We start from the raw sequence: 144,179 nt of genomic DNA, 5'->3' as shown, positions 1-144,179 counted from the left end.
ATTCATTACTTGGCACAATCACTTGCAAACTAAGCAAGCGTTCCATAAAATTTGATTGAATAAATGAATGAATAAACAGTTTGGGGGGTATTGATGAGAGATACTAGCCTGAACCAGGGCCATGGTGATAGCAAGTGGAAAAAAAAGGATAGCCATACAGGAAAATTTCTTAGGAATTACAGAACATAGTGATTAGTTCTGAGAGGGACAAAGAGATATTTAGAATGATTCAAGGGCTTGAGGAAAGGGAACATTTTTGGTCATGTTGATTTTTAATTCTGTATGGAAAGCAAAAGTAGAACATACATATTCTTGCTTTTTAAAGATGTATTAATATTTTTGGCTCAAATACATCCAGCATTAACAGGACTCTAGAAGAGTTATTGCTCATATATATATATATATATATATATATATATATATGACTGTGTGTGTGTGTGACTATGAATCTGCAAAGAGTTTGTAAGATTTCTATGCATCTGATACTTCATGAACCTCCTACATTTAATATACAGCACAAGCTTTTATTAAGTATCTATTAATTGATTGGCATTACTGTTCCAATTTAAGTCAAAATTTCAAATAGTAGGTTTTTAAAAAATATAATTTCATGGTAGATGTCATGAAACATTTCTGGAGTCTGTCTAAATTACTATCTTCACCATCCATCCCATAGGAATTAAGTATATAATTTGTTCTTTTCAGTATTTTGCTACCTTATCGTCATTAGTGCTTTGCATAGATCACTTTTACAGTAAACTGTGATGTATAGTAATGAAGACAGACATATTGTCCTTGCCCTGCATTGCTGATTCTAGTTTATGTAGACTAGAACTTCAGAACCTAGATCAAGAGCAGCCCTCTCTGTTTATTATTCCAGTTTGTAGTTTCTGGCTTTCTCCTGTGATTTGACGGTCTCCATTAGCCTTTTGTCTTATTCAGCATATTATTTAATGTATGTAAAATATATCTTACAGAGCTTATTAATTTATTTAAGTACTTGTGACGAGTTAGACAGGGGTGATGTTATAGAAATAGTCATTTTTCCTTTAGCAAAATGGGGAGAAATATAATTCAGGAAAAAAGATCTCACATTCTTTATGAAGATGTGTGTTTTTTCACATAAAGAGCAAACTTGGACTTGGTTACACTTATGTATTGTATGAAGGGCTTTGCTGACAAAAGGAATTTTAAACGTGAAATTTTTAAAAAATGTTTATTTTATTTTATTTTTTTTGAGAGAGAGACAGAGCGTGAATGGGGGAGGAGCAGAGAAAGAGAGGGAGACAGAATCTCAAACAGGCTCCAGGCTCTGAGCTGTCAGCACAGAGTCCTATGCGGTGCTCAAACTTGGAAACAGCATGATCATGACCAAGGCCGAAGTCGGACACTTAATGAACTGAGCCACCCAGGTGCCCCCCCCAAAAAAAACCTAATTTATATCAATTGATATAATAGTTACAAATACCCTGCACTGCTTCTGCTAATAGAAACTGAATATATTGATGAATGCAAAGAAGTAAAAGAGCGATAGAATTACTTCATGCTTAAATTTGCTTATCCTACCACCTAAAATTTATTGCTGTTAAGAATGAATAATTTAATGCCATCTTATTTTTTCCTAGTGTCTGAAAGTAAAAGTTCTGATAGAAACAAATAAACTCACCTTGAATGAGATGCTTCTAATATCACAAAATCAATAGTAAGTTATAGTCCTATAACAATAACTAATTCAGTGTGTTTCACTTGGGTAAGTTATTTAAACCTACCATATTGTTTTTGTCTGTTCCATAAAATGGGAAAAATTATATATATTTAAATCTTGCTATTAGAGGTTGCTGGTGACTATATAATTAACGTATAATTTATTCCTCACTTACTTCCAACACAGGTAAAATTCAATGGTGGGGGTGGGAAAAATAAAAATCTTACATATTTTTTGAACGAATGAATTGGCAAGTAAAAAAAAATTGATGTGGCCAATGCATACTCTAAAAACACAAAGAATTTTTAGATTTCCATTTATTGTAAAAATTGAAAGAATTGGAAACAGAGCTTCTCATTTTATAGATCTACATAGCTATTAGAAAATCTGATATTCAAAGTTTTCTGCAAAACCGTGCTTGATTCTAAAAAATTTACTTCATTATTTGAAATGCACATTTGCAGAATAATCTCTTTAATCTACAAACATTGCAAATAAGAAAATAACTATAGCATAATATGACAAAGAATTATTCCTGTGGGATCTCAAAATCAGATTTGTTCTTTATACAGCAAGAAGGAAGACAAGTGAATTAAGCATGAGCAGTATCTTCTCAGCCTGGGAAATTATGTGGTCATAGAGTCATATATTTCTAATTGTATAAGTTGGCTCTGTATGCAGGGAAATATCACTTGGATGTTCTTGTCCTGAGCATTTTGATTTTTTAAAAATATATGATCTTCTTTAAAAGCTTTCAGGCATGAGCCTTGAGGTAGTAAATCAAGTTCACCTGAGTGTGCATTATAACTGTCTAATCCGTGAAAGTGATACTCTATTTGTTTTGTGATATTTGATTCCCTGTTAAATACTTTAAAATGGAAGTTCCTGTCTGGCCGTGTGGTGTGAGCGTACTTAATATCTAAGAGGATTCAGTTGTCATGAATCTATTACGGGGTCTTAAAATATTCCTTCAGAGTGGAGTCATTTTGAAGAGTAGTCTATTCATTGCCCATCTCTAAAAGGTAAAAGTTGGCAATTATAATGTATCATGAGGGAACATATATTTCTCCTCCTTCTGTCTAGTTCAAGTTTGAGAGTACTAAAATGGAGCCAGAAGGGGATGTTAGGAAAATTTAGGCTTACATACTGTCTAGTAGCTTTTAGGATGCAACTAAAACACAAGTAACCACAATTGACATACTAATTCTATTTTTTGGAATTATTTTATTAGGCAGAATGCATTCATTGAAAACTAGCCCTTCATATACATGTTATAAAAAGAGTTTTCTTCTTTCATTAAGAAATACAATCTATAAGAAGTGGGATATTGATATGGCAAAATAAAATTTATCAATGAATAGAAAATAAAACCTAAAGCAAAGACAAACTTAAAAATAGCGACACAGATCTTTAAAATATTTAAAATTTGGGGGCGTCTGGGTGGCTCCGTCGGCTAAGCGTCTGACTTCGGCTCAGGTCATAGATCTTGCGGTTCGTGAGTTTGAGCCCCAGGTCAGGCTCTGTGCTAACAGCTCAGAGCCTGGAGACTGCTTTGGATTCTGTGTCTCCCTCTCTCTCTGCCCCTCCCCCACTTGCATTATGTCTGTCTCTCTCAAAAATAAATAAATATTAAAACAAATACAATATTTACAATTTGTTACCAAATAGTAATAAACCATCCTAAATTAAAACTGAACTCAAACATAATAGAAACTTATCAGATACGCTGATTAAACTTGAAGCTTAGGTTTGTGACAAATAAGTATTTCCAATGATTTTGATTTTGCACTTTGAATCAGGGTTTACATTTCTACCTTCATTTTCAACATATATCCAATATTGGATAACTATAATTATTTGACCAGAATTTATTTATTGCCTTGCACATGGTGAGTTCTATTCTAGGTGCTAGTTATATAGTGTTGAACAAAACATTTATTTATTTAAAAATATTTATGAATCCCCTTTTATATGCTTGACATTGTTATAGGCCCTAGGGCTAAATAGCAGGGGTTGGAGGAGGCAAAAACCTCAGCCCTAATGGTTTGTGTGTATGTTGTGAGGAAGGAACGTAGAAAATAGACAAGATGGTAAATAAAATATAAAGCGGTTAGATGGTAGTGAGTGGTAATGGGGAAAAATAAAGCAAGGAAAGGGCGTAGGGAGTGGTGGTAGTGACAGGGTTTGCCATTTTTGATAGGGTGGTTAGGGAAGTCTTCATGGAGATGAAAAGTGAATAAAGGCCTGGGAAGAGATATAAGGGAGTGAGCTATGGAGATGCCGGAAGGAAGTGTATTTAGGAGGATGGATCAGCAAGAGCAAAGACCTCAAAGCATGCATCAGCTTGGTGCCCGTCTGACAAGGCTGAATGTCTTAGAGGATAGTCAGGAGGGATAGGAGTAAATGGGGGCACAGCTGCTTCCTTAGAGCTTTCTACACATTATAAAGACTTAGCTTTTGCTAAGTTCTGTATTTATTCAGAAATTCTTGAAGCAGCATAGACACACTTGCAAGAATCTAGGTCTACAGATGGTATTAGCTATTTGCTGAAGAATTCAGAGAACAACACTGCTCACTCTAAGGATTTGAGAATTTTTTTTTAATCAAAATGCAACATTCAAATTCAGTTAATCCAAACCTTTCTTTTCATGGGTATAATATCTCTGGATCAGGTAAAACAAAAAAGGCACAGATGATTACTACCAGAGTTAGGACTAGACCTCAGATGTCTTGATGTCCAGTCCAGTGCCTAAGAAACATTGCAGTATTTTCTAATAAGATGACCTAGTCTCCCATTTAGGACTCTGCCAACAGTTTATTCCTAGTAACGCAAGTATTTGCCATTTTGTAATGCTATCTTTACCATCATGGCCTCGGCTCAGGGTTTATGTTTACTTTCAAAGTGTAACAAAGTGTATTTTGGGACCAATATAGTAAGAAACCTCATCAAAAGTGTCAGCTGATGCCACTTTATTGAACCTACCCCCTCTATTGTCTTAGGCTTTGCCACACTCACACAGAGGAAATTTCCAGTCTTTAAAACATAGTATGGAAAGTATAAGCCTACAGAGAGGCATATTGTACTCAATAAGCATTAGTCAATAATAACCATCTATTGACCTGAATTCAATTATTCTAAACATCCAGTGGTAGATCATGGGGAACTAGATCATCTGATGGAGAAAACAGTTCTATAGAGTGAGTAATAGACTTAGATTCCTTGTCAAAGAGACAGTAGACTGAAAACAGATTAACTTAAAAACGTTTAGCTATATTTATGCCCAATAGGTCCATGCTGTATTATTAGTAAAGGAAATGAAGATGGGGTTTTTTGGAGCCATATAGTGTAGGTAAAATTGACTGCAAGAAGTATGAAATCACTTTCTACAGTAAAATTACAATATTAGCCATGTATAATGCAGACTGGGAACCAGACACTATGTAAAGTGATTTTTCAATAAACTTTTTGATGTTTAATACCTCAGATAAAGTTGTGTAGAAAGTGTAATTATGAGATGCTTGATGCACAGTAGCACTCAGTGATTAAACATTGCATGAATAAGGAAACTGTGGCTCAGTGAGATGTCTAGGGGGTGGAGCAACCAGCCTTGTAAACCAAGGTGCATGACTCCAAAAGCCCAAGCTTATAAAACTTTCAAAAGCACATTATATTCTTACCAAGTGCACTTAATTGTAATAAAATAAAATTAAGGATGGTAGCACTTTGCCTTTCATGAGTTGAAAATATTATTACCTGATCATCATTTTACTTTTTATTTTGTTTATTCCATTTTCTTACACAGTAAGAAACATTTTTTAATTTGTAATGAATTTTTAATTGTTCCCATATTATCTTCCTGGAAAAGCCTTGCCATTCAGGATTTTTTTTTTTAAAGTCAAACAGCACCAAAATTCTGATTTCATTTTATACATACAGTTTTCCTATCACAATATCAAGATAAAGAAAATAAGCCAAATATTTCTCTTTAATGAGAATTGAATAGAATCCAAATGCATTGTGGCCTAAATATTTTTATCTAAATCACTTCTAATGTTTTAATATTAATATGCACTCACTACTCTTTTTCCTTGAACAATTGAAAGATTTTACTTTGCTTAATGACTGATAAGAGACCGAGCAACTCTGCAGGTTGATCTTTCTTTTTAGTTTTACTTTTAGGGGAAAGTCTGAATTCTTGTGATTGCTTTATTGGTAAATGAGGTGGGAAGCCAAACATATGTAAAATAAAACTGAAAAGATCTCATACATCTTATTAGGCCTGCTTAAAAGTAATAGTGAGGTCTTAATTCAATGGGGAAAATGTACTTCACATCTAACTGTATCACTGTTTATGCAATCACTTATGTAGTACTGTATTTTAATTTACCTATAGTATTCCAAGTTTTAGCTGTCTGATACTCAACTAATAACTCTGTCCATAAAAGAACACTTGTACTTAAAACCAGAAGCTTTGAATGTAAATAGCTGCTTACTGCTAGTAAAATGGTTCGGGATGGGAAGCTGGAGCTATTATGAAAATTTCTTAGGTACAACATTCCACCCTTCAGAGCTAATAATCATCAGTACAAGCTTTCCTAAAATACCGTGAAAACTGGCAGGTGAAACAGAATGACTTCTGTCAAGTTCTAATTAGAGATAAACCACCTTGATTTAGTTCTTCAAGGGAGTTATCTTTAAGCTCTACTGCATACTTCTATAGCCTATGCTGAAAATATGGACCATGATTCGTGTGAATACTGTTAGGATCTAAAAGCTCCCTGACTCCGGGCCCAGCTTTTTATCCAATTCTTCCCCGTGTAGTAACTATTAGTTCTTATAATTCACTTGGATCTTGTCGTCTGCTGCTCCCGGCTGGAAGTCCCAACTCAAGTTAAAGAGTGGTGATACATGAACTTTTGAAGATTTGTAAGTTTGGATAAAACCCCATGGACTTAAATCTTTATCTAAAAGTTCATGCTAACTTGTATGAAGATTCTGTACCTAATTTCACTTAAAGATTAGGAAAACAAGTTTAATAATTCATTTAGAAAGAAATGGTGGCTTTCCTTACCTTGGAAAATGGGCAAAATATTATCACACTGAAATAGATAAATTTAGAAAAATTCAATGATTATCTATTTTATTATGGTGATAATTCATGGCAATACCAAAATACAGACTGACTACAGTATTTTACCACTCGTATCTATGAAATAATCAAGTTTCACAAAATACTTTCTAAATTTAACTAAAATTACTATAGAGGAATCAAATTTGAAAATGTTCCAGATATCTGTCTGGCAGTTAACAATCATTATAGTAGTGTTATGTTTTCCAAGGCTTTGGACAGGAGATTCTTGTCACATAACTGCTGTTTCCTGGCTTTTGAACAGCTCCACCTATATGAGGCATCTAGAAGGAAGAGATTCCGCAGTAGCCTTACAAATAAAATCAAGTGAGATCCTTTGAATGATGGACAAGAGAATGAATGTAAGCAAGGTTAAAATCTCCAGTGGATTAATTAAAGGGCCACTACTGCACACAATCTGAAGCCTACAAGTGAGATCTCATAAGATGATCTGAACACTAATCAGACATTCTAGTTCTTTTTAGTATGCACTGAGAGTATGTGTCTAAGGGAGATTTGACTTGGGAAAAAGCCATTTTTTTCCCATCTGCACTATTTTGGTCTCTGCTTGCTCCTGGCAGTGGTTCTGATCTAGGACCACATGTCATTATTGGAATACAACTTCTGTTAATCACAATGAAAACCAAATCAAAATATCCCAGACAAAGATGGATATATTTTTATTTGAAAAACATGTGTAAATTTAGGTTTTGCTTGGAAAGGTCACATGAATATAGTATTTACTAGCTTGGGTGAGCACAATATTGTAAACAAAATAGACTGGTGGGCTTTCTTAATCATGAGGCTATGGGAATGCATTGCAGAGTGAATCAAGAAGTCCTGCCATTTCACTAGGGAGGTGATTCTGGAATCAAGAAGTTTCAGTAGCGAATAGAATGAAACTGGCAACCTTTGCAACATCTGTTTCTCCCGGTTAATGCTTCTCAACTATTGCACTGCGTAATAGTGTGTAAGTCATCTAGAACTTTTTAAATAGTTTTGAAAAACTTCTCTATAGTAGTCAAATGGAAATGGTTTGTTTCACTGAAACAAAATTACTTAAAAGTTGATTAGGACAGATTTTCACATAGTTAGGCAAGCAAAATCCGATTCCCTGTGACATTTCAATGAAGACATCAAATATTCAGCGTTTATGCTGTTTTTCTGGAATTACAAGGATTCTAACTGCAGGACACTTGTGAAACCATGAGAATGTGAGAGGAATGGAGTATTTTGACTTTTAATCATGCTAGGACATTGGGTTGAGAACATTGGACAGTAACATTTACTCTCTTTCCTTCTAGTTGAAGGCTTCATATAGACTCATGAATATCTATTTTATAATTTGGATTATAACTCAATACTACATTACCTTGTTCTCATACTGTACCGGATGGAGCCAATGGGAACATTTTTAGCTGGTTCTGTGCTTCTTTGACCTACTCCTATTGTTGGATTTTTACATCCCCTACTTTGGTACCTACTTGCTTTCTGGCACTACAAAATGCTCCCAGTTTATTCTGTATATTCCCTGCCCCATCTTAGATTTAGCTATTTTCCCAAAGAACCATAGTTCTTTTAATTGGAGAATGCCATTTGAAACTAAAATCTAGTTATCCCTGGTATTGTTGTTTATAGGTCCCCTCAGCTGACAGCAAGAAGATATACGTATATAGACTAATTCTTGTGTATACAGATGTCTATAAATACTTTTCCGTGTAACTATCTTTGTCTATATTATGCTAAACATAGTTCATTTAGCTCAACATAGTGATATCTCCTACTGTAAGCCATTACTTCATGGATGATTCTAGCCTCCTCTCCTTTGTTATCTGTACCCACTCACTCCCATAGTAACAAATCTGGCTCCCACCACCCTCCATCCATCTACCTAACTGGGTTCCAGTATACATACCTAGCAGTTTCAGAACTATTAACTTGTATGCTTGTGGGAAACAACATTATCAAGTGGAATACAGTTTTTATGTACAGTTTCTTTTGCTTTTAGCCTTACCATCTCCACTCCTCTCCAAAGTTACTTAGGCCAGCAATTTCTCTCCATCCCCTTTAGTGAGGTTATGTTATATAATTTATGACACAATTAGATTCTTTTGCCCCATTCTTCATTCCATCCTGTTATCGTCTGACCTGTTAAATGATTTCATTTTTCCAAATTTGCAAACATTAATGTTGATACTTTGTGTTGTACAGTTTCCTGGGCTTTGAAAGATGCATACTGTCATGTATACATCATTACAGTAACATATAGAATAGTTTCACCACCTTAAAAAATCCTCCGTGGCCCCTCCATTTAATCTTCCCAGCTCCCCACATCCATGTCAAACACTGACCTTTTTATAATCTCTACAATTTTGCTTGTTTGTTTGTTTGTTTGTTTGTTTTTAGCATGTCATATAAATGGAATAAATCAATAGGCAGTGTTTTAGGGCTGGCTTTTTTCACTTAGTATCATCAATTTAAAATTCATGTATGTTTTTCATGGCTTCTGAGTTCATACCTTTTTATCACTGAATAGCATTCCATTATATGGATGCACAATGATTTGCTAATAAATTCACCTACTGAGGGACATCTTCATTGCTTCCAATTTTTAGAAAAAGTTGCTATAAGCATTTGTGTGCAGCTATTGTGTGGACGTACATTTCAAATTAGTTAGGTAAATACCTAGGAGCGTAATTGCTGAATTGCAGGATACAGCTATGTTTAACTTCATGTATGGGTTTGTGTGTAGACATACGTTGTACAAAACTGGTTTTCAAAGTCCTTATACAATATTGCATTCTCATCAGCAGTTTATGAGCATTTCATTTGCTCTGCAATTTTTCCAGTGCTTGGTTTCAGTTTTTATTTATTTTCATCATTCTAATAGGTTTGTAGTGATATCTTATTGTTTTATAAATTTTATATCTGTGATGACTAATGACTGCATCATTTGATATGTTTGTCATTGGTACATTTTCTTTGGTGAAGACTCTGTTTATCTCTTTTGCTTGTTTTTAATTGTCTTTTTTTAATTATAAATTTTGAGAGTTCTTTTTATATTTTGGGTATAAGTCCTTTGTCAAAAATGCTTTTTTTGTAGCTTTATGTGCTATAATTTACTCATTATAAGTGTAGAACTGAATGATTCTTATTAAATTTCTAAAGCCATAGGACTATTATTATTATTACTATTATTTTGTAGTTAAAAATCAAGATTTTTAAGTATATTTATAGATGCCAGTATAAAGTGCTCCATTTATTGAAAGATAAGAATTTTACATATTTTTCTGCCTTCCTCTTCTCTCTTTATCACTAAAAGACTTTCAGATTTGAACCTCAATTATGAATATTACATCTTATCACTTTGATATTTTAAATATTCTCTTTAAGGTATTATTTTTATATAAACTTCATGTTATATGACTATAAGAATGATTATTTTAATTTAATTTGTTTTTCAACTCATTTCAGTTTACAGTGTTTTTCCGATTTTTGACTCCGTGAATTTAACTAACATCTATTGTTAAACACCACAGAGTAAAGATGAAATAAAGGGAGATTTAATGGTTTATGTAAGTGTAGCTTCTTCCATTTATGATTAAAAATGAAATTTTATCTGTATTGGAATGTACTCATTATGTGAGTTGACTACATGTCAGTGGAAAGATTTAATAGAAAGTTATTAGCAAGCCAATAGTAAGCTAAATCTGAGGCTGCCTTAACCAGTTTGAGTGATTGGAGTACTTATGTGCACAGTCCCACTCTGGCACACAGTGACCAGAGGCATGTTGGAGTGCTGGGTTTAGTGTTGTTTGCCATTCTATAAGAGAGACATTGACAAATTGGACCTAATACATAGGGCAACCAAGATAGTAAAAGGGCTAGACATGGTGTCACATAAGGAATGTTTAGAAAAAAGTGGAATGTTTAGTCTGCAAAAGGAAAGAATGATGGGGCTGTGGATTGGCTGGAGGAACATGATAGCCATCTATCTTTAAACATTTACAGGACCAACAAAATAAAGAGGATTTTTTTTTTTTTGGTCACAAAGAGACTCACTAGTAATATAGATTAAGTTCAAAGGAAGCAGGGCTTGACATACAAATAAACTTGTTAAATTTAAAAATTCTAAAATTAAATTGTTTTTCTGATTTAGATGCAAACTTAGGGAGAAAGAGGACTTCTAGGTCAACAGTGTGCAGGAAACCTGCCTACATATTCTTGAAGTTTATTACTTATAATTCTCTATAAATTTATAGTCCATCAAGGAATATTTTCAATGATAATTGATACATATATGACTCTGGCAGTAAAGCCTTTTGTTGTTCTGGACATTAAATGTAAAATATGCTAGAGAGAATGACCAATGGATGATAAACTTAGAATTTTAAAGATGCATAGCTTTTGAATAGGCAGAAAAGAAACTATTTCAACTGAGAATGTATGTCTAAGAGTACTGAAAAAAAACATAAGCAAGGATGTCATTTTCATAAGACACCAAGTAGGCAAATCTGACTGAGGAACAACTGTGTATGTAAATGTCTGTGAAATAATTGTTTGGAAGGAGAGCTTTGGTTTGTCATTAATGGCCTCTAATGACTTCCACAGTCTAAATTAAATGATAAATCTATACTCATCATCTTACTTGACCTATCACCAGCCACTGATACAGTTGATCACTCCCTCCCCTTTGAAACAGATTCATCACTTGTCTTCCAAAACACTATGCATGCCAAGTTTTTATTTTTCCTTTCTGAATGTTCCTTCTTAGTTTCCTTTCCTGGTTCTTCTACACTTATTTCAGCAGTAATATAATTTCAATAACATTGCTTTATGCTGTATATACGCTGATATCTTCCAAATGAATACTTCCACCTTGTACTTCCCTGAATTTCACATTCATCTATGAACTGCCTAATTGATATCATCTCTCGTATATTTAACATGCTCCAAACTGAATGTCTGCTGTCTACTCTATCTCCCATCAGCATCTCTTTCCCTTGAGGTATCCCCCTCTCATTAAATTATAGCTCTATGATTACAATTGCTCAAGAAATTAGATTCATTTCTGATTTCCAGTTCCCCTCACTTTCAATGCATTAGTAAACCCTATTGAATCTATCCTCAAAATACATTCAGAATGCAACCCATCTTCACTCCTTTATAACCACCCCATGGTCCCGGTGACCATTATCTCTTTCCTAGATAACTACAGCCTCTTAACTTGCCCTCTTGCTTCTACCTTTCAGTGCATTCTCAGCCCAACAGTTTTTAAAATGAAAGCCAGATCATGTCACAATTCTGCTCAAAATCTTTCAATGACTTCCATCTTATTCAGAGTAAAAGCTGAATTCTTCACAATGACCCACAAAGTTCTACTAACGTAGCACCCTGCTCCTCTCTGACCCCGTCTCCTAGTTGTTTCTCCCTTGTTCACTCTACTCCATTCACATTATTCTTCTTGCCATTTTTTTCCCCTTTCCAAACATGAAGACAAGGTCCCCCATCAGGATGTTTGTAATGTCTGTTCCCTCTACCTGTAATACCCTTCTGCCAGATATCCATAAGACATGTGCTCTTATTATTTCCTTCAGGGCTTTTCTTGTAGTTACCACATCAGTAAATCCTACCAGGCATAAAATCTCAACCTTCATCTCAACACTTAATAGCCATTTCCCTGCTTTATTTTTCCTTTTAGCACTTCTCACTATAAAGATATCATTTACATACACTGCATAAATTTATTACTTAACTTGGCTTATTGTCTTACCCCCTTGCCAGATGTAAGCAACAATTTTTGTCCATATTGCTCATTGATATACTCCAGTGCCTAAAAGAGCTCATGCCACATAGTCATTGCTCAATAAATATTCATTAATTTTGAATTTTTTTTTGAAAGCTTTGAGCAGTAGGCCAAAGACAGAATTGTGTTTGCTTGGATTTGGGAAGAGTATGGAAGTTTTTTGACAGTAAAAGCTATGCTAAAGATGTGTTATGGGAAGACTGATTTCCCAAATTATGGTTTGAGTACATGGAATGCTAAAAAGTTGCAAAAGTTTAAGAAAATAAGACTACCTAGGAGTGTGTTATAGTGATTTATAGTATCTTGTGGACAAAAGGTAATGGAACACAACAAAGAAGAGATGAATTACAGAGAAAGAATTGCTATCTAAAGGCTGGTTATTGATAGAGAAGGAATCAAAATTAATGATTTTTGAATCTTTTTTTCCTTACCCTTTTCTCCTCTCTTTCTTTCCTCCTCTTTCTTCCTTCCTTTCTTTCTTTCTTTCTTTCTTTCTTTCTTTCTTTCTTGTGAGTGAAGAAACAAGATTAAGATAAAAAATAGTATAGAAGATGAGGGGTATACCACCACAATCTCCTTCAGGAGAGAAGTTCTCATTCTTCCAGCTACTGACAATGTTGGTGGTTGGTAGTTCTTAGTTGAATCTCTCCCCAAATTGCTCTTGGCTAAAGAATGCCCAACCTCTCAAGGCCATGCTGCCTTCTCTGAAGGCGTTTGGATGCAACCTGCCTTCAGAGAAGGCAGCATGACCTTGAGAGGTTGCATCCAAAACAAGTCAATGAGAAGACATGAAGGCCTTGAAGTGGGATGGCTGTGGGGGACCATCCCAGCTTGAGAGCCATTAGTGATACCCAGTGAAGTCTTTGCTGTGACCACATTGCAAATCGTCTACTCATTTTACTCAAAAGTTGTAAATACAACTTTACTTTCCCTCTGGTATTTCTCTTGAAGTCCCTCTGCCTGTGACTCTTCCCAGGAAACCCAACCTAAGATAAACAGACATCTGAGAAACATTGGAGAATATAAGTGTGTTGAAAAGTTGGGAATGAATAGTATTTATGTTTATGATAAATAAATAAGTATATTTCTTTTTTTAAGTTTTATTTATTTATTTTTAAGTAATATCTACACCCAACATGGGGCTCGAACTCATGACCCTGAGACCGAATCACGTGTGCTTCTGAAAGAGCTAGCCAGGTGTCTCAAATATACCAAGAGGTATGTTTCATACATTCTTAAATTCAACTGAAGTCATTTCAATTTAACATGGATTTATTAAACATCCAGTGTTTATAGAAAATCATACTATTTACTCTTGGGAGCATAATAAAAACAAGATGGCCCTTGCCTCTGAACCACACAATAAATACATTTAACTGATGAAAAGAGCATTGATCCAGATTGAGGCTAGAATCCTCCCAGATCACAACCAAATTCATGATTAACAGTCTGCAGATGTGCATAAACTTGGGAAAATGCAATGTCTCTGTGAAGCATGTGAGATGATACTAGTCTGTGTTTACAAGATGTTCTTCCAAAGATACTCTATGCATCTGTAGGCTAGTTAGTATTTTAGCTACCTTCTTAGTTCTTTAAACAGGTATACATCTGTAGTTCTAATAACACAAAAATAGTATAAAGCAGCTTATAGCCATATCTTCTTATAATGTTATCCTTTCTGATCTTGGATTAAGACAGTATATATGGATGGGCAGTTCTTAAGGAAATTCTGAGAATATTAGTTAACGGTTCAAAGATAAGTAATTGCCAAAATTTTTAGGCATAATCTGTGGATTCGAATACTAGGAACATTCACATGATGATGTTAACCCAGTCTTTTAACTCTGAACATTCTCTAAAATGCAGTTCCTTTTTCCTTCTAACCCATTTAGCAAAACAAACAAGAACCTGGTATCTGAATTTTGAGCATGTCCACTCCCTCACACATGGATACTGCTAGTAATTTGTCACTGGATACTTGAGAACTCTGTAAAGTTGGATTATAATAAATATGAGAAAATTTTAAAAAACACACTAGCTGCCAGGGTGAAAGGACCTAGAGCAAGGAGAGAAATCATAGGGTGATATAGTGACAAAGTAGGAAGCGGTATTCACAGCAAACATGTTGTAAAAAGACTCACTACAAACAGCTATCCACCATGTACTTAAATTCTTCTTAGGAAGGAAAATCCAAGTTTTTGAGAAATGCAGAATTTAACAGTTTTTGCCATTAGTCTTAAATAAATCCCTCTATGACAGTTGGAGTCCATTTCTTGTTTTTATATCTTTAACACTCAATGATCCAGATAGCAGGTGTAATAAAATTTCACCATCCTACTTGGGAAGTCATCGCATCTGCTGTGTTTTCTGCCACCTCACATTTGGTGCGGATGACTTAATTGGATTTTGTCAGCCATAATATGCACAACTCTCATCTATATTATTCTCATAGTCCTTGCTCTGAAAAATCTTATGTCCATGTTGATATTACGACTAGGATTGCTACATCATTATGGGAAAATAGCAAAAGTTATTTTTAAGTAAAGACATTCAGTCCATAGTGATGCTATATTATTTCACCCCCAACACATTCCCAAATGGCTTACTACCTTCTTTTAAATGAGAAATATAAATGAAGTGTAAAATATTCTGTATAAAGAAAGCATTCCAAATGACAATGCTTGCTTTATTCCTGATTTTTAACGTAATGTTTCATCTTTTGTTTTTAACCTGATTTGTTTACCATTGCTTGTGTCTGGAGATAAAAAGAGGTGTTTCTATAACATGCCTGTTTTTTTTTTCTTTTTCATTTCAGTAATGTTTACATAATTTGCAGAGAATGGCCTGTTAACAATTTCTGGATTAAATTTTTATTTACAAAAAGTCCTGCTCTGGGAGTAAGATTGAATCAGAGTTTCCTTGGTGAATAATCTTACATGGCTTATTCCTACCCATGCTCCCCTTTTAGACTATACATTATCTTAATCAGTATACACTATGTGTTTGACACTGTAGAGTGATATAGAGAGATTTTGCTCTTCTAGGCGGATATTTATTGACCATGACATTTAAGCAAGGCAGATGCTTCCTTTACAAAGAGGGTTAAGAATAGGGCATATCACGGCAAGTGTAAATGTTTAGACCAAGTATTAATTAATAACTTTTGTGCATATCTAGAAAACAACATGATTGTTCTGGCAAACATCTAATGAGATATCAAAAAAAAGAGATTAATTCGACTCCATCTGGGACTCTTTGTATAATCTCAATTTTAACAGAAATGTTTTACAACAAATAGGGCAACTGTTGAATCCTGACATCCGCCCTGCTATTTGTCTATCTGTCCATCTGTTTGTTTGTCTAAATGTATCTAGTTAGAGTATAACATATACATATATATATATATATATATATATATATATATATATATATATTATAAACCTTTCTCCGTAACTCAGGAAGTAAAGGGATTTAAATGGTCACAGCCTTGTTTACTATACATCACCGATTTGGAATCAGAGACTATTTGCAAAAAGTGCTATGTATCCTTTAAAATTACATCATTGAAGCTGTGTAATAAATATAAAAATTGAAGTATGCATTAAAAAATGAAGATATTTTGTTAATCTGAAAACCAGCAGGGTGCCTGATATGTATAATATAATCCCTTTATAAAAATATATACATACATTGTATTGTAGATAATATGAAATATCTAAAATATAATTGAGCAGAACGCTCACAAAAATATTAAGAGTTATCACCTTTGGGGAGACAAATGGTTTGGGTTATTACTATTAATCTTCATAATTCTTTAGTGTTTGATTTGCTTTTAACATGAATAAAAATTTTTAACAAGTATAAAATTGTTTTTATAATTTAAAATATATCTAAGAATGAAGTACATCATTTTGCTGCTTGGGACATGAGAAAGCAAGCATTTCTTTACACTTTTACCTTCTATGTGTACATGTTAGCTAGGACTCAATTTGAAGGACTATTTTTATATATAAAATCCACAATTTTACTCTTGTTTTGTTCATATAGCTTTTAAATTGTTTCCCTAGCATTTTAAAATCAAACTACCTGGATTTATATTTTTGTTTTACTGAACTGAAGGAGATCAGTGTCAATGTCTAGCAGGTTTTGAAATTGCTGTTTTTTTGTTTTGTTTTGTTTTTGTTTTTTTGTTTTTTGAGGGAGCATGTTTAGAAATCTCCCAGGAAGCAAATTAAACATAATCTAAAGCTATTAGAGTGTTCATGTGGAAATAAGATTTTGCTGAATAAGATATAAAGGTCCCCTACATTATATTCAAACAATAACATCAACAATACATAAGCCAAAATTATTGAAGCACTGACAGCCTCAGCCCATAAAATTCTATGAATTTTTTACAGCACCAGGTGTGAACATTATGAGGTGGGGGACAGCTTTGTTGAGAATTAACAATGTGTAGTCAAATAAGCCCATAAAATAAATCTATCTACTATCTCCTCTTTGCTACTTTCACTTTCACTTTGGGTAACATTTTGTTCTTTATAAAAATCCTTACTTCATTTCTAATTCTGTATATAATTTCTGTATCTTGGTGGTAACATGTAGTTGCTAAGATCTTAGTGATCGAAGCAATGACTTTTAATGGAAAGTTCCATTACAAACATTCTGAAAATTTACCCAAAGTCTCCATCATTTCCCTTTCAGTATCTTCAGAAGGGCACATTGTCTTTAATAGTGGATCTGGTGCAACTTGTTTCCAAAGTCTTTAAAGAGGATAAATACAGAGTAGAAAGGCAGAATCTTGTAGATTATTACAGCTGAGTACCTGGACACTTCTTCAAATCCCCAGGAGAGTGGTCCTCTAATGCATTCAAGACATTGCCATCTTGGTAAAAAAGTCATTAAAAAACTAAAGATTAAACATAGAATAAAAACATGATGTGTATAAATGTGTGGATGTATATATGTATATGTATCTAGATTCTACTATAGAGAGTGCAACCTTAAAAAAACATACTCGGATAAAATTTACACTTGAGAAAATCCTTGCATTAATGTGTTTTCTGATTATTGGATAGCAGATACATTTATTGAATTTGTGCAATCAAAAAACATTGGTGTTCTAACAAAAAATAGCACGAGAACCTTTCATAATGTGTTCATTCATTAATCATTCATTCATCAATCTTGAGCTCTATATTTGTATATCCAACTGCCTACCTCACAGCTTCGCTTAGATGTTAAAAGGCAACCGAAATTAAATGCAGCAAAAGCAAAACAAAAACACCCCTCGATTCCATACACACAGCCCCAGCATCTTTCTCCTACTCACCCCCTCTTAGTAAATGACATCACAATACACTCAGTTGGTCAAATCAAAAATTCTATCCATGATCCTAGTTTCCCTTCTTTCCCTCCTCTCATAAACCTATCATGTTACTTCCAAAACATAGGAATCCAACTTCTCTTTATCTCCTCTACTGCTACCCTCATCTGACCTACTGGTATCTCTTGGTTTCATTTCTTCAGCAACCTTCTGGCAGGCCTTCTAACTTCATGTTCCTTTAAAGTCTGTTCTCCAAACTTTTATTTATTTTGTATTTTTTTTTTAATTTTTGAGACAGAGAGAGACAGAGCATGAGCAGGGGAGGGGCAGAGAGAGAGGGAGACACAGAATCCGAAGCCTGCTTCCAGGCTCCAAGCCTGCCTCCAGGCTCCAAGCTGTCAGCACAGAACCTAACGTGGGGCTCAAACTCACAAACTGTGAGATCATGACCTGAGCCGAAGTCGGATGCTTAACCGACTGAGCCACCCAGGCGCCCCAGCAGCCAGAGTAATCCTAAAAAAAAAGAATCCAGTAATAACTTTCCCTTCTTGAAACCTCTAAGGCTTTCCCATTTCTTTCTTTTTTTTTTTTTTAATTTCTTTTTTTCAACGTTTATTTATTTTTGGGACAGAGAGAGACAGAGCATGAACGGGGGAGGGGCAGAGAGAGAGGGAGACACAGAATCGGAAACAGGCTCCAGGCTCTGAGCCATCAGCCCAGAGCCCGACGCGGGGCTCGAACTCACCGGACCGCGAGATCGTGACCTGAGCTGAAGTCGGACGCTTAACCGACTGCGCCACCCAGGCGCCCGTAAGGCTTTCCCATTTCATTTAGCATAATGAAAAGCAAACTTTTTATCTTTGCCTACAACACCCAACATGATATATTCCTGGTCTGTCTCATCTCCTACCATCTCTGTTTTGTTGTCTCCTCTCCAAGCTACACTGGCCTCCTTTCTATCACTTAAACACATAAAACTCATGTTGGGAACATATTTCATAATGGTTATTTGTGGAATAAATGAAGTACTGTTTTGATCAAATATAAAAAAGACGACCAACACACAGACTCTGATCTCCAGAAACTTACAGCCCAGTAGAAAGAACTGCCCCAGTAAACAAACCAGAACAATACATATTCTGGTGGTATGAAAAAACTATGTATAGATGTTGTAAGGTTACAGAGAGGAGTCATCTGTTTTACTTGAGAGAAGTTTGTTGAATTAAGTTTCAAGAGATACTTTGGGAGGACTCAGACTGAGGAGGGCGCTGGAGACAGGCAGCTCCTGAGCAAGTTCACAGAGGACTGAAACCACATCCGGAGTAAGGGGACACACAAATCAGTCTGGCTTGACCAAAGCACTAGACCTAAATAAGGGCCTATTGTTCCATATTACCATGAACAATAAAAAAAGTTGAAAAAAAAACCCAAATAATTCTGTGGGCCAAGTGATATCATTGGATTAGAAATGCATTTCTAATGCCCAGGACAGAACCATTAGTCCATTTGAGCAAATCATTATTTTGTTTATTAAACAGATATTTATACCATCTACATTCTATACTTGGCGCTGCTCTAACTCTTGTAAATAGAAGATTGAGCACAACAGGCTGAGTCTCTGCTCTCATAGTCCTTATGGTTAGTGTGGGAGACAGATCAAAAACAAGCAAATTAACACTTCGTATTTCAGGTAGTGATAAACGCTGTGATAAGTTTCCCTGAGCAGAAACAGGACAAGGGAAAGAAAAGGGAAGAAAGGGGTATTGCTATTTTACTTGGCTTGATCATGGAAGGGCTCTCTGAGGGGGTAAAAATCTGAGTATAAACTTGAGGGAAGAAGATGGTGCTGTCTGGAAAAAGATCATTCTTAACTGCTAAAACGGCAATGACAACAGACAGGAAACACGCAAGAGGTTGCGTTAGTGGAGAAGAGCAAGGAGACAAGGGCTCCTGAAGCACACTGAGCTCTTGAAAGAGAGGTAAAATCTGAGTCAGACAGAGTTGGTGGCAGATCATAGAAGGCACGGCAGACTTTCACTGTGCTGAGAGTGACACGGGAGCTACTGGAAATTTTTGAATAGAGGGAAGATACCACATGCCTTATGTTATAAAGGCATCATTCCATTGAGTATGTCGAGTGGAGGACAAGAAAGAAATGTGGGAAACTAATTGGCTGGCTATCAAAGGAGTCCAGGCAGCAGATGATGGCAGATTGAAGATGGGTGGATGAGATGGGTTATATTTTCAAGGTGAATCACTCAAGACTGCTTGATTGTATGTAGAGTAAGAAAAAGAGAGAAATCAAGGATAGTTTCTGGTGCATGTTTGCTTTTCATTAGGAAAACTGATGGGATGGTTGTGCCACTTTCTTGTATGGAGAGACAGATATGGAGTTGAAGATTTGGAGTTGAAAGCCAAAATTTCTTTCTTTTTTGTTTTGCCATACCTATTGGATAAGCAAATACATATAATATTCAGACTAGAAGCAGAGAGATGTGATGGACTTAAAATGGTCCAGATTTGCCAAGGGTACAATTTTTACATTACTATGTCAATCTGAGTTGATAAGACTAAGCAGTTCAGTAGTAATTAACTCAATTCCTAAGAATGGATTGAAAATGAACTCTGTAGACAAGTGGTGGGAATCCCCCAGGACACTGCTTGTTAGTTAGCAACAGTAAAAGAATTAGCAACAAGCATGCTATAGGTTGAACATGGAATGTGAAGAAAAGAGAATCTCATTATTTTATGAGGTTTTTCATTTAAGAAAAGCATGAATGACCAGCTTTGTTCAGTACCAAATTTTTGAAACCTTCCTAGTGCCAAACATTAAATTTATAATATATACTGTCTCCTTGTGTTGTGTCAATGCAGGTTGACCTCAGGTCAAAAGAAATGCAATTTACAGCTTTCTCTGTAAAAGTCACATTTCAGTCTAGTCATTAAGGCCACACCTTGACCTTGGTTAAACTTTGGTAAATCCTCCAGGTTCAACAATTACAATAACAAAAAGAATAAATTAACTTAATGGATGCCTAAGGATATTCATTCTGTTTAAATTTTCCTAATCATTCATTTCCAAAAGGATGTTCTCCTTAGACTTCCCAATGTGGAAATCATATGCTTTTCTCGATGTATTTACTTTTATATTCATTCATTTAGGTTAATGAAACTAGAAAACTGGAAAAGATTCAAACTTGAATAATCTTTTATTGCTTAGATATTAAAAAGATTGTAAACTCACAACAATTCAAGAAGAAACATCATAGGAAAATAACTAGAATGTGATTTTTGGTGAATTTAAGTGGAATTTTAATTAAAAATAACATCCTAACTCAATCATTTTACTAGCTAAATATCTCTTCATTCTGTCTAAATAAATGTTTTATGGGTTCAGAGAAAGACATTGAAGATGCTTTCTAAAAATAAAACCATAATAGATATGACCTTGGAATTTTATCCCTTTCTGTTTAATGAATACAATTAATGTTCTGTAGGGGTAATTTATCTGAAACTACTATACTCATTATGTTAAATTGTCTCTAATTATTATTTTCAGGCAATTTGGCACAAATAGACCAAGTTCAAAATTACAATCCTCATGAAATCTATGGTGTTTGATAAACAGAAAGTTATAACTTTATGTATGTAATCATGATGTCAAATCAGCAGCCAGTTGAGTGGAACTCAGAGCTCATGCTCTCTAGTAGCTGGAACACTGAGAAGGAATTCAGTAGATGTGCATTTTATTCCCACTTGGCCCTTCTTTTGTGATACATGGAAACACTCTTCTAAATGGGAATGAGCCATGGTGCTTTACTCATATAACTACTAAGAGTAGATTCAGGTTTTGAACTCATTTGCTGAAAGGAGGCATTTTATTGTTGTAGTATAATACAATTGTGTTCCTAACTTGGAAAAAAACCAGCTAATGATACAGATGTGTTTTGGTAATGACTGATACCATTAGTAATTCTAGCCACCACAGAACTTTCACAGAAGGAAATAAATATTCTCATTTACTATAAAAGCTCTGGTTTGTACCCTTGGTTCACTTGATTTCATTCTTTTTCTCAGAAGTTGTGAGCTGCTCACACTGACAGTGGGAACAGGAGTCTGATAAAATAGAGCTTCTAGAAGAGGCCTTGCTTTCTTAATGCTGAGGAGGATCCCTCAGAAAAGTCTTTTCATAATGGGAGCTAGCCCAACAAATGCTTTCTGCCCTAGGGGCCTGTCTTACAAATAGTGATTCAAAAGAAGTACAAGGAACTGACTGACAGGAGGGGAAAGAAATGTGGTTGGGTTCAAGGGAGGTTATGTTTAGTTAAAAAAAAAATGCTGGTTTAAGAATTTCCTAAAATGCTCTAGAATCTCAAAATGCTATAATCAAAAGCAATTGCAAAAATTTACTTTGACATTTGTTTTACATTCTGTAATCTCGTGGAAATCACATCTCAACCTTTTATGATTTTTTCATTTGAACACACGTTAAAAAAGTCTTTCGGGAATGAATACATTAAAGACATTGCTGTAAAGTCAGAAAGTCAGAAGGTATAGGAATATTTTGATCACATCAGTATGAAATCTATTGTTGTAAATCACTCTGAAACTAGAAAACATGCATCATTCATGATTTCTTACAAAGAAACTAGATATATACCACAAAGTAAGTCTATAGCTGAATCGTAGCAGTGACATAGATGCTTGGTCAAATATAATTCTATTCCAAAATACTCGATGTTATCCCCCAGTACAACTGGAAATGTTGGCATTTTACACAAGTCTCTAACACGCGTAAAACGTGGACACAATTCCAATACTCACTTTGCAAACCAGACATGATCTGCTAATTACATTGAAATTATGTTACTCTGCTCCTGTCCTGGCTAAAGATCTTGAAGGTTTAATTTTTTCCTTTGCCAAGCTTCATTCTAGGGCTGCCAGATTTTGGAGAATTCTCAGGTTTGTAATTTAACACTTCTTGTGAAATCATTTCACTGAAGCGATTGTTTTATCTCCCAAACGATCCTAAGCTTGGCCCTGATCTCAGGAACCTTTGTTACCGCCATGTTGCCCTCGCCCACCTGTGTTAGGTTTCTCCTCCTCCCTTTATCTGCCTTTTCTACACAACAAGACAATCCAAAGTGTGTGTCATTTAGGTGTCACCAGTTCTGTGAGACGTGAAAAGCTCTGCCAGTTAACATAAAACAAAATCCCGGAGGTTTCATGGAATCACATTTCCCTACTGGAAAGAAAGTTGAGAAGGAGGGCAAGGTAGCTTTAGAGTGGGAGTTTGAATGAGGACACTTTGGCCATGAATGGAAACTCTACATTCTTTGTTATTTTAACAGGCTGTGTCTGTTCTCCTTGAAAGAAATTGTATGAGAGAAGATTGGATTAAGTAGTTTTTATTTTATTTCAAAGCACTTGTACACTTTTCCAAAGATCAACTTACTTAGCCAAGTAATAAACTCTTGTTTTACAATAATACTAGTGTATATTATATCACTCTAGCTTACTACAAAATACAGAATTAGAGTCGGGAAACAAAACATTTGTTTCTTTGCTGAATGAGGCATATATCATTACCTATTCACTCTGCCAGATATAACTTGAACCTTTTAAGCTATTCAAAGAAATACCCAACTAGTTAATCTGCTTTAGGAGGAAAAGAAAAATAGCTTTGCACCTACTCAGCCTCTTGGTTTTATGTTGTTGTTGTTGTCTTTTTAATCTTAGCCATTTGCAGCCCAACGTTTCTATGTTCTTTGCAAGTGTATCTTTTCTGAAAAGTTACAAAATGGGTTTTGCATGTTTTCCAATTCCACTTTTCACACTTTTTAAAGTAGTGCACTTTCACAGTGGATGAATGAGTTCATTGAACCAAATATTCATTTGTCTGTGTATTTCTCATCCCATGGAAACCAGCATATGCAGATTTTCAAATTGTAAATAAATTACAATATACTCTCATACTTCAAAGTACCCAAGGATATGATTATTACTTAACCATTTTTAAAAACGTGTTAATATCACTTATTTATTTATTTATTTTTTTAGTCTCCTATGTACATTTAAAGTTTTTCTTTTGGAAAGTTCTCTATCACTGTGAACTCAGCATTTGCTTAGACATTGCTATACGAAAACAAACCTAGTTTTAGAATTTGTGTTTAATTAACTTGGTTGTTGCTTTTTCTTTCTCACAGTAGTCACAATCTTTCATCTTTTATTTTTGTTTTTACCATTCTGTATGATAGGCAGATTTGCTGTAGGAAAAGAATTAGGTAGTCTGCTTACCTTTTACAAAGTGTAGCTTTAAAAAATATATATATTTCCAGTTAATGTCATTTTTATTAAACTCTATTACTTGCTACTAACACTACCTCTTGATGGATTCATATTCTAAGGTGGCCACTATAGCAATCAGAGAAACAATTGTGGGTGGTCTCAGCTGATACACGAATTAGCCACTTGATTTCTATTTCCACTAAATGTTTCAGGTTAAGTGATTCTTTCAGTCAGAAGTGATGCTTCCGGACATGTTACTACAGGTGAATGGCTGAACTAAACATCTTGTTCAGCCATCTTCGTGTATTGTCGGCTGCAACAAGAGACATACAACCCTGTCTGAGTCAAAAATGGTAACAACCTGTCAAATTTTTCTGAATGAAAATAGGTACTGGTGCAACAAATGTCCTATCATCCCAAATTGTCCCTTTATTAAGTCTTCTGAAAATTTGAGGTATTCTTGGGTTTTGAGGAATGCTGCCACTTTCAGTTCCAAATAGTCCCATCTCACCTTAGAAGAATGTTCCCCTGCTTGGTACTTGGTTTTATTAAAAAAAAAAAAAAGTAAATTTTCTCTTTACACCTTGACATAACTTTGTGTATCTTTTCTTTTATTTACACTTGAAGAACTCAGGAAACAACTGGAAAAATGACATCACCCAGGAATACAAGTATTATTTCTCCCAAGTTCTATATCAAGTCTTACATCAACTACATGTAATTGTGTTGGTCTTCTTATTGAGCACCCCAAGGGGCACAGCAACACACACATACAACCACACTGCAGAAAATCTTTATGGGGAGGGTTCTGTCCCTGGAATCACTGAACAGTCTTCCATTAGAGTTAGTAAATTTTAAAAACTGATTTTTAATTCAATGGCTCCTAAATATACACATGATGAAAAAGCTTGTAGAAATAAAGCAGAGGTAGAAAAACAAGATGAGTGTGAAATATAAGAAGATGAAAGGAAGAAAGAAGAGGAAAAAAGAATTAGTTACAGAAATCAGTGCTGGAAAAAGACCCAAATCTGCTTTGACATTCGCCCTGCCAGTAAGTAGTTTGTGAATTAAAAACAAACAATAGAAAAACAAATCCTATGCATTTCTTCAAAATCCAATGGAAATGATTGGCAAAGATTGAGTGGACAAATGATAACATTTCTTAGCCCTAGTCTAAGGTTGGAGAAAGCAGATGTTTCTGAGAGGGTGGCAGAATTAATGGAAAAAAAAAAATGAAATGCTCCTAAGAGATTTGATACTATCTTGAGACAGTGAAACGGAAGGAAGAAAGGTCTTGTGATGAGGTGATACTCATAGCAGAAGAAGCAATGAAAGCAATAAAGCATAGAGTTGACTGTCACTGGCCTTCTTTTTTTCTGGAGGTGTGATGTCATGAAACAAATGAGTTTACACAGCAAAGACATGGTTGAATTTGGTGAAAATGATAATCCCCTTAAACCTAACATTCTAGATGTAGGACTCAGGATGTAACTTTAATTTGAAGTAAAATTAGGTCGGATTTGGGGGAAGGTACATCTGGATGCCTTTTCAAATTATTAATATTTTCTTTGAATTGTTTAAATTCCAGAATGATAATGACTGGAAATAGATGCAAGAATTTAATTTTTAAAATTTTTGTGTAAGTAATATTTCATTAACTCAACATGGTCTGTCCATACCCTAAATACAGTTTAAGAAGAATCAGAAGCATTTGACCTGATATTATTATAGATCACAACGCAAAAGCCCTAAATTAGGGCAATTATCATTTAAAAGTAAGGAAAGTTGAACAGATGTCAGTTGGAAAATGTTTTTTTTAAAAAAATTAAATAGACTTTGTTTTAGAGCAGTTTGAAACTCAGAGAAACATTAAACAGAAAGTACAGAGAGTTCCCATAAATCCCTTACCCTAGCACACCCACATCCTTTCCCATTACCAATATCCCCTACCAGAGTGGTACATTTGTTAAAATCCACAAACCTACAATGACACATCCTTATCACCTAAAGTCCACAGTTTACATTAGGGTTCACGATTGGTGTGAATTCTACAGGTTTTGATAAATGTATAATGACGTATGTCTAACATTATAGTATCCTATGGGATCATTTCACAGCTCTGAAAATTCTCCATGCCCTACCTATATACTTCTTCCTTCCCCTAGTCCCTGGAAACCATTGATTTTATTGTCTCCATGATTTTGTCTTTTTTAAGGATGTCATATAGTTGGCATCATACATTACCTAGTCTTTTCAGATTATTTTCTTTCACTTAGAAAAACACATTGAAAGTTCCTCCATGTCTTATCATGGCTCGATAGCTCATTTCTTTTTAGTGCTAAATAATATTCCCTGTCTGGACGTATCAGTTTATTTATCCATTCACCTACTGAAGGATATCTTGGTTGCTTCCAAGTTCGGGCAATTAAGAATAAAGCTGCTATAAACATCTGTGTGCAGTTGCCTTTCTTTTTAAAATATCTAATGTTCACAAATAAATGAATTAGAGGGATTTAAAGTCTTTAGTGAAAGAAATCCTATGCAAAAACTTCACGCCATTTACTCAGTAAATACAACATTTTATTATTATTTGTTTGCTTCTAACTTTATTTTTTATTTTTTAAAAATTACATCCAAATTAGTTAGCATATAGTGAAGCAATGATTTCAGGAGTAGATTCCCTAATGCTGTTAACCCATTTAGCCCATCCCCCCTCCCACAACCCCTCTAGCAACCCTCAGCTTGTTCTCCATATTTATGACTCTCTTCTGTTTTGTCCCCCACCTTGTTTTTATATTATTTTTGTTTCCCTTCCCTATGTTCATCTGTTTTGTGTGTTAAAGTCCTCATATGAGCTAAGTCATATGATTTTTGTCTTTCTCTGACTGACTAATTTCACTTAGCATAATACCCTCCAGTTCCATCCACGTAGTTGTAAATGGCAAGATTTCACTCTTTTTGATTGTCGAGTAATACTCCATTGTGTGTGTGTGTGTGTGTGTGTGTGTGTGTGTGTGTATACCACACCATCTTTATCCATTCATCAGTCGATGGACACTTGGGCTCTTTCCATACTTGGGCTATTGTTGATAGTGCTGCTATAAACATGGGGGTGCAGGTGTCCCTTCAAAACAGCACACCTATATCCCATGGATAAATGCCTAGTAGTGCAATTGCTGGGTCATAGGGTAGTTCTATTTTTAGCTTTTTGAGAAACCTCCATACTGTTTTCCAGAGTGGCTGCAAGAGCTTGCATTGCCACCAACAATGCAAAAGAGATCCTCTTTCTCTGCATCCTCGCCAACATCTGTTGTTGCCTGAGTTGTTAATGTTAGCCATTCTGACAGGTGTAAGGTGGTATCTCATTGTGGTTTTGATTTGTATTTCCCTGATGATGAGTGATGTTGAGCATTTTTTCATGTGTTGGTTGGCCATCTGGATATCTTCTTTGGAGAAGTGTCTATTCATGTCTTTTGCCCATTTCTTCACTGGATCATTTGTTTTGTGGGTGTTGAGTTTGATAAGTTCTTTGTAGATTTTGGATACTAACCCTTTATCTGATATGTCATTTGCAGATATCTTCTCCCATTCTGTCGGTTGCCTTTTAGTTTTGTTGATTGTTTCCTTGGCTGTGTAGAAGGTTTCTATTTTGATGAGATCCTGGTAGTTCATTTTTGCTTTTGTTCCCCTTGCCTCTGGAGACATGTTGAGTAAGAAGTTGCTACAGGCAAGATCAAAGAGGTTTTTGCCTGCTTTCTCCTTGAGGATTTTGATGGCTTCCTGTCTTACATTGAGGTCTTTCATCCACTTTGAGTTTATTTTTGTGTATGGTGTAAGAAAGTGGTCCAGGTTCATTCTTCTGCATGTCGCTTGCTGTCCAGTTTTCCCAGCACCACTTGCTGAAGAGACTGTCTTTATTCCATTGGATATTCTTTCCTGCTTGGTCAAAGATTAGTTGCCCATACATTTGTGGGTCCATATCTGGGTTCTCTATTCTATTCCATTGATCTGAGTGTCTGTTCTTGTGCCAGTACTATACTGTCTCGATGATTACAGCTTTGTAGTATAGCTTGAAGTCTGGGATTGTGATGCCTCCTGCTTTGGTTTTCTTTTTCAAGATTGCTTTGGCTATTTGGGGTCTTTTCTGGTTCCATACAAATTTTAGGATTATTTGTTCTAGCTCTGTGAAGAATGCTGGTGTTACTTTGATAGGGATTGTGTTGAATATGTAGATTGCTTTGGGTAGTATCGACATTTTAACAATATTTGTTCTTCCTATCCAGAAGCATGGAATCTTTTTCCATTTCTTTGTGTCTTCTTCAATTTCTTTCATAAGCTTTGTATAGTTTTCAGTGTATAGATTTTTCACCTCTTTGGTTAGATTTCTTCCTAGGTATTTTATCGTTTTTGGTGCAACTATAAATGGGATCGATTCTTTGATTTTTCTTTCTGTTGCTTCATGGTTGGTGTATAGGAATGCAACTGATTTCTGTGCATTGATTTTATATCCTGCAACTTTGCTGAATTCATGAATCAGTTCTAACAGTTTCATTGGTGGAATCTTTTGGGTTTTTCATATAGAGTCTCATGTCATCTGTGAAGAGTGAAAGTTTGACCTCCTCCTGGCTGATTTTGATGCCATTTATTTCTTTGGGTTGTCTGATTGCAGAGGCTAAGACTTCCAATACTATGTTGAATAACAGTGGCGAGAGTGGACATCCCTGTCTTGTTCCTGACCTTAAGGGGAAAGCTGTCAATTTTTCCCCAGTGAGGATGATATTAGCGTTGGGTTGTTCATATATGGGTTTTATGATCTCGAGGTATGATCCTTCTATCCCTACTTTATTGAAGGTTTTTATCAAGAAACATTGCTATATTTTGTTAAATGATTTCTCTGCATCTATTGAAAGGATCATATAGTTCTTGTCCTTTCTTTTATTGATGTGAGGAATCATGTTCATTGTTTTGTGGATATTGAACCAGCCCTGCATCCCAGGTATAAATCCCACTTGGTCGTGGTGAATAATTTTTTTTAACATATTGTTGGATCCGGTTGGCTAATATCTTGATGAGGATTTTTGCATCCATGTGCATCAGGGAAATTGGTCTATAGTTCTCCTTTTTAGTGGGGTCTCTGTCTGGTGTTGGAATCAAGGTAATGTTGGCTTCATAGAAAGAGTTCGGAAGTTTTCCTTCCATTTCTATTTTTCAGAACAGTTTCAAGAGATTAGGTGTTAACTCTTCCTTAAATGTTTGGTAGAGTTTCCCTGGAAAGCCATCTGGTCCTGGACTCTTATTATTTGGCAGATTTTTGATTATTAATTCGATTTCCTTACTGGTTGTGCATCTGTTCAAATTTTCTATTTCTTCCTGTTTCAGTTTTGATAATGTATATGTTTCTAGGAATTTGTCCATTTCTTCCAGGTTGCCCATTTTATTGGCATATAATTGCTCATAATATTCTCTTATTATTGTTTTTATTTGTGTTGTGTTGGTTGTGATCTCTCCTCTTTCATTCTTGATTTTACTTATTTGGGTCCTTTCCTTTTTCTTCTTGATCAAACTGGCTACTGGTTTATCAATTTTGTTAATTCTTTCAAAGAACCACCTTCTGGTTTCATTGATCTGTTCTACTGGTTTTTTTTGGTTTCGATAGCATTAATTTCTTCTCTAATCTTTATTATTTCCTGTCTTCTACTGGTTTTGGGGTTTTACTTGCTGTTCTTTTTCCGCTCCTTAAGGCATAAGTTAGGTTGTATATCTGAGATCTTGAGTCCTTCTTTAGGAAGGCCTGGATTGCTATATACTTTCCTCTTATGACAAACTTTGCTGCATCCCAGAGGTTTTGGGTTGTGTCGCTATCATTCTCATTGACTTCCATATGCTTTTTAATTTCCTCTTTAACTGCTTGGTTACCCCATTCATTCTTTAGTAGGATGTTTTTCAGTCTCCAAGTATTCGTTACCTTTCCAAATTTTTTCTTATGGTTGATTTCGAGTTTCATAGCATTGTGGTCTGAAAATATGCATGGTATGATCCCGATCTTATTGTACTTACTTAGGGCTGATTTGTGTCCCAGTATATGGTCTATTCTGGAGAACATTCCATGTGCACTGGAGAAGAATGTATATTCTGCTGCTTTAGGCTGAAATGTTCTGAATGTATCTGTTAAGTCCATCTGGTCCAATGTGTCATTCAAAGCCATTGTTTCCTGTTGATTTTTTGATTAGATGATCTGTCCATTGCTGTGAGTGGGGTGTTGAAGTCTCCTACTATTATGGTATTACTATCAATGAGTTTCTTTATGTTTGTGATTAATTGATTTATATATTTGGGTTCTTTCACATTTGGTGCATAAATGTTTACAATTGTTAGGTCTTCTTGGTGGATAGACCCCTTGATTTGATATAATGCCTTTCTGCATCTCTTGATTCAGTCTTTATTTTGAAGTCTAGATTGTCTGATACAAGTATGGGTACTTCGGCTTTCTTTTGTTGACCATTAGCATGATAGATGTTTCTCCATTCCCTTATTTTCAATCTGTAGGTGTCTTTAGGTCTAAAGTCGGTCTCTTGTAAACAGCATATAGATGGGTCTTGTTTTCTTATCCATTCTGTTACCCTATGTCTTTTGATTAGAACATTGAGTCCATTGATGTTTAGAGTGATACTGAAAGATATGAATTTATTGCCATTATGATGCTTGTAGAGTTGGAATTTCTGGTGGTGTTCCTCGTCCTTTCTAATCTTTTGTTGCTTTTGGTATATATATGTAAATATATATATATATATAAATATATATATTTATATATATATGCTTTTGGTATATATATGTAAATATATAATATATATAAATATATTATATTATATAATAAATTATATGATAAATAATTATATAATAAATATAAATATATATGCATATATATAAATATAAATATATATATATATATTTTCATCTTTTCTCCCCTTAGTTAGTCCCCCTTAAAATTTCTTGCAGGGCTAGTTTAGTGGTCACAAACTCCTTTAATTTTTGTTTGTCTGGGAGACTTTTTATCTCTCCTATTTTGAATTACAGCCTTGCTGGATAAAGAACTCTTGGCTGCATATTTTTCTGATTCAGCACACTGAATATATCCAGCCACTCCTTTCTGGCCTGCCAAGTTTCTGTGGATATTCTGCTGCACACCTGATCTGTCTTCCCTTGTAGATTAGGGACTTTTTTCCCTTGCTGCTTTCATGATTCTCTCCTTGCCTGAGTACTTTGTGAATTTGACTATGATATGCCTTGTTGATGGTCAGTTTTTGTTGAATCTAATGGGAGTCCTCTGTGCTTCCTGGATTTTGATGTCTGTGTCTTTCCCCAGGTTAGGAAAGTTTTCTGCTATGATTTGCTCACATAACCCTTCTATCCCTATTTCTCTCTCTTCCTCTTCTGGGACCCCTATGATTCTGATGTTGTTCCTTTTTAATGAGTCACTGATTTCTCTCATTCTTAAATCGTGCTTTTTTTGCCTTCATCTCCCTTTTTTTTCTGCTTCATTATTCTCCACAAGTTTGTCCTCTATATCGCTGATTCTCTGTTCTGCCTCATCTATCCTTGCCACCACTGCATCCATCCGCGAGTGCAGTTCAGTTATAGCATTTTTAATTTCATTCTAGCTATTTTTTACTTCTTTTATCTCTGCAGAAAGGGATTCTAATCTGTTTTTGACTCCAGCTAGTATTCTTATTACCGTGATTCTAAATTCTGGTTCAGACATCATGCTTGTATCTGTGTTGGTTAAATCCCTGGCTATCATTTCTTCATGCTCCTTCTTTTGGGGTGAATTCCTGCTGAATTCTGTGGCTCAGGTTGTGCAGATTGTTGTGTTAATCCTCCAATCAGTTTTCTAGGTGTGTAGGATGGTTTAGTGTTCGTCTGGCTGTATTTCATGGATGCAAGACACACAAAAAGCTTCCATGCTGTTCCGCCATCTTGGCTCCTCCCCCAGTAAATAACAACATTTTAAAATCCTTTTTATAAATCTTGATATAATTTTTATTATATAACATATATTATATGAACATCAGGTGTTTTTTTAATACTAGGAAACAACATGGAAAGTTTGTAGGTTTGAAACTTGGTTTCAGCACCCCAGTCCCTACAAGCTCTTTCATGTGGGAGAAGTAATTACTGCAAGTAATTTCCTCATCAGTAAAGTGTGGGCTTGATAATAACTGCAAATACTTAGACAGGAAGCACTCTGTGGCAGACATACAGTTCTTAAAACTGAATACATGCACACACACACACACACACATTCTCTTCTATATCAGATCTACGACGTGAATAATGATTATCGTCAATGTATGATGAGGATGCTGAGGTATAGAGAAGTAAATTGTCTAAGTCCATAGTTTGGCCTGTGATTTTGTGCTCTAAGTCATTATTTATACTGCTTCAAGCATGCCTGCAGGCTACCAATAGTGTTCGAATAAATGAGATAGTCCATGTAATGTGGTTAGAAAAGTTTCATGCGTGTAATCAGCTTTCAATAAAGGTTAAGCATGATTGCAATTATATGCACGTCACATAAACAGATTTAATATTGATTAAATCCTTCACCCTTTCTCGAAATCTTGTGTGTTAATTATAGTACCTGAGATATTAAGAAGATTATTGGTCACATAGCAGGGGTATGGCCAATTTGGGAATCAAATCTCTTCTGACTTCAAATCTTTTGACTATAGCCACTCATCCTTGTAGCTGCTGATAATAGTTGTGCATGTATTAACAAAAGACTTCCTCTTGCTGTCTTTTTTTTAAATTTGGTGAAAATAAGCTGGAATTTGGAAGTGAGTGGATACTGTTCCATGTACAGATACGTTGTACCTGTACAGATATGTTGTAATAAAGTAACTGGTTTTCCCTAAGATGGGACCTTGAGATAGGAACACCTTGGAATCACAAGTGTTGTGTGTGGAATCAGGCAATCCCAAGGTGGTATTCTCATTCCCCACTTTGTAGACACTTAATCTTGAGCAAGTTACAAGTGCTTTCTAAATTCATTACCTTCTCTGTAAAATGAGCATAAAAATACCTTGCCAGATTTCATTTGAAGGTTCGGAACACTAAAATGATAACTTATAATTATGTCTTGATTTTTTTAGCTTCCTATAGCTGCCTCTATCCTTTGGCTTATGCGCTGTCTTTTCGTGTTGAAGACCATCACTTCAATCTCAGATCTGTCATCTTATTGCTTACTTTTCTGACTCTGACTTCTGTGCTCCCTTCTAAGGACCATAATGATTATATTGACCCACTCAGTGGATGTAGGATAGTCTCCCCATTTCAAGATTCTTAATTTAATCCCATCTACAAAGTCTAATTCAAAGGTAATACTCAGATTCTGACGATTATGACATGACCCATTTGAGGGGCATTATTCAGCCCATAAAAGAGCTTACAATGTTCCATCTTATTCATGGTAGGTAAGGGCTGCGTAAGGATAATTTGAAAAGCAGGAGCTCATGCTCATATGTCCCAAAGTCCTTCCCAAGTGCTCACAGTTCTCATTGTCACAATGACACTCTAAAGTTTCATAGATGAGAAAACTGAGACACAGAGAGATGAATTAACTTGCCTATGATCATACTACTGTGATTCTAGACAGCAGCTCAGATTTTAAGTCTGGCAATTAGATTCCAGAGGCTCCAAGTTAACAACATTGCTGTATGGCCTCGTGGGTGCTGTTCTTTTCAAGCTGTTATGGTTCCTTAGAGCAGACAGGTTAACAATCAGTGTACAATTATGTGGGATTCTTCCATAAATGGGCCAGTGGCAAATGCTTGGACATCTTGGTTTAAGACTACCCTGTTCACAAGTTGAAACAGGTAAAGGTTATCCTCCGCCTGAACTAGCTCCTCTCCATGATACCCTTCTCAGCACAGGTAACTTCCTTCATTGACATAAAGCATTTTATCAGAAACCTATTCTCAGACCTTCCCCTAAGTATAAACAGTAAAACCCAACTTGTACATCCTCTTCCTGAGGACCCTGTGTTTTGGATATATCTGAACTTTCCTGCATACTCCAGCATTTCATGACAGTTATGTTAGTCATAGAATAGTGACAGAAGGTTGTTGGGAGGGAGAGTTGGCCAAGAATGAGTACTCCAGCTGCTCTCAAACTTTTTCAGAACTAGAAAATTTGTTTAAATAAATGCACTTGCCCTTGCATAGAATACTATTTCTTGCTTCCTACTAAATCCAAATCTACCTACATCAGCCTTCTAACACTGATACACAATGTATTGAACGTACAGCTTTGATTACTCCAGAGCAAGTCCTCTGTTTCAGCTGGACAAAACTAGTTGCCATTTCTTACTTCTCTGAAGTTTCTGGACTCTTGCCTCTCACTCCCATCCGTAAATCCAGGCTTCCTCAAAAGCCAGTAATTTGACTCTTCTGTTGGCTCTGGATTTCTCTTCTTATATCTCTTCCCTGAGAAATGAACTTGGAAGACCCTGGTTGTAAGAGCTCTGGGAAAGGTCATGAGGTACACGTAATTACAGAGAGAGATCCTGTTGGCTAATATATCAAAATATTAACCTGCCAGTGTTTGAACTCTTTTTGAAGAAAAGATACGTGAAGGGCTCACATAGAAACAGGATGTCTCTAACCCATAAGATTCTTCTCAGTGAAGATGCCAAAATCTTTTCACGAAACATCCTTAGCTGGCAACTATACAAATGTCTGGGTGACTTCAGTTTGGCAATTCTTATAAGCTACACATGTTCCTTTTATTCAGATTTGGACTTGAGATTATTGGAAAAATACATGTTCTCTATTTGTACTGTTAGGACATACATTTCTTTTTTTTTTTAATTTTTTTAATGTTTATTTTTGAGAAAGACAGAGGGCAAGTGTGGGAGGGACAGAGAGAGAGAGAGAGAGAGAGAGAGAGACAGCAAGACACAGAATCTGGCAGGCTCCAGGCTCTGAGCTGTTAGTGCAGAGCCCCATATGGGGCTTGAACCCACAAACCTTGAGATCACGACCTGAGCTGAAGTTGGACGCGTAACCGACTGAGGCACCGAGGCACCCCAGGACATACATTTATTGAAGGTAAAGAGACATTGCTTTGTCTCCTTTAAATATGTAATCCAGCAACAGTATGTGTAGGTCTTTGAAAACATTTTGCACATTCTCTCCTATGGTGTTCACCATTAGAGAAATGACTGTCCAAATTGAGTTGGCTGAGCAGCTACTAACAGCAAATGTTTCCTACATTTATTCATTTATGCCAACTAATTGATTTGTCCTGCCAATATAAATTAGACTTACACAATTTTATGGTAAAATAAAAAAAATAAGATAGATTATAAATAAAAATATAATTGAAGAGGGGCGCCTGGGTGGCGCAGTCGGTTAAGTGTCCAACTTCAGCCAGGTCACGATCTTGCAGTCCATGAGTTCGAGCCCCGTGTCGGGCTCTGGGCTGATGGCTCAGAGCCTGGAGCCTGTTTCCGATTCTGTGTCTCCCTCTCTCTCTGCCCCTCCCCCGTTCATGCTCTGTCTCTCTCTGTCCCAAAAATAAATAAACGTTGAAAAAAAAAAATTAAAAAAAAAATATAATTGAAGAAATGTTGGACTCATAATCCCTGACCTGCTGAGAACCAATGTAACTCACGTTTTCTAATTAATTGTATAATTTGCTCAGGTTTTAGTAGTAAATGGAGCCTAGAGAGTCAGAATATCTCCCAACCAAATTTTATACCTTGTGGAACAGAAAATCCAATAAAATACCTAAAAGCCTGATCCGAAATTACTATATAAGTGATGAGGTTGAGAAATCAGGGTCTGCCTTGGAACATAAGAATATATGGAATGAAATGAATATAAATGATAGCAACACATTTTGGCAGTAGTGAACCCAGGAGAAAGAGTTAAGGGCATAGTCTTCCCTAGTGAGGAGCATAATTTTATCAATAAGATTGCTTAGAATTACCAACACATGGTAATTATAATAAAAGACAGACTTGTGGTTAGATAGTTTATCACTGTTTTACAATCTCTATGGATAATGCAAACCCTTAATGGGTAGATCCCAGGCAGACCCATTCCATCCCTCCTCTTTTGGTACACAACTGTATTTTGATTATCTAATATCTGGATAATGTGTTTTCTTAAATTTGGCTTAGCAAATATGTGCAGAATAAACAAATCAGCCATTTTGACTGAACTCACACAAAGTTAGATGTAGGACTGACTTATACTGTAAACAAGAGAGTAATGTAGGAATTACCTGTGTTTGGCACTTCTTACGTCATTGATTCTTTTAAAGAAACACTGCGATTCATTAATGTGTTACAATAGATCCTGGGGATATCAAGATAAATAAGAGCCACACCCAGTTTTAGCCTATAGGAACTCACAATCCAGTAGGAAAGTAGACACAACTGAACAACAAATTATAAAACATGTGGACGCACACTGTGAGGATGCTGTGTTTGAAGTCTGTGGTGGCCAAGAAAAAGGAGCAGTTGATTTCCCTTGAGGCAGAAATGCTAAAGTCACACAACTGAACTGGATTTTAAAAGACAAAAATGAGTTTGCCTGCTGGAGTGCTGCGAAAAAGGCTGTCTGTCTCTGTATTGACAATATAGGGAGCAAAACAACTGGCTAACTTCTTTCACGCCGAGGTTTTACCTATCTCAGGAATGGTATTTGCTTTGTAAAAGAGGATTATGTAAGTCATTGAATCACCAAATAATGGACACTCGGGCAACACGGAAGGTAGAATTTTTCTTTAGGGAGTCTTCTGGCATTCCTCAAATCATACCCTTTGGGTGATTACCTGCCTGATATATAAAAAAGGCCTGCTCAGATTTGGGTTCTCCAGTTGAGACATTCCAATAAAAAGGAGACATAGGGTCATTTCCACCAAATAAATAATGTGGTTTAATAGTTGGAAAAAACTAATGAACTCAGAGTTGTTTTAAAATGTATGGGGCCTAGTTTTGGAAAAAGAAATCACCTCAGTTTCCCAACAGGGTTGTAAAATACAAGTCCTAGAAAATGTCAATGCAGGTTGTAAAAAATTAAGTACCACTGGAAATTATCTACGTAATCCTGGTTTGTAGGATTTCCATTTCAGGAAAATACCTATTAAGGTTACTACACTGTGGGTCACCGACATAGCATCATCGTTCTAGTGGGCTAACTCTACCTCAACATCTCGGAATGCAGTGCAACCACCATTCTTGCCCTCACTGCCCTGTCCTACATCTCTATCACATGCAGTGGTGGCCAGAATAGCTTGCGATCTAAAGATAATGACTACTGTCATCTTTACGATTGAAAGTGAGCTTATGACACATTTCTTATTTCTCTTTCCAACTAGGGGATTCCAAGTAAGCAAACAAAGCATTGACGAAAGTTGAAGAGAAAGTGTCCAGTACTACCCTTCTTATATGTTTGTCTTCCCATTTCTATCTGATGGTTGTTCATAGCCCATCTGGTGGCTACTTGACACAAAAGATCCTACATCTAATTCCACTGTGCCTTGGCAAGTGACGTCATTGTTTAGACACGCCTCTGAGGTGCTGGCATTGTCAGATTCTACACCGTAGTTATGCCTATGGAGATACCAGTTTTTATTCTCTGTCTTCTCATCCTCAAATTTAAACTCATTAAAGATTTGTGGTTCTTGCTGTAAATGAACTGCTTTGTTGGTGTACAAGTGTATAAATGGCTTTTAAACTTGTAATTCTATCCAGTATGTTTTGAAATACCATTCAATGAATACTTCTTTTTTCCCCATGGAAAATACAAATATTTGCCAATCTAGCTTTAAACAGGAAAGGAAAACCTTTATTCACAAATTGTTTAGCTTCCTATTTTGCTTGTTAGGTTTCAGGTGTATACTTCTGGGCACAGCTGGTTTCTAAGCTTTGCAGGAGACTCTGTCTCTGAAAACAGATATTTTCACCAAACTGTCATTAAATACAGGATAAATTTTGATTCACGTCAGCACCCCTTCCCTCTTTGGAGTTGGTTTCTTTTTTTGTTCAGGTGCAAATGTTTCTGCACAGCTGTCTGGAGCACCCTTCCAAGCCTTGTGCAGAAAATAAAAATATTTTCCTATTCAGTTATAGCAACAAAAGAAAAAGGGGAAAGAAACAGTCTTGCCTTTCTACCTTCTGAGCATGTAAATAGCAGTTCCACACTGTCCCCTCATGGGCGCCTGGCCCCAAGCAGCACACTGCAGGCTGACTGCCCACCATTTTGTGTAGAAGTAGCATTGGCAGGAGTTTGCTTTGGCAAAGGATCTGTTTCTTTCTCAACCTAAGGCTATTACAAGCTTCCTGTTGTATCTGCTCTATTCGATTTGCTGTCTATCATTCTGCTCTGACCACGGCTACCTTTTAATCTACTTAGTGCATGAGGGCAATATAACAAATCCTTCAATTATTTTATCTTATCACAGGCTGTTCTGCCACTTTTTTTTTTCTGTTTTAAAGTTTGTCTCTTGGGATTTGGAGCTAGAAAACTATCAAAAATTCAGTCTGTCTTACTCCTCATCAATATTTAGGCAACTTTGTAAATGGCTGTTCTTGAGTGCCCTTGCATCTCCTGAAGCTGTGTGGACTGCTTGCAAACATTCAAAGTGAACACAGGTCCTGTCATTGGATCATTCTGGTGAGATTATGTTGGCAAAATATCAAGAGTTTGTATGTTCGTATTTTGGTACTATTTTCATAAACAAGTTTTATTTGAAAGTCAAAACAATTACACTAATCTTATAGCTCTTTGAGATCTTCCTCAGTTAATCAATGATAGTTAGCTACTGTGATCAATGATAACTTTGTTTAATTCCAGAACTTGTAAATTTCCAAGCACTTCCAGGCAAATAGCTACTCCTAGTCTCAACTGTATCAGTTCTAAAGATGGGGATAAGAATAAAATTTGCAGCATCTGTGTTATAGTAAATATTGAATATGATATAATCTCCATACAGTACTTTGCATATTGCCCAGCATTACATGCGCAATGAAGATGGTGATGAAGATGATGACGATGATGATTGACGTGACTCCAGTTAGTAAGAAGCCAGCTTTCTTTAAGCTTTCTTTAAGCACATGCTTTTGGCCAGTATGTGACAGGATCGTGATGAAATAATAGAATATAGCCCAGAATGCAGTCTTTTGCCACTTCCTCGCTTCAGATCGAGAAAGTAAAAGTTCAATAAGACAGACAAGAGCCCCAGATTTTATAATTAGCAGCAGATATAGGAATAAAACCTTGAGTCCTTATTCAGGGTCTCCAAAGTTCTTGTTTCTTCCTCTACATCGTATTATTTTCCTGACCACTTTCTTTGTCCTTTTCTCCAAAAATTAAAAAAGAAAACATAAATTTTACAAATGGAAAGCAGATACTAAGGCCAGGTTTAGAGGAGGGGGAAGAGGAAGAGGAAAAAAAGAAAGACAGACAATTCTAAATTCCACAGTCCACGGCAAGTTCACTAAAATCTACCCTTTTGGAGTCTACAAGAAAAGTGATCTTGAATAAAGACTAAGAAAATCTTGGGGTCCATTACTTGTTTGCCTTATACCAGGAAATTAAGCTGGACCATATGTAACCCACAAAAATTTCTTATTTCTATTCTAGAAACATTCTTTGATAAACTTCTTCAACCTTTTCCCAAGACTTAGTCTGCTTTCTGTTTTGTCTTGTATGGCTGAGCTGCTGATTCACTAACAGAAAAATCATGCCCTCACAATCTTTTTTCCTTTAACAATTCAAAATAGAGACTGGAAAGTCAGGTAAAGTATCTCCCAGCTTCCTTGGGCACAAGGGGTGACCATGTATGACCAATAAGATGCTTACGGGGGAACTTTTAAGACAGTTTTTGCTACCTTACAAAGGAGAATAATGTGACAGGAGAGCTCATTCTCCATTTTTTAAAGTTTTGAATATGAACATTGTGTCTGGTGCTAAGGCAGCCATTTCTTTCCCATAAGGCAATCATCATGAAGATAATGAGCTAACATTTAAGAATAGTAGAGAGAAAAGACAAAAACTGAATCTGAGAATATCTTGGAATTGGTTTGTTGTTAAGAGTAAGTGTTATGTTTCAAGTCATTATTAGTTGAGTTTTCTATTACTTATAGAAGATGTAATTTCTAATTGACACTGTGTGATGGAGAATGTTAGGTATGTGGGTCGCATCTTCCTAGTCAATTGAATGTCTGACTCTTGGTTTCAGCTCAGGTCATGATCCCAAGGTTGTGGGATGGAACCCCATATTAGGCTCCATGCTTTCTCTCTCTCTGTCTCTCTCCCCGACTTGTGCTCTCTTTTTCTCTCTCAAAAAAAGTACATACTAAAATTTTTAAAAATTTGTTTGGTATAAACTTCTTTGCATGTGATTTAAAATGTATGTACCCTTTGACCCTGCAATTACACCTCCAGGAACTCTGATTTATTCACTGTGTTAAATGAAAGATGGCTGTAATTATTTATTACTTCTATTGAGAAGCAGAGTTTTCTTTCTTGCCCTTTAACTTCAGGCTGGCCATAGTAAATTCCCTGGCTAGCAGAGAGTAGCAAAAGTGATGTCATGGAACTTCTAAAGTTGGGTCATAAGACATCTTGCAGCTATCATCTGGGCCTTTTGGAACACTCTTTTTTGAGCACTGAGTTGCTACATAGATGCCCAAATCCACTGAGTCTGCTATGTAGAACAGCCTATGTATAAGCAATTCTGTCAATAGTCCCAGCTGAGTCCAGCTTTCTAACGGTACTTGTCAAGGCACCAGTCATAAGAGGGAAGTTGCCTTGAACCCCAGACAGCACATCTGGCACCTAACTTCTGCTGAATGACTGACATTCATGTCATGTGAAACAGAAGAATCACTGACGAATTCCTGACACACAAAACCTTGAGACAAAATAAATTATGATGATTGACTGCTAAATTTCGTGGTAGTTTGTTATATAGTAATTGATTACTATAATACATAAGTACATAAAGACATATATACAAGAATGCTCAGTAAAGCCTTAACTATAAAAATTAAAACCTGGAACAATTTAAATTCCATTAGGAAGGGACAAGTAATTTGTAGCAAATCCATATAAAAATCTATAACACATAAGTCTGTTGAAAAGACTGGGATATATATTTGTATAAAATGATGTAAAGAGTTGATTATCTATTTTGAGAGATAAATTGTATGTGCAAGTGGGGGAGGGCGAGAGAAAGAGGAAGAGATAGATAGAGAGAGAAAGAGAGAGAGAGAGAGAGAATCCCAAGCTCAGGCTCCACACTGTCAGCACAGAGCCTGATGCAGGGCTTGAACTTACAAACCCTGAAATCATGACCTGAGCCCTAATTGGACACTTAACTGGCTGAGCCATCCAGGAGCCCAATGGTTATGCTTTTTTTTTGTTTTTTGTTTTTGTTTTTTGTTTTAGTTGTTGTTTTTAGGGTTGATTTATTTATTTTGAAAGGGAGAGGCAGAGAGAGACGGAAAGAGAGAATTCCATGCTGACAGCACAGAGCCTGATGAGGGGCTGATGTGGGGCTCCATGTGGGGCTCAATCCCTCAAACCTATGAGATCATGACCTGAGCCAAAATCAAGAGTTTGATACTTAACCAATTGAGCCACCCAGGCGCCCCATAAGGCTGTTAATAGTTTCAGCCTCATGGGAAATTTTTACCCCTTTTGCCAGATGTTATCGTTCACAGATAATTTTTTTGTTTTTGTTTACATTGCTTAGGCATTAAGAAATTTTCGGGGCGCCTGGGTGGGTCAGGTGGTTAAACGTCCGACTTAGGCTCAGCTCATGATCTCGCGGTCCATGGGTTCGAGCCCTGCGTCGGGCTCTGTGCTGACAGCTCAGAGCCTGGAGCCTGTTTCAGATTCTGTGTCTCCTTCTTTCTCTGACCCTCCCCTGTTCATGCTCTCTCTCTCTCTGTCTCAAAAATAAATAAAATGTTAAAAAAAATTAAAAAAAGAAATTTTGGAAATCAGCAAAAGGTGGCAAAAAAGGACAGACTACAATTCCATCTAAAGATACCTTTTGTATTCTAGGCTTTTCCATGCACATTTCATTTTAAGTGAGCTCAAGTGTTACATTACTTTACATCTTTTATACATTTGGATTTTCCAGATTTAACATCATATCATCTGCAAATAATTATTTGCTTTCTTCTTTCCAGGTTTCACTAGCTAGACTTAGGACAATGTTCAATAGTAACAGTGTCTTCCTAAAGCTTTGGACTAAGTCCCACACTGTCTCTTGGATCAAGCTTGATAGTCTTCATCATGTTGAGGAAACATTTTTATTTTTCTGTATTAAAAACGTATACTAGTTAATGGTTTTTGGATTTTTGCTATAGTTTTGGGTATCCAATTGGAAAGACTCTATTATTTTTTATATTCATCTTGTCTATGTGATAAATTTTATTAATAAATTTCATAATGATGAATTGTTTGATTCTGGGACTAAAGACCATTTTGTTGTAGGCTGTTAAAGACTTTGTGAGTCTGCAGTCGTAAAGAATTGGATATACAGATTTCTCTGTATCTTTGTCATTCATTTATTTTTAGAATAGTTCTTATTTTATAAAGTGAATTTGGCAACTTTCCTTTTTGTAATCTGTTTCCCAGTAATTTTTGTAGCACAGACATTATCCGTGTTTTGAAAACTTAGAATAAGTCAGGTGTAAAAGTATTGGTTGCTGGAGATGTTTGTTCTGTTTGTGCTGTTTTTGACAGTTTCTAGGTTTTTTTTGCTTTGTTTTTTCCTTTTAAAGTCTTTGTTGAATTTGTCCTTGCTGAATTTGAATCTAAAGTTTTTCATTAGATAGTTGTTTATTTTCTTGAGATTATTAAATATATTAGTATCAATTGTTCTAATTTTAAAATGTATTCTAGAGCTGTTAAAATATTTCCTTTCTAATATTAAAGTAATTTTATTAACCAGAGCTTTTCCATATAACTGTTTATAAAAATCTCATGTTTATCATTTCCCTTGTTTTGCTATGTAATTATTTCTACTTGGAGCTCCATTATTTAGTTTCTTCTGAATTATTTAGATTTTGTTTATTTTTCTTGCTCTCTCTTGAGTAAACCTTTAAACGAATATTTCACTTATTTTAAAAATAATGAAAATAACATTTGCTTTGAATATGACTTTGATTGCATCTCATAGGTCTGATATGAGTTTTTGTTGTTGTTGTCGTCTCACTTATTCTGTTAAAGTTAATCCAATTTTCTCCTTGACTAATTGTTATTTATAAGGATGTATACAAAAATTTTCAAGTGTTTGGGTTTTGTTGATGCTATTTTCTTTTCATTTACCTTCTTAACTATCTTGGAATATGGCCAGTTAGGTAATATTTATATGTGGTTATATTAAAACTGTGAACTTTTCTTAAATCAATTTCTCAAAGTTAAGAATAACACTGTACTAATTTATCCACCTTTTGGAATATAACTTTCCTCCACCCCAAACTCCACCCTTGCCTAATGTTATCCTTAGTAATTCAACCAGGAGATAAGACCCAACAATTTTTTCTTTGTTACTGCTACCTATTTGGAAGGAAAAAAATGTTGTAAGGAACATTTTTGAAAGTTATGGTTTTTTTTTTTTTTAAACATCTGGATGGAGTCCACTCTGAGTTCAGACACATCTGAGAATATCTTTGCACTGCTTTCATATAAGAATTATACCTTGGCTGAATATAGAATATAAAACACATTACTGTTAAAGTTGTATTGGTGCTGCTCCAGTTTCTTTTTCTTTTTCTTTTTTTTTAATTTTTATTTTAAGTAGGCTTCATGCTCCATGTGGGGCTTGAACTCATGACCCTGAGACGAAGAGTCATGCTCTACAAATTGAGCCAGCCAGGCTTCCCTCCGGTTTCTTATTGTGTTTAATATGGACCAAAAATTGGGAGCCAGCCTGACATTTCCTTTACCTTGTGAGTCACCATTTTGTTTTGTTGACTACCGGAGAAACTTTTAATTTTAAATGTTAAATAATTAGGTTAACACAAAGTGAAAATCATTTTATTATTTTTTTTTCTTTGCACAATAAACAAGAGAAAGTTTAGGCCACATCTTAGGTCTTTTCTTTGAAGATATGAACAATTAAATTTCTTTATATTTTTAATAATTGATTTATTTTATCATTATTTTTAAATATTCTTATTATGGTAATTAATATGTTTTATCGAGGTATCATATGGATGTTTTAAAATGGTCAGTTGTTTAGTATTCAATTCAATTTAACTGTCATCCAAAATACATATCAAAAATTCTTGTTCCTCTTTCTTACACCTATTATCATAGATTACTTCTGCCCATTCTAGAAGTTCATATAAATGAAATCATACAGAATGTATTCTTTCGGGACAAGTTTCATTCACTCAGCATGTTTGTGCTGTCGATTCATACATCAGTAAGACATTGCATTTTACTTCTGTTTTTTTTTTTTTTAAGTTTATTTACAGAGGCAGCGAATGCAAGCAAGAGCGGGACAGAGAGAGAGAGAGAGAGAGAGAGAGAGAGAGAGAGAGAGAGAATCTCAAGCAGGCTCTGCACTGTCAGCATAGAGCCTGATGTGTGGCTTGAACCCACAAATTGTGAGATCATGACTGGAGCTGAAACCAAGAGTCAGACACTTAACTGAAGCATCCAGGCACCCCATTCCATTTTGCTTCTGAGTTGTCTTTCATTGTGTGAATACCCTGTGGTTTATTCCTCCTCTTAATGGGTATATAGAAGGTTATCGTTTTTTACTGTTATTATTGAGCCTGCCAGGCACTTTTTGTTCAAGTCTTTATGGTGGATTTATGTTTTTATTTCTCTTGGATTAATACCTAGGGGTGGAATTGCAGGGTTATAACATAGACGTATGTTTAACTTAATAAGAAATTGTCCCAAAAGTCTCCAAAATGTTGAGCCACGTTACACGCCTACCAACAGTGTATGAAAGTTCCAGTTGTTCAACGCCATCACTATTTCATGTCAGTCTTTTTGAATTTCAGGCATTTCATGGGTGTTGAATGATCTCTCACTATGGCTTAAATTTGCACTTCCCTGATGCCAGTAATATTGACCACATTCTCAAGTTTATTACCACTTATATTTCTTCTTTTACAGAGTAATTTTTCAAGTTATTTCTTAGTTTATAAATGATTGTTCACTTTTTTATTGTTGATATGTAGAAATTCTTTATTGATTTTAAGTATGATTTTTTTCAGATAGATATATTACAAATATTTTTTCCAGAGAGTTTTTTTTTAAGTGGAAATTCAAGAAAATTCTCTCTCTCTCTGTCTTTCCCTTTCTCTCTCACACACATGCATACTCAAAAGCAATTTTGTATTCAGCTTCTGATTCAGTAGTAGATTAATGAATCTACCTTTACTTCATGACTTTGATATTTTATTTTTATCAAGCTTATCATTATTTCCTTCAATGTCGTTTTAAATTAACTCTTATGTTTTTGTTTCCATGTGGTTTCATTTTAAGATTTCGTTTTGTTCTATTATCTTTTTATAAAAGTTTTTTTTTATATAGAAGGTGTTAGATATAATTTTTTTTTTTAATTTTTTTTTTCAACGTTTATTTATTTTTGGGACAGAGAGAGACAGAGCATGAATGGGGGAGGGGCAGAGAGAGAGGGAGACACAGAATCGGAAACAGGCTCCAGGCTCTGAGCCATCAGCCCAGAGCCTGATGCGGGGCTCGAACTCACGGACCGCGAGATCGTGACCTGGCTGAAGTCGGACGCTTAACCGACTGCGCCACCCAGGTGCCCCTAGATAGAATTTTTTAATTGGAGAGTAATTGAGATGCAACTATAGTTCTGGGCTCTAACACAGACTGAACCACCCTGACTATTTTAAGTCATTCATTTTAGAATCTGCTTTTTGGGGGGACTGCTCAAGCATGAAGAACAAGACTTATGAAGAGGCTCCCTGATAAAGTACTAAATTTATAAATGTTCTTTGGAAATACCTCAGCACAAAAATAAGGTTGTGGAGAAACAACAGTATTTGTCTATTTGCCCCTAAATAACAATACAACAGAAATTACAGCTATAATAATTAGGTCAAATGTAAATATACATATAAAGTTAAAAGTTACTAATTATTATAACAATGTAAAAATCAATATGACAATATATTTTTGTGGCTTCATATGTTAAATTTTTGCAAGTCTGACATTAGGTTTGTTTTTTCTCTAAGTTAGTGAAATTTACCCAACAGTTCTCAATGTGCTATCGTGTATAGGTCTGTAATGCTTGCCACCTAATATCTAACTGCTATTCTTTTTTTAAGAGAATAATTATGCCGCACAGATATAATTGGAGTATGATTCTAGAAATACTTCATTGTAAATAATAAGCTACAGTTTATTGGAAGGAGGGTCATTTTAACAGTCCTTATGTATTGGAATCTTCAAAATTCAAATCCCCAAAGACTACAGCAACAAATTAAAAAAGAGAAAAAATATTTATATATTTTTGTGTATATATACACACACACACACACACACACACACACACACACACATAGACATATATATAATACCACAATAAAACCACCACATGAAATGAAAATACATTCAGTGAACAGAATTCCTGGCATTATCTACCATGTTTAGATATTACTTTGTGTGATATTCTGTCTTGCTTCCCTAGGGTTGCCTAACAAAGTGACTTAAAATAACAAATTGATGCTCTCGGATTTCTGGAGGTTAGAAATATAAAACCAAAATGTCAGCAGGTCCATGCCCCTATGAAGACTCTTGGAAGAATCCTTCTTTGTCTAATCCCACTCTTGGTGGCCCCAGGTTTTCCTTGGCTTGTGACAACATCATCCCCAAATCTGCCTCCATCTTTACATAGTCTTCTTCCCTCTGTGTCTCTTTGTCTCTGTGTGTTCACATGGCCTTTTTAAGAGGCCTTTCATTAGGTTTAGGATATATCTTAATCCAGAATGACCTTTTTAAAATTTAACTAATGATATCTGCAAAGACCCTATTTCCAAATAAATTCCTATTGTGAGGGTCTGGGTGGACATAAACTTTGCGAGACATTATTCAACCAGTAGAATCTCTTAGAGAATATAAAAATAATATAAAATCATATTAAAAAGATTGATTTTAAATTTTCAGTTCAGTCTTGGTCTGAGTACTTTCACATTACATTAAAAGATCTTTGGGTTGACATGATTCTGGAATTAGTGCTTGATCTTGTGAACAACTGACTAGTAGCATGGCCTTGGGTAAATTGTTTAATATCAAATCTCTCAGTTTTTCCAGGATCAAAGGTGAGGAGATTGGACTAACTGAATGTTAAGGTCTCTTCTGTGTCTAAAATCCTTCGCTTCTATATAGAGTCCAGACATATTTAATGGTCATGATTTATGCAGCAATTTAAATTATACTGAATAAAATTATGAAAAAAGAATTTGACCTAGTAAGGTAGTAAAATTAACCCTCAGATGAATTCTCTACATTTCATATGTTTTATTGGGAATAGAACAGAATAAAACTGAATGGAATGGAATGGAATGGAATGGAATGGAATGGAATGGAATGGAATGGGATAGGATAGGGTAAGATAGGACAGGATAGGATAGGATAGACTACAAAAGTTAGGGAGACTGGCTTTCTTTTGTATTTTCTATATAATTAGCCAGAAATTTCTCTTACAGAAGGATTAGCTTATTTGTATGCCAAAAAATGTTTTTCTAGTGGTTAGTCCCAAGAAAGATCTTCCACAAAAAAGATTTTCTAGGGGCGCCTGGGTGGCACAGTTGGTTAAGCGTCCGACTTCAGCCAGGTCACGATCTTGCGGTCCGTGAGTTCGAGCCCCGCAGTCAGGCTCTGGGCTGATGGCTCAGAGCCTGGAGCCTGTTTCCGATTCTGTGTCTCCCTCTCTCTCTGCCCCTCCCCCATTCATGCTCTGTCTCTCTCTGTCCCAAAAATAAATAAACGTTGAAAAAAAATTAAAAAAAAAAGATCTTCTAAATCAATAATAGAACAATTCAGCTGACAAGTTTCAAGAACCATTTTAAAATCAAATAACTGTGTTTGAATAGGTACATAATGACCAGATCTTGTCACCTACTCTTCTCCTACCTACCCTGTGTGTGTGTGTGTGTGTGTGTGTGTGCGCGCGCGTGTGTGTAAGCTTGTATTATCAGTTATTGTATGCTTTTGGAAGTATTTTGCTGACAAGTCTAAAGTTTCTTGAAACTATTTCTCTGTTTACTTTGTTATGAAATGAATGGTTATATAGCTAGCAGAAGCAGAGTCGGAAAAGCATAGTAATTTTTAAAAATTGGCACTATTTAAACAGTGTGGTTCCTTCCTTGTATTTCTAAACATCTTGATAGAGGATTTCAGATTCATTGATTTGGTTATGAATCCTGGGGATATTCTTATTTAACTAGGAAGATATTGTAAACTTTTTCCTTTAAGAATCTATTTAAGTATATATTTTTCTCTTTGGTGTGTATATCCTAATAGCCATTCACAATCAGTGATATCAGCATCTCTTCTTTATGGATGACTGAAAATTTTTAAAAAGCTACCTAAGTTGTCATGTTTCTAGACATGAACTATATATTTATGTAAATAAGTTAAATACCAAATTTACAATGGTTAGATAATGAAAATGAATGGCCACAGAAATGCACGAATGAAAAATTCCTTATTGATTTGGTTTTGCATGTAAATTAGTTTTTTGTAGTATTGTTCTCTGTAAAACAATGCGATACCCAGGAAGTGTCTGTTTTAGACTAATGTTCTAATATCAATGGTGGGATTTTGGAAACATTACTAAATTTTTGAAACTTGCTTTCCTCATTTGTAAAAATAAGCACAACAATGCACACCTTTTTATGGTGAATAAAAGCAATTATGTGTAAAAAGCATCTTACATATAGTACATGTTCAATGAATGGTGGCTACTCTGAATGACTTAGATGCTTGATGGTTTTTCCATGAAATGCAAGAAAAGCCATTAAATTTTTTTCTAAGACTGGTTGCATATAAACACAAAAATTCTAAATCAGGAATTTTGTCTAACTGAAAGCACATGTATGCAATCTTATATTGAAAATGAAAACTTAAATGCATATAATTTTTTTCTGGAATTTGTAATAATATATTACAAATTGTATTTAAGAAAGTTAGTAATTCTGAGGTGCCTGGGTGGCTCAGTTGGTTAAACGTCCAACTTTAGCTCAGGTCATGATCTCGCAGTTTGTGAGTTTGCACCCCTCGTCAGGCTCTGTGCTGACAGCTCAGAGCCTGGAGCTGCTTCAGATTCTGCGTCTTCCTCTCTCTCTGCCCCTCTCCCACTCATGCTTTGCCTCTCTCTCTCTCAAAAATAAATAATAAAACAGTAAAAAAATTAAAAAGGAAGTTAGTAATTGTATTTACTAAAGAATAAAATTAAATGTTTCAAAGTATATCTTTAAAATAAGAGAATTCAAAATATTTCCAACTGTAGTTCAGTTGAAGCAGTTTTCCCCAAACTTGCCTGATCATGCTATCCCTCTAGGCTGGGGACAAGTGGATTTCTTAGAAGTACCTAGTCTTGGACTCCATCTGGACTTGCTGAAGAAGAATCTTAAGATGCTTGGTCCAAGTTTATAAATTTATTTTTTTAGGGGGGTAGATTGTGTATTCCTACAATGTTTCAGGGTTAGGGAAGTCTGGGGAACATTGAATGAAAAACATGCCCAGATAATGTGGCTGTAGCTATGAATTGATGATTTATAAGGTTTTCTTAAAAGATATTAGAAATGGCAAGAACTCTTACCTTAAATAACTCAATCCAATGGGTCAACTGTCTCAGTTTTCAGGGTTATATTTCAAAGTTGGCAGGCACATCAGACATCTGTGAAGTTGCTTTAAGCCAGATATTCCATACAGCGTAACTGAGGTTTTCTGTATATGACAGGCTGTTACCAGTACATGTACTGAAATTACCCAAATTGAAACAACCTCCTCGTGCATAATGTGATGACACTGCAGGGTCCAGTGGAGTTTTGTTTGGGCACCTGAAGAAAACCATGAGGAAGAGGGTGGTCTTGCCAGAAGGTATAACTGGGATCATCTAGCAGACTGAGAACAAAGATGAGACCTTTCAGAATACAATGTTATCTTCCTCACTTTTCTGTGTTATATCAACATGGTATGTATATTCCCTACTCAAAGATATAGAATGGTAGCCCTGCTGTTTCTGAGTCAGGAACCATAATTGATTACAAAATCTCAAACAAATACTGGCAGAAACAGCACATTTTAAAGCATCCACTTCTCAGGGCGCCTGGATGGCTCAGTCAGTTAAGCATCTGACTCTCAATTTCAGCTCAGGTCATGATCTCACAGTTTGTGAGGTCGAGCCCCACATTGGACTCCGTGCTGACAGCATGGAGCCTGTTGGGGATTCTCTCCCTCCCTCTCTCTCTGTCCCTTTCCCGCTCTCTCTTTCTCTCTCTCTCAAGAATAAATAAATAAACTTTAAAAAATAAAAATAAAAAGAAAACATCCACTTCTCTAAGTATTCATTTTAGTTCAACAATTTATGGCACATATTGTTGGTCTAACCCCACCTGAGAATAGGAATGGGCTAAGGTGGGAAGGCAGTGAGGGAAGGTTTTCTGAAGAAAGTTACCGATTCACTGGAGAGAATGGGACAGAAGGACCAGTCTCAAGTTAAGGTTCAGTTGCTTACAACGTAAGAAATGTTTAGAGACTAGTAAACACAATATTATATACATATTTATTTTTTGAATTCATTTTGTTAATCTATAAAATTAGATTATATAGGGTACTGGTATGTGATAAAGCATTGAATTTTCTATGCAATTTCATACTTGAGATTTAACATTTTCTTCTCTTTTAACTAATCCCAAATCACTACTATGATCAAAATAGATGTCCAGTGGCAGACGTTGAGAATAGTGTTCTCTAACTATTACATTTCAATCTTTTGTTGCTTTCTTCCAAATTATTTATTTCCATTTTCAAGATATATAATTAATCTTCATTATCTTTTATTTTAATTCTAATTTATTGCAATAAATTATAATTTGTATTCATAAATTAATTGAGAGAAACTTAAGCACTGAAATTTCCCCACATCTAACACTTATTCTATAACATTTTGACTCTCCGGGATTTCCCTACTGCCACTACATAACATATCCCACATTAATGCCCTTCATTCTGATGTAGCTAGTGTCCTTAGCGAATTAATTGCTTTTCTGTTAGGATTTATCACACCATTCTATTTTTCCTATCACTCACTATGCCTACTCACACTGCTTTAGACCTTACACAATATTATCTTGGGTAAAAAATGCTTTACAAGTCTGCTAATTGTTCTCTAATCTATCCCCATCTGCTGCTCATTCTCCAACCTTCGTTTGAGTGCTTGCACATGAAGGTGGTGATCTTCCAGTTGGGCTTGACCAATGTGGTAGATCGTAAGGTAGGAAGAGAAAGAGTTCAGGATACTTCTTCCTTCCCTGGGTGGCACCTCATTTCTGACCACAGGTAGCTTAGAGGACACCCTTTGGCATGGCTCAAGCTCTTTTTTGCACTCTGGTAAAACTCTGTGACAATCTTATTCCATTAGTCTTGAGGATGGTAATGACATATTGATGCTGCTGTTTGTTTTCTGTTTTGTTTTGTTCTTAACTTCGCCTTTCATTATAAACCATCTAGGGAAAGTTCCACTTCCACCAGAGCCCAGATTGATGTATAAAAGTTAAAAAAAATTAACACTGTTATAAGTTATAATAATGTAATTTTAATTTAAAAAATCTTGATAATATGTGGTCCATGTGTACATTTTCTTTTTTTAATTTTTAAAAATATTTTATATATTTTTGAGAGAGAGAGAGAGTGAGTGGGGTGGGTAACAGAGAGAGAGACAGAGTGAGACAAAAGATCTGAAGTAGGCTCTGCACGGACAACAGCAAGCCAGATGCGGGGTTGGAACTCATGAACCCGAGATCATGACCTGAGCCACCCAGGCTCTGCTAATGTGTACATTTTCAAACTAAATGTACATCATGTGCAAATATATTCACAAAAACTTTGTGTTTCACATTGATTTATGTTGATAATACATACCTTTTCAGATAAAATACTTCTTATAAGAAAATTTTAGCAGAGGCAAGGGATCGATAATTGGTTTCATAGATTCCTGTATTTTCACCTCCATTTTGGTTCCATTTCTTTTCATAGAAAACAAAAAGCTGCTGGTGTTCAGGGTCACTATTACTTTTTCAGCTTTTTCACGCCGTTCATCCTTTAGCTTAGGATTGCTGAGTTTAGTTTTTAAAAGTTACATTGACTGAAAAATATTAAAATACAAGAGAAACCGTCTTATGTGACATTTTGAATTTTAAAAAATAGGTTTTTTTTAAGGACTGATAACGCTATTTGCAATTCACTTAAAGATTTACAGACTCCCTAAATCAAAACTTGGAGATTAAAGAGGATTAAAGATCCCACTGAAGTAAGATTAAATAAAAGTAATACATCATTCTATATATAACCAATATAACCATCCTGTGAACCGGTGCTATCTCATGGACCTGTAAAGTAAGCTGCAAACAAAAGTCATAGATGTACATTTACAATTTATAGCAGTCATGTTAAAAGTTAAAAAGAAACAGGTGACCTTCATTTTAGTAACATTTCAGTTAACTCAATGAGCCTAAAATATTATTTTAACATTAATCCACATAAACATTTCCACGAATTCTTCCCTTTTTCTTTTTTCATAAAAAGTTTTCAGCACCCAGTGTGTTTTTCACTTATAGTTCATCTCAATTCGAACAAGCTACATCTCAGGATTCCAAGAGCTACCTGTGGCTGGAGGCTGTGACTCTAGCACAGCCACTAACATTCTGGATGCCTAAAACTCCAGAATTGGAATAAGGAGGTTTGCTTTCTGAGATTTCTTTCCTCTTCATCCCAGTACCTATTTTAGCCAGCCCGGAAGATTCTGTTTCTTGGAAGTCCTGATGCCCAAGCTCTTCTGTATATTTCAGTAAGAATCGACAGAACAGATCTCTTTGTGAAGACAACAAAAAAGTTCTGTTCACAATACTTCCTACCAAAGGGAGTTGGTAATCAGAATCCCGAAGGCTCTCGCTATCACTTATTGTGCCCGACAACAGGTGGTAGATGAGCCCTTACAAGGTACTTCCCCTCGGACCACAACATTGAAAGAACCGACCTTGAGCGGGGCTGGGGGTCCTTCCTGCTGAGACCTACCAGGTGCCCTGCTCTCATGCCATCTTTCTGACACCAGCGTGAATGGTTGCATATGGAGTGTAGCTGTCCTCTTCCCTTTGAGCTCAGATTTGCCTGTAATTCCAGTATTTTAAAACAGTGGTTTTACACATACCACTGGAATGCTGCTCAGGACCTAGTCATCAAGGGGCCCGCACTTGGTGTCTTCCCTTCATTGGTAAAAAGATTCAGCGTTTTGTAAGTTTAATCTTAAATTACATTTTAACGAATAAAAGCGTAACCTTTAATTTTTATTACTGTGGACTGTTTTTATTTTCACGCTGATGATCCTGTAGCCAGGTTTATGACAACAGTTCTTAATTGTACAATAGTAAATCTAAATAAGGCAGGTATTTAGATCTAAAAAAGGCAATTATTGTTGCTAGAATAAAATTTTGTGCACAAGCATTCAAACTTAGGAAGTTCTCAATAAATAATTGATTTTATCAGTATATCCTAAAAATATCAAGAAATTGCTGGAAACAATTTGTATTAAATTAAAGTAGACCTTAGCCTCTGAAATTAGATGAACCTCAACCAAGATACCATTTTCTAAATTTCTTAAGCTGTGTGATATAGGGAATTTGTCTTAACACTCTAAATCTCAATTTTCTCATCTGGAACATGGGGATAATAGTAGTCTAATTTATAGTTGTGAGGGCAAATCAAATAATGATTTAATATGCTTGACACTGTGCCTGGCAATATAAGTAAATGAGTATTGGTGATCATTTATAATTGCCCTTATAGTTTTATCACAGAGCCCCCCATAGTGGATTTCCAGGCTAATGTAAATCCTTCATTCACTCATGGATTCACTTAATATTCACCACAGAGAATCCATATGCTGGGTGCTATGCTAAGCAACAAAGGTACAAAAGGGAATAAATGAACACTATTGCTGCCATCTTAGACTAAGACTGGTCTTAGTCTATTAGAGGATACAGACAGATACCTATTTGACCCTACCAAAGTGCTTATTAGAGGAGGAACTTCCTCTCTGCTTCCAGGAGATTCTGTTCTGAGATTTCCTTTTCTCTTCAAGGCCACCACGGATACTCATTTTTATCTTGGGTTTTCTCTCGGGGGAGATTTCCTCTCTGTGCCCCATAGTCTACCCATCTACTTCTTTTCATGTGGAATGGATCGCAGCATCAGTTGGATTCCACAGCATTTTACTACATCTCTCTAGTTATATTCTTTTCTTGACATGAAAGACACTGCTCAATCTCCTCTGCCTGCGCTTATACCAAATAACTATTTCTCGTGAGCAACTTTGGGTCTGGTGGTTCTGTGTCCTGACTTGATTGTGAGGTGATCCTGTTCTGGCAGGGAGTTTCTGGAAAGCAGCCACTTGAAACCAGTCAGATCAGACATAGAAAGGAAAATGTCACAGGCAGTTTATTGTCATGGTGGAGGGAGCCACCAGAATTTATGATTTAAGGGGACTTTCCACTCTTCCAAGAATACATACAGTGGAACCGCCCCAGAAAGCAAAAATTCAAACCTCTTAATTTTCAAAAAGATTGTGATGTGAGGGTGGGGAAGGGAGAGGATATGAGTGTGATGGCTTTTACATATCTTATGCCTATTGTGTAAAAAATGTTCTGTATATTGATCAAGTGCCTTTAGAATTCTGGACCTTAAAGTTACAGAAATTTATTTTGCCCCAGGATAAAAACAATAACATGATATTTTCTCTTCCTTTTCTATGCTCTCATTTTAGAATAAGTATTTATCATTAAACTATATATCAAAGTACTGCCAAAAACTTTATAGGACTGTGAGTGAGAATGAGTGTGGGTAATCTAGTGAAATATGCATTGTGTACATGACGAATAGTAGTGAGTTCTAGAAGAATGGAAATAGAATGTAAAAGATCAGAAATTTTCAACCCCCCTTCATCATGCAACTAATTTCATCTCATTCTGGACCATGTCCCTTCAGCTTTTTAGAATCTTTGCTTGTTTAATTTCCTTGGCCTAGAAAACTTCATTATTTTTCTCCTAGCAGCAATTATTTTCCTCTTCAGAAGTGGGTCAGAATCATCCTCTCCAAAGAGTCTTTCTTATTTTCTTACTTGAGGCTAAGAAGTCCAAGGGTATTTGGGACATACAAGTATTGCTTTGTTTGTATGTGTATGTGAGGGTAGTTCATTGAGAGCAGGGAGTATGCCCTAGTTCTTTATTCACATGTCTACAGCACAGAGAATATCCTATAAAATTTCGCTGAATGTATATGCAAACCTGTATCTTATTCTTAAACATGCTAGACATTTGCTTTGTGAAGCAGGAAATACTAATTAATTTCTCCAGAATCCTGTCTGTGTATCCATACAATATTTGGCAATTACCTTCCAAATAAAACTTGCTGATTATTCTAACAATATGTTACCCTTTTGGATATGTGTAAAAGTGAGGGTTGGAGAGGAAAATTACACTAAGACTCTTACATTGTATCTATTATTTTGAAAGAGAGGTGTAGGGGAAAGAAAATTTTAGAGTCCACATAGTTATACTAGTACACAATGGTATATTAGTATACTCTAGCAATAATTCATTCACTAGTTTTTTCCTAAGACTCTTAGGGCTGATGAATGGACCTTCCATAGAGCTCAGTGTACTCAAGTGAGTAACTTGTTCACATCCACATATACATGGGACACAAATGCCTTGCTACCTAGTGGTCTATGCCTTGCCACTTAGTAAGTGCAGCAGAGTTGAGATCAGTTTTTGAAACTGATGAGGGTCGGAAATGTTTTCCTAGACATAACTAACTTTGGATTTTCTCTCCTGCACAAATGTTGACTTTGTGCTATGTTGATTATTGTGCTATGTCCGGTCTCAGCTCACTGATTCAGCTCTATTGCACTAAATAGTGTGTAAGAGGGAGGTGTCTACAGTCATGCATACATGTGTTTAAATCTTGATCCACTCTCCATGTGTTCTAGGGTTTCCTGAACCTCCACGTTCCTTTTATGGATTAAACACAAGTGATACAAACTTCGTAGGTTTCTTGTGAGGATTATAGAATGCTAAGCACAGAGCATGGAAAATTGAAAATACTCAATTAAAGAGAGCTGTGACTACCACTACCACCATTGCTGCTATTATGATGAATATTCTTACTACTGCTATTTCTAGGGAAACATGATCTCAGGTTGGAAAGCTGTTGGAGGTCACCTAACTCAACTCTTCTGTTTTCTACTCCATCACATATTTAAATTTCTTCTACACTGTCCCTGATACATGACTATCCCATATAGTCTTCTTGTCAAATTTGACTTGAAACCTGCCATAACTAGGAACTGTTTAATTCCTATGAACATTCATTTTATCTTTGGATAGTTCTGACTAACAGAAAGTGTGTCCATGTATGTGCATATGGGTCTATGTGTTCTGCATATCCACCGTATGTGCCTTCTGTGGACATCACCCATTGGGTTCAGTTCAACTGAATGCAGGTGTCATGGACCAGTTATAGTCCTCTTTCCTTGTGACAGTTCTTCACGCATGGAAAGGATGCAATCATTCTGGCTTCCACATCCGGGAAATCAATTTTTGATATTTTCAAATTTGAAGATGTTTCCATTCTGATCACCACCCCTAGACGTGCTCTGATGTTTCAGTGTCATAAAAAGTATGGCACTGGATCTTGACAGATAGTTTAGGGTGATTATTGCAGATAAATGTTTCTTTAGCTATTTTTGCAAGTCTCTTCCATTGTCGATTCATATTAGGCTTACAGTACACTACTATACCTGAGCCTTTCCACTTTCAAATCTGCAGAGATATTTTGTTGTCTTTCCTAACTTAATTTAAGAAGCTGGATCAAAAAGCAAAATCAGTGCACATTCTTATCCAAACCGTTTTTAAGAAATTGAGTAGGACAAGACTGAGGGTAAAGCCTTGCAAAATATCATTCTTTAGGATAAAAACAACTGTAAATAAACATTCTTCTGGTATGGTCTTGCTCTCAGATTTATTAAATGTTTCCTTACCACCACATGTATGGCTCTTTACTACTAGAGAAACCATCAGAAATGCTGTCAAATGTATTACAAGAATTCTGATATGCTAAATCTATAGAAGTCTCCGTCTCTGCCTGGATAGTGACTCGGTACAAAATGAGATTTACCTCTGTCCATTTGTTTGCCCCTGCTGACTCCTGGCAGTCATAGTTCTTTCTCTATGTTCAGAAAAGATAATTTTAAAATCTAGTGCAGAATTTCTCTAAATATTGATTATGGGGTTACATAGGTATGACTCAAGAAATTTATCACTTTTTTGAAAATTGAAACTTTTTTTAAAAAATTTTTCAACGTTTTTTATTTATTTTTGGGACAGAGAGAGACAGAGCATGAATGGGGGAGGGGCAAAGAGAGAGGGAGACACAGAATCAGAAACAGGCTCCAGGCTCTGAGCCATCAGCCCAGAGCCCGACGTGGGGCTCGAACTCACGGACCGCGAGATCGTCACCTGGCTGAAGTCGGACGCTTAACCGACTGCGCCACCCAGGCGCCCCAAAAATTGAAACTTTTTAAAAATGTTTTATTTACTTTTGAGACAGAGAGAGACAGAGCATGAGCAGGGGAGGATCAGAGAGAGAGGGAGACACAGAATCCGAAGTAGGCTCCAGGCTCTGAGCTGTCAGCACAGAGACTGACATGGGGCTTGAACTCACGAACTGTGAGATCATGACCTGAGCTGAAGTCGGACGCTTAACCGACTGAGCCACCCAGTCACCCCCAAAATTGAAACTTTTTAATAAAATTTCAGGAAACACATGCACCCTATATTCTTTCCCTAACTAAAATGGTTCAATAGTACTCTAAGTACCATTAGGATGTAAAATCATCTAAATTTATTTTGTTTTACTGTCTTACAATAAATGTAATTTTGCCCTTCTCATTAAAAGGTTGATCTTTTCATAGAGAAAAATATAATGATAGAAGGATATATACATACAATTGCTTACATTAATTACTACTTTGTTTGGCCCTAGCTTTGGCTGTGAAGTCAGCATGATTATATTTTTCACTTCTCACTGTTCACCTTGGTTATGACTCCTATAGGTATAATTTATGTTTCCCCAGAATTGTATCTAACCCACTCTAGAAGAAACAGAACACTATCTTTGAAATTCTTTTATAATTATTAAAATGAGAACATGTTAAAAGGAGAGACAGAAAACAAACGTTTAGAAAATAATCACTGGCCATTTTGAATGAAATATAAACTCTAGACAGTGATTCACATGTTAATTTGTTTTAGAAAATCTGATTGGGTTAAGCATGAGAAGGAAAAAATGAAAGACATCTTCAACTGCATTTAACAAATATCTCTTTCCATCTTGATTCACTCCCTCAATCGACAGACATTTATTGAACAGTTACTAAAACTCATACATTGTGTTGGGGACACAAACATACTGAAATGTAGTCCTTGACTGCAGATCACTCCCAGTTTAATAGAGAAAAAATCAATAAAGAGCAGTAGAGATGTACTTTATTGTTCTAGGTGTTATGATGAAGGTAAGCGTAAGAAATTACAGAACATTGAAGAATCACTGAATCCAATTAGCAATTGGGAATAGGTTAGAAAGCCTTCTTAGGGAATATGACATTCCAGATAAGAGTCAAAAGACAAATAGAGAATAGCCAAACATAGGTAGAAGGGGTAGGGGGTACAGAAGTGGAGCATAATGAGATTAGGAAGCAAAGAGGTTGGGAGGGGAAAGGATTTCTAGGAATAGGAAGCTACATGTTTGAAAGCATTGAGACATACTGCTCGGTGCTTGGGAACTCTAAGCCCTTGCGTGTAACTGAAGAGTAAGGTGTTTGGGTGACCATGTGTGAGGTGGGTAGGGAGGGGAGCTGCAGCAAGATATGGGTCTAGGATAATGAAGGAACTCCTCTACCATGTTTCATCTTTATAAAATTTTAAGAAAGGGAATAACATGATCAGATTGGTATTCCAGAAACAACAAATTTGCACCACATTACTCAGGATGCACAGAGCGTGTCTGTGACAGTTGAAGGCACTAACCTGTTCTACCCGTACGGGTTCAATTTCTACGACTCAATATGGATGTGGTACAAACATATTTGCAGTGGCTGCCAAATCCTAAAGTCAAAAGACTTTCTAAGCAGCAGATGGAAACTCTAAGAGTTCAGCAGAATATTATGTAACCTATGTGTGCCCTCTAGTCAGTTTTGAAGATACTGACTTTATCTTTTGTTCTATTCAATTTGACACAATTGACCTACTGTGAAGAATCATATAAATTCCCAAATCGTCTGGGTGATCACATGGTGATGCAAAAAAAGAGCTTGGAAAAACATACCTCCAAGCTGATGTGTGAAAATGTGTGCAAATTATTTAGCCTTTTCTACAAATTTAAGAGGGAAAACTGTTTTCTCTAATGAACACGTAATGTATTTTTCAGACAAGCAAATTATTTTTATTAAACCAAAGCAAGGAGATAGTTATAATTCACTCATCTGAAGGTTATTCATCTGGCATACTTGCTTCTCTGGAACACAGCTAAGAACTCACAGATAAAGAGAAAAATGTCTTGTGAGAAGTCAAATAAATATCCTAAGTCTCCACATCAAAGCTTGTGTAACTTCCTAAAAATGTTTTCACATCTCTGTTCATCAAATCCTGTGGACTTGTATGTTATCAAAAATCTAAACAAGTTTGGTAGTCACAGTAGATGATCGATGACACTGTGACTGAGAGTATTTGTGGCAGGGGGATGTTTGTATGTGGGCTTTAGAGTTTGATTGGGCTCATTTTGGAGGCATAGATTAAATAGTACTTGATGGCAGGTGAGAAGCAAAAATTAGAGACAAAGAAAAAAATCCTGAAACCACACCAAAAAAGAAAAAAATCTTTCAAATGGCCATAATCTGTAGCCATTAATAGCAGGATTGTATCTGTCCAAAACAGACATCTAATTCATTATGTTGACTTTTTTCCAAGAAAATGTGAAAGGGTTCATTTTTATGAGGGTTTTTCATACCAAATGACCAAAATATATTAAAAATATTAAAAAAAAAACCCTTCAATTATCTCTAAATCACTCACACTGAATCCCTACTACCAGATACTGAAAGGATAAATGAATTTCTGCAGTTTTTGTTTAAATAATAATTTACATTATACATGTTCAACATAACTTCTCATTAAAGCATCTATTAACAGTAATTTATTGTTGGGTTTTTCAAAGTATTTTCTATAATAAAAATCAATAGTTCTAACAAATGGCAGGGAGCCCAGAGCTCAATGACACAATACTGTTTTCTAAGTATTTATTATGTGCTTTCTGCTTGGTGCTATACTTATGTGGCTTCATTTAATATTTATCATAAACATAAGAGGCATACATGCTCAGCTTAATTTAAAGATTTGGAAACTGAGGCTTGAGAGGCTGGCCCAAAGTGACAAAGATAGTAAAGTAACCGAGTCTCACTTCCAAACCCAGGTTTGCATTACTAAGTACTTGATGCTTTCACTGCACCGTTGTGTATCTTCAGGGCTTCTGAATTCCAGTGATTGGCATGCTTACAGATGACACATTGAAGCCTTTTAGGGGATATGTATCAGGTTGCAATTGGCTGCTTCTCCCCAGCATCCAGTTATCTACTCAAGTGCCAAGCTGCTTTATCTTTTATCTTTTTAACACTTGCCATTGTCTGAGTGTCTGCAATTTGCTGCCTGGCACTGGTTGGAATAAGAAACAGTTGTTGCTATTGTTGCCCCCAACCCTACTGTAAATCCCTTTCATTGTGGTCGTTGCTGCCACCACTGTTTCTCAGCTCTGTAGATTACCATACCAATTGATCACTTCTCTCCACTCTTGAAACTCTACTGTGTAATGTGCAGTTTTGCACATGAGCTGTGAATGTCACCACCTAATGCGAAGTTTTACATTATTCCATAAGAGTAAAGACCAGAGTTCACTAAATATAGCCTTTATTTTTCAACGATTTTGGAACTATATTTGTAATTACTGGATATATTAGAACCATGTCAACCATCAAGACTCTTATTAGGTTATTTCCATGTCAGAATAATTCTGGAAACCTGAGACTTTCTGAAGATTGAGGCTAGCCAGCAAGCTATTTGCGTGCGTGCGTGCGTGTGTGTGTGTGTGTGTGTGAGTGTGTGTATGTGGTAAATGAAAGGCATAGCAAAAGAAGAATGAGGAAATTTAGGGATTTAAAATAAGATTACTCAGGTCTTAATTAATTAAATTAATTAAATCCCAGGAAACTATTTACCACCTTTATTTATGTGGTTCATTAAACATGATTTAATTGCCAATAGTGTAAAGCAATGTTGTGATTATAAAATAATGTATAAATTAAGGTGGACAGTTTATCAACAAAGTCACAAACCACTAATGGATTTGTGGAGTGGATGGTGAGTAGCATTTGAAAATGTGATACAGTAAATAAAGAGACTAATACAGAAAAATTCTTTGATGTAAGTTTCAGTACAGATTGTGTTCTGCTCCTAAGAAGCAAGGCACTCTATAAATCACTCCTAACAAATAGGGTCAGGCATACATTGTCATACCTCAGCATAATTCTGGGGCAGACATAGGCAAGGCTAAGGGCTATAGCAACAGACTTCAAGTTCAAGCATAGGCATTTGCAGTCTTAGACAAGAATCCTTTCCATTGGATGTCTTGTTCTTGACACCATTCAAGGCTCAGATTAATAGCAACCTATAATATTCTTTGATAAAAGAGAACACAAGAAACAAGTAGTGTTAAATGTGAAAGATAACAGGGAACAGGAAACATAGAGACATTCCTCTCATCCATAGTTAGCTCAGATTTTCAAGATCACTTTCACGATGAAATATTGAAAATTAACACCAAAGACCACACTGTGGACACACTGTCATATCATTTTAGTTTATGTACTGATAGTCTTTAGAGAACACTTCCTTATGCATGTTCCTGACCATTGTATTCTTTAACTTTAGCATTTGGGAAATACTTCCACTCAAACTCACACTCTTCCTGGGGACTTTTGCTAAGCATTCTGGGACACAGTGATTTCTGTTTTCCATAGAGATCTTATAATCTTCACTACTTGCTTTCGTCCTTGAATATATATTACCTTAAAATATGTGGTATTTTCAGAAATTTAATATGAATCAAAGTAGGACAGTTTTTGATGGGGGAGTAATTAGGAGCAAAGAGACTATTTTAAAACATATGTGCCTAGCGCCCGATGAAGAGAATTGGAAGAAGAGAGAAAAAGGGTACTTCTATGAATTCTTGGTATTCATAAAATGTAGAATTTAAAACGTGCCAACCAGTTTTTTCAGAACTAACTTCTAGAATGTTTTCCATAGTAAAGTCAAGTCTTTGAAAAATTCTTTTGTGTTTTCTCTAAAGTTTGGAGCCATCTGCAGTGTGATCTAATGCTTTGGGTTTTTCCCCAAGTTGGTTTATATGTATAATGTGTCTCTTGAAAGATCTAGACCTTGTTATCTACTGCTATAGTAGGATAGTATTTTTCAACATGTGTTTCATTGAAATATTGTCCAGCTAGACATTCTTTGATTAGAGCCTCTAAGTGAAATGACTTTGAGAAATGCTGCCTAACCGAAGCCCTTGTGTTTGTTTGTTTTAAGTTTATTTTATTTTGAGAGAGAGAGAACATGAGCAGGGTAGAGGCACAGGGAGAAGGAGAGAGAGGATCCCAAGCAGACTCTGTGCTGACAGGCACCCCAACCTAAGCTCTTGTTGATCAGCATTTAAAATATTTGTCATTTGGGGAGACTGAGTTGGTTAAGCATCTGACTCGACTTCGGCCCAAGTCACGATCTCACCACTCATGAGATCCAGCACCCTGTCGCTGGAAGCATGGAGCCTGCTTAAGATTCTCTCTCTCCCCCTCCCTCTAACCGTCTCCCACCCGGTGTCTCTAAATAAATAAATAAACTTAAAAAAATATTTGACATTCTCTAATATGAAAATATACATAATTTAAAGCTATACCAAGCTCTCTTTAATTAGAGATCAATTTTCAATGAATAATATTAATTCACAATTATATAAGGAATTTTTGATATGGCGTGCTGTCATTCTTAATGTCTGTAACACACATCACAGAGAACGATGTATTTTTAAGAGAAGACTTGAGTGTCATCACAGCTTTAAATATAACCCGTAGAGATAGCCTGTTATCACCACTGTAACCAGTTCCCTCTTTCTATCTTTCTATTTCTTCAATCACTTTGGGAAAGCAAATCCCAATGGTAGCATGCCATTACAACAGAAGATGATAACAAAAAGGCTCAAGTAGGGAATGCTCAACTTTAACCTGATTTTGCTCTAATCATTTCCCACACTATAGCCTAAATGTTGCTAAAATAACTCATTAATTCAAGAAAAAGGAACCCATCATACCAGTTAAAATTACAATTTTTAAAAAAAAACAAAGTGAATGAGTTCAATATAAGTATCTTGAAAGAGACATTTAGTAAGTCTTAGTCTATATTAAGTCCTCTTCTCTGCTCTCCCCACCTGAAATATATTTCAATTAAAAGACATTGCAACTTCCATAACACATTAAACACAAATTGACAACCTGGGCATATTTTAGTTTTTGTCTTTGCTTTCAACTGATTTATGTGAATGCTGTTCTGTTAGGTGCTGTGGACATGAGTATTCCATCCTGGGAGTGGCTATGTCATTTGAAATTTGCAGATTACACACCAAGAAATATGAAACAAAAGGAAAAAAGTACTTTTCAAAAGTTTAATTTATTAATTCCTATCTGTCCAAACCTTGATGTCCAGTTCTAGGTACAATTCTTCGTTTGGCATATATTTACCTCTTATATCACCTAGTTTTACTATATTTTGGAACATTATGATAATGCTTTCCAGTGGTTAATATTTTTTCAACTGCAAATACTGGGTAACATGATCAGGGGCAATGTGTTTCAATGGATTTAGGGAAGAATTTTCAGAATTTTAGATAGGACAGTGCCTAACTGAATGGAATGAGGAGAAAGAGTATCCTAGAAAAATACTTTTTTGGGTCTTTATTACCTTAAATATATAAAACAGGTTTTCTAAACATTCTAATTGTGGTAAAATATAGGAATATAAAATAGTATCCTAGGTTTACCTTTAATTTTCTAAGTTTAAGAATACAAATTTCTAACTCTTAAAAACATGATATTTAGTTTCATCACGCCTCTTCAAAACTGAGGTCCCAACTGTGCTGGCTAACCATAAAGTTTTAGCTGCATTTAGAGTGAAGGCCACATTGTTAAAAAATGCTGACTGTTCTAAGTCACTGCTCGTTAGAACCACTGACATGAGTGGCGCTCTGAAGGGGTCCATGTGTCTTCCATTCTCGACACTTTCTTTCCCGTGGAGTAAATAGGGTTGACTGTATCTTTTGCTCATATCTACATCAACACTGCCCAGAGGAACATCTTATGTCACACATTTTGGAAAATATATAAATATATAAAATAATAGTAAATGATTAGTATATTCAACTTCAGTGTAGCTCTATTGTTTTTAAATAATCAACTATGATATAATTTATTCTCATTCGATGAAATAGACAGCACTACCAAATTGGAAGTCCAGATTAAGAAAAACAACTAAATTGCCACAGTTTTACTTCGCTGGTATTTTAAAAGCCAGATGATCTAAGAATATACACATTTACTTATCTCACAAAGACGTAATCACACTGTCATCCATTTTTGAACCACGAAAGATGGATAGTATAACATGTGCTTAAAATGGATTCATTAATTATCAAAATAGATAAGTGTTTCATCAGGTATATACAGCAGATAACATTTATCTTTTCTCATAGAAGAAAAAAGATTAAAGTAATTCTTGGACTCATATTGGGGAAGAAAAAAGCCTGCTCTACTGAGTCTTTCATAATATGACACCAGGAAATAGACTTTGCCACATATGGTAGAGTCACACAAGCATAGATAGACACAAATTATTTCATATTCAACTGGGCAGCTGATTGCTGAGTAAAGCCATTCATTCCATCATAAATATTCCACAGCCTTTATTTTGTTTATAAACATGGAGCCACCACAAAAATAAACAATAAATGTTAGAAATTTTGTTTTTTTCTGACACGTCTCTCAGAAATTGCAGAAGATTCTCCCCCATAGAATACAACAGGCTGTTAATAACAATGGTAAGCTGTAACATGTAACCAATCTCAATGGTGACCATTGTAATGTAGGGCATTGGACTTACAGGGGAATGACTCATCAACCGATACCAATTGATTCTTTCCATATTTTAAGTATGACAGATTAAAATTAACAATTTTTACATTTCTCTGAAAATTGAAAAGTTCTTATTAAAACAGTTTTGTTCTGTTACATTTTTTCTTAATTAAAAATTTGCTTTTTCCTCATAAAGTACTTAAAACTTAAGAGTTCTACACACTTAAGTATATTTAAATATATCTGAAAGGAGAAAAATAATATTCTTTTAACTGTTGTCAATTTTAGTCAGAAATAAGTGGGTAATAGGAGCCAGTAGGCAAAATGGAAGTGAAATCTACTTTCCACTGGAAAATAGCCGGAAATTATTTAACAGAATGTATAGTCATATTTTATATGGATTACTAAAATCACTGATGAAATAGATTTCACAAATTCATTTATCTGCTTTCTCATGAGTTTCTCTTAGATTGCTCAATTGTTGATTAATGCCTCTTGATTGTGCTTGTTCCATATTTCACATTGTTAAGAAGCACTTAGGTCACATGACCAAATATAGCTCTACCCCTTTTCAAGTTCCTGTACTTTGGGGCTGAGAATATCTTGCAATGTTTTCTAACAAGTTAAAAACACATTTTATGTACAAGAATTGCATGTTTCTATTTATACACTTTTGAATGGCTTATCTTTTGTTATGTATTGTAAAATATTATATTCAGTTTGTTTCTGCCATTTGCTAACTGTAAATGACTCATACACAAGCATCCTATTGGAGCGTGCTCTATGAAAGCCGAAAAAACATAATTTCTGTTGCCTATTCGTTTTTAAATAACTGATAGATGCAACATTTGTGTGTTTGTGGCATTCAGTTTAACCACATTATCTTACTGTCAGATTTACACTTATAAAATTCTATGCAATCAAGTAAGTTCTTTTAAACCTAGTGTATATTGTGATATTGATCATGCCAAATGCTTTGAATTGTAACACCACTGACTGGATAACATACTCCTCTCCATGTTGCAATTCACTGAATAATGTATTACTGCTTAGGGTGGAGACACATGAAATAATTCAGTTGTTAGTAAACTACTTAAATGCACTTTGCCAACCTGAGTGAAACAAATGTGTGGGGATATTAAAAGGAAAATACCAGAAATGAAAGCAGTCAGATTTGTGTGTTCTTTAATTTTAACTGTACTCTACTAGCAGAATTCAAGTTTGCCCTTTGAATCATTATCAATTCATTTGAGGACTCAAATAAACATTGATAAAAGGCTCCAGGGAAACATAAATGGCAAGAATGCTCGGAACAGGAATACAGACACAGGCCACTGTTTTGGGAAGACAAAGCTTTTCTCGCTAAGGGTGTGCTGATGGTTTGTGTTTCTACAGATTCTTATGAATATTTTAATCCATAAAAAGTTAAAATTAATTCAATAAAGAAAAGAGGAAGTTAAATAACTTAATCTCTTGCTATTTTGCTAAAGCTGAGGTAAATGTCTAAAAATATTATTTTAAAGTTATTGGACTTTTAGTGCACAGTGTTACTGGGAACTATTAACACAATTCTACAAAAATTAAAGAATTTCTGAACCATTCTATGAATTACTAGATATATTTTGGCGAATGCCAACCATGTCCCCCAAATTGAAATTACTCACGGTTTACCTACTCAATAGTATTGTTTATGTTCAACTAAGTTTAACTGAAAATATTCAAAAACTAATTTTGTGAAAAATATTTGTTAAAATAAACTTTTTAAAATATAAAATGTTATAATAAAACATCAATTGAAAAGAAGAAAAACAAATAATAAATAAATTCCTGGAAATAACCTTTCTAAAAACACTGAAACTTTTTCCTTTTATAACATCAAGTTGTACTAAATATTTCTATTCGTGTGTACATAACCAAATATTTCAGTCCTAGTTCAAGGGTTAACGTGCATGAGGTTGTAAAATATATGACATGTGGAGAGTTATTTTATTCATTAAAACGCATATTTTTCTACAGCAAGTATATTCCTTCACTCTTAAAAGTCAGTGTAAATAACGAGCGAGTACAAAATTCACGAATTATGTTAGATTTAGCTTGCAGCAGATTGAGTGACAGCCATTTTTCTGCACATCTCCTCCAGCCTCACTCCAGATTAGAACGGGCACCTTCCCCTATGCAAATGAATATCTAATTAGAGACACCTCCCAGTCAATAAGCCACTTTCTTATCACCAGTTATATTACCTGACAAGCCCTTTCTCTCCAGTCCTGGCCCACCAAGAATCTTCATTCATTTTCTCTTCTTCTTCTCTGCAAAGTGAACTGATCCCGCATAATCCCTGGAATAATGTAGTTTCTCTTGTGGAAAAGCAGCTTCCCTCTCCCCCTTTTACATCAAGCTAATGGAGCCAGTAGGTATCCTATTGATCTTTTCTCTATATGGTTTCCACAAGGATTTGACAGACTTCCTTACAGGTTAAACATCCAGGCTTTCTGAAGTGGCTATAAAGCTTTGTTTTTGATTTTTCTAACTTTTTTTTTTGAAACCCTTACTCATCTGTAATCTTTAAAAGCTCAGTTGATGCCATGCAGAGCAAAGCCTTATTTCTTTGCAGAACTAATCTAGACACTGTCTAGTGTTGAGTACAGTTGTCTGATTCAAATCTTCTGTTACAAAGCAGATGACATCTAGCTAGATGTCATGAGAAGAGCCTAACAATGACAATTCACTTATCCCTTAGAAAGAATCAATTCTCCCACAATGCATCTGTCAGAGAACTCTCACTCAGTAAAAGCAATTTTTCTAGCTGTCTGACACTGTAATTGCTCTTAAATTTTCAATGAACGTTTTACAAGGACTCCCCTGAACCATGATGAAAAACTTAACTTTTTTCTAAAAATGAGAGGCTGACAGGATGAAAGAGGTCTTTCTCTTTAAAGCCTTGCTTGCTTGAGTAGGAATTCTTTCATATCATCAACAAGCTGTTGAATAGAGGATAGATTACTTTCCATTTATTTCATCAATCAGATTAAAGGCTCTCCTTCACAATGCCCTTTAAACAAGAGCTGTTTATGATGTCCTCCCAGGTTTGACTTTAATGTAGTATTAAATCACTATGGACAGTGGAGTCGGTAAGGAATATAAATATGATGAATATCTGACAACATTTAGGTATTACATATATTTTCGTCATTATCTTCATTCTTGTCATAAAAGAGAGGTAAACAGAAGATGAAAAAACACTTATAGATTTGCTAATTTTCACTCTGAAAAAAAAAATTCAACACAATTTCCTTTTATGGATTCGTAAGCAGAACTGCCAAGCATAGCAGTGATTTTTTTTTTTCTCTCAGACCAGTAATTTAAAAGAAAAAAAAATTAGAAAGTAGAAATTTCTTCATTTCCGTTCTTTTCTAAATACACAATTACAAGCTTGAAAGACAGAACTCTGAGTCCACACGTTCTTTGTTCCTTCAGACCTAAAGGGTATAGGTGGTATAGATAACCCTCTGTTTCAAGATTTTCGAAAGTAAAACAGGTCCAAGGGACTGTTTATGATTTTATCGACAATATGACAGTCTTTTCGGAGAGCTGTGTGTGTCAAATAGGTTAAAATCATCATTTTTGCCATGTATGTGTGCATGAATGTGTGTATTTCGTGAGTAAATGACAAAAAAAAATATATGTATCGAAATTCCTTAATTCAGATATATGATGTAGCTGTGAGACAACCTTCCGTTTTGGGTACACAGTGATATTGAAGCTGTTTTAAGATAAAAATATATTTTAAATTTCCATCTCTAATATGAATTACCCAAGAGTAGAAGGGAATTATATCGTTATTGCAGAAGTTTAAAAATGTCAAATTGTGGAGAGGAGTTTTACAGCGATCTCATCCTGTCTTCTACCGTATATATGCAGCCCCTGAATGACTGCTCTGGTATTTTCCCATCCTCAGCTGGAAAATCTTCAATAACTGAAATTTCACTGCATCCCCTGGCAGTTTAGGTATTTTCTCACAATTCTATGTGTCAGAAAATATTCTTCTGATACTGAGTCCCAATCTTTATTCTATGATATATTATCCATTGTTCTGTAGGCCATTGTTTTTATATAAACCAAATTTTACAATATATGATACTTGAAACAATAAGTATTCAAGTATTAAGGGAGTACTTTTTTGAAGACAATTCTCTCATCCTCCCCACCTTTCCTTTTGAAGGTAATCACTGTCAGTTCCTACAACAGTTTTTTATGTATTCATTGCAACAATTTAATAGGAACAAATCACCCAGGCATTTCTTCTCCATAATCTCATTGAATCCTCAATCAGTATATCTATGATAGACATGTCTTTTATTCAGAGAAAGAAAATGAGGCAGGAAAAGATTAAATAAATTGACCAAGTCACGTAGTTAGTAACTAGAGAGTCAAAATTTAAGCCTGCATTTGTCAGGCTTCAAAGGCCACCATCTTTACGTATTTTCACGCTGTCAATAAGCCTTCTTATGGCACTGCCCTTTTTTATTTGCTTTCTGATTTTGCATTTCTCTAAACGTGGCAACCATAAAAGCGATAGCAGGAAAATAGGGGACACTTGGGTGGCTCAGTCGGTTAGGCTTCTGACTTCAGCTTAGGTCATGATCTCGCCGTTTGTTCGTGGGTTTGAGCCCTGTGTCAGGCTCTGGGCTGGCAGCTCAGAGCCTGGAGCCTGCTTTGGATTCTGTGTCACCCTCTCTCCCTGCCCTTCACCCCCCTCTCTCTTTCTCTCAAAAGAAATAAATAAACTTAAAAAAAAACTATTCGTGGGGTGCCTGGGTGGCTCAGTCGGTTCAGCATGTGAATTTGGCTCAGGCCATGATCTCACGGTTCGTGGGTTTGAACCCCTCGTCAGGCTCTGTGCTGAGGGCTCAGAGTCTGGAGCCTGCTTTAGATTCTGTGTCTCCCTCTCTCTCTGCCTCTCCCTCATTCACATTCTGTCTCTGTCTCTCAAAACTGAATAAACATGTTAAAAATTTTTTTAAAAAAAGAAAAAAATAGGGTGGGGTGCCATGCTTCAGACAAGAATTATAAGGACAATGATCAGAATGGTGGCCGTGGGTATAAACATGATTGGATAGATACCTTTCTCTGTGTCTTCCATCTGTTTCTCCTTTCCCCCTTCCTTATCTCTTTCTTCTCTTATTCACACACACTCACATGCATTTTTGTTAATTTTCTCTTCCATCATAACCTTGCCATGTGTTACAGCATCTAAGTCATTGATAAAATGTTTGCAGTAGGTAGGGTTGAAAACTGCCCTTTTCAACATTCCACTGAGATGCTTTCCTACTGGCTAGTAGAAATCCATTAATTGGCAATATTTCTGTCACTTACCAATTCCCCTGGATAAATCTAGTTGTCAAGTTCACTCTTCTCAATGCATCAACAAGAATCTCACTATAGGTTCTATCAAATGCCTGTATTTCATAAACTTTGTGTTTGGCATTATCCTATTAGGACTGTACCAGAAATCGTGGCTAATTTGGTGTGATTTGTTTTAGAGATCAGAAAAAGAAAATCAGCCCTTTGTTTCTCATTTTTAAAAATCTTTCTTTTTTAAGTTTATTTATTGGGGGGGGGGCAGAGAAAGAGGGAAAATCTCAAGCACCCTTCACACTGTCAGTGTAGAGCCAAAGCAGGGCTCGAACTCGCTAAACCACAGGATCATGACCTGAGCAGAAATCAAGAGTCCGACCCTTAACCAACTGAGTCACCCAGGTGACCCTCTAATTTTTAAAATCTTATGCAAGTCATAACTTACATACACATGAGACATTGGTTTCTACCTGCCTTTTGTTAACCATATGCCTTGTACTGTCTGCATTTGCCTTTGTAAAAAGTCTGAGTTCCTCTCAGAGATTCTTAGACGATCTCTTTATGGGGGACTGGAGATGGGACATTAATTTTCAGCTATGGAGTAAGAATTTTCTTCTTGGAAATCTTCATTTCTATAGGTAACTTTCTGTTTAGTATCTCATTTCATAGATTTATATGTTCATTTCTTTGTTCTATTTACCCTGGGTTTTGTCCAGGTTGGGTAGACCACTTAGGAAAAAGAATCTCATTTGATTTTATTTTCCTTCCTTTAACCTGTTCTTTTTCATTTGGTTCCAATTTCACTAAGAACACTGAGAATTTCAGGGGAGAGTTCCCTGTTTCCTCTACCGATACGTACCAAGTTATATACATTTACTTGTCTGAGTCTCATTCTGCCACCTTCTGCTCTGGCCACCATTTCTCTTCCCCCTTGAGGTATTTGTTTTACTATTCTCTTTCTCATATCTGTAAACTCCCATTCTACTTTTCATTGCTCTTAACAAATAATCTGGGTTAAGTCTCTACCATTAAAAATATATAAAACCTACGCAACAAAAAGTCTACTTCATTTAGTTATTCTCATTTCCCTCCTTTCCCCATTACAGTCAAGATTCTTGAAATAGCAGACCAACTTCAACATCATTACTTTCCTTCCCTCTCTTTCAATCCTCAATCTACTGGAGTCCAGTTTTAGATCTAGTCAACTAAAATTATTATTTCCATATCCTTATTTTCTTTTATCTTAGTTATTTTTCTTTGGTATTTGATACTATAACTAAATATGTTGAACTCTGAGTTACTAAATGTTCTGGTTACTTCCCAGAATGTTCATCTTTTTCAGGGCGCCTGGCTGGCTCAGTCGGTGGGGCATCTGACTTCGGCTAAGGTCGTGATCTCATGGTTTGTGAGGTCCAACCCCACATTGGGCTCTGTGCTGACAGCTCAGAGCCTGGAGCCTGCTTCGGATTCTGTGTCTCCCTCTCTCTCTGCCCCTCCCCCATTCATTCTCTCTCTCTCTCTCTCTCTCTCTCTCTCTCTCTCTCTCTCTCTTTCTCTCTCTCTCAGAAATAAATAAACATTAAAAATTTTTTAAAAAGAAAGGTCATCTTTTTCTTTTTGCACTTGAAATATGAGTTTTCCTTTAGGTTCCATTTTTAGCTCTCTACTTTTTTCTCACTATATTTTCTTTCTAGATGATATCATTCAAACCCAAGCTTTATCTATTGACTATGAACTCTTCATTTCCATCTCAGGCTTCTCTTTGACCTCTAAATCCAGATATCTAACTGTACATGCTCTACAATTTCACTGGTTTTCTACTGTTTGAATGAACAAAGCTGGTACTTCCTTTTCTATGTGTCTTCTTGTTTCCTACCTGCTCTGAATTTGAATGCAAAGGGGATTATGACTGATACTTAATGAGCACAACATGAACTTCTTTTTAAGTTAAACCAAAGACTTACATTCATGGTCCATAGAATCAGTAGAAATAATCAAATGGAATTCATCTGGTTTCTATAATACTATACACACCAACCTACCCAAATTTGCCACATTCTCTTTCTGTCCTATTACAATATTGGGTGTAATGCCTTGTGCCAAACCTATCCAAAGCAATCACCTTCATCATGTTTCCAAATACCATCTGCTCTAGGCTTCCCAGTTTCTTGGTGAACAACACACACACACACACACACACACACACACACACATATAAGTATATATATGCAATTGTTTCACATCATCAATTTTTTTCTATTCACACTGGGTCATATCCATCAGCATACCTCCTTCTTCAGTAACTCCAAAATCTTAGAAAATGTTGGCTTGGCTTTGGGTGCCTGGGTGGCTCAGTCGGTTAAGCGTCCAACTTTGGCTTGGGTTAGGATCTCGCAGTTTGTGAGTTCGAGCCCTGCGTTGGGCTCTGTGCTGACAGCTCAGAGCCTGGAGCCTGTTTCAGATTCTGTGTCTCCCTCTCTTTCTCTGCCCCTTCCCTGCTCACACTCTGTTTTTCTCTGTCTCTCAAAAATGAATAAATGTTAAAAAAATTAAAACAAAAAAAAGAAAGTGTTTCCTTGGCTTTAGATCCTTTCTCAATAATGTCTTCAATTTTTTGTTCTTTTTGAAAGCTAATCTTGAGAAGATTTTTCTATAGTAACTGTCCCTATCTTCTCATTTTGAAATTTTTTCTCAACCCACTCCATACACACCATACTCTGAAACCACTCTTGTCAAAAGTTATCAACTACCACCAATTTAGAATTCGTTGCTCTGTCTTCAGTTTTTCCTTTAATCTTTCAATAAGATTAAAGGTGACAAAGATTAAAGATGACAAAGTTAATCATTTCCTACTCTGATCACAATAATTTAAATTACAAACCATTTCTTCCATTATACCTACTGTTCTATACCCTTGTTAACATGCTCTACATTAAAAAAGTTTTTCATTAAAATTCATCTTCTGTAATAAGATTTTTAAATTTATTATATTTATTGTTTTATTGTCTCTCTTCCCACTAGCAAATAATCTCAATAATAATAGAGATTTTTATCCATTTCAATATCCACTGATGTAACTCAATGGCCTGAAACATTGACTGTCACATAGTGAGTACTTAATAAATATTTGAATACATGAAAGAACTCCTTTTGAACACCTGTTTCCATTGGCTTTTAGTATATTCTATTGGTTTTGCTTCTACCTTACTGGCCATGCATTTAATTTTTACATTTAAATTTTACAGTGCCCAAGGACTGAAATCTTAGCTATTTCTCTTCTTTAATCATAGTTTCTCTTTAAATGATCTTACCTAAATTCACAGATTTGAGCATCTTTATTCCATGGACCCCCTGATTTATAGATATAGTTCTGAACATTTTCCTGAACTTTACTCTCATACACCAGACTACCTACTTCATATCTCCACTTGGGTATCTTCAAGGGACCTTAATTGCAACATGTCCAAAATAGAACTCTTCATTTCTTTTCCAAACTTAACACTTCTTCCAGGGTTTTCTTGATCTCATATTTACCATCCTCCAATTCCTCGAGACCCAAACTTAAACTCTAGGGAATCATTCTCGAGTCCTCTTTTTCCTGATCCCCCATTACAAATTTATGCCTATTTACTTTGTGCACTCAACATCAAATTTTCAGTTTTTATTTTTTTCCCCGTAACATTTTTTCTTCCCACAGTGATTTTTTAAAAGCATAAATCATGGCATGACATGGCATGTCATTTAAAACACTTCAGTGTTTTCCTATTGTGTAAAAACAAACAAACAAATAAGCAAAGAAGCTCCTTTACCAGGCCTGACCTGATTGGCCTTTGCATCCCCACCTTATATAATAGTCCCTTTAACCTATTGCTCTGGAACTACACGTGGTATCTTTTTGTTCCTCAAACATGTGAAACTTCTTTCTACTTTAAGACGTTTACATTAGTTATTTTGCCTTTCTAAATTACTCTACCCTCTTAATCCCAGGACTTGCTCTGTGGTGTCAAACCTCAACTGTTACCTCCTCAGACAGACCTTTCAGAATGTTATTTAGAGTACTAACTGGCTACTTTCCATCGTATCAATTTATTTTATTTTATTACTATAAGACATATGATTAAAATTGTAGTTCAGCGTTTGTTTTCCATAACTGGAATGTAAGTGTCATAAAATCATAAATCTTGTCATTCTTGTTCACCACTGGATCTCTGAAGTCAAAATTAGTGATACACAGCAAGTGTTTAATAAATGAAAGACTTTTGTTGACAACTCTGATATGTTAAGAGCACTTTTATTTTTTTCCTTTCAGTGAGTTCCAAGCAGCATTGACATAGTTTGAACTGCATTTCACATGTGTTAGATCTCCCGATACAATCTTATAGATCATAAAGTTTCTGTATTTTTTCTTGATCTCGTCTTTGCGCTTTCATGTGTATAATCTATAGATTGGTATAAATAGATCATTGATTCGTTGAGTGTCTGTATGTGTATACAATCTGCTATAAAGCCTATATAATAATTTTTCTGTGAAGATATTATATATTTTTTGCCCTAGGATTTCCATTTGATTCTTTTTTTATAGCTTTCACATCTGCCTAGAAATTTACCCGTTATATCCATTTTCTACTACAGATTCTTTAATATTTTCATCTTAGTAATTATGAAATCTTGTCTTCTCACCTCAACATATTGGTTATATATGGTCTGTTAATTTCAACATCTTTGTTATCTCTGGCTGTGTTTCTATGTCCTCCCTTCATCCCACCTCACTCTGGTCTATGGGTTGAATTTTTGTATTTCTTTACTATGTTTCATAGGTTTGGTTTTTTTTAAAATTTTTTTTTCAACGTTTATTTATTTTTGGGACAGAGAGAGACAGAGCATGAATGGGGGAGGGGCAGAGAGAGAGGGAGACACAGAATCGGAAACAGGCTTCAGGCTCTGAGCCATCAGCCCAGAGCCGGAAGCGGGGCTCGAACTCCCGGACCGCGAGATCGTGACCTGGCTGAAGTCGGACGCTTAACCGACTGCGCCACCCAGGCGCCCCTCATAGGTTTTTTTTTTAAAGGATATTAAACATTGTGAATGACATGTCGCAGAAACTGTATTTTATTACCTTCCTTTGAAAAATAGAAGGGGCATCTGGGTGGCTTAGTCACTTAGGCATCCGACTTTGGCTCAGGTTATGACCTCATGGTTCATGATTTCAATCCTTGTATCGGGTTCTGTGCTGACAGCTCAGAGCCTGGAGACTGCTTCGGATTCTGTGTCTCCCTCTCTCTCTGCCCCTCTCCCGCTCACACTCTGTCTCTCTCTCAAAAATAGACATTAAAAAAATAAAAATAATAAAAAACAATAAAAATAATGAATAAGCCCACACTTATATGGACAACTAATCTATGATGAAAGAAGCAAGTATATACAATGGGTAAAAGATAGTCTCTTCAACAATGGTATTGGGAAAAAATGGATGGTCACATGCAAAAGAATGAAAGCAAACCACTTTACATGCACAACAAAAAAGTTAAAAGGGATTAAAGACCTAAATATGAGGCCTGAAACCATGAAACTCCTAGAAGAAAACATATGCAGTAATCTCGTGCATTATGGTCTTAGCAATGTTTTTCTAGGTATGTCTTCTAAAGCAAGAGAAACAAAAGCAAAAGTAAACTATTGGGACTATACTAAAATAAAAGTCTTTCGCACAGTGAAAGAAATCAACAAAATGAGGAAGTCAACCTCCCAAATTAGAGAAGAGTTTTTGCAAATGCTACATCCAATAAAGGGTTAATATGCAAAATATATATAGAACTTACACAACCCAACACCAAAAAACCACAAATAATCCAATTAAAGCATGGTCAGAGGACCCGAATAGACTTTTTCCCCTGAAAGAATACATACAAATGGCCAACAGTCACATTAAAATGTTCATCACTAATCATCAGGGAAATGCAAATCAAAACCACAGTGAGATATCACCTTATTTATACCTGTCGGAGTCACTGGAATGAAAAAAAAAAAAAAACAACAAGAAATAAAAAGTATTGTGAAGAATGTGGAGTAAAAGGAACTCTAGGACACTGTTGGTGGGAATGTAAATTGGTACAGCCACTGTGGAAAACAGTATGAAGGTGCCTCAAAAGATTAAAAATAGAAATGCCATATTATCTAATAATTCTACTTCTGGGTATATACCCAAAGAAACTGAAAACACAAATTTGAAAAGATACATGTACCCCTATGTTGATTACATCATTAGTTATAATAGCCAAGACATGGAAGCGTCCATTGATAGTTGAATGGATAAAGAAGATATGCTATAGATACATAATAGAATATTACTCAGCCTTGAAAAAGAATGAAATTTTTGCCATTTGCAGCAACATAGATGGACCTAGAGGGTATTATGCTAAGTGGGATAAACCAGACAAAGAAAGACAAATACCATATTATTTTCACTTATATGTAGAATCTAAAACAAAACAAAATGAACAATAAAACAAGCAAAACAGCAGAAACAGACCCATAAATACAGAGAACAAATTGGTGGTTGCCGGGGGGAGAGGGGACAGGCAAAATGGGTCAAGGGGAGTAGGAGGTGTAGGCTTCTAGTTATGGAATGAATAAGTCATGGGGATAAAAGGTGCAGCATAGGGAATTTTTAAAAAGTGAATTTTGTTCTGATAGGCCATTAAGTTACTGGTAGATTACCTTAATATTGTGAAGGCTTGTTTTAGGCTTTGTTAGAAAATGACTGTTTCAATTGTGTCCTTATTCTTATGCCAAAGTCCTTGCTCTTGGGGTTTGGTCTTTATTTCTTTTCATATTCCTTCTAGAGTTCAATGTAAAGGCAGTTCATTAAGGTCCTCTAATTTAGTGAAACTTTAAATCCAAACTCTCAGCAACAGGTAATTTTTGAAGTCTCTTTCAGCTCCCAGGCTTCCAGCCATTGTTTTTTTTTTTGTTTTTTTTTTTTTTTTTTTTTTTTTCTGGAGTTTGGAGTCTCACTCCATGCATAAGCCATTCAGATACCAGCTTTGGATTTGGACAGAGGGTTTTGTTGTCATTGTTGTTGTTGTTGTTGTTGTTTTTGTAAATCCTTCTCGTTTCTGGCATTATCCAACCATTTTTCAGCCATTCTGGGTAGTCTAAATTCTACCTCTGATTCCTCAGGATCTTTCTACATGCAAATATAAACTAGGCAGTGTCCCTATGGGAATAAAAACGTATAATTGTGCGTCTCACCTAGGTGGTTCCCTCCTTTCAAGGGTTGTATTACCTCCAGTTTCTGTTTACTGCTGATTGATTTCTAGTGCCTTCATAGAGGTTTTTTTTTTAATTTTATTATTATTATTTTTTTTAATATATGAAATTTATTGTCAAATTGGTTTCCATACAACACCCAGTGCTCATCCCAAAAGGTGCCCTCCTCAATACCCATCACCCACCCTCTCCTCCCTCCCACCCCCCATCAACCCTCAGTTTGTTCTCAGTTTTTAACAGTCTCTTATGCTTTGGCTCTCTCACACTCTAACCTCTTTTTTTTTTCTTCCCCTCCCCCATGGGTTCCTGTTAAGTTTCTCAGGATCCACATAAGAGTGAAACCATATGGTATCTGTCTTTCTCTGTATGGCTTATTTCACTTAGCATCACACTCTCCAGTTCCATCCACGTTGCTACAAAAGGCCCTATTTCATTTTTTCTCATTGCCACGTAGTATTCCATTGTGTATATAAACCACAATTTCTTTATCCATTCATCAGTTGATGGACATTTAGGCTGTTTCCATAATTTGGCTATTGTTGAGAGTGCTGCTATGAACATTGGGGTACAAGTGCCCCTATGCATCAGTACTCCTGTATCCCTTGGATACATTCCTAGCAGTGCTATTGCTGGGTCATAGGGTAGGTCTATTTTTAATTTTCTGAGGAACCTCCACACTGCTTTCCAGAGCGGCTGCACCAATTTGCATTCCCACCAACAGTGCAAGAGGGTTCCCGTTTCTCCACATCCTCTCCAGCATCTATAGTCTCCTGATTTGTTCATTTTGGCCACTCTGACTGGCGTGAGGTGATACCTGAGTGTGGTTTTGATTTGTATTTCCCTGATAAGGAGCGACGCTGAACATCTTTTCATGTGCCTGTTGGCCATCCGGGTGTCTTCTTTAGAGAAGTGTCTATTCATGTTTTCTGCCCATTTCTTCACTGGGTTATTTGTTTTTCGGGTGTGGAGTTTGGTGAGCTCTTTATAGATTTTGGATACTAGCCCTTTGTCCGATATGTCATTTGCGAATATCTTTTCCCATTCCGTTGGTTGCCTTTTAGTTTTGTTGGTTGTTTCCTTTGCTGTGCAGAAGCTTTTTATCTTCATAAGGTCCCAGTAATTCACTTTTGCTTTTAATTCCCTTGCCTTTGGGGATGTGTCGAGTAAGAGATTGCTACGGCTGAGGTCAGAGAGGTCTTTTCCTGCTTTCTCCTCATAGAGTTATTTTTAAAGACATATTTTTTCTAAAATTTAGGATGATTACCAGTGAGGTGGTTACTCCATATTCTTTTATTGGTTTATATACATTTGTAATTTCGGTAACCATGATCTATTATCAGAAATCACTTTTAGTTCATTATTTTTATATTATTAATCACAATACCTTATTTACAAGTCTTAAATCTCCAATGTTCTATAAAGCTAACATTTTTAGTTAGCTTATTTGGTGACCTAGTTATTTTATGTTATTTATCTAATCTAATTAGTGTCACTATCTATATATTTATGCTGAAGAAATATTAATGCTTTTAATTATAACATACTGCATCACACCCTGCTGAGGCTATTATGAAGTATACTATATCTAGATTACATTTTATGTCTAAAATATAGACAATCCCAAATTTCCAAACATATCTGACTTCAAGTAATTCAGATAAGTGATAACCAAATTACATCACATTTGAGCAAGAAAAATAAATGTCCTGGTTTTGATCTAGATTAGAGACATGGTTAAAAGTGTCTTTGGTAGGAAGCACTTTGAATTTTGTCTAAAAATCAGCAAGTAATTGATCTGGAAATGGGCAGTAAGGAGCTGATAAAAAGCTAATATAAACATACCTGTCCATTAGAACAGGCTTTGTTAATAGATGTTAGTTGTGAACTACCCATTTAAGTCAAGCAATTTGTCCATGCTTTATTTTTTTGATAATGTGACTGAGGTTTGCAAAGACTAGGCATGTGGAACTAAGTCTAGTCAAATCAGCTGACCTCTCCAGTCTTAAGTCATTAATTTGCCATTCCAGTAAGCTACTGTCTCATCACTACTGCCTGTGATTATATTTTTAAGAGTATTATTTTCTTTTTTCTTAGGCAATGTCTAATCTACTGGAACAATCTCAGTCTGTTGAAATTTTTTTAAATCGTAAATTTTAGAGTGTTCTCTAGAATAGACATTTACAATTTTGAACACTCATAACAAATATTTACGGATCATAGATGAGTCCTGTTGATGGCCCTTTATTACCTTTCTGAGATGTCTTCTTGAAAGTACAGATGTGATTTTCTGTTTTTAAATTTCCAAAGAAGATTCTCAGTGCATTTATGTTAGGGTACTTTCAAAAGTCAACCAGGAACATTCTAGAAATGAAAAATGTTTAAGTCCAAATCCCCTTATATTACTGTTTAAAAAAAAAAAAAAACCAAAACTGCAGACCAAGCAATTAGAACGTTGCAGTCCTTAAAATATGAGGCCATATTTCTACAGCTAATTGATTTTACATCTGGCATGTTAAAAGAATTTATGAAACTTGAATAGTGTCTTTGTTTATACCCTGAAGGCTCAAAATGAATTCTCTATATCATCATCCTTAAGGAGAAATAATCTGCTTTAAAAATGTAATGTGTTTTCAAATGTGCATCTAATTATTTTTTTTAATCTTAATAAGAATTATTTCCTTTAAATGTATGTAATTATTTCTTTTAAATGTTCAGGATATCTTTCATGCATAGAAAAATAACAATGATTTATTTGAAGTTTTTATAAGAAAAAAGACCACTGGGTATTATCCAAGGGAAAATGGCATGTAAGTACATTAGAAATTATAAAAGAAAACAAGGATTTACATTTGCAATTAATAAAATGACTTCTCTTTGTGACAGGAGGAAGAGGCTAACATTTTAAGCATCATGTACATTCTAAGTAATAATAGCTAATTTATTGAGCCCTTATGAGACAGGTGTGGCTCTCAACACTTAACGTGCATTTACTATTTTAATCTTCACAACCAGCCTATGAAGTAGTTTGATTATTATCCATACTTCACAGATGAAAAAGAAAAGAAACCTGAAGCACAAAGAGGTTAAGTACTTGCTCAGAGTCACATGGGGAGATGTGGTAGAACTGGGACTCACACCCAGGCAGTCTGGCTCCAGAGCACGTGCACTTAAACTTTATGATATATGGCCGCTTCCAGTATTGAATGCTTACTCTGCCAGAACAGTTTTAAGGGATTTACATGCATTATATCTTCTAAATTCAATAGAAAAGAGGTAAAGCACAGGATCACTGGTCTATCCTGCATCAATACATTAGTTAGCTGCCTATGTCTGTCAAGATTGCCACTCTGGCTTCTACCGCAGAGTGATTAGGAGAAAAGTAAGTTATTTTTGGAAGAAGTTTCTGGCATTCTATTCTCAGGATCTTTTCCTTAACACATATCGTGGGTATTTTCAGCTGAAACATATGCAATATTTCCAGGTGCCTCTCCGCTAAAAACTACCTTGAGCTTTGCCATAGAAATCATGTCATCTCAATTTGGAGAAAAAAAAATTGTCTTTGACTCAAAGAAACTGACTTATGCAAACTTTATTTTTCTTGGCATTCCTTTAAAATTTGTTTAAAGATAAGATTGAATGATTGACCAGGTATTCATTGGATTATGATGCAAATTCTTTGCATAAAAAATAGAACATCCTTGATCAACTAACATTTTTTCCTCAATCTTTTTATTTGGTTTGAATGTTCACTGGAACCATACATAAAGACAAATTACAGGTATTGAATGATACATGCATAAGGGTTTTTAGGAAGTTTTATACATACAAACTATATTGACAGTATTTTTGGTCTTCTGCCTTTGTTATTTCATAGATATATGTGATAGTTAAATGAAGTTCAATAATCTTCCCAATAAATTCCTCATTACAAATAGCTCATTATTTTTAATTCAATTTTATACAATTTATTTTTAGCCAAAGGTGACAACTCAATAAAAGAGTATCCTTTGTATAAAATACCCTTTGAATAAAATTTCTCAATTAAGTTTTCAAATAGAGTCAACATTTTTTTAAGGTTTATTTATTTATGAGAGAGAGAAACAGAATATGAGCAGGGTAGAGGCAGAGAGAGAGGGAGACACAGAGCCTGAAACAAGCTCCAGGCTCTGAGTTGTCAGCGCAGAGCCCGATGAGGGGCTGAAACTCAGGAACAGGGAGATCATGACCTGAAGTTGGACTCTTAACCGACTGAGCCATCCAGGCACTCCTCAAGTAAAGTTTTAAAAATGGCATTTTCGGGACAGCCAATCAGGATATAGCTATTATCATTTTAGAAATAAGGAAACTTCAGGGGCGCCTGGGTGTCTCAGTCAGTTAAGTGCCCACTTTGGCTTAGGTCATGATCCCGCAGCTGGTGAGTTTGAGCCCTACCTCAGGCTCTGTGCGGACAGCTCAGAGCCTGCAGCCTGCTTCGGATTCTGTGTCTCCCTCTCTCTCTGCCCCTCCCCCTGCTCTCTCTCTCTCTCTCTCTCTCTCTCAAAAATAAATAAACTAAAAAAATTTAAAAAAAAAGAAATAAGGAAACTTCAGATAGTGACAAAATTTGAATTTTCAACTCTGTTTTCTGAAATTGGCTGAATTTCTAGCTCCCAAAAACTAATGCAGTCACATGGTGTGGAGAAAGAGTGGGAGTATATCCAAATGCTGTCACCAAAATCAGTGGCTTTTTAAGCTTTTACACTCGGTTTAGGTAAAGTTGATGGAGATGATGATATGGAGATAATGAAGGCTGATAACTTCAATTTTATATTTTCAATGTCATTGAATCACATATCATAAATATATGCTTTTTAAATTTTAGGTTGAATGTTACATTAATTAGAAAAAATAGCTGCTCTGAAAAGTAGTCCCTCAAAATTTCAGTGCTGTAACAGATGCCTGTGTTTGTTTTCTGCTCACACAAACTTACAATGAGGTCAGCAAGTGCTTTCCTCCATGTGGTGATTCAGAGATCCAGGCTCCTCCCAATGCATAGCTTGTCATGACTCAGGGTCTGCATATGACAAGAAGAAGAAGAATATGGAAGAGTCTTACCTACTTCTCAAAGAAACTTCAGCTCATTGGAAAAAAGTAGTTGCATTTCCACATCTACATGAAAAGGAAGCTGGGAAATATGGTGTCCATCTGGCCAGCAACTACTTAGCAACTTTAAATCATAGAAGAGAACAAGTATTTTGAAGGCAGCTATCTGTGGCTGTCATCAATATTCACTGAAATGTATAATCTGTTCTTTACTTCTTACTGAAATATTAATAATATTCTTTCACTGCTCATTTTACTTTGTTGGTCTCTTCTATATGCCAACCACAGCACTGGGCACTAGAGATACAAAGATGAACAAAATATGAACCTTACGATATATCAGGGGAAAAAACTTTTTTTAATGTTTATTTATTTTTGAGAGAGAGAGACAGACAGACAGACAGACAGAATGTGAGCAGAGGAGGGGTAGATAGGGAAGGAGACACAGAATCGGAAGCAGGCTCCAGGCTCTGAGTTGTCAGCACAGAACCCGATGCAGGGCTCGAACCCATGAACCATGAGATCATGACCTGAGCCAAAGTCGGACACTTAACCAACTGAGCCACCCAGGCACTCCCCAAAAATAAACTTTTAATGGTGGAATTATAAGCCAGTGTGATAATTACTATGATAGAGGTAAACCATGGGAGTTATAAGCCAGAAGGGGCAACTGTCTCAAACTGAGAATGATTTGAGAAGTATATTAATTCAGATTCAATCAGGAAAACAGAAATCATTCTAAGGGGGTGTCATGGTAATAATGAAGACAAAAATGATGGTGGTCTAAACAAAGTTATTGACAAATTGACTGAAGGCTGACAACAGATTAAAAAGAGACAAGGAGAAATATTTGCATAAACAACACATGAGGGATTCAGGGTAAAGCAGAGGGTCTGGTTTGGCCATTAAGTAGGTGTTGCCATTCACCAAGTTAGAGCCATAGGAGGAGATACACACTGGGAAAGGAGTGGAGAGGAAAATACAATGATGTGAACTTAATTTCCTTTTCATCACCTGTATGGAGAAACACAATAGACAGTTAAATATCTAGATATGGAAGCAAGAGTTAAGGGTTGAAGATATGGATAAAAGTCATTGCTATATGTATCAGTTAAGAGTTCTCCAAAGAACCATTGGTGAATAGAATGTGTGTGTGTGTGTGTGTGTGTGTGTGTGTGTGTGTTATTTTTAAAAAAGAATTGGGTCACATAATTATGGGGGCTAACAAGTCCAAAATCTGTAGGGCAGTCTTGCAGGCTGGCAATTCAGGCAAGAGCTGAGGTATAGCATTAAGGATAAATTTTATTTCTTCAAGAAACCTCAGTTTTTGCTCTTAAGGCCTTTCAAATCATTAGATGAGCCCCACCACATTATAGAGAGTAATCCACTTTATTTAAAGTTGACTGATTTTAGATGTTAACTACATCTACACAATACCTCCACAGCAACACTTAGATTAGTATTTGATAAAATAATTAGGTGCTATAAACTAGCCAAGCTGACACATAAACTAACCATCACTAACCTGACGCACAAACTAACCAGGTGACAGATGAAATCATCAAGAAGAGAAAAGAACAAGTAAATATCAAGTGGTAAAAAGCTTGGTCTTTGGAACAAATAGGGACCAGGACTCAAACTTCATTTTTACTATATTGTGTGTGACTTACTTCTGTTAAGTCCCACTTTCAACATCTATAAAGTAATGATAATATTCTACATTTCTTGAGTCATTATGAGGAGGAAATAAAATACGTAAAGGATTTATCACAGAGCCTACCATGCTCAAATAACTATCACGAAAATGTTTTTTTTAAATGTTTAATAATTTATTTTAAGATATAGAGAGCTCATGCATGCACACACTAGCGGGAGGAAAGAAGAGACAGAGAGAGAGAGAGAGAGAGAGAGAATCCCAAGCAGGCTCCATGCTATCAGCGCAGAGCCCAATGTGGGGCTCAATCTCACAAACTGTGAGATCTATCATGACCTGAGCTGAGATCAAGAGTCAGACACTTAACTGACTGAGCCACCCAGATGCCCCCTTGTACTCTTTTTTAAAATATGAAATTGATAGCGCCTGGATGGCTCAGTCGGTTGAGCATCCAACTTCGGCTCAGGTCGTGATCTCGAGGTTCACTAGTTCCAGCCTCACACTGGGCTCTGTGCTGACAGCTCAGAGCCTGGAGCCTGCTTCAGATTTTGTGTCTTTCTTTCTCTCTGCCCCTCCCCTGCTCTTGCTCTTGCTCTCTCTCTCTCTCTTTCAAAAATAAACATTGAAAAATTTTTAAATGTGAAATTTATAAATATATTCTGATGAGAAAAAGGCAGTATTAAGAAAAAATGAAAGATAGACAGCTAAGAAATAACTGACCAAGTAAAGATTGGTGGTGGAGTGTGGAAGGAAGAAACTGAGACTCATAACAAAAGATTAACCTTAAACAAAATGATGGAGAAGAAGTTGAATATGTTCATATATGTTGGCCTTGATTTTCTCAATGAGGGTGAAAGGTTATTTCCTGAGAGATACTGATGGTTTAAAGAAAGGTGGTATTTCTGTGAAGAATAAAAGAGAGAGTGTAATAAATATAGATTAAAAAGTGGTAAAATGGAATTCTAAGGTTTAGCATATATCTGCATGACTGGGTAATTGTAAATTCCTTCTGGGCAGAGCACATTTCTTTTTTTCTGTTTGCTATATGATACAACATAAGTAATTGGCAAAAATCTCCTCATTTTCTCTCCCTGCAGGCAGCTGGGGTATAAAAATGGAAAAGCACATGCAGCAACTGATTCAACTTTGAGGCTTTGTCTGGCAGGTGCAGTTGGAAAATATAAGGACCACACTAGTGAACATACTGGTGCTTGTCTTTGAAGAACTATAGCGTAGGCTCGATAAGGAAAACAAAACAAAAAAACCGCTGTAAGGATAGCGATGGACAGAGAAAAAGGGCATTCTGGGAGTAAGAGTGTTGGAAACCAGGAAAGATGGGAGGCAATGGATAGAAACTGGTGTTGGAACAGAAGGTTTCAGAGGGAAACAAAATGAAGGAATTCAATAAGTAATGCTATTTCAAAAGCGGGTTTGAAAGGAAGGAAACTGGTGTCCAGAAAGTCACAAAACTTGAGCTCAGGATCAACCGGAAGAAGGAGCAGTAGAGGACAGAAAGGAATGCTCCCCAGTGATGGCTATGCAGGAAGAACAGTGCCATCAGCAGTGTGCAGAATGACTCTAAACTCTTGGCACCAGGATGAAGGGAACTTGCTCAATTGGGCTTGCATTCATCTGTACTGTGGTTTGTTTTCAAGCAGTCACGCCAAGGCCGACATATTAAAACAATGGATAGAAAACCATATATGATTTATTATCTAAAGATAATTTTGGGTAAAGTCAGGGGGGAGACTCACTAATGAGAATACCTGGAAGTTCTCTCTCCTTCCACAAAGTCCATTGGCTAATGAGTGTTCCCTGGTTTTACTAAGTTAACTTCTTCCATTTTATGGAGCCAACCCCAAAATAGTCTCCTCCTACACCTTGACTGCCCTTTTGATCAACAGTTCTCACACAATAGTAGGCCATCAATGAAGAAAAAGATTGATGAGCTTTGTTTCCAGTGTGATGCAAATGAGGTAAATGGCTGGGAGTAATATAGAGCAGTGTGGTGAAACAAAAGAGGATATTTGAACAAGGGGGAAGAGTAAAAGATAAAATGTGATAGTGAGAATTAAGAATATCTGGGAAGCGGTAAAGTCCTAGAACAAGCTAAGCATTAGTTAAACAAGGAGACAACAGGTGTAGTTTGAGAAGAAGGTAACAATCAAAAACATATTTCTTAAAAATTAAATCTGGGCTCAGAGGGCAAGCTGGAAAGGGAGGGCAGCAATGGAAGAATCAGGAAAAGAGACTGAGAAGAATGGGAATGCAAGTATTATGTTATAGTCATATCATCATTGGGGTGCCTGGGTGGCTCAGTCGGTTAAGCGTCTGACTTCTGCTCAGGTCATGATCTCATGTTTGATCCCTGCATCAGGCTCTGTGCTGACAGCTCAGAGCCTGGAGCCTGCTTCAGATTCTGTCTGCCTCTGTCTCTACCCCTCCCCTGCTCATGATCTGTCTCTCTCTCTCTGTCTCAAAAATAAACATTAAATGTATATATATATATAGTCATATCATTTCAATAATATCATAAAGCTATGTAACTTTACACTAACTGCTATTAACAAGAAGATTATGTGTCAAGTTAATGGTTTATAAAGAAAATATAAAAAGTCTACCTGATTGTATTTCTAGGTACAATTTCCCTTTCGTTAACAGATATACTGCTTACATGGATGAATATATGATATTCTTTTCACACCTTTACATCATCATGAAATGTATAATACTTAAATCTATTTAGAATATTATGGAATGAATTTCTATTTGTTGAGTAGTACCCTGGTACCTGAAAATCAATATAGCCTGTAAAATTACTTAAATTACAATTAGGAAGTAGCTAGAAGGAAATAGCTAGCACGTTATCAACAAAATATTCATTAAGAGAAATAAAAGAGGAAAGCTACATAATTTTGAAAAACTTGACAATCAATGCCAATAAATATATATCACTTTGTTATCTTATTGGTAATAAATATAATAAAAATTTGTTTCTCTTAGAAAAGATGAATATTCCTTAAATTGATCACTTTTGTCATTTATAAATTATCTGTCATCTATAACCTATCTATTTATCTATCTAATCTATACTCATCTTTTAATAATTTTATCATTTTTACATACCTGTCATTCACCTTATCAAAGCAACTATAAGTCTGTGTAAAATCTAAGAGAATTCCTGGGTTGAACTTACAGAAACATGAATGGAAATAAAATTGAAATAGACATGAAGCATAAGGGCATAGTTAATTTCATGCTGAGTAAACAAGGTTCATCTAATCTGATATTTCATCTCTGGAAATAACTAATTTGTAGAAAGCCAGACAGGATATTCATGTTGTTATTAAAAACTTAAAAATATTTCAATAAAGTCTCCTACCTTCTGTTAATAGCTATCATCCTATCCATATACATTTTCCTCATTATTTCATAGAATGAAGAGTTGTATCTACCAACTTGCCTTTTAAAATTAAACCATTCCTTTATTTTATTTTCCAACTGCGTATTTTAAGCCTAAACAAATGCCTCTATACTTTACCTTTTCCTCAGGAAAGGGTGTGTAATCAGTGCATCCCTTTTCGTAATGTTATGGGTCCCATTGATATCCTGCCTCCGTCTTTGCCTCTCCACAATTTAAAGTCTTAATATGATAAGCATATTCTTTTTATCTCTATCCATTGATCATATTATTTGCTCTTCTTTGGGATGTGTCCATTTATTCCAAGTGCAGGTGATTCATGGGAAGATAATGTTTTGGCTTTTGTTTCTATAGTCTCTCCTGATGCTACTAGGAGCTAGAGTACTGATCTTTTTACCCAGACAGCCTGACATCTTTAGGATGTAACTAATTACTTGATCTCTATCGAGTTACAATGCAGTTTGGATTCTAGTTCTCTAAATACATACTCTGACTTTTGCTGACCTCGGTCTCATTTTGTTATCTTGTTATTCACAGAGCTTTCTGAGGAATTAATGTAGTAAGAAATATTTCCATCAGCTTGTTTCTTCTCAAAGAATAATATGGAGTAAGTGAATCATATGGAATAAAAGTTGGTGATAAAGACATGTTACAGAATGTACTATCCCTGCTTTGCTGCCCCAAAATAGTGAGACAAGGTGGCTCTGTAAAAATTTACCCACAAAGATTCTTTGTTTCTATAATTTCACTTTTTATCAAACCCATTCTTTAATAAAAAGAAAATGTTCAAGAAGAATCTTTGACATAATTATAAGAGCTTTCTACATTGCATTTAATTACAATATATTGAGTTATATACAGGGAATTTTTAAGCATGGACTGTAAAGCGAATTGCCCAACTTCACATCCGGCCACACCACTATGCATCTTTGTGGGGGAACTTACTTACCTTCTCTGTAATTCCATTTCTCCATTTGTAAGAAAGAAAATGGTAGATATGACTTATGATACTATGAGGCTAAAATAAATTGAAACACAGAAACTACATAAAGCTTTGTCTACAATGTGGTTAGTATTCAATGTGTGGCTTTTAACAGTTCAACAGAATAATAAAGTAATTCTGTAAGATAAACACATTTATGAACACTATGTATAAATTTTATTGTCCTGTTATCCTTTTTATTTCTTTTTTTATAGACAAAAATGTTTGCAAGTTTGAAATTCTTATTTTAGGGTATTTTTATTGATAAAAGTATAGTGAAACATTATTTAACCCACCCTCAAATAGAATAAAAATTATATGCTGATGGTTATGAACTATGGGTGCCCAGAATAAATTCTTTACTCATTAATATAGTTTTCCAAAAATAATGTAATAAAAATAAACTAATTAGAATTATTTATTAGTACAAAATAAAGTAATTTTAGAGCTATGCTTATTATAATATACAGCAAATAAATGACAAAATATTTATGATGTAACTCCAAAAGTAATGACTTTATTTAATAACTGATGATAGGGGCGCCTGGGTGGCGCAGTCGGTTAAGCGTCCAACTTCATCCAGGTCACGATCTCGCGGTCCGTGAGTTTGAGCCCCGCGTCGGCCTCTGGGCTGATGGCTCAGAGCCTGGAGCCTGTTTCCGATTCTGTGTCTCCCTCTCTCTCTGCCCCTCCCCCGTTCATGCTCTGTCTCTCTCTGCCCCAAAAATAAATAAACGTTAAAAAAAAAAATTAAAAAAAAATAATAACTGATGATATACAAAATGCATGGAAATACATTCGCCAGAGGGAAGAACTGAGATTTTAAGTAATTAGCATGGAAATAGAGCCATTATTGAATTAATATCAGCCTTAGAACAATTTTTTTTTTATTTTCTTAAGTTTATCTATTTATTTTGAAAGAGAGAGAGAGCCCAGGAGGGGCAGAGAGAGAGGGAGAGAGAGCGGCTACTCAGGGCTCGAACTCAAAAACCATGAGATCTTGATCTGAGCGGAAACCAGGAGTCAGATGCCTAACCAATTGAGCCACCAAGGAGACCCTCAACCTTGGGGCAATTTTAGATGGCCTGTTTGTTAGGCATAAAGTAGAACCACAAGATTGAAAACATTTTACCAATGATCAGGTTAGGCATTAATTCTGTTTTGTTCCTTTAAAGCAATAAGTCAAAGGCTATTCTTGCCTTAAGAAAATTTAGACACATTTTTTAGTGGGCTATTTAGAGTTTACACATTTTACTTAGAAACTTGAAAATAAATAAAATACATACATATACATACATCTTATATATATTATTCAAAATATTAGCCTCTTTTCCTAAGGTATTGCAAGGACACCTACAGGTGGCAAAGACAAGAACAATAAGCCATTTAATCTGAATTGATTTGTGACAACTTCCCAACATCTAGTTATTTTTCTTAAGTCATGAAATAATATTTGTTATGCTTAATAACACACACATGAAGACAATTTGTGGATACACAAACATGACAATAAATAAGCATCTGCATTTTTAATTGCAACAGTGGAAGAAGACATCTGGAAAAACGCTTTTTAGAGCCTACACATTTTCCTTGACGATCCGAATAGCAGCTTCTTATCTAGGAATACCAGTTTTCTCCAGTGAAAAAGAAAGTGCATTTGGGTGCTCCTGTAAACGATTAGAATTTATATTGATAATTTTAACATACTGGAAGAGTTTGATGGGAGGAAATTTGTAGAAAAATGCGAGAGGAATATAAGAATGTGCAGGCAGGGGGATTGAAAATACAGATCATTTCGTGAGAAAGGGGTGGACAAAAATATGCAACGTGGTTTTTAAGCAGAAGAAATTCTACATTACTATAAAGCAGCTTACAGATATCGGCACATTATTTACACAAAATGAGTACTTGTTAAAACACTACCATCAATAGATTCATATGTCTCAGCTTCAATTAGCAGCCTCATTTATTACCCACCAAGATGTGAAACTGCAAGGTGAGGTTCAAGTGTCACCGAGGGTGTCTTCATCACTTCAATATCATTGCCTTAAAAGGCACTGACCAGAAGAAGCAGATGACCTCATTTCAAAATTATTACAGTACAGAGAACTCAGTTTCAACATTATAATTCATTTTCTCATGGAATATTTCAAATTTATTATCACTTTCCTGACACGTAATGGCTAATCGTTAAGGATAGCCACTTTAACATAATATGAATACGCATTTCTCGATAGGTAATACAACAGTTCCTGCATTAGCATTATTGACTAAGGTGCATTTAACTTCTTCACTAATACTTAATGGAAGGTTAATGTATAAGTCAGGAGATTAAATGGCTTTTACTTAAAACAAGTATATTGATTAAAATAACTTAGTCAGATTTTTAAGGCTGATGATATAAAAATAGTCACACGTTTTAATATTTTATTTAATATTAAGAGCAAATTGTATGGTATAACAGATCAAGATTAGTGGGAGTTATTGCGCTAATTACTCGTAGAGCTAATTCTTGCTCAGTGTTAACAAATGGATCTTGTATATTGAAAAGCAACAAATCACATTGGTTAATTCTAGTGTTCAAGGAGTCCTTCTGTTTAAAAATTTCCATTGTTTCTTGCAATGTCCTTCAGGTACGCCTTCCTTGTATCTCACACCTGGCACCATTGAAAGATAAAATGACCTTCCAAAAACAGAGTTGCTATTCAATGTCATTGAAATGCAGCTCTATTTCCTTTTTTTCCTCTTCATCCTATTATTATTTAAATCTATGTTAACCTAATACATCTAATGCTTGCAGTGAATTAGCGAATGTTACTTTACTATTTCCTTTCTTTGTTCAAAACACAATATTCCACCAAATATAGTAGACTAACAAATTGTCCTTGTAATAATATGACACATGAGCCAGAGACCATTCACTTCTTTGATTCTGTTTCCGCCCAGAAATACTCAGCCACCCTCTCTATTCATCTCTTCTGTTTAGGTAGCACAAAGTTACACCTGTAGGGGCTTGCTCAGTTTTAACCTGAGCTTTGTATGAGAGGTATTTGATCTTCTCAAAATAAAGAAATAAATAAAAAGTGACCAGGGCTGGTGTATCATTGTGCCGGTATAACTGCAGAGTCAAGAACACATAGCAGTTGGCAGCGTATTCAAGAACTAAAAGCAGAATGGTAAATAAGTGATAAAAATTTAAATACTATGTATGCAGTATAATATGATATATGTTAATAAAATTGCTTACACACAGTACTGACTAAGAGCCAGGCTTGGTTCTAAGTGTTTTGGGGACAATAAATCGTTTACAACTCAATATAATCTCATGAATAGGTAATTCTCACTAGCTCCAGTTTATAGCTGGGAAGCTGAGGCACAGGAAAGTTAAGATACTGAGGCTTAGAGCTATTCCACCATTGGCCCAACACCATGCAGCTGATAAAAGGCAGGATGGGGAGACTAACAACAGGCAGCGTGGCTAAGAGGGGCAGTATTGTGGCTAAGAGCTGTATTCTCAGCTCTGGAAACAAAAGGATTTTAGTTCAAATACCAGCTCTGTCATTGACTAACGGCTTCAAGTCTTGGCATCTTTATCTGTTAAGTATATAGTGGCCACATTATTAGGTTGTGAGAAGAAAGCAAACTGCTCCATTTTACCAAGTTAGCATGTTACCTGGCACATGGAAAGATCTCACTAAATGGCACGTGTTATTACTATAATTATTTTAAATTGTGTATTCATTTATTCAACAGATGTTTTATTTAGTTAAGGCTAACTATCTGTGCTAAGCTTTGGTAAATGGGAGTGCTTGGGTTCATAGTTTAGTAGGGGACGACGGACATGTAAAAAACTAATTGCGATTAAAGTGCCATGATAGATGTATTAAGGGAAAGCAGAGAAAGTGAAACATCTCATCCAGGAAGGCTTTACTGATATAGTATGTAGCATATTTATACGGTACCATCCCATATATTTTCTTGGACTGAATAATGAATGAATCAGCTGGAGACATTATAAATTTATTCAGTCCCTCTCTTGATTTGAGAAATCATAGAATAGAGGAAAAAATATAAATCCAAGTTTTGGGCTATCACTTGGGTGAATTTGATGGATATATTCTAACTAAAGAATCTAGTGAGATCAATCTGTGCCATTCTGTACTTAAAACATGAGAATCTGTGTGATATATGAACACTAGCCTTACCCTCATAATATTTTCTCTTGGGTGTGATGTAGATTAGGTATTGCCTTGTGAAGCAAGCATTTTCTTATTTTTGGATGAGCATTGCCATAGGTGAGTTACATGTGAAATAAAAACAAAACAAAACAAAACAAACCAGACACAGCCATCTCACTTTTTTCTAGAAAATTGTGTAAGAGAACTTTTGAGTTTTATACACAGGCAAATACAGTTTATGTTCAGGGCAATTAATGTTGAAATGTTACCAAATCTCCATCAATTGTTTTAACATATTTTTCCCTTCTCAGAGTATGAAATGATAAACAGTGATGTCATTCGTAATGTGTCCTAACAAGTAGGACCAGGATTCTGTGTTACACAGGGATGATTATTCTTGAGAGGGTAGAGAATTCCCTGAAGAAGTGTTTTGCTTAATAAAACCATGGTTTTAAATGAATTTAACTTATATTTATATTACTGGTAGAGTTCAGATAAAATACAGGATACGTAGTTCAATATGAGTAAACAGCAAATACACGTTCAATATGAGTATGACCCAAATATTCGTAAGACAAGCTTATACTCAAAAAAACAATTGTTTATCTGAAATTCAAATTTAATTTGGAGTCTTATATTTTTACTTACTAAATCTGGCAACCATGTTTACTAGTTAGGTGATTTTTTAAAAAACTGGTGAATTTAGGAGTTCTTTGTTGTTTTTCTTATTGATATTTATGATTTGTACCAAATAGGACATTTTTCTCCTTTTTCCATCATCTTTCTTTAACAAATGAGTCTCAAATCTAATCATAATACTTTTGCTATTTGTCATATTATAATCAATTATAACCTCTGCATTTACAGGATCAGATTTGATGCATCTAATCTTTTCATAAGTTTTTAAAACTCCATTTTAAAAACTGGACATTTAAACAAACTAAAACATCCAGGAGACATTAATCATGTAGTTTGAAAGTGGAAAAAACATTTTTCCTTAAGCTTTCCCAATGTAATAATAAAGAAAAAAAATCTTTAAACATAATGCCTGAATGGAAAACTTCAACTCAAAAGATAAACACGGTCATATATGAGAGAGTGAAATTTGTGTATTAGTGCAATCATAGAACTTAAAATATATTATATTATGTTGGGATTTATCAAAAAGGAGTTAAAGAAAAAAAGAACAAGTTTTCAAGGCAAGAATTCATGCTGTATTCTACTAAAAGATGGAAAAACTAATAAGATACCACTTCATATCCACTAGAATAGCTATAATTAAAAAGCTACAATACTAAATGTTTTGGTGGAACACCAAAAACTTTCATATGATGCTAGTAATTTATGATTCAGCAACATTGGAAAACTGCCTGTTTTTTTTTATGAAGTAAAACATACAAGTACCTTGTGACACGGAGAGTTCACTGATATTTAATTCAGAAAAATTAAAACATACATGCACACTATAAATGCTAATAGTCCCTTTACTCATAGTAGCCTAGAACTGGAAAACAGCTCAAAAGCTCTAGAAAACTAATTAACAAATTATGGTATGTTTATAAAATGGAACTCAGTCATAAAAAAAATGAACTACTCATATTCTCAATTTTTGGAGTGAATCTCAAAAATAATGTGCTGAGTGAAAGAACCCAGATACAAAACAGTGCTGTTTGTTGATTTCCATTTATAGAAAATACTAGAATGTGTAAAATTAGTACATGACAATAGATATCAGAAAGTGGTTTCCTAGCGCATATGAAGTGGGGAGACTGATATCAATAGCAATGAAGGGGGAGTGATGGAAATCTGGGGTGGTTTCAGTGATGGTTACATAGTTGCACAAATTTCTTACAATTTAATAAACAATCACTTAAAATCTGGATATTTTACTGTGTGTAAATTGTATCTCCATATAAAAAGAATACTAGGGGTATAATGAATCAAACAAAAAGATTTAAAGCATTTCAAGCTTTGACTTTATCCACATTTCTCAATAGCCTGGTTTGGTTTTAAAAGACTCTTATAAAGAGTGGAAAGAATCAAATTATAAAAAAATACAGACGGGTTCTTCCTCTGTTGGTCTTTTCTCTGGTCAAATAGATAGAGATCACATGTTAGTGCTGAAATAAATGCTTTCTAAAATATGCTCTCCAAGTGTTTTAACGCATTATAAATCTTGCCATACCTATGTAAAAGGATCTTGAATCTCCAGAACTCCTTTTTTTTTTAATTTTTTTTCAACGTTTATTTATTTTTGGGACAGAGAGAGACAGAGCATGAACGAGGGAGGGGCAGAGAGAGAGGGAGACACAGAATCAGAAACAGGCTCCAGGCTCTGAGCCATCAGCCCAGAGCCCGACGCGGGGCTCGAACCCGCGGACCGCGAGATCGTGACCTGGCTGAAGTCAGACGCTTAACCGACTGCGCCACCCAGGCACCCCCAGAACTCCTTTTTGTAGAAAGTTTGTCTTCTGAAGAAAAGGAAGCTTTCTGGTCTACAGGCACTCTCAGTCACTCTTCCTATTTTACCAGATCGACATAATTCACGCTGTCAATGTAGGTGTTATAGATCGGAGCTTCCTTTCTTGTGATATATAGCAAGCATAGATGCAATTGCTCTCAAGTAGTATTTAAACACTACATATTCATGAGTCAATTCAGAGTTCTGTATAGAGCTGCTTAAGTAAAAGCTCTGACCTCTATGAGTTCATAATCTAAAATAAATAATAAATATTCAGAACCACTTTTAAGTGAAAATGTGAACATAAAATTGAAAATTATACCAAAACAATGTAGCTAACAGAATCATTCTGGGGTTTAAATTCCTGGGACTTCTTTGGCCATGAAAAGTAGGAAATTGAAGCACTCCTTTTGCCTATTTTTTTAGCTGCTTGGGGTGGAATTTTTTTTTTTTTTTTAATAAACCAGGCACAGTTCTAAACAGTTTATGTGTACTTATTTAATTCTCACACAAAATGCTCATTAGGAGATTTTTGTTGTCTCTGTTCTAAAGGCGTAAAAAATGAGGGATAGAGAAAGAAAGGCAAAAAGATAATATTGTCTTCTTTAGGGCAAATCTTAAAATATATGTATTGTCTTAGTCTGCACAGGCTGCTATAACAAATTATCACAGACTGGCTTAAACAAAAGACATTTATTTTTCATAGTCTGGACATCTGAGATCAGGGAGTCAGCATGGCTAGACTGTGCTGAGGGCTCTCTTCTTGGCTTACAGATGGCTGCCTTCTCTCTGTGTCCTCCTATGGCAGACAGGGAGAGAGAGGAAGCTTGGGCTCTTAAAAGGACATTAATTATATCATAGAACTCCACTCCTGTGACCTCCTATACCTAATTACCTCCTAAAGTCATCACCTCCAAACCACCATATTAAGAGCTTCAACAAATGAATTTGAGAGAACCTAATCATTCTGTTCATAACATTAATCTCTAATGCAAATATCAAAGGAAATAATACCCACAATGTGTTTGGGATCCTTCCTGGCACATAATAAACCCACAGAAAGTGTTAATTCTTATAATAATGTAAAATTGATTGAATAACTTAAGCTTTGTAACATATATCACTATAAGGTAAATTTTTAAAATGTCAGTAGAGGTAGATAGGCCAACTTCATATTAAAACTAGACTACATTTTACTTAGAAGAAAGAATGTTATACTAATAAGCTGGTAGGACTACAACATTTAGAATGCTTCACTTTTATGTTGAAATTCATGAAGTGCTAATAATCCATTCTGTATTCCATAACATAGTCATGATGCTTTTACTAAATTCAAACAATGTAAATAAGTTTTAAATTCCTATCATACTGAGATACCAGTGATAAGATGACTGGATTGGTTAAAAAGATTAAGCAGTGGGAATTTGACTGAAAGGGAAGACACTGGCACATAAAAATATTCAAAGGAACCGACTCCCAAAGAAATGGACTGAGTGTTGGAACAAATAGCTCAGTCTCAGGAAAGAGGAAATCAAAGGCAGAAAGAAAGGTAATCAGGAGAAGGAAGCTCTGTAGCGTTTGTTCTAAGTACTACTTAATTTTGCCTGAAGAATTTGAGTGAGTAGTCTTAGAGCGACACGGAGGTAATTACAGCAGTAAATCCCACCATTGACTGACTCCTGGACAGAAATTTTGACATCAGTTTGGATCCTGCCTCCTTTTAGAAGCCCATTCTGATTGGCTCCTGCCCTTCATTTCCACTTCAGGCTGGATTAGGTATTCTTCTCTGATGCTCCATAACAGCCTTCAAATAAACTATCAGTTTATCACAGTGTACAGAAATGCCCTCTTTCCTTTTTTATCTTTTCCCAATAGGACATAAACTCATGCCTCTTATTTGCTGTTGGAGACCCTGGACATATCACATGACCTGCCACATAGAACCACCCAATTAATACTTGAATGAACACTTAAATTATTTCTTCTCAACCCTAACAAAACGTGTGTCTTCAGGTTATGGCGTTAAGAAGACAAACATGACAGTATATTGACAGTATATTGACATGAATATTGACACATCCAGGCTAAACTGGCCTTGTGAACAAAGACAATTACCCTTCGTTGAAGTAATCTGAGGGAGGACCCAAGGCCCCCTATTAACACCAACAGTGTTAAAGCTCCATTCCTTGGGTTCAGATAGTGGATATTGGAGTTTTAGGAGACTTCCGTCAAAATGTAAGGTGAGAACATTCATACACTAATCTCTTCAGCTAACACTTCAGTCTTTGGTTTTGTGAGTTAATGCCTCAGCAAGGATTTGCTGAAACTAGATGGCAGTCAGAGTGAGTTGTGTGTGTGTGTGTGTGTGTGTGTGTGTGTGTGGTGTGTGGGGGGCATTTTAGGTTAGGAGGTGCTGTGGAAACTAAAAGATATCACCTGGTACAGAGTACCAGAAAGAGTGCAGGATATAGGATATAGGAGGCTGCCAAGACTAGGTGCACCTCCTCCATAAGTTCCTCCATAAGATCCTAATATCTGAATATATCTATATATCTATAGATATCAGTATCTATATCTTTATCAATATCTATGTCTATATCTGTATATAATCTTCATCTCTTACCAGCCTTTGGTCTCATGGCTCCAACTACTTACAGGAATTTTTTTTTAGCATTTTTGGGTTTTTTTATTTGTGTTATTTTAATTTTTTTAAGGTTTTACTTTTTTAATATAATTTATTGTCAAAATGGCTTACATGCAACACCCAGTGCTCATCCCAACAAGTGCACCCTCCTCAATGCACGTCACCCACTTTCTCCCCGCCCCCCCGATCAAGATAAAAAGCTTCTGCACCACACAGGAATTTTTTCAATGAGTACAATTCTCAGACTTCAAGTCCAAAATAAATAGTAGCAAATTTACCATTTTTTTCCTCCAACTAATTTCTTGGTCAAATTACTAAGACTAGAAAACTGTACACTAACCATCCCCAATTCCTTTTCTTGAAGCCTTATATCTAGTATTACGTCTTCCTTTACAATAGCTCCTGATTTACCTCATCTTGCCAGTGCCAATGAATTGCCACTATAAGATTGCGCACACCTCCATGCTCCCAATAGCTGGAGTACTTAGGTAATATAGTTCATGTAAAAGAGAAATTCACATTTTATTCACATCAAAACTTTACATTTTATTCATCAACAATACCTATATGAAAGCTGAATTTAACTCTCAACCCCCCCATTATGTCATACTCTACTCACAGCGCCTGCTTCATGGACACGCAGGGGCCCACAATTAGGAAAAACCTACATTTAGAAAGCCTTCTATCTGCTGTCACTGTCTTGAAATTCTTGTAAGTTTTGAGCATGGGGCTCCCCATTCATTTTGCAGTGGGCTTACAAGCTAAGTAGTTGATTCTGCCTACTTGAAGTCATTTTCAGCCTCCACCTGAATTACTGAAACATCATCTCCTTATGTCCCTTTCATTGGAACTTGTGTCTTCAAACTGTCCTATATAGAACTATGGAGTTGATATTCCTCAGGACCAATTTTATTATGCTGGCCTCTGTTGACACACTACACTCCTCTGCCTGGTGTAGATTTCCTTCTAGAACTTGACCCTCTTTACATCATTTCTTACAGTTTCTAACATGAACCTTCTACTCTAGCCAGGCTATCTCACCATTATTGCCTGTTTTGAGTCTTATCCATATTACAGCTTAAGCTTCTGGTTAAACCTAACCAGATTTTTCTTCTTTTCTGCTTATTCAGAACAGTCTTCACCTGGTTCACCCCAGTTCTGATTTCTCCACAAAATCATCCAAATTATTCTCAAATATCAACATATATGAGAATCGCCCAGACCTAATTAATACAAATCTCAGAAGAATTTCCAAAGGAACCTGCATTTTAAATAAGCACGAGTAATGCTGATATAGAGGGTTTAAAACTACACCAGAAAAAACAATGTTTAGCCCATAAAGTCTGTGTATTTACTTGCTTTTTTACTTTTTAAAAACCTGTTATTAAGGATTGGGTATACACCGAATAGAGTGACCTGAACTTTCAGAAATTGAGCAACCATAATACACTCCCTAAAGCTGGTGCTCTTTGTAAGGGTCTTGTAACTGTTTATAGAAAACAGGTCTTTCTAGAAGAATGGGGTGAATGTGAAAAAATGTAAAGCATCAAGCAGAAGGTTGGACTAAAGTTTCTGCTCCAGAACTAACAACAGGTGGTCCTGCCATAAGGTGTACATATGGTTGAGACACAGCACTACTATGAATTCTGCTCACAGAAATGCATCTTGTAACCCATGGGGAATAGGGTCTCTGGCAGTGACCAGACTTTTGAGCTTTCTTATAGGCAACAGATGCAACGGTTTATCATAAAATCTTAGCACTGAAGAGATTTCTATTCTAGTCCATTCACTTTCTAGTACACAATTTCTCCTATGACATTCTTCTCAAATTGAATACTTCAAATTAACTAATACAAATAAATATTTTATTCTTGTAGGTTGAATATTAATTACATGCTTTTGCATAAGACACACACTCTTAATGCCTTTACTATGTACATAGGTTATAAGTTACTGATTATTTACATAGATAATGTAATATATTTTCCATACAAATTGTAATTAATTGGATACCGATGTTACTATATCACATCTCTTACAATAAATATATATAGTAATATATGTGTGTGTGTGTGTGTGTGTGTGTGAGAGAGAGAGAGAGAGAGAGAGACGAAAACAAAATTTTACATTTTTCTTTTTTTTTTAATTAAAAAAAATTTTCTTTTCAACGTTTATTTATTTTTGGGACAGAGAGAGACAGAGCATGAACGGGGGAGGGGCAGAAAGAGAGGGTGACACAGAATCAGAAACAGGCTCCAGGCTCCGAGCCATCAGCCCAGAGCCTGACGCAGGGCTCGAACTCACGGACCGCGAGATCGTGACCTGGCCGAAGTCGGATGCTTAACCGACTGCGCCACCCAGGCGCCCCAAAATTTTACATTTTTCACTGCTTACTCTTAAATAAATAATCTTTCTTCTGGTGCATGTGTAGGTCACCCAAGTATATGGAGTCATCGCCTTCTTCAACTTGAAGGAGAGTGGCCACATATCCATATGTGCTGCTTAAGTCTGTTGTCTTGATATAGTTATTTGTTGTCTCCGTTTCAGCAATAAAAGTGAAACAAGCATGATTTTACTTGACTACTATAGTCACCTATACTCTGTATCCACTTTTCTATATCTTAATTAGAAATAGGTAGTGAAGTGCTAATTATACACAAAGCTCACCTTTGTTTTAATGTTTTAAAGTAGCCATCTTAGACACTTCAAAGTAATTTCCCTTGAAGTGTGTCAGTGTATGTTAGGAGAGAAAAGATGGCATTGAAGTTTCTTAGCAAATATTATAATTGAACTGTATTATGCTGGAGTAATTATATTACATTTTCAACCTATTATAATGAAGGACAGGGAATTGGTTTTTAAGGGGAAAAAAGATGTAGAAAAAATCCTAATGAAAGCATAAGAATAGCTGACAACCAGGGAGTCCAATTCTCCCTAGCACACTTGTCAAATATACTTGTCATTCCCGGGTAATATCTTGAGATCATATGATGATCATTAACTCTTTCAAACCCCAGAGGTTTATATTCCAGTGGGTTTCTTCTGTGGTTCTTTCTCCAAACTTGTTAAATCCCCAGAGAGTTTTGGAGTCCTCAACTCTCTGTCATCAATTGTTGAGACATCCATTTGTCTGAAGTCAAAGGACCAAAGATGATTTCTTAAGGGCTTTATGTTACTAACTCAGAGACCCAAGGAGGAGATAGTAAATTATGTGCTTGTTCTCTGGTAGCTTTCTGTACCACTCACTAACCTGTGCACACTCTTGTTCATAAATTTGCTTGTACTGGCTCATTCCTGTCCTTCCAGGATTCTCTTTCCATTGTTTTTGGAGCTTCAGAATCACTGGTTTCTTTACTCATTGTCCATCCTTTTTGTGGTTTCATCCAAACATGGATATTTGAAAAGATAGGACTGGATAAATAGAACGAGTCTCTTCAAAAGCTGAGAAAGAGCTTAGTAGTTCTCATATCATCATTTTAAATATTAAGTAATGTAATTGCCTAGTGTGAAGTACAAATGTTGAAGAAACCCTGATAGTTCTTTCTGTGTCCATATTAAGAGCACACAGTAAATTGACACTGAAGTTTTTCAGTTATCATTGGGTTCATTCATTTTATTCCAAGAAGAATCAGTTATATCATAGGTCAGAATACTGCAGCTGTTGGGTCAAATTCAGACTTTCCTCATTCTTGTAAAAAAGTTTTACTGAAACATGGATATGCCCATTTATTGACACATTGTCATGGCTTCTTACCTATGGCAGAATTGAGTAGATATAACAAGAGATAATAAGTATTTGTCCCCTAACAGAAGGTTTTCCAACCTCTGAACTACATCATGCTTTGTTTTAAGAAGACTTTGTTGTGCCTGATCCAGGTAATATTTTAACATATTTGCAAAATTTATGAAATTTTTTCCTTATTTTTTCCCATGATTTAAGATAATATTTCTTTCTAGTTTTCAAAATCAATACTGCTTATTTTTTCTTTGAAGCAAATCATTTTAATTTTAAATTCATGCAGTCAAACTCATAATTTTTTAAAAAAATTTATTTATTTATTTTGAAAGAGAGAGAGCATGCATGCAAGTGGAGGCAGGGGCAGAGAGAGAAAGAGAGAGAGAGAGAGAGGAGTGTGAGAGAGAGAGTCCCACGTAGGCTCCGTGCTGTCAGGGCGCTGGGCTGGATCTCCTGAACCAAGAGATCATGGCCTGAGCAGAAATCAAGAATCAGACACTTAATTGTCTCACCCACCCAGATTCTCCTAAACTCATAATGATAGTTAAATATTTTTTACCAGCATACTTTTCTTAACTTTGCCCTTTTATTCAGTATTATTTAATATTGGTTCACTAATAAGTGACATGGTCACTGATGACTGATAAGATTATCTAGAATGTGACATTTACTTTAGTTCATCATTAATTAATAAACTATAGACGCAAACCTTTCTTCGATTTATAAAAATTTATTCAATTTATAGAAAAATAGAGCTGTTTATTTTCAGCCTGTGTTACTACAAGCCAGTCTGAATTATAGCCTAAATGTAAATTCGTTTTGAAATTAATTTTGAAAAGAGGGTTTTTTTCCCATTTTCAACAGTTTGTGACCATTCATGTGTGTTTGAAAAAGGATTATAGCAAAATGCTCCTTTAAATATAAACTAATATCAGTAGGAAATCTAGTGATGAGTAAGCCTCCCACCAGAAAAGACTTTTCTAAACGTCATTAGGTCTTTTTTAAGAAAGACAACTAGCCTTACTTCCTTATATGACTTTTTAGTGTAGAATGCCAGCTTATGTAGCATATATTGGTTTGTATTTTGTTTATTTTTTATTTCTGTTTATCTATATTTCTGACTATAATTTCTGGTTAGTTATATAATTTTAAAGGGCATATATATTAACCCTGTGTTTTAAAAATTTTTTCTTAAAAATTTTAAAAATCTTTTAGAGGGGTGCCTGGGTGGCTCAGTTGGTTGAGCGTCTGACTTCAGCTCAGGTCATGATCTCACAGTTTGTGAGTTCGAGCCCCGTGTCGGGCTCTGTGCTGACAGCTGGGAGCCTGGAGCCTGCTTTTGATTCTGTCTCCCCCTCTCTCTGCCCCTCCCCTTCTCATGCTCTGTCTCTCTCTCTCTCTCTCTCTAATAAATAAACATTAAAAAATTAAGAAAAATATATAAAAAATAAAAAATCCTTTAGATAACTCTTCTATTCATGTGTTGAATATGGACTGATAAAATTATAATAATTTATTACTAACATTGAATACATCATGGGACAAGAAACATGCAATATGTGCTTTACATTTATGCTGTTGGTGTTTTACATCCCTTATTGTTGGTGTTCAAATTATGTCTATAAGTTAGATGTTATTATTTTTCTTTAACATTTGAAGTAAAAGAATATGAGTATCTGAGGTCTTAGAGCTAGAGGATCTTAGAGCTAAGATTCAAACATTGTTATTAGATATATATCCATTTATCTTCCAATATTTTATTGGCAAGAAAATCTACAATGAAAGGTTCATGGCTCAAATATTTATAAGTTCAATTTTATGGACTCATGGAATGATAGGACTGGAGAATATTCTTTAGAAAACATCCAGATCAGTCCCTTTAATTTACAAATAAGGATTTTGAAGTCCATTCTTTTTTTCTCGAAGTTTTAATGAAACAGAATTTATCTTTGGTTAGCAAATTAATTTCTAGTCCAGCCAAACTAAAGGCAGTGCTCTCGCCTCCCGTTTTGCTCTGCACCAAGTGTCTATCTTTCCAAATGTCCTTCCATATTATCCAAGGTACATAAACAGAAGTCTGAAATACGATTTGGGTCTTGTTCCTCTCTGCTGATAAATTTAGAATGTATATGTTGATGCCACCAGCACCTACTTACTGGAAAGGCAATTTGCACCACCATATCCTTATTCAATTTCATATTTCTATGACTCACACAATGAGAACAAATTGCTTGCTTTGAAAGTCTTAAGCTGAGAAAAGACAAATATGATCTTCCAATTTCTTCTACAAGAGTCAAGAAAATATTTCTGTTATTCGGATTTTGTACTCTCATCAGACTAAAGGAAAATGTGTTACCTAGACAAATAGAAGCTTCTGGAACATAGTTAAACGTTTTGAGATTTCATTCTAGGGCTAAAAATGTGTATTGTTCATATTATATTCATCTGCAGAGTGCTGAAGTCTCGTAATTACTTAAGACCCCAAAAGATACTGAAGATTTTTCCTTACGTAGTCCTTTTTAATTACCATTGATGTTAACATTAGATAAGTTGATTAGGCTTTTGCCAAGTTATTTTTTAACATCATTTAGTGAAATAAATGAAAAACTAAGAGCTCAAGATTCCACTCTGAGTTCAAGTTCCCTTAAATTTTATTACTTGAAATAGAACCGTAATCACAAGTCATTATGAATATGGAAATAATATGAAGGACTCTTATCTCAGATTACTTCTTGTTAACGAATCCTCTAAACACAAGGTTGCTTGCTATTGATAGTGAATTACATAGTTGAATATGGAAATAACATATGCTTGTCAGTTATATACAAACACACAAATGTATGTAGCAGGCAGGAGGTGCAAAGAATTAAGATAGCCATTCTCCATAGTTCCCATTTTATTTTCATCACTGTTCAAGGTCCTTCTTTTGTTTTACTTATGTATTCTATTCCTTTTTTCTACAATCTCTACTCACATATCCCTTCTATTCATATTCATAAGCAACTAATCTAATGTGTTTAGTGTAATGTGTGAATATATAACCATACATATATGCATGTATATACCTAAATATATAAAATATCTTTTATATATGCAGTGTTGTTTTATTTGCATATGTAGGTTTTTAAAAAGCATAGTCTTGTGCAAAAGCTCTTGTCCTATTTCTTATCTTTTTATAATGTTTCAATAAAAATGTGGTTAGATTTTTAAATTTAATAAAAAAAATAAAATACATTAGAGAAAAAATAATATTTAAATATACAGATGACATACTGTATCCTTGGGTAGGAAAATTGAAAAATGTAAAGATGTTAATTCTTCAAATTTTATGTGAAGGTGACAGAGTTTCCGTATGGTGAAATTGTCCATCTCTACTGGAAGCATAAAGAAATAAAATAAAGTGACAATATTAAAGTGTATATCCATTTTCTAAAAATAAAGGAAAATCTTAGTAATTTCTAAATAGAGAGAGAATCTAAATAAGAAGTCCCAGTCAGCCAGACCACCTGGCAGGAGCAAGGTTGCAACTTCAGAGAAGCAGAAGGTTAAAAAGTGCCTCAGGCAGAAATGGGATCAAAGCTGGGCTTTCAGAATGACTATTTTGTGTTTCCCAAGCAGTAAGATGAAGATAGTGATTAATACTGAGATCTTGTTATAAAGATAAAGTTGTATATTTCAAAAGAACTAGTATATTTAATGTAAAACTATGAAAGAATAAAAACAAATAAATCTCAACCAGACAAAAGGCAAGAAGTGATTTTAAAAAAAGTCAGGAAGAAAACATGATTAAAATAAACCGCAAAAGAACATGGCAAAAATAAACTTGAAATTTTAGTGATCACTATAGATATAAATGGTGTATAATGAACTGTTGAAAATTAAAAATTATCAAGTTAGATTAAAAGAAGCAAAATCTAAGCACAAACATTAATTAGTAAAACAATTAGGACCTTTAGATGATACAGAAAGAAGTTAGTCCAATCAAAATACAGTATGTAGCAATATTCTCTAGCAGAGAATATTCGAGGTTCTGGGATCCATATCCTACCTGGGAGTTTGCTCAGCTGAAGATGACTGCATCAGTCCATCAGGAAGGACAACTGCCTTCTCTAGGTTCAGCTTTATGTACATAGGGCTAGAGCTGTTCTGCATACTGGGTAGAATGAATATATTTGAGGAACCACCTTATTTAGAGCAGGTGGACATTACATCTCATAACTTCCTTGATGCTTCTCTCATCTTATAGCAGTTGTACCTGCAAATATAATTAAAAAAAAAAAAGAAACCTTTAAGCCTTTCATTCTTCCACTTTGTTGAGCCCTCACATTTATTTTTTTTATTTATTTTCTTTTTTTTTCATGTATGAAGTTTATTGTCAAATTGGTTTCCATACAACACCCAGTGCTCATCCCAAAAGGTGCCCTCCTCAATACCCATCACCCACCCTCCCCTCCCTCCCACCCCCCCATCAACCCTCAGTTTATTCTCAGTTTTTAAGAGTCTCTTTTTTTTTTAATTTTTTTTCAACCTTTATTTATTTTTGGGACAGAGAGAGACAGAGCATGAACGGGGGAGGGGCAGAGAGAGAGGGAGACACAGAATCGGAAACAGGCTCCAGGCTCTGAGCCATCAGCCCAGAGCCCGACGCGGGATTCGAACTCACGGACAGTGAGATCGTGACCTGGCTGAAGTCGGACGCTTAACCGACTGCGCCACCCAGGCGCCCCAGTTTTTAAGAGTCTCTTATGCTTTGGCTCTCTTCCACTCTAACCTCTTTTTTTCCTTCCCCTCCCCCATGGGTTTCTGTTAAGTTTCTCAGGATCCACATAAGAGTGAAACCATATGGTATCTGTCTTTCTTTGTATGGCTTATTTCACTTAGCATAACACTCTCCATTTCCATCCACGTTGCTACAAAGGGCCATATTTCATTCTTTCTCATTGCCACGTAGTACTCCATTGTGTATATAAACCACAATTTTTTTATCCATTCATCCGTTGATGTACATTTAGGCTCTTTCCATAATTTGTGAGCCCTCACTTTTAAAGGAGAATTTGGCTAGATATAATATTCTAGCTCCAAATGTCATTTCTCTAGAAACTTTATAAATAATCCCCCAAATCTTCTTGTCTCTGGCCTCTCCATTGAGAAGTTTGTTATCAATCCAATTATGTGTTCTTTGTGGGTTATCCTTTCTTACCAGAAACTTCTAGAACTTCTCTTGGTTTTTGTTGACCTTATATTACACTCTCATCTATCTTGAGGGCTTTTCCATCTATTCTGCTTAAGACTGCATCGTATCTAGACATTCATCTTTTATTGTTTAGTTCTTGGTAATGTTTAGCCATTATTTCTTCAAATATTGTATCTGATCCTTTTTTATCTATCTCTATTTCTCTGGGTCTATTATAACTTTGCTACTTCTACTCTTACCCCCCAAATTTGTTAGATTTTTGTTTATATTTTCTACCCTGCCTTTTCTGACTGCCTTCTACAACTGATCTTTCAGCTCCAAAATTTATTCTTTGGCTCTGTCTTATTTTCATTTAGCTAATATGTGTATTCTTCATTCCACCTATTATAATTTTTATTACCAGTATGCCTTCTAAATGACTTCCTTCCTCAATTATCAATAACTCCATGGATATAGTGTTTAGAAATTCTTGACTTCTATGTTGTATTAATTCTGGTTTATCCAACCAAAAAAAATCTGATTTATCTGGTATCATATAGATAAAGTCTTGTCATTTCTCTCTTATTCTGGATGTGCTCCTCTATGTCTGGTAATTTTGTTTGTGATAATATTTCCCCTCACTTCATCAGTCATCTTGAGTAGTTTTATAGACAGTAGCAGGCCCAAGACCTAGTTCTAGCTTGTAAAATTTCTGATGGATTTGGAGGTGGGGCAAGCCCCTGGAAGAAGTCCCCAGATCATTATAGACTGGGCTTGATAGGTTGTGTTTGTTTTCTCCTCACTAAGTGACTCTGTCTGTCATGGAACCTTGATACCTCTTCCTGACATGGCTCCATGTTGAAAGAGTTTTCTCAAATAATTATGGTTGCCAAGCTGTATTTTAGAAGTAGGGTAAGAACACTCAGGATCCAGTTGGTCTTCATTCACTTATTATCTACTTAGTAAAGGCTGTTGTGTTGCCCCTGGTTGCATTCTACTCTGAAGCAGTGAGGTAGCAAGGAGTGATCCACATCCAAAATATGGCAGACAAAGAGTGCTGCAAAGCTCTTCATTCTATTTCCTGCCGACAATGACAACAGGCCTGCCTCTGCCTCAAGCTGCATTGCTCACAGCTGTACTTTATTTTATTTTACTTTATTTTCTTTAAATCAATACATTCTTTTACTTCTATGAGGTTTGTAGGTAGGACTGTGGAGAGAGTCAGCAGCCTGTGACATAATCTTATTCATAACTGGAAGTCATTAGACACATAGTACACGTGCACACACACTCACACATACATACACATTTAGAACTGGGGACTGTAGTATTACTGTGAAACAGAAAAAGAAAAACAGAAGGAATTTAAATGTCCAACTGCAGGGGTGTGGTTAAATTAATTAGATTGCACCCACCTATTTACGGGAATAAGATATTTAGATACCCATGTATTACTTTAGAGAACTCTCAAGAAACATTATTGAAGGGGGAAAATGTCAAGGTGCAGAAGAGCATGAGAAACGTAAAAAATAAAAGATACATATATACTGATAAAAATACTTTTTCTTTGTCTAACACATATCCAGAAAGGTTAACCATGCTGACCCTTTGAAGGGAGAGTCTCCACAGAGTGGTTCTTATATAGTAAAATATAATTTAAAAACCTTAAACACACAGGTGTATGATTTTTAAGGTTTAAAATTTACTTTGCTAATACCATATAAAGAGATCTGTTTCATAAAACACATTTTCACACATGCACAAATACGTCCTTAGTGTTTTATAGATGTAGAAGATGTTGTGTAGGATTGTTGTCAAATCTTTATGCTAATCAATAAAGGTTATAGAAATAAATGTGGGACAAAGGACATAAAAATATCATTTAAGTGATTATATTGCAACCCTGCTCATTTGTTTTATTAGAAGTTGTTAAGGGTTAGTGGAAGCTAGAACATTGTTTTATTTTAATTATATGTTTAAATTCCATAGTACATAATTTATTCATATTATATAAAATCTGTGTGGAGAAGCAATCTGCATGCTAACGTAAATGAGTCTGTGAAAGGTGTCAAGTGGTATTACTGAACAGAGCAAAAGAGATTTGTTGAGATTAGATAAACCGAGGCATCATTTGTCAGTTCTTCTATTTAGAAAAGGTAGACAGAAGGGAAGACAAAAGCCAATATTCAAATTATCTGCATGATTTGTTCCTTTTTGTCTACAAATTGTCAATGTAAAAAGAGTGGTGAGAAGAGACAGTAAAATCAAAACGTCACTTTCGTTAGCAGATTAAAATCCAAATTTTAATGGTATGCAAGCTATAGCAAGCTCCAATAATGGAGCCACATTTACCTTCTCTTGGGTTGTCAGTTTCCATTTTGAAGTATTGTTTTTAATGACCTATCTAGAGATTTATTTTTTAAAGAACATGAATATATTCAGGTGTTTCATCTATCAAAAATTTCTTTGCTATTTCATGATCAGATATATTCCATAAGGGAGGTGGACCTTGACAGATAGTGTCTGTTGATACTAAGGCTACGTCTACATGGATAGCAACGCATTTCTGAAAAACGTTTTCAGTCTAATCTGCAGTCAAATCAATTAGCGCTAGCTTAACTACATGCTGATTCAATAAGAACCTATACTTCAGAGTTTCACACTAATTTCATTGGTAAACTTGACGGAAAGCAACAGCCACGGAAAGATCCTTAGAAATGTTTGCAAACACGAGCAGACACGATAAAATTAAGTTAAAATTAAAGTAACTCTAAAGTCAACTCGTTTTCTCAGAGAGTGTTTATGGGTGGAGATACAGGAATAGATTTTGCCCTGAGTAGTTTTCTGCTCCTGCTTCTATCTTCTTTTTTAAGGGGCACCTGGGTGGCTCAGTTGGTTAAACGTCCAACTTCAGCCCAGGTCATGATCTCTCAGTCTGTGAGCTGGAGTCCGCATTGGGCTCTGGGGATAGCTCAGAGCTTGCAGCCTGGAGCCTGCTTCAGATTCTGTGTCTCCCTCTCTCTCTGCCCTTCCCCTGTTCACACTGTGTCTCTCTCCTTCTCAAAAGTAAATAAACATAAAAAATATTATCTTCTTTTTCAAGAGGCGGATCACTTCAGTAACTGCATTAAATGGTTTACTTTATTCTAGGACATAGAGATCAAAATTTGAGTTTTGCAAAATGAACCCAAGAAAGAGCAAAACAGACTTGATATAAAATCTGACCAATGAGGAAAGGACAAGGTAAGGGTAACAGAGTAGTAAGAATGAAAACAAGAAGCAAGAAAGTAAGAGCCAGAGAAAGTAAGATCGTGCCCGCTTGTGTTTGCAAACATTTCTAAGGATCTTTCCGTGGCTGTGTGTGCGTGTGTGCGTGTGTGTGTGTGTGTGCATGCATGCGTGAGTGTGTGTGTGTGTGTGTGTGTGTGTGTGTATGGGGGGGGTTGGGATGAAAACGAGAGAGGCTGATTTTGAGATTCTCAGAAAAACTTTCAAACAACTGGTCTAGCCTTGTCTGAAGCCAGAATATCAGAAAATTCCTAGACTTTTAAATTCTCAAGCCATTAACATTATTACCCAGATATAATCACTGAAAACCCTCCCATTTTTAAATGCAGAAAGATCAGTTTTTATCTTCTCAAAATCTGTTTTATTATCTTTCCGGGAATTACAGAAGAAGGTGCCTGTGTGTCCCTGAATCCGTCCTGGTGATTACACACTCTCATCAGCAAACTAAGGCAGTATCCGTGGCCTGAAGCCCTTGCATTTCCCTAACGGTAAAGTTCTGGGTTGGAAATCTGCTATTTTCCAACCACCATCACCATCACAACACTAGGAAAAGCTAATGGTTATGTCAGTTTCCCGATGTCTATGAGGCTGTATGTAGGGCATGCTTACGTTGACAAGATGCTGCTTTTGGTTTCCAGTGCCAGAGATCTGATTCAGCATTTGGAGGTATTGTGCAGGCAGAACTGTTGCTCTCGCCCTGCCCTTGGGGAGGGGGAGGACCTGCAAAAGATTTTTTAAAGCATCAAACTACTACCATGTCACTGATGTAGCACTTCCATGCTCTACCAAGGCTGGCTGGGCCAAAGCCTGGAGGACTGCCCGTCCCACCAAGGCACTAGCCTTGAGCTCTGCTCCCAGTATGTGGATAGCTAAGGAGTTGCATCTCTGCAGTACTGGACTTTTGTGGTGCCGGCAACCTGCCACCAGACCTCAAGATCCCTGATCTACTTCATTTCCCTTGTGAAGCCGAAGGAAAATTGTGTTCGTAGTTATGTGTAGTTAGGATGGGAATGGATTTCCCTCCTCCAAGGTTGCTTGAGCACGAACATAGTATTTGCTGAAACAACTCTTTCAATCCACTCACATTGCCCCTTTTTCTCCAGGGCAAATACACACTGCCAGCTGGCTCTGGTTAGTTTCGGCATCATCCACCAGAGTGTGTCGAGAACTATCACTCTCCTCTAATGTTTTGGGCAAATTATACCACCTGACGTTGTTACCTTTGCCAGGTCTCAGCTTCCTTTCTTTCTAATTTTCCTCATATGTCAAGCAGGAGTAATAATAATTACCTCATGGGTGGAAATTAACCAATTAATATATGTCAGGTACTTAAAATAATGTCTAGTATATAATATGAACTACATCTTGAAACACTGTATCAGGAGACAAAGAGAAAACTTCCATGTCCAGGGCCTTGGTCAAGGTTGCTATACACTGTCAATCCTACTACTTTACTGGGTTGCACCATCTAACCCCTTTGGGTAACTGATAGCCAAGTGCCTAAAACAGCAACAGCTATTTAGAGCAGGAGCAATTACAGCAGCACAAGTAGGTGAGCCAGTAAGCCAGGGGTAGTCTTCCCCTTCCCACCTTCAGCCTGAAGATGGGCAGAGCCTCATGAGCCAGTGTTCATGAGTGCCTGTTGAATAGGCTCTAGGACATTTTGAGCATCAGCAGCAATGGGAAGCCCTGGGACAGAAGGCAAGAAGTACACAAGGTAGAGCTGCTAAGACTCTGATGTGTTGCATCCTAGTCTAGGGTGATATGAAGGAATTGGAGTAGCTACCATATCAGGCTTGATCTATTAACCAAGTGGCATGCCATATGATGTCACTTTCCCACTTTGTCCCACACTGGTGGCCAAGATCAAAGAGTGTCTCTTCAGTAAAGAACAAAATTATTTCTGTGTGGCTACAAAAATATGGTTAGTGCCAGGTGATCTTCCCAGAAGAACACCAGAAGCATCAAGCAGAAGGAATGGCCCAGGTAAATCTGGAAATTAAAAAAAAAATGGGGCCAACAAAATCAGACAAGTATACAACACACACCTGAACACTAACTGGGGCTCTCGACATCCATTTCTTTGTACCTTACAATCAAGGGAGGAGAGAGATGTTCTTCTCTCCCAGAATTTTCTCATCCATCCCTGAAATGACTTTGGAGAAACCCACCTGGGTCAAATACTCATATTGGACTAATAGTTTTATTCAAAGGAATGGGACTCCCTGGCCAGCTAGACTGATTTGTGTGCTGAAATTTAAGAGCTGTAGAACCAAAACTGACCAATGTGTTCAAATGAAAGGAATAGGAAGTAATACAACAACAGGACCTATGGGTAATCTCTCTCTCTCTCTCTCTCTCTCTCTCTCTCTCTCTCTCTGTCTTTCTCTCAGAGTAGTGTTTGTGTTTCCATATTTTAAAAAATGAGTATGTGTTTATTAGATTTATTTATTTTTAAAATATTTGTATAAAGAAGTTGATTAGTTCTTGCTATCTAAACACCAAGTCTTTCAGGCATATTTTCTATTATTATTTCATTGATTCTGTTTTTTAATCATATGTTTTTGGAATAAATAGAGTGATTGCTGTTGGGTTTCCTCTATATGACCTTTGTATTTTATAAATTACTTTCATATTTTTTGCTATCATTCATTTTCCATTGAATTCTGAGAAAATTTTAGCTCTGTCTTTCAAGTCAATAACATATCATCTTTAGTCAGTTCCATTCTGCTATACAGCCTATCTATTGAGATTTTAGTTTCAGCTATTGTTTTTCAAAAAATTCTTTTTCTTGTATTATAAGTGTTATACCTTCATGTGCCTCTCTAATTTTACAAACTATTTCTCCTGTAAACCTTACGATTTGGCCCCTTTTATTATTTCTGTTTTCTTGAGGATTATTTCTTTTATTGAGATTTCAGTATCATAATTTTAATTATTGTTCTCCTGTTAAGGATATTATTGTTTATTGAATCTCTATAAATTGACCAATCACGTTGGTGTCTTATATTAATTCTATTTCCTGGAAGATACTTCTTTTATTGGTAAATAAATATTGGTAAGTAAATACCTTGTTGAGACAGCTAAATGATATTGGAAAGCTTCTAATGTTTACTGATATTCTGTATTTCCACTCCTAAGAAAGAGTCTAGATTAATCAGTCTTGGGAGATGGAGAATATTTCCCCAGTACAACCTAAGAACAATTGGCAAATGCTGATTCTGATTATAGGTATCCTGAATTTAGGGATTTGTACAGATAAGTAGGGTATGTGAGTAGCTTGACTTCTAACTGTGTGAGTTCTTCCTGCTTTTCTTTTTGTTTTATCCATATGTAGAGCCTGGGAGTCTCCTTCAGCATATGCCCCACTTTATCTAAGGAACTCTATTACTAGTTTTAGTTTTGGGTCAAATGCCATAGCAACTGCTGTGAAAATGTATCTTAGTGCAGCTGTTCCACTGCCCTTTAACTCCATTTGAATCAATCACTCTATCGTGGATCACTATCTCATCTCCTGCTCTTCACTCCTTGGAATATTTTCATGTTTCTATTTCCCGTGAAAAATTATTTATTTGGAAGCTCTGTCTGTTCCCTGTGGAAGGTCATAAGTGTCCAAGCTCTGTGGACTTTTACCACTAGTTAGATTCCATTTGCATTATATCTTCCAGAAATTCCTTAATAATAGGGTTTGCTTCTGGCACTGATTTTTGACTTTCTGGTAATATATGGCTTCTTCTCATTTGTTTAATATTTATCCTGTAATCTTAATAGAATTTAAGAGAGGAAAAGGCCTAAATAATTGTGTTCAATAAGCATCATAAGGCAGTGAGTTCTGGTTCTTCTTTGAAATGCAACTGAAAAGTTCTTTTAAACAAGTGCCCAATAATAAATACATATGTTCTTGAGGGACTTTTTATAACTCAAAGGAAGATGAATTTTTAATTTCTTGATTTTTTGCATGTTATTTTAATATTGATTGATAACTAGGTAAACCAATAAAATACTCTTATCATTTCACTTCTTCCTCATGCACAGAGGTGATTCTCACTAGCAGAATCACAGTCAATGAATGCAAACAGGTATCATTTTATTACTAATGATTGTTATTATGTTTTCAAAGCACAGTCCAACAACCATCTATTTCTTCATTCATATCTATAAAAAAGTCTAGGTTCGGGGCGCCTGGGTGGCTCAGTCGGGACGTCCGGCTTCGGCTCAGGTCATGATCTCGCAGTCTGTGAGTTCGAGCCCCGCGTCGGGCTTTGTGCTGATCGCTCAGAGCCTGGAGCCTGTTTCAGATTCTGTGTCCCCCTCTCTCTCTGCCCCTCCCCCACCCATGCTCTGTCTCTCTCTGTCTCAGAAATAAATAAACATTAAAAAAAATTTAAAAAAAGTCTAGGTTCAAGTCATTACCTGGAATAAAAAAATACAGATTTGATATTTCTGATTTTTAAACAAAATATTTGTAAATCCACTAGGAAGGAACAAATTAAGTTTCTCTTTGGATCTGTCCTCAAAACAGATCAATTTACTTGCTGTTTAAAATCTTTAAAGAATAACTCATGAATACCTTTTTAAAATATATTTGGGAGACAAAAATTATAGCAAAATAGATGGAAATACATTAAAAAATTCTTGTATTTAATCAAAAATCTCTATACCTTTGTTGAAGAACTACACTGATTGTTTTTGAATATTACAACAAAAGATTTGTGTTTTGAGCAGTTAATTTCTCATATGTTGTATTTTATGTTCAGGAACTGTATCATAAAATTGAACAAAATAAGGTGGATTGTATCTTCTCTAGGAACAATTTTGTAACTTCAGGTTGAATTCCAGACTAAGGACTCAAAATTAGAGAAACCATACAAAGAAGAATTCATAAAAATTAATCTGGATATTAATATGATAAAATGGTTATGATACAGGTAATAGCATTGAAGGATATCAAAACATTTTGATGAATGAATGTGATTGAAGCCAGACACCAAAGAAAGTGTATGATTCCATTCATGTGAGATTCTAAAAATGAAATAACTATATAATGGAATCTGGAGGAGATGGAAATGTTCCATATCATGATTCTAATAGTGGTTCTATTACTTCACACATTTATCAAAACATATTTAATTATACACTTAAAATTGGTGAATTTATGGTATTTAAATTTCACCTCAATCAAAATAAAAATTAAATTAAGTTAAAATCCCCATCGATGCCTCACAGTCACTCTTATAACAAATATCAAAACGTTTAACATACCCTTTATGGATTTGCCTTGTTCGTTTCATGTCATCCCCAAGACTCAACTTACTTTTCCTTTTGTGTTTGGTCCTGTCATACTAGCTGTCTATCTAAATTGCCTTGCTTTAACCACCCTGCTCCCCAATTCCCCATTATAGGTAGAAATATGCTGTTACCTCTGCTTGCAAAACTTTATCCTGACTTTTATCTTCAACACCCATCAATTACTATGTTCTTTGAGATAAGAACAGAAATCACCCCACAGAGATCTTCCCTGACTACCTATATTAGATTAGTTACTCTTATAAAAGATCCGCAAACCCCCCTCTTTTACCTCTGGAATGCTTTTCGTAAGTGTAAGTTATATAAATTTTGTTATTCTTCTGACAGTCTTATACACCTTTGTGCAACCTAACATTTACAACGATAAGAGAAGAGGATTTGGTAATGCAAGGCAAGCTAATCAAAACATATAAATTTCTTTAGTACAAAACCACCCATGAGATATGCCAACAGGAGGCTCAGTTTGGCTCTGGGAAAGGTTCACACCGAGGCTAAATTACAGAGAAACCCTTTCCCTTCCCTCCTATCTTCTACCCGAGGCCCTATCTATCCATGGAAATGATAAATAACTGATAATTCACACAAGAAGTTGAGCTTAAAAAAAGACATGGGAGTTAAGAAGAAATAAGGGATAAGGGAGAAAGGGTAAATAGAGAGGGCTCAATGTGGAGATTTCTTTTTTTTCCTCCTGACAGCAATGAAGTGTTAGTTGTATGAGAGCATCCCCAGAGTTAAGAATTTAAGCCAACCCATTGAAGGAGTCACAGGCACGTGGTGCAGGTGAATAGAGTCAAATATTTGAATCTTCACCTACTTCTGATTATGTGTGGAACGGATCTAAGACACATGCAGAGAAAGCACCGCTTGGACATTGCAGAGGATTTTCTGCTTTTGTTTGTCAAGCAAAGCTAGCATCATAAAATGTATTATTCTTCCCTTTGGTAATAAAGAAGGTAGAGCAGAGTTTAAGTGTTATTAAATAATCGTTTATAAAATGGGTAGATTGTTATTTACACCCTTGAAGAGTAAGCTTTCCCGTTTGCTGTGGCATCCTTTATGCCTGACAGCTGTCTGTACGTGGTAGTTACCGTTCAAAGGATATAATTAAATCAATATATCATTTTTTTTTGAAGGACTAGAAGGTCCCCTTTAGCACACCTCACACTTTTCTTGTCTGCTCCATTCCGGAGATAGATTATGAGTGCTCAAACTTGTCTCACTACTGGATATTTGAGAAAAGATGTGGAAAATTAAGCAAGCCCGGTTTTCATTCAGTATGCTTCAATTACGGTTGTGACTGGAACAGTCAAAACCTGTCAACATTGATGCTTATACTTTTTTAAATTTTTTAAAATTTATTTATTCATTTTATTTGTTTTAGTAATTCATTGGTGTGTTTCACTGCACGGTTTATATTGTATATGACAGCGAAATAAAATGGCTTTTTCTTAACTGATATGTAAAATGTTAATGTTTTCAATAATGATATTTTACAGAAGTTAAAAATTGGCAATTTGGGGCATATGGGATATTGAAGAGGTCATGATATTTGAGTTCAACATTGAAATCTTCTTTGTATAGATCAAAACAGGTGGATATAGGCAATTTTATAAGAGTCTACCTAATATTCTTGCTTTTTTAAGAATACTACTAATAAGGATACATTTTTAAAGGCAAAACAATGCAAAACAAACATATCAATGAACAAAAACTAAGGACTGAGAGATTAGGAAATGGGTCAAGATTCCAGTAGAGGGGCAAGTGGAACATGTATTGTCAGACTGGAGAAAACTGAATCATGAACCTACAGTGGGAACATAGGGTCAGAGCACATTTAGTTTTGTAGGAACTGTCAAACAGTCTTCCAAAGTGGCAGTACCATTTTGCATTCTTATCACCAATGAATGAACGTTCCCATTGCTTCACATCCTTGCCAGCACCTGGTGCTAACAGTGTTCTAGATTTTGGTCGTTCAAATAAGCCTATAGTGGTGTCTCACTGTTGTTTCAATTTGCACTTCACTAGTGACATATAGTATGGTGCATCTTGTTATGCTTGTTTGATATCTATATATCTTTCTTAGTGAGATATCTGTTCAGGTCTTTGCCCATTTTTAATCAGGTTGGTCGTTTTCTTACTGCTACATTTTAACACTTTTTTGCATATTAAAAAATAGTCGTCTATCAGATATGTGTTTTGCAAATATTTTCTCCCAGTCTATAGCATGTCTTCTCATTGCCTTGACAGTGTCCTTTGCGAAGTAGATGTTTTAAAATTAAATGAAATTCAGCTTATAAATTTTTCCTTTTGTGGATCATGCATTTGGTGCTATAGCTAAAACGTCACTGGGCACAGGGTGGCTCAGTCAGTTAAGCGTTCGACTTGGGCTCGGGTCATGATCTCAGGGTTTATGAGTTTGAACTCCATAGCGAGCCCCATAATCTGGACCCTGCTTGGGATTATTTCTCTCCCTCTCTCTGCCCCTCCCCTGCTCTCTGTCTCTCTTTCTCTCAAAATAAATAAACTTTAAAAAAAAATAAAATAAAATGTCATTGCAAAGTAATTGAGGAACTTCATTCACTTGAACTCCAAGTAGCTATATGACTTCATTCGCCCAACTAAAAGTGATGTGCGCTATGTAAAGCAGAATTTTAGAGACCCAGCATATTCCTTTCATTTGTACTATCATATAAAGACCAGCAGTTCCTCTAGGGCAGCAATCCACGTCTCAGAGTGAAAGCAATGACAATAAGGAGCAGAATCCTCAGGTACCCTTGAAAGGACATGTAGAAAAAGTGATAAATAAATCTTTGCAACTTAGGCCTCTGAGTTTTCTGAACTGCTTGCTATTGCAGTCAGTCTCTCCTGACTCATACAGAAATTTGTTCAAAAGTAAAGTTCTACCATTAAAAAACTGAAGTACGTGGCATAAGCTTTAGGACACGGAAAGAGGTGGAGAGAAATTTGAGGCTTGGAAGGCAACCATTCATATTATACTAAGTTGAAATATTTGGTTATGTCGTTATTTGCGGCAACTTGGAAGGAAGATAAATACCCGAATAACTTATCATTTTAGTCAAAGATGTCAGAAAATAAAATATTAATACTTGTGTTTATTATCGTTGCCTGTGTTTGAAAATGTGCTACAAAACAGAGAGTAGTGGTTCCAAGAAAGTTGGCTGCTTTCCAAGCATGTTGTGAAAGAGACTAGCGAGAATCCAGAACTGTGGCATTTGTAAGTGGGAACTGATTCTATCCTTAACTGATAAAACTAAGAAGATGTATGACTAGCAGAGGCCAGTGAGAATTTGTGGTAATGATAAAATCTGTGGTACAGCTGTCACACCTTTTTTATAAGCCCTGAATAAATTAAGGTGCTTCTCAATGAATCTTTTCAGATGGAAAACTGAACGTGGAAAAAAGACTAAGTATTTTGCTCTCTCCTGACAAGGGATTCAGTCAAGGTAACCAGAATTAAGTTGAGAGAGAGAGAGAGAGAGAGAGAGAGAGAGAGACAGAGACAGGGAGGGAGAGAAGGAAAGAGAGAGAGAAGTGTCAAAAAAAAGTTGTGGATATGATTGGCACGTGGATTGGAAGAAATAGAAGATATAAGAAGCTGAATGTGATTTTAGGAGGTATTGCCAAAAGAAAAACCATGACAGGGAAATAGTCTAAAAAATCTGTTCAATTCCCAAAGAGAACATACTTTCCAATACCCATTCCACATGTAGTCAAGAAAGATGATTTGGAAAAAAAAAAAAAAAAGGGCTTATCCAAGGTTGAAGGTAAGAGCCATGAAGAACAATGGGCTGAGTGTTAATCAAGGAAGACTTCCTACCCCCATTCTCAAAACTCCTGCCTGAGAGATTCTAAAATTCTTTCAGATAAATGACTGTTGTGTTTCTCTCCTCCCAATTTCTGAACGTGAGTGTCTTTGCTACTATTCCACAACTATATATTGGTGGGGGAGGGAGGTGGTGATGAAGGGGGTGATGCTAAATGCAGCTGATAATTTGTCTTTTTTATTGTTCATAGGTTTCTGTACCTCAAGTACATATCCTAAGATTCTTTACTTTATGCTCAATTCTATTATTGGAAGGAAATTTTGATTTTTTTCTCTTGGAATAAAAGGCGGTGAACGTCACTCAGTGGTTGCAATGTGCCTCTCATATCCTGCTACTGAATGGCAGTTCAGATCCTACACCTGTCCTAACCTTATATGCTGACTATAAGGGGGAAGGTTAGATAAAATGTCCTCTTGTTTATAAGCCTTCTGATCAAAGTGAATGATACCCAAAGAGCTGTTCCCAAGGAATTACATCTGAGGAACCTCATGTGTATCCAGATAAGATTTAGGTGATCTCAGGCCCAAGCCTGATGCTGTAATGTAACAGAAATTTTGGAGTACAGTGTCTTCCAAGGAGTGAACATATTAGACTTATTGTGGGAATGTAAATAATTAGTAGCCATGAAGCAACATAAAGGGTTTAATGTAATGGCTACACATGCTTTGTCACAACTCTCTTGAGTCAGGATAGCTTGGATTTCTTTGACCATTAAAATATGGAGGTAGTAATGCTAATGCTATATGACTTGTGAAACTACCTCATAAGAGCCATGCAGCTACTACTTTGTCCTTCTCTACCAGGACACTTATTCCAACTCTTATAGAGTTTAGACCTTATCCTATAAAGGCTACATGGAGGTACTTTGGTTGTCAGCTCCAGCTGAGCTCTAGCCAACAGACAGCATCATCTTTCAGCCCTATGAGTGAGCTATCCTTGATATCATGCCCAGGTGAACCTTTGAGTAAGTGCTGCCCCAGCCATTCTAGGCATGCAACTGCCATGAGAAGCCCCAAGTGAAAACTGTCCAACAGAGACCTTCCTGAATTTCTGAGCCTCAAAATCATGGCAACATAAAATGGCAGTTTTAAGCCACAAAGTTTTGGGACACTTTTTTGTACAATCATACTAACCAGAAAAATCTGCGTACAGTTTATTCTCTAAAGAGCAGCTAGTATGATCTTTTTTGCAAGTTAAGTGAGACCAAGTGATATCCACACTGGAAGAGCCTGCAATGAAGTGGTTTCCCATTTCACCAGAGTAAACGTCAAAACCCTTGCAGTAGCCTGTATGGCTGTAGCCGATGGGCCCCATCTCCAGCCTCATTAGCTCTTCTCCTCCCTCAGCTCACTCAGCTATAGCTGCACTAGCCTCCTTACTATTCATGTACCCCAGTCCTGGATATTCCTACCTAAGAGCCTTTGCTATAGCTGTTCCCTCTTTCTGGAACCTTCCACATCCAGATGTCCACTTGCCTAGCTCCTTCACGCCCTTGTGTTGTAAAATCTCACCTTTCATAGAGGCCTGCCTTGAGCCTCCCACTCCCCCATCTATGGCATTCCTGATCCTCCAACTATACCCTCTTTATCTACTTTTTATAGTTCTTTTCACCTTCTAACACAGGTATTTATTATATCCATGGTTCACTTCTAGTCTCTTCTTGCTAGAACACGTCAGTGAAGGCAAAGGTATTTGCATAGATGTGTGTATGCTTGGGATTTAGTTTTGTTCTTTTGGTTTTTTTTTCATTGTATATCAAATGCCTATAGCAAGGAGTGCCTAGCACATATTAAATCCTTAATAAATATTTGCTAAAGCATGAATAAAGGATATAGAAAGAATTTTTAATGAGAAATTTATTTGAAGGCCAGCATTCTTTTAGATTATTTTCAGTTTATATTTTTCTTGTAAATTTTACCTGACAATTAAAAATTTAAAGTTTACTTAATAAATTTTAGTTATGACTTGTCATAGCAAGAGCATTTTACATTTAAAGTAAATATGCACTGAATTTAATTTTGCTGACAATAAAATGAAATGAATACTGAAATCCCAAGTTCAGAAACTGCTTACTGTTTTAAAACAAAATTAAAGATACTATTTCATTTTTGAACACTCTGGAGTTAAAACTAGCCTCCTCATTCTATGATAAACTAGGGAAAATAATTGTCCAAATTCAGATTTTGGATCTTGTTAAGGGTGTTATTAATCTGTCATAAATAAGAAAATTCCAAAGTAATACTGATATGCTGTCTTCATCTGACTCCATTAAGTTACACCCATGATGGTATTTTAAGCTAAAATTCTTTTCACTGATAGCAATGCTCCCTCAGGAGTTTCTTTACAAAAGATCCCCATTTTATTCTTTATTTAATATAATCAGTAACTGAGTTTTTGTTTGTCATTTATTTGGTCATATTCTGATGAAAATATATATACATATATATTTTTTAAGTTATTATCTATTTTGAGAGAGAGAGCACACACAGGAGGGGCAGAGAGAAGAAGGGAGAGACAATCCCAAGCAGGCTCCACACTGTCAGCCAAAGTGGGGCTCAAACCCATGAACCATGAGATCATGACCTGAGCCAAAACCAAGAATCAGTTGCTTAGCTGTCTGAGCCACCAAGGTGCCCCCAAAATATTTTTACTCAAGCAGAATGAAAAATTTTTGCATTCTTCATCAACTGATTTGCTGATCTCACACATGAAAAGATTATAAATGTAACTTTCACACACTTTAGAACTATAATGTATTTAATGTTAAGCTTATTTGTGTTATATGTCATTATTACTTTAGCAAAATTAAACTAATGCTTCATATTATAAAATGGAAACATTTATCGGAAAACTAGGAGAGCTTCCATAGAGAATATCCATTTAGTTTGTAAGAATTTAAAAGATATCCATTCTTAACTGAATGACATCAAAAAGAATTGTGAAAGTATCTTGTCAAGCAGCATTGTTTTTAATCATAGCATAATGTTAATACTTCTTAATCGTAGCATAATGTTAACGCTCTTAATGTATCTGCAAATACACACAGAGGTCAAGAATAAAGGGTGAGAGAGAAATAGAGAAAGAAAGAATGTGTGTGTTAATTATATTTCTGGAAGTTTGGAAAGGTGATGTGATTGCATCTAATAAACTATTCTAATAGTACGTTTAGTGGCATATGATTTGATTTTAAAACAGTTCTTTGAATAAAAGTAATCCAAGAATTAGCTGGACACGACTATACATAGGGTCAAAGATAAAAGACGTAGGATTATTATTTTTGAAAATATAAGTGAGTATGTCTAAAGACATACTGAATTGGCATTTCAAAGAGATTTGGTCAGTAATGTGCATATTTGGCATTCAAATTATGGTTCTTAGCTTATCTTTTTAGAATCAAGTCCCTTAATATTTTAACAACAACATATGTAGTTGAGAATTAGTCTATTTATCAAACTGATTAGAATAAATCTTTGGTGTTGGCATATAATATATACCAACTTCTAGCTATAACTCTAAAACACTCTCTGTCTCTCAAAAATGTGTAGACATGTACAAAAATTCTCATACAAGTGGTTATGTGCCTTCACACTTTAGCCTCATTTTACTCAAAGATAAATATCAATTGTAAGTGTTTTGGCTTGCATTGTTAAGATAATTTGTTTATTATTTCAACCCAAATAAAACAACACTTCTCTTGTACTTGAAAATCTTCATACCTACAGGCATTAATTCTAAGTTCATATATCTTTTTTTTTTTCCAAAGTGTATTTATTTTTGGGACAGAGAGAGACAGAGCATGAACGGGGGAGGGGCAGAGAGAGAGGGAGACACAGAATCGGAAACAGGCTCCAGGCTCTGAGCCATCAGCCCAGAGCCCGATGCGGGGCTCGAACTCCCGGACCGCGAGATTGTGACCTGGCTGAAGTCGGACGCTTAACCGACTGCGCCACCCAGGCGCCCCTAAGTTCATGTATCTTTAAATACACATGTAGTGTCAGGATTTCCCTTGAGTACCATAAAAAGGTTCCAAGGTAAATTTGATATTTATACCATGTAAACATATATAATTTTTAATGTTTATTTATTTTTTAATTTTTTTAAATGTTTTATTTATTTTTGAGACAGGGGGAGACAGAGCATGAACAGGGGAGGGTCAGAGAGAGGGAGACACAGAATCTGAAACAGGCTCCAGGCTCTGAGCTGTCAGCACAGAGCCTGATGCGGGGCTCGAACTCACGGATTGCGAGATCATGACCTGAGCCGAAGTCGGCCGCTTAACTGAGCCACCCAGGCGCCCCAATGTTTATTTATTTTTGAGAGAGAGAGAGAGAGAGAGAGAGAGAGAGAGACAGAGTGCAAGAGAGTGAGGGAGACACAGAATCTGAAGCAGGCTCCAGGCTCTGAGCTGTCAGCAAAGCCCAACTGGATTGAGGGGGTGGGGGTGGCTAGACTCACAAACCGGGAGATCATGACCTGAGCCAAAGTCGAATTCTCGATGGACTAAGCCACCCAGGCACCCCGTACTTTGTATACTTTAATATTAAAAGTAACAAATAGCTATCATTGTTTTCAAATACGTTAGGTGGCCTAGAGTTAGCTTCCCTGAATATCTAACTTTCAATTGTAAGGAGGGGACCTCTCATTTTTTTTCCTTCTTTGATCAAAATTTTCAAGCTCTATAATTTTCTTGCTGCTCACAGAAACAAAGCAAGCCAAGCTCATACGGCAAGTGTGTTCTGAAAGCTACAAATATTTGCTATTCAGAAGACCTCAATGACGGTTTAGTTATTTAAAACTAAAGGAAGAAAATTACTATTAATAATTGGTTTCAGCTAATGAAATGTTTTTATGCAAATAGGTGAACCCTAAATATGACTTGGAAACAAAAGACTGCTTAACAGTTACTATTAAGCAATACATTAGTAGATCAATTAAACAGAACTTCTTTTTAATGAATGTGCCATACACTTGTTACCATAGAAACCTGGAAAGAGAAAGCTTCAGAATGCTAATAGCATGAGAAACACAACAAAATGTTTGTAAACATACACCTTGAAATTTGCATGATCAGTTAAGTAATAAAAGGGTGATGCAAAGAATTTCCCAACACAGGCAGAAAGGACACAATTCAGAATTCAAGGTATTACAGGTTTGTTTTTCTTTTTCATTATGCAGATCAGCCAAGAAGCTGCCAAACATTATTATGGGTCACACTTACATGCATTAGTTGATATAAGAAAAGAGTCTGCTCTCAGGGTTTTGAAAGAAACGATATTTTAAATCATCTAACATTAAGGGCTAGTGAAAAATTTATATAGGTTATTTTTCGGAGTGAAGATGAAACCAAGATAGGGTTAAAAATGAAAATTTTAAATTCATGACGCCCGTAACATTTTCACCCACCGATATAATCTGTATAAGCTTTCTTCTCCTTTATTATTATTTTTTTTTTGTTCTCTAATTCTCTTGTTTGAAACCTCTTTTACCCCTTTGTTTTGGTGCATGCATTAATAATATTTGATTTGGCTTAAACAGTTCCTAACAAACTGAAATGTCTGGAGCTCCATAGACAAATACTGTTATTTATGCGAGTACAATTACTGAATTGAACAAAAAAAATAATTTGGGCCACTTTAGGTTCCTGACTTCCAATGATAATTACTCCAATTTGGGCTATACTTTAAAGAGAAACAAAGCAGCTAAATAGCAATTCTATTCAGCAAAGAATTAATTTCTTTCCTATTCACTGTTGTGACAGAGTATTGGATTCTTTTAGAATCTAATAAATCAGAAATTCCATAACCGTTTTATACCAAATTTCATTCATAGTTATTGCAATAGAAAATGAGACAAAGACAACCTTCCAGCGTCAGTGGAAGGAAAGATAAGATAAAGAGCTTGGCATTGTCCAAGGACATAAGGTTTGTGTCCTGAGCTCAGGAATCTACAAGTCTGACAGAATGTGATTCTCCCTGTACAGCGGGCCCTGGCTGCTACTTGACGGGAGAGGGATAGAAAACCTTTCTGTATCCCCTTCCCACTGTGTTCACCCAACCTGAGTTAATTACTGGAATGTAGCTGAGTTTCTGCCAACTGTATAAAGGTGGCCGATGTGTTTGCTGCCTCAGAGAATATTGATTAGAGATGTACGTTCCAAAGATGCATCCTTTTCCTCGGGGAAAATCATGGTATTTCTCTAGAATACTGTCATGAGACATATGAAGGGTGTTATGTACACTGTTTGCTCTTGTCAAGAGGTCCATATAGTCTTCTCGCCTGCGTACTTATTCAGACTCTATCCTCTGAACACTTGATGGGAGACTGGGACAGTTTTATAATTATCGTGTGTTAACTCATCATCCCAGGTGTTATAAATTAGGAATTAATCTTTCAAAGGTATGACAGAAATAAATCATGTGGCAAACTTCACATTCAGCACATTTTATGGAACCAAAACAGCAGCACAGATGACTGCAAGGGTATAAAATAGCCATCCACCAAATAACCCAAAAGAAAATGTTAACTTTTGTCATATTGGCTTTAAATCTTTTAATATAGGAAAGATACAAACCATCTCATTACAGTTAAATTCTCTTTATCTTTCTGAGGTTTAAAAATTCCTTCCATCCCAAGAGGCAGCCATGGGTTTGAATTTGGTTTATAAAAACTCAAAGCAAAAGTTTTATAGAAAAGTACTGGTAAAGAACAGAGAATATTTTGTGCGCTAGATCTTGATGCCAAACTTCATTTTATTGTTTTAAAATATATTTTTTAAACATAGATATCTAATCAGATCATTCTATCATTGCATTCTGAATATGAAGTACTGTATTTTATTTACCCCTTAGTCCCTAGACATTTAAATATTATTCAGGTTTTTTTCCTCTACGAAATTTCTGCATTGAACATCTTTTCCTGATATCACCTTGTGGCTTGTGCTTCAGATTAACCGGGGGGTGCATTTGGAAGCAAAATTGTTGCACTCATATAATTCAACCTTTCTAAATACGGTCAAATTAATCTTAAAATAAAATATGTGTACCAATTTTCATCCCTGCCCTCAGTGACGGAGAAATCAGATTCTACCCTCTTTCCTCAATAACTTATGCACGTACTGCATACTCATCAATTTTTATTATTTTCTGACTTAATTTTGGAAAATCTGTTCGTTGGAAACACATGATCAAGTTGTTTCCACTTGCATTCTCGAGATTGCTGCTGAGGTTGTTGAGCTTTTTGTGGTTTGGGCCATTAGGTCATCCTCTTCTATTTATTTGTGTTCTTTTACTTTGACAAGGCTCAAATTTACTGGGTTGTCTGTAATCTTTTTCATCTGTATTTGTAGAAGTTCTCTATGTATTTTAGGAAATTAAATCTGGACATTATAGATGTGTCAAATATATTATAACATCCTTGCTTTTCAACCTTGTTTATGGTGTTTTTATGACACCAAACGTTTAAAAATAGACATAGTTTAATTTGTCATTTTTTACGGTACTTATTATTTCTTTGATAAATTCATTCTACTGAAAAAAATGAAGCATTCTTCTACGTTTCCAGCTAAGGGTGTGAAGTTTTTTGTTTGTTACTTAGGTGTTCAATATCCCGAGAATTGATTTAGATACATAGTGGGAATTAGGGATCTAATTTTATTTTTTATATTACATGGATAAGTGATTGTTCCAACAACACATTTTCAGTAGATCATCTGTTTCCAATTGATTGGTAAGGCCACCTCTGTTTTACACTGTATTTCCAAACACAGTTGGGTTAATAACTTATTTCTGTTTTGTGCCATTAAGTTACGTTTCTATTCTATACTAATATCACACTATTTCCAGTGCTCTAGTCTTATCATAATTTTACCTTAAAGTGAATTAAGTTCCATCTGTTGTTTTTCTTCTTCAACATTGTTTTCATTATTCTTGAACACTGACTCTTTCATCGGTTTTTCAACTCTCAGAAAAGTCTCAAAAATCCTTTTGAGACTTTCAGTGGACTTGAATTAAAATTATAGATAAATTTGAGAACACTTGACATTTTTATGACATGTATCAACACAGTAAATCCCTCAATTTACACAGGTTTTCTTTTAGGTCCTTACAATTTTTTTCTATAAAGCTCTCACACATCTTTTATTATATTCACTCATAGTAACCTTAACTTATTTTCTGGAGGGGGAGGACCCAAAACATTTTTGTTGTATTTTCTAATTGGAGATTATTGTACTATAAAGATCTCTTGATGTTTAATTGATTATGTTGTTTTACCTTACTCAGTAGCTTTGTTTTTAGATCCTCTTAGATTTTCTAGGTAGACAATTATATCATTTTTTAACGTTTATTTATTTTTGAGACAAAGAGAGACAGAGCGTGAACAGGGGAGGGGCAGAGAGAGAGGGAGACACAGAATCTGAAACAGGCTCCAGGCTCTCAGCTGTCAGCACAGAGCCCGATGCGGGGCTTGAACTCATTGACTGAGAAATCATGACCTGAGCCAAAGTTGGATGCTTCACCAACTGAGTGACCCTGGTTGTATTTCTAATTACTATCTTCCAGTTCACTAATGTTAATTTCAGCTGTGTCCCTTCTAGTGTTTATTTCATTTACAGAGCATTTTAGTATGACTTTAAGAGTTTTTTCATGAATGAGGTTTTTTTTTTTAATGTTTGTTTATTTTTGAGACAGAGACAAAGCATGAGTCGGGGAGAGGCAGAGAGAGAGGGAGACACAGAACCCAAAGCAGGCTCCAGGCTCTGAACTGTAAGCACAGAGCCCGATGAGGGGCTCGAACTCAGGAACCACAAGATCATGACCTGAGCCAAAGTCGGATGCTCAACCAACTGAGCCACCCAGGCGTCCTGAATGAGTTTTAATTTTATCAAATAATTACATGAATAAGTTCAATTGCTCATATTGTCATAGCTCATATATTTCTGATTTTTTCATATCAATCTGTTCTTGATTACAGTATGGCTATTTCCTGTGCATTTTCATTGCTTTTGATCAAGAATTTCTTTTTTTTAAATCGCTTGCTTTCTTTTTTCTGGGAGTGAATTATTTAATTTGTTTAATTGCTTTATTTGTATTTTATTTGGATTGTTGGCTTATATGATATATTTTTCTGGCAATTTTCAGGATTGAATTGACTAATGTGTTTTATTTTTGTTTGTTGGCAACTTTTTGTCTCTTATGAAAACTTTTTCTCTCCTGGATATATCAATTTTCAATTGTCTCTACCTGTTCTCCTCAAGTACCTGTCTGAGACAAGATCATAAATTAACAATTGAGGGCTCTGCATCCTGTGGACCCTGCAAATCCAGGTGCTGACCCATTAGGTAGTTTGTCCCAGTTTGAGGCTATTAGCCTATTTTTGCTCCTTCCTGAAACCTAAACTAAACAGCCAGTTTCTGATAAGAGCCCCAGATAGTGGTCATATTCTATTTGTGCTTTTTATTACAATTAGAGGCTCTTCTTCTGAGTCCCTGGTTTGCTGTGTTGAGCCTGGCTTATGTTCTTGCAAACATAAAAGTACTTTTGATTTCTGTTAGGAGTTGAACTTCCCATCACTTCACTTCAGCTGCTACTTATACCATGCATATGAATTCAGTTTTTAGTACATGGTGACATTTATCATGTTTTCAGAATAAATATGTGCTTTAGATTTTTAAATTTTCTATTTTACCTATATTGGTTTATATTCGATTAGGCAGTCCAAAATTAGCACACAGCTAATGTTAGAAAACTCCATGGTTTTTTCTTTTATTTTTTAAAGTTTACTTATTTATTTTGAGATGGAGAGAGAGCACACACAGGGGAGGAGCAGAGAGAGAATCCCAAGCAGGCTCCACACTGTGAGCACAGAGCCGGACACAGGGCCAAACTCAAGAACCCGTGAGATCATGACCTGAGCTGAAATCAAGAATCAGACACTCAACCGACTGAGCCACCCAGCAACCTCTCCATGTTATTTTTAATCCCCAAATGGTATTTTTTAAAGTATATTTACCTTTATTATTATGGCTGCTAACCTTATTGTAATCTGGAGGATATGAAAATTTTTAGTAAGTATAATTATAATCGTCTTCTAGAACAAAAGGCTTGGACAATGTAGGTAGTAAGTAAAGTTCAGGGGATTATTGTATTTGTTCTCTGAGTCTAGGCCTTCAGAGCAGTTGTCTGACAAAGCTTTGTTGACTATAGGCCATCTTAGTGAAATGTTAGGTAGACTACATTATATTCCTTAGTGAAGAGCAGATTATCTCTAGAAAAGCAAGGCATTTCTTCATTCATCTGAAACTACTTCCCATACACTTTTTGCCAGTCTCTAGGATAGTGCTAGTAGGGTGAGAAAATGATGTATTAAACTTATAGCATATGCTATAAACTTATAGCAGCGATTTATTGATTTGTGAGACTACTTATAGCTACATCATAGTTTTAAGAGAAAATATGAAAGGAGATAGATTAATGCTAGTTCCTACAACAAATCAACTGAAGCTGCCAATTCAGTATATTAACATTATAAAGATTTCTTTCTGGTGTGGGTCTGTAAGGTTTCATTGGGGGCTTTCTTGCATGCAGTAACTCAGAAATCTAAGCTTTTTTTTTCTTTTTTTTTTTTTTTTTAATTTTGTGAGGCTACTATCTTAAACAAATGTTCACTGATATCATCACGGAAGAGGAAGAAAAAACCCAGAGGTTTGACTATCTCTTTTAAGGGCCACATATGGAAATGACATGCATTATTTTTGTATATTTTCCATTGCCAAGAAATCAATCACATGGCCTCAACCTAGCTGCAAGAGAAGCAGGAAAATGTAGCCTCCCAATATTTCCAAAAATTACACTTGCGAGGCTCCAGTTTTCTTTCCTGTAGATAATCCTGGAATACCGAATATTAGTAAGGGGGAAAATGAGATTTGTGAAGGTAGAAATAACAAGAAGTCTATTTTTATGATTGGAAGAATTCAATGTGTCATTCTTACTAACTTCATCCAAAGACAACTTTTTTTTATGTCTGTTATTGGTGTGAAGTTTCAGAGGATATCTGAAGATATATTTTTCCAGTGTAGTCCAACCCTGAATTTCTATTTAGAAAGTTATGATAATTTTGTTCCTATGACTATTCACTGTGTTTAAAGACTTGAGGATCTGAATGCTCTAATAACTTTTTTCATCTTTCAAAACACAAAACATGCAAGTATATCATATTAGTTTTCTAGTGCTGCATAATGAATTACCACAGACTTAGTAGCCTAAAACAACACCCATTTATTAGATCACAGTCCTGTAGGTCAGAAGTCTGGGCATGTTTGGCTGGGTCTGTGCTCAGGGTACCACTAAGCAGGAAAATCAAGGTATCGGCAGAGGTCTTGCCTGGAGGCTCTAGGAAAGTGTCTACCTCCAGGCTCATTAAATGCGTTGGAAAAATCCAGTTCTTTGTGGTTTCAGGTCTCACATCCCTGATTTCTTTCTGACTGTCAGGGGGAGGCCATTCTCTTCGCCAGGAGGTTTCTCGTATTTCTTTTTATGTGGCTTTCTTTATCTTTAAAGCCAGCAATAGCATGTTGAGTACTTTTAATGTTTCAAATCTTTCTGCCTTTACTTTCCGACTTCTTCTGCTGCTTTTAAGGGTTCCTTTGTTTAGGTCAGGGCCATACAGAGAATTTCCCAGTTGAGGTCAACTGGACTAAATAAATAACATGACATATAATCACGGAAGTGGGATCTTATTGTATTAACAAGTTTCAGGAATTAGGTGGTGCATCTCGGGGCGGGGGGGGCGAGGGTGGTTTTCAGAATTTTGCCTGTCAACGAATATAGTTAAGAAAAGTGATGAAAAATAATCCAGAAGCATAAGGTAATGCTATCTGACTCAATATAATTATACTGGAGTACTATTTTGAGGTGAATGTGGATGTAATTCTTTTCCAGAGAAACACCAAGAATCAATGTCTTGATTTGCTTCTATTCTCTGGGCTGAACTGTCATTTTATTTATATAGAAACCTCACTTTATTTCATGATTAACTACACTCATCACAAGTAGTGGAATATAGTATTTTCTCAGTAGGAGATAAGTGTAACACTTGAGGATACTTGGATGTTTCCTCCTGTGCAGCCGGAGCTTGGGATAAGAGGTAGAGAGGCTTACTGACAACTATAAAGCTATAAAGGCTGTATGTTTTCTTCTACATACTAGAACCAGAGTATAGGCAACACTCTCTGAACATGCAAGACCCCACACATGACTTTTGACATCCTAGTTGTACACTAGTTTTTCTCTTTAAAACTTTGAACATGCAGCTATGATGATCAAGAAATGTGTGGACTGAAGTGCCACTCCCAAGCACACAATTGGGTCTATACATGAGAAAACGCATGTAATTCAAGAATTTTTTATAAGCTAAAGTAAAATGGCTTAATTTCAGCTGGAGCAACTTCAGAGGCCAAGAAAAATGTCAACAAATATAAATAAATCTTTTCTTATTTTTATGTCTAAAATTACATAACTTTCCATACCTTGAATTTATGTCACCCCATAGAAAACAAAAATCAGATTTATATTAGTTATATATCAATATTAAGTACTATCCATCATGATTTCTCTCTCTATATATATACAACATCCACTTTGTGCATGGTCTATGAGATCTTGAAGTTTCTGAAGCTCTTTTCCTTCTCACATTTAGCTATAGTGTGAACTAGAAATACATTTTTTTTAGGATCAATATGAAAAAGTCTTAATTTGCATTGAAATTATATAATACTACTAAAACATATAAGGTTTATATAAAGTAGCAAATTTGTGGTAAAGATTCTAGAACTTAGTTATTCAATCTTCAAATAATTACCTGGGGTACCTATCTATATAGTTATCTTTATTGATATTGCAACTAAGTCTTATATTTTTGTAACATTGCAATTAAGTGAAATACTTCATAGCAATTTATTCAATAAATACTTATTTAGTCTCAATTATATAGTGTACTTTGTTTTTATCATTTTTACTGTTGGAGTAGGTGGACATTGTCCTCAAAGTCAAAAGGCAAAATTTTTTCCTCTTGGGAGTTTATTTTATTTAACACATTTTTAATCTAACTTGCTGTTAAGCATGATTTCATTAAAAATCAGCATTCCTCAAGTAGTAGCTTCATTAATCATGGCCAACTCCAAGGCTGATTATAAAAGGTACTGGCTGAATTTGAACCTATTCTTGGTTTTGATATATGGTATTAACATCTGCTTCATGTCCAAAGTAACTTCCAGGCTATTCATCTTGTAGCTTTGTATAAAATCCATATTCCTTTGTAATTCATGCTCCTTGGCTAACCCAATCACTAGTTCCCCTTTGGAGTCTATGCACTCGGAAACTTATTAGTTTTGTAGCTTTGGACAAGTTAACATTTTTAAGCTTCATTTTACTAATTGTATCCACCATATATATATATATATATATATATGGTGGATATACATATATCCTCCATACGTTTTCTGGACGACAGGTCTTTTTTCCAGGATTCAAAACTAAGATGAATAGTACTAATATAGTTTTCAGTTTCAGTATGCAATGCATTCATGTGCTAACCTGAATCTATGAACTACTTAATGTTTTTTGCAGAAAGCACATTTCAGTTTTAAAAAAACAGACCTACAGATAAATGTTTGTTTTGCAATATTTTAGTAAGTAAAATTATTTCTCTATTGAATCTGTATCAGATTAAATACCAACATCTTTTGATGAAACTTGTATAAAGTTAAGAAACTTCCATTATTTATCTAAAATTCATTAGTTTAGCTGTAAGGTTCTATGTGCACAGCAAGAAAGTCAATTAGCTCCACAAAGAAACTACTACCTGTCCTTATTAAAGAATAAGCAGTCTTTGCAAAAGAAAAATATGAGCTATAGCGTTCCTCCATTTAACATGAATAGGAAACCATGCAGGTAAAATGAAATAATGGAAAAGGCAAGTCCTCAGGGAAAATAACCTCACTCTATGAAAAAAAATTAATTAAGGTCCTGGTTATTTTTTTTATCCTAGTAGCTCATTCTCTCACTCTCTTATTTATCAAGCTTTTACAATAAAACTTTCTGCCTCCTTTGGATTCTTAAGTTTCAATGTGATCCAAGTAGAGGATAATAGTTTCAGGTTTTCGAAGAACATATTTATCATTATAAACTTTATTGAACCTCTCAAAAATGTATGAAAGAGTTTATAATTCACCCCAAATATATTTTAATCTTCTTAGCCTTTCAATAATTGATACTGAGGTAAGCCACTTCAATAAAGCAGATATAATGCTATGAACATTAGCATACCAAAATTGAGAAAAAGTTTTTCTAGAATGTAGCAATAGATATGTTTTCCCTCTCAATAATCACGCGTGAATAGCTATAGGATACAGAGAAGAAATCCTGCTACCACAGAAATATCTGTGATAGTTTTCCAATGTTTTCTAGATGGGAGAGGTCCCAGTAAAATTAAACACTTTCCTGTTATGAATCTGTTCACTTAGATATCAACAAGGAATACTCAGACTGTTTCATATAGTTGGATATAAAAAAAGGTTTGGATCCTCTTTTCCAATTCTCCAGACGGAACAATATCTTAATGCAAAAACCTATGAAGTAGGATCTAGAATTTCCTCTCACATCTCAGTTTTGTGCCAACATTTAATATCCTCTGGGTAAGTCAAACTAAAATGAAGTAAAACTTACGTTCAAACATAGTTCAGCAAACTATGATTGCTGAGTTCTGATTCACTTCCCTTTCTTGAAACAGACAAATAACAGTAAAAGAAACAAGTGATATGGGTGTGTGTGTGTGTGGTGTGTGTCATGCTCTGTTTTCAATTAAACATGAAAATACCCCAAACTCCAACTACCAAACTGGGAGAAGAGACTGACCAAAACTGTGAAGTTTCAACTTGAATTAATAAAGATGACAAAGAGCACAAGCAGACATTCTCAGTAGTGGAGGCACTTCATCTGAAAAGCTTACCCAGTGATGTGTTTATTATAATAAGACATATGGGCACGAGGAAACTGCAGGAGAAGCCACGAATGTCCATTTAAAGATCCACCTGCACGTTACAGAGCAGGCAGGTAGATCCGTAGAACAAATCACTGGTTTGCACAGTGTCCGAGCCCACATGGTACTAACAAAGAACATTGGAAGCATAATCTAGTGAAAGAGAGAAGGGGGTAAGTAGCCTTTGATAAAGGGATTCAATATGAGACATGTGGATCACCATTTCTGTATCAATGATTCTAAGAACTACTTTCCAACCTTGACAACTTTGTCTAATAGTTCCAAGTCCTTTATTTTCTAGTAAACAACTTATCAAGAAGCAACTCAGATTTCTATTCTTTACCCTGAAGCTATCTTTCCCTAACTATAGTTTCCTGTCGGGCTTAAGGTTATCACCATACTTCCTAGTCATCAAAGCCTGGGAACTGGGAGTTATCTTTCACTCCTTTTTCTCTCTTGTTTCTTAAAGCTAACCATCCACTAACTGATATTATTTTATCTGCCACTATATCCTTCTTGTTTTTTCCTTTTCTTTCCCATAGCACTTGATTATTTTTTACTCTATATCTGTGAGTTCCTTTCTTCCATTATCACATCTAGTTAATCCATTCTGCATAATGACAATGAATTTGAATTATTTTTTTTTCTAACTTTTTGAGACAGAGAGAGAGACAGAGACAGAGAGAGACAGCAGGGAAGGGTCAAAGAGAGGTAGGGTGCTGCACTGACAGCACAGAGCGGGGCTTGATCCCATGAACCATGAGATCATGACCTGAGCAGAAACCAAGAGTCAGCCGCTTAACGGACTAAGCCACTTAGGCACCCTGAATTTGCATTCTTAAACCATGGTGGTAATATGTTTTTCTCCCTCTCAAGAACTTCTCTTGGCTGCATAACTTCTTTTAGGCTACATTAAAAATCATTACAAAACATTTAACTCGCTATTATCAAAAGATCAATCTTTCAGACTTTCCAAATTATCTCTTCCGATCTGTTTAGAACTTTACCTTAGAAAAACATTGTATGGAATATCTTTCAATTTTTCTTTTTTTTCTTAAGGTATATGATGACTCTGTGAGGACTTCCCCAAACTTTTGCATCCTTATAGGATCTTCCTTCTTTGAGCACCAATAAAATATTTTGTTTGATACTATTCATTTGACAGCTATAATGGACTATATATGTCTATATGTATATATATATATATATATATATATATATATATATTTACATTTGTATCTATATAAATGTGCTTAAAATATACTTTAAGTCCATTGATAACAGGAACTATATATAATAACATTTGTTGTGGATGATGATGATGATGATGATGGTGATGATGATGATGATGATGGCATGTGTGGACAAACTGAAAAAAATTGAAAATTTACCATCTATGAAGTTCTGTAGCTTAACTGAATGAAAGCAAAAAGACACAATGTAATTATGTATGCTTCTGTTTTTGAGATGCTAAAACACAAAATTTCGATGTGGGCCTTCAGTTTAGTTTACTTTTAATTGAGCGGCACAAGGGTTGGGGAAGAGAAAGAGAGAAGGGAAGGAAGAACGTGTGCAGATTACAAACCAGGGGATGTCCTTGATATACCTGTAAGAAGATGGTGCCTAGGGTGACAGGCTATCTACCCCTGCCTCTTCTCCTATCTCCATCAGATCACATTCCTAGCCATCCTTTTTCAAAGTTTACCTTGCAAGCCAGAGAATTTCCTTAAGAGGTGACTAAGAAGCCCAGTTGGTATAGAAGGCAGCTCAGGCTGTCACTGAGATGGTGCTCATCAACTCCATTAGGTCAGACACATACTTTACCTCCCTGAGTCATCCTGGTGCAGAATGCCCTACATTTGCTTTTTCCTCATTTCTCTGGCCTCTCAGTTATTCTTAGGGTGATTGCCCCAGATCCAGAAAGCCCAGGAGACCCAGACTACTATGGAAGTGAAACAATTTTAGCCATTCATTAGTTACTGGAAAAAGAACCATGCCACCAGTAGATTCTCAGAAAGAAAAGATATCCTTTAACTTACAAAGGGCTGAGAGTGTCTTCCTAATAACCATATTCTCTTTTCCTTCCACACACATCTTTTAGACAGCAGACTCACTTTTGCTACCTCTCTTCCCTTCTGTGCTTCAGTGTGCTTTAACTACATGTCTCCAGTATGGACAGGAAACATAACTTAATGCAGGTTTTGTGCCTATTACCTCAGTAAGGAAAAGCAGCGTGTGCTGGTCCCTTGGGAGACCGCAAGTGCCGCCATGTCAAAATTCATCAGAGCCCTAGTTTTCTTCATGTCATGGCAAAGTGCCAGCTCAGCTCTAGCTCAGTTCTCTTGGGTTCAGGACTAATTGGCAGGGGATGCATTTTAAAACTCAAGAATGCACTTCTTTTTATGCCTCTGCCATTTTAACTTTTAAGTATGCTTTATTCACATGTCAAATAATTTTATACACACACACACACGTGTGTGTGTGTGTGTGTGTGTGTGTGTGTGTGTATCTCCTGCAAGTATTATTTATTTCCACATGTTCCTTAGTCAATAGAGACTTTTGGTCTACACACACACACACACACACACACACACGGGTGAGTCATTAAATGGAAACATCCCTTTCTGTTACATAAACATATTGATATGTAGTTTCCTGTTTGCTTTTTAGTAAGTTTTTCAAGCATTGGACAAATACATGTCTATGATGTTTTGTAGGAATCTTCCTGAGGTAAAGTATGATGCTTCCACTGACTTTTCAAATTGGATAAAGAGATGGGCAGATGATGATGATGATGATGATGATAGATGATAGGTAGATAGATAGATAGATAGATAATAGATACATATATAGATAGATACATAGATACATAGATAGATAGGAAGATAGAGGAAAACTTATACGGTGTGAGAAGGAATGAACATCTGAGAGAAACAAACATTGTGGGATATCAATAGAAGGTGAATCCAAGTGAAGACTATACAGTATTCATTTTAGTCTTTTCTTTTCCCCTATAGGTTTGAAATTTTCCAAATAAAAAATAAGAAAGAACATAGTACTCCAGGTAAACACAGCATAACTTTGAATAACACTGGAAGATCTTGAAATTTTGAAGAACAGAAAAGACAGCATTTATCTAGCATTGAGTTTTTCTGCCAGCCCTGGATTGGAAACAATGGCTTCAGGAGATTCTCTTTGGTTCTAAGCCACCTGCATCTAACTGGAAATCTACAGAACTCAAACCAAATATTGGCTAAGGGTCAGAACAACACTGGGGACTGGGATGAGGCTAAATTATTGCAAAGAATTATTTAGATTAGAAGGAGATGGAGTTGGCTTCATATGACACAGAAACAGAAAAGAACTTTTTAAAAAGCTGGCTAACAATAAAGCACAGGAGAAAAAAATAAAAATTGGCTTCTACTTAAACTGCCATATTATTAAACTATCCCCTTTCCAAATATGTATGTGGCAAGGAAGGATACATGGGGGTGAGTGAAGTGAAGGCTGCATAAAAAAATTTAGTGAAATTGTACAGGGTCCTTGGCAAGAATAAAATGAAAGGGGGGGGGCATTGTGCTCTTAAATCAAATTGACAATCAATCAATGCTGTCAAATCCAACCTAATAACAGCCACTATTCCCCCAGGAGAATGTCAAGAAAATGGAAGTTCTTGTCACTTTTGTGTTTGAAATTTGGGGCTTTCCTTTAATGTCTAGATTCTGAGTTGCTCTCAGAATAAGTAAAGGAAGCTAGAATAATAGCACAATTCTATGTTCTGGGAATCACTTTGCTCCCCTGCAGGAATCAGAAAACATCCTAGCATATGAACCAGTGAACTTGCAACGGGCTGACTGTGCCAATAAAATCCAATAGCACAAATGTTTCAAAGCTAAATTACTATAGAAAGAATTTCTCTAAAAACTACCGCATAACTGTACCAAGAGTAGAAATTTGATTTAGCAAAGATATGAAGAATTAAATTTATTTCCAAATGATTCAATAAGCATATTTGGAGAGTCTAATATGTTTCAGGAGCTACTCTAGATGCTGAGCATATCATAATATGGAGGGCATGTTTGGCGCATGCGGAAGGTGGTGAGCCAGTTAGTTGATTATACCTAAATATGCAATTGGTTTCTATGTAATCAGAGATTACAACTGATAGTCTTTGATAAATTCTGGAGAACATGAATTGAATCTGAAGCTTCTAGGAATTCCCTGGAATGGATTGAAATTCCAGATAAGACCCAGTAACTGACATAAAGATCAAAGCCTCCTTTAATTTAGAAATTCACATAGGCTCAGAGTAGCCATTTATCTGCATATAACATCAATTGAACCTACTTATACCTATACCTCTTATATATGTTTCTTCTATTTACACTTTTTATATCCTTCTTGTCTATTCCTAAACTTAGATTCTTTAATTCAGTTTCATTACCAGTAGTCTTACTTCATTATCTCTATTATTTTTATTTTATTTGGTCCTAGCAAAGCAGGGTCCATACCACACCCTAGTTAAATTAAACTAGCCACCAATTACATGGTGTTATGAGTTGAATTAGGTCCCCTTAATAGTCATATGTCGAAACCTTAACCTTCAACAGGGCCTTTAAGGAGACAGGGCCTTTAAGGAGGGACTTTGAGGAGGAGACAGAGCCTTAAAGGAGGAAATCAGGTTAAATAAGGTCATAAGGGTAGACTCTTAATTCAACATGACTGATGTCTTTATAAGAAGAGAGAGAAAAAAAAAGAAAAACACACACAAATTAATATTCGTGCATTATCTTTGTGTATTTTTTTTGGTCTACTAAAAAAGTTGATGGATTATTTTTAGATTGCTTCATTATGTTACATGATGTTTTAATAATAATTAATTCAGGAATCTGTAAAATTCTTCAAATGCAACTCTTAAGATTGTATGAAATTACAAACGTCTATAAACTTTGAAATTGTGACATATAACTCATTTTCTAAAAATGAACAAAAAAGGATATGTTAAATTAGTGCGTACATTTTCACGTAGAAGAATAAGCAAAAGGCTGATTGGCACTTGCAGAGTTATATGCATTGATCAAGACGGTATATACCCTTATATCTTTATTTATTTGAACAGTCTTACAAGTAAATTGTACATATTTTCATGACTACTTTGTACAATAATATCACATAACTATTACTTATACCACTAAAACAAATTTAACTGACAGATGAAACAGCAGCAAAAGCTCTTGAGGTTTCCAGATAGATAATTTACAAAATGACTACATGTTTACTCCATGGACTTTAATGGTATTTCTCCCATTTAAAATATACATAATAAATATGTGAAGTTAGTTTTTCCAAATGTGTACATGAGTCTGGGAGCAATATTTTAAAAATATAATCAGAAAAATCACCCAATATATACTTATCCAATCTCAAGTAGTTGTTTCTGCACATTTCTTCCTTTCAAATTTCTTACGGGAATAATGTAGAATGCAAAGCTCTCCAAAAACCATTTTCATATTATAATAAGATTGAGTAAACTCAATACAAAGATTGACATTATGCATATAAAGTGTTAATATTATACTAGAACCTATGAAAAACCAGAGATTTCAATTTTTTGAAACATCTCTCTCTTACTTACCCAAATACCTGTCCCCAGAATTAATTCAAGCACATTTAAAACTGAACCACATCTCCTTTAGTTCCTGGATACTGAAAAAGATTGAAGTATATATATCTAGTACCAGAACCATAGAAGGGAAGGATCTAGGCAGGTTATTTAATTTAGCATCCAGACCTCAGCTAAAATGTTTAGATTGGTTAATTGTTTTCTTGTTATAGTTCCCAAGGTATTTTCTCTGCATTTTATATTATGATGCTCAAGAAATTCTCATTCTTTTCTGAACAGAGTCCCTCCTAATTTATTATTATTATTTTTGGAAAAGCAATGTTTTAAAACAGAAACAAAGTGAGTATATATAGTTAAGGTTAGTTTTCTACCCTGAGGGGAAATAAATATGTGAGAATATCAAGAAGAGAGCTTTCCTGGCGAATGACTGTACAAGTGCACAGTTATGGACTGCTCAAAGATCCTTGTCAGAGCCGCTGGGAGGGCATTGATATATAGCCCACTTTTCACTTGCCAAGCTATGTGGCCTCATACACTACAGGACTGCCTGGACTGCTTCAACCTCATGAAGGGAGGCCTTTTTCTTTTTCTTTTTTTTTTTTTGGTCATGGAGCAATTATCTGCTAGCCATACCAAGAGCCTCAAGACTATGTGCATCTAGAGGAGGTGTCTATTTTAAACCTCATTTCAGAATCTCTACTAAGAGAATGTTGGATAGCAAAGGCCCTGGCATGCCATGTCTGTTTGTATGCATTTAGGAAGGGAAAGGTGAGTAAAATGAAAGCAGGAGTAAAAGGCTGCATAAGTAGCTCAGCATAATCTAGTTTGAGCATGGTTTATCTTGAAAAGATTATCAATTAATTAATTATTAAAAAGTGCTGAGCATAGAAAACACAGAATTATCTATGGATCAAAACAAAAAACAAAAACAAGTAGACATGGCAATCTTTTTTCCAAAAATTCATCGAATAGTGGAGATCATTATTTGGGCATTTCAGAATTTTAATTCTGAGAAAGAGAAAAGAAATACGAGGGAGGGAGAAGAGGAGGGAGGGAGAGAGAGAAGGAAAGAAGGGAGGAAGGAAGGAAGGAAGGAAGGAAGAAGACAGGAAGGAAGGAAGGAAGGAAGGAGGAAAGGACTCAATTTGATAACGTTTTAGTAGCAGTAGAATTTCAAATTTAGGATAGACTTTTGAGATCACTGAAAACATTTTTATTTCACAAAGAAAAACAAACATTGGGGCGCCTGGGTGGCTCAGTCCGTTAAGCGTCCGACTTCAGCTCAGGTCACGATCTCGCGGTCCGTGAGTTCGAGCCCCGCGTCGGGCTCTGGGCTGATGGCTCAGAGCCTGGAGCCTGCTTCCGATTCTGTGTCTCCCTCTCTCTCTGCCCCTCCCCCGTTCATGCTCTGTCTCTCTCTGTCTCAAAAATAAATAAACATTAAAAAAAACTGATAAAAAAAGAAAAACAAACAAGTAAACAAATAAGGATATTATGAGCTTTCCAGGCTAGTTAAATGGGGAAAAAAAGTTTCATATTCAAAAGTGCCATTCTATTGTTCTTTCCTATATGCCTTCATAATAATTGCTATATCAATCAACTAATTTTTTAAAAATGTTTATTTATTTATTTTTGAGAGAGAGAGAGAGGGAGAGAGCATGAGCAGAGGAGGTGCAGAGAGCAAGGGAGGCAGAGAATCCCAAGCAGGCTCCACTCTGTCAGCACAGAGCCCAATGCAGGGGGGCTGGAATTCATGAATGGTGAGATCATGACCTGAGCCAAAAATCAGGAGTCAGACGCTTAACTGACTGAGCCACCCAGGTGTCCCAAATCAGTCAACTCTTTACACATATCAATTCTCAAAAGGTTGGTACTTTATGTATCATCATTTTACAGATGAGGACACTAAAGCACAAATGATCTAAGTGACCTAAAATCACACAACTTGATTAGGAGGATTAGTCCTAAAGGTTGACTGAAGAAGAATTCGAGGCCAGACAGTGACATGCCAGAGCCTATGGACTTACACTTCACACCTGACTAATTTCCTTAAAGCTTATTTGAAGAATTAGGACATTAACACATAAAATGAAAAAATAATTCAAAGTGATGCCTTATAAGACTAATGTTTGTGATATCTGTACAAAGGTTCTGAGAAAAAAGAATGCTACATGAGTGACACTAAACAGAAAAGACATTCTACAAGGGGCTTAAGTTGGACCTTGAAAATGGAAAGGGTTTGAGTTGGTAAATGGTATATATTGGTAAAAGAGGAGAGCATTCTGAGTAAGGAAATGACCTATAAAAGAGTCAGGCATTATAAAACTGTGTGTGTGTGTGTGTGTGTGTGTGTGTGCGCGCGTTGTGTGTGTGTGTGTGTGTGTGTGTGTGTGTGATGCCCAGAGTGGAATTCAACTCAGGGCTTGAACTCATGACTTTCAGATCAAGACCTGAGCTGAGATCAAGAGTAGGATTTTTAACTTACTGAGCAACCCAGTGTTCCTATCAAAGTGTATTTAGAAAAAATGAGGTCACATAGAAAATTTTAAATTCCAACTAGAGGTCTTTCCTCTTTCTTGCTTTCTTGCTTTCTTGCTTTCAACAACAGATGCAGTGAGAATCAAATGGTTAATAAACAGAAGATATATAATGAGTCATGGCCTTGGTCTGGCAGTGCTATTTGGTTTTGATTGAAATGTAATCTATAAAAGAAGATGGAGCTAAATTTTTACAGTTGTTCAGCAGAAATACCTTATAAATGATATTTGTTAATGTCTTCCTGAGATTATGCTTCTTTATTATGATAGTTTCACCATATTTTTGAACATTAAATGCAATGAACTCAGAAATGATAGAAAATGACATCATTCAAAACTGTCACTGTGAATTAGCAAGAGCCACTGGCCAAATCAGATAGCATGCACATGGGTAAGGAAAAATTAATATGAGCCAAATGGGCTTTTAAAATAAGCAGAATCAGACAGTGGAAGTTTCAACTTGATTGAGTATAGTGAAAATCATAGCAATTGTTTTTTTTAGTGTGAATGGTAGTTCTCCACTCTGGGTGCCTTGACCAGTTTTTAAATCCAGTGTTCATTGGATTATGTTTTTTAAAAACCCACAATGTATACTTGGTAAATAACACTGAATTCAATATTTTTGACAGTAGATAGTACTTGTCTTAATGGAAAAAGTAAAAATCAAGTGTTATTTTGAAGTCCTACAAATAACACAAATTACAAAGTAGTATAGCCACATGTATGTGGCTGTAAGAATTTAAAGTATGTGTTTTAA

Source organism: Prionailurus bengalensis, chromosome A1, assembly GCF_016509475.1.
Source record: "Prionailurus bengalensis isolate Pbe53 chromosome A1, Fcat_Pben_1.1_paternal_pri, whole genome shotgun sequence".
NCBI lineage: Eukaryota > Metazoa > Chordata > Mammalia > Carnivora > Felidae > Prionailurus > Prionailurus bengalensis.
This window is presented reverse-complemented; position numbering follows the sequence as displayed.